At 40.3% G+C, this 144,179-nt stretch overlaps 3 protein-coding genes and 3 long non-coding RNA genes across 8 annotated transcripts; 4 read left to right on the top strand and 2 right to left on the bottom strand.

The window, feature by feature from the left end:
• Nucleotides 1–1,999: 1,999 nt before the first annotated feature.
• Nucleotides 2,000–2,974, top strand: TAAR2 (trace amine associated receptor 2; the record flags this gene model as incomplete). Its single annotated transcript, XM_023924633.2, is given in 4 exon segments — nucleotides 2,000–2,075; nucleotides 2,078–2,539; nucleotides 2,542–2,762; nucleotides 2,765–2,974. Coding segments are annotated over 4 exon segments (969 nt in total), but the record flags the coding sequence as incomplete, so codon positions are not given.
• A 7,099-nt stretch (nucleotides 2,975–10,073) lies between these two features.
• Nucleotides 10,074–17,008, bottom strand: LOC147654828 (uncharacterized). The gene is made up of 3 exons (XR_015283209.1): nucleotides 16,448–17,008; nucleotides 13,223–13,387; nucleotides 10,074–13,054 (listed from the first exon to the last, which is right to left on the bottom strand). It is a non-coding gene; the product is annotated as an uncharacterized LOC147654828 (long non-coding RNA).
• On the top strand, nucleotides 16,952–48,170 carry STX7 (syntaxin 7). Of its 3 annotated transcripts, none has more exons than XM_086877119.1 (11): nucleotides 16,982–17,109; nucleotides 20,331–20,503; nucleotides 23,489–23,629; nucleotides 38,412–38,481; nucleotides 40,007–40,097; nucleotides 41,713–41,850; nucleotides 42,528–42,580; nucleotides 43,247–43,337; nucleotides 43,963–44,035; nucleotides 45,014–45,096; nucleotides 46,759–48,170. In XM_086877119.1, the coding sequence occupies exons 3-11, from the start codon at nucleotides 23,548–23,550 to the stop codon at nucleotides 46,855–46,857; spliced, it is 780 nt and encodes a 259-aa protein (XP_086733245.1). In that variant the 5' UTR covers nucleotides 16,982–17,109; nucleotides 20,331–20,503; nucleotides 23,489–23,547; the 3' UTR covers nucleotides 46,858–48,170. The 3 variants fall into 3 exon arrangements, with proteins under 3 accessions (XP_086733244.1, XP_086733245.1, XP_086733246.1); XM_086877120.1 differs by having other exon boundaries at nucleotides 17,011–17,109; nucleotides 20,331–20,552; XM_086877118.1 differs by lacking the exon at nucleotides 20,331–20,503 and having other exon boundaries at nucleotides 16,952–17,109.
• A 13,102-nt stretch (nucleotides 48,171–61,272) lies between these two features.
• On the top strand, nucleotides 61,273–63,662 carry LOC111927711 (uncharacterized). The gene is made up of 5 exons (XR_015283208.1): nucleotides 61,273–61,461; nucleotides 61,550–61,690; nucleotides 62,110–62,151; nucleotides 62,237–62,358; nucleotides 62,497–63,662. It is a non-coding gene; the product is annotated as an uncharacterized LOC111927711 (long non-coding RNA).
• A 17,311-nt stretch (nucleotides 63,663–80,973) lies between these two features.
• Nucleotides 80,974–84,839, bottom strand: LOC147654827 (uncharacterized). The gene is made up of 2 exons (XR_015283207.1): nucleotides 84,693–84,839; nucleotides 80,974–83,594 (listed from the first exon to the last, which is right to left on the bottom strand). It is a non-coding gene; the product is annotated as an uncharacterized LOC147654827 (long non-coding RNA).
• MOXD1 (monooxygenase DBH like 1) lies at nucleotides 83,870–134,456 on the top strand. The gene is made up of 12 exons (XM_023924621.2): nucleotides 83,870–84,268; nucleotides 97,175–97,321; nucleotides 98,744–98,911; nucleotides 99,266–99,349; nucleotides 116,754–116,933; nucleotides 119,208–119,310; nucleotides 121,960–122,126; nucleotides 123,549–123,740; nucleotides 126,410–126,469; nucleotides 128,210–128,352; nucleotides 131,139–131,307; nucleotides 133,969–134,456. The coding sequence occupies exons 1-12, from the start codon at nucleotides 83,978–83,980 to the stop codon at nucleotides 134,131–134,133; spliced, it is 1,869 nt and encodes a 622-aa protein (XP_023780389.2). The 5' UTR covers nucleotides 83,870–83,977; the 3' UTR covers nucleotides 134,134–134,456.
• Nucleotides 134,457–144,179: the final 9,723 nt, after the last annotated feature.

The raw sequence follows: 144,179 nt of genomic DNA, 5'->3' as shown, positions 1-144,179 counted from the left end.
AGGATCTTTTCCCCTTCATGCTGACACTTTAAATCCAGCTAGCTGCATGGGTAATTGAAATTTTTTCTATGAAATGATTACACAACAGCCTTTGTAAAAAAAATTTACTTCTCAAGAGACTGGATCCACAAGTAACTTAGACAGTGGGAACTCCACAGTCTGCTCCTAGATGTCTTGACTTCTGATTTCCCATAGGTATAGGAAAAGTCAATTTCCTTAAACACTGGCTGTTCATAGGGTACAGACTAAAAGCCATCTGTCAGTTAGAGAGGGATCACTGAAAAAAGAGTGCATCCCATATCCTTTGAACTTCCTCAGTTACCAACAGGGGAAAACAATTATTTGAGAAAACTTGAGTTTGTCTTTTGCTGTTGTTGCTTTGGTGAAGATGGCCCAGAGGAATAAAAGCAGTTAGTAATAAATAATCAAATAACTCTCTTCAATCAACATTTAAGCCCAACATGAAAATAATGAGGAACATTTTTTGTCTACCTTAAGCCACCAAAAGACTTCCCCTATACATATATAACAAAGAGAGCAAACAAACATAATGGTGTTGGGAATACCTACACTTGGTTTTCTCTATCTCCTATTGGTGTAAACCCCTACATTGCATAAATGTATTTATCTCAAAATCTACTGGGAATTAAGTATAATTTCATAAAAGAAAAATAAATCCCCATCTTTCATTAATTCAAGCCAGGTTACAAAGAGGATCTGCCTGTTACCCACATTGCAGTTTTGCAGGACAATAGCAAGACAAAAAATATCTACTTAAAGAGTTCATGTATGGTATTATTAAGAGATACAGGGAAGACTAGCCCATAAAGCTGTCTGCCCATATCTGTTTTTAATCTTTTGATGCACAATTTCAGTATTTTCTTCATTCCAGGTGATAGGTGATACCAATTGAAAAAAAAAGAACAGTGGTCTGAGCTGCTTCCCATGTTCATTTTAAGTGGGTTAAACTGCTGTGAAGAAGAGCAGTTTCTGCTTTTCTGCTTTTTCTTCTGCTTCTGTTTCTAAATTTGCTCTTTGTCCAAAACAAATTATCAGGAAAAGAGGTAGAAGAAATGGGTCTGGTTCTCCCCAAAAAAATGAAAGGAATCTTTTCCCCTTGAAACTATTCACTAGTGTATTCATTTATAACTACTGCAGCTGGACCACAATCTATCACGGGAGGTGAACCTCAACATCCTTTTAGTCAGTGGAATTATAATGATAGGAAACAGGTTTATATGTAAGGAAAGAAAAGAATCTTGCTTATCATGCCAATTTTAGAACTGATTTCCATCATATGGGTTCATTGCTGGTACGTTGTGAGGCACAGCTGGTGAGTTTAGCAGCATAAATAATTTGGTAAGTGGGTGTTTGGAAACTGATTTGTGACTCTTAAGATGAGCATCTGGGTGAGTAGTTCATTGACTGAAGCCTTCAAGAAAGCTGAGGTATACCAGCTCACATAACATTTCTCCCATAGAAAAAATACTGCTATTCTAAGGGACATATAAATCCTATATAATATTTATGGACTGAAGTGACTTGAGGGGTTCCTTTGTCAATGCATGTTTTTCTTCTATCACTTTAAATTTACTATTATTATGACATATACAAAATACAAGAACCGTATTTTACAAAATGCTCCATATACAAAATAAAATGTATATTTTAATATAATTTAGTTAATCTGAGAGATAATTAAGTTTTCAACTTAACTCTTTCAACTTTCAACTGCTTTGTTTTATATATTATTTGCAATTAATTTTAAAATAGCTTCCAGTTACTAAATTTCATGTACCATTTCAGAAGAATAATTGGTTGTAGTTGGTCCCTATTTAAACCAAGAGAAAATTTGCCTCTGAATTACTGTATTTCATTTAGTTATGGAGTTCATGCTCTTGACTTACTTTACCTTGTATTCTCATATTAGGATTTGGAATATTTTGGAAACTTAATTGAATTAATTAACTGAATTGAACTAATTTAATTGAAAATTAAATCTGCTGATGGAACTACACTTCCAAAAGAAAAATCTAATAAAGGATTGATTATACTTTCTCCAAATATCTCAAAGGATTTGATTGCTCTGGGTTTGAAAACAGATCCTGTCTTGAGAACTTTAGGTCAGCAAGAACAGGAGGGGTAATGTATTTATTCATAACAGCAGTCTTCATTCTCACTGTCTTTGGGAATCTGGCCATAATAATTTCCATCTTGTATTTCAAGCAGCTCCATTCTCCAACCAACTTCCTCATCTTATCCATGGCTGTAACAGATCTTCTGCTGGGCTTTGCTATTATGCCCTACAGCATGGTAAGGTCTGTAGAGAAGTGCTGGGTTTTTGGGATTATATTCTGCAAGGTTCATTACAGTTTTGACTTGATGCTCAGTTCAGCTTCCATTTTCCGTCTTTGTTCCATTGCCATGGATGGGTTTTGTGCAATCTGCCACCCTCTGCATTACTGCAGCACCATGACTGTAGCAGCCATAAAACAAATCATGTCTGTGTGCTGGTCAGTGCCTGCTGCCTTTGCTTTCAGTGTGTTTTCTCAGGAGCTTTTGCTTCTGGGATTGAGGGCTATGAGATGCTGATTAAATGCTCAGGCTTGTGCCCAATTGTGTTCAACAAACCAGGGGGTGGGGGGGCTTTTTTATTGACAGTCAGTTTATTTGGTCCTGCTTGAATTATGACAGGGATTTTTGTTAAAACTTTTACAGTCCCCCAAATGCACACATCAGAGTCGAGCCAGGCACACAGGCTCTCAAAAAAAAAAAAAATAAAAAAAATAATCATGAGTTTTCTAAGAATAAAGACAGGAAAGCTGTTAAGACTTTGAGTATTTTTATGCTGAGTTTCTTAATATGTTGTTTTCCGTGTTTTTTTGCAGTCTTAATTGATCCATTTTTTAATTTTTCCATTCCTTTACCTCTGTTTGATTCTCTAAATTGCCTTGGGTATCTCAATTCTTTCTGAAATCCATTTATCTATGAATTTCTGTATCCATGGTTTCAGAAATCATTTAAATGTATCTTGAAAAGCAAAATATTTAATCCATGTTTTCATACAATAAAAATTTTGTCTGAAGATCTGTCAGAGTAATAGATTCCACTAGTGAGAGTAGTGGAAATGAAGAAGAAATGAAGAAGATACAGTGGACTACTGAATATTTATGTTTCAGTATGAGTGCAATAAGAATTTTATGAGTCAGTCCTGCAAAATTCTTTTAATTTCTGAAATTATTTACATACAGCACATAAACTCAGTATTGCACCTAATCTTATGCAGGTACTCTTTCTTAGGGTTCACTCTTAATAACCCAAAACTAAATGTATCCCAGGCTCATACAGTGAGAAGTTTGACACCCTTTTTGTGCATTAGCAGATGTATAGTCTCCTGCTATTCCCAAGCAAAGAGAATGGGAGTGAAATTTTGGCTTGAAGCTGATCTTTTCCCCTGAAAACAATAGAATCAGGATTTCACCCCTTGTCCTCCTTGTGCTTCATATTTGGGAAGGAGTACTCAGGAATCAGAGCATGGATTGTACTCATCTCTGTTTGTGTCTGGTCTTTGTTTAGATGTCAGGCTCCAGATGTTATAAAATATGCTTACTGACAGCTCACTGAACCTTCACATCAAACTGGAACCTCTAATTTAGCTCCTTGCCATGCTGAGCTCCCTCTGAAGTCAGAAAGAGGCACTGTCAGCATTCACATCAGTTACATGTCTAAAATAAGCGTAACTGAGTTGTCTTTACTGAATGCAGGCACTGCAGTGTTTTTATTGTGAATTGTACCTCTGACTTACCTTTTGCACTACCCATACAGTGTATACTCCACCCTTATTAAAGAGTGACTACCAAAAAGCCATCCACGCTTATCCACTTGTTAGCTTATCACATCTGCACTAGCATGCCATGCCAGAGATGGCTGCTTGTTTTGTTTGCTAAAAACTTTTTAATGGATCTGTGATAACATGAACACCTGCTATTTTCGATATGGAGAATTCCAGTTTCATGGCAACCCTGTAACACTTAAGACAGCAAGGCTCTGAAAGATCATAGACTTGTCTGAAGTGGGGTGTAAGGCTCTCACTTTTCCCAATAAAAACATAAACCCCACGGTCTTTAAGTTGACACAAGTACATTCTTTGTGCACAGTTGTCACTAGCTGAACAGCCAGACCAGGGAACAGAGCATAGTTGGATGCAATAAAATCTTTAGGCACCTTCAAGGTGGATAATATGGTGTCCCACACCGTTGCTCCATGCATGCCTAGAGAGGCCCCTGGATTAAACACAAGGGCAGCTGGAGTGATGCTTAGGGAGAGCAAGAAAACTGAGCAGCAGGTTGATGGCAGCCAGTAACTCAGTTCTGGAAAGCTGGATCTCCAACACAGCCTAGCTCTGACTTTCAGAGCCTGTGCTGTTGAATCAGGTTTTCCTAATCTCATCTTAATCTGGTTTTGCTCCTGCAGTGTGTTCCTGGGGACCAGCTCTCTGGGGAGGCAGAGGGCAGCCTTTGCATACAACACCTTTCACACAACACCTTAGTGACACGGTGACATCTCTGCCATGGTGACATCTGGGATGTCACCAAGAACTTTCTGGTTCTCCTTTTGGAGCTGAGACATGTGAAATACACAGTGTTTGGGGTGTGATACACAGGGCCTGTAGTGTGTTAGCAATGGCAGGGAGAGCTGAGCTCCCTGCAGCAGAGATGGTGTTGCAGACAGTTATTGTCTGCATGAGGCTCAACCTGGCTTCTTCAGAGAAATTTGCATGCCAGATTTGTCTTTGTGTTAAAACTAGTCCATGATGGGATTTTATTGAAAGTTAACAAATTATATATGGTCCCTGATATCCTCCCAGAAGTGAGACCATGAGTCAAATGATGGATCACAAAAAATTATCTGTAAAACTAGTCTCAGACAACTACAGATCCTTTTTAAGTGTCTTCACAATGTTTGCTGCCAGCAGTATTTTCCACAGTACTCAGCTATTTTGTAGAGTTTAAATCCCTTCTGTTAGGTGCACAAGAATGTGCTACATTAATGTTAGGTGTCTACATCTCAAAATACATATTTAAATATTTCTGAAGGGTCTTCTAAGTATTAAATATCTAGCTGGTGACACATTTGGAGACATTTAAGTAATTGGAGACATTTAAGTAATGATTAAATTACTTCATTAACATACAGCATAAATAATTTAGAGTCAACCCAGTGCATTACATCTCCTACAGTGACAACTTTTGTCTTAGACAGCACATCTTCAGGGAACAATATTGACCTGTCTGTGAGGTTTCAGTGTGTCATGTCCTTCCGTGTGTTCAATATGTGCCCTGGATGTTAAATGAGTATCAGCTTCTCTAGTTTTGATAAATGACTTGCAACTTGTCAGTGGGTCTTTAGTAGTTCTTCTGGCCAAGGGCTCTTGCAGATCTGTCAGATGGCGTAATTTGGCTCCTGAGCGACTTTGTGGCATGCCATGCTGTTCTCCCTGCTGTTAAGCTTGATGCTGGTGCTAAACTTGCTGCTAAAAAATACCCCACAGCTTGGCACAAAACCTAGCGCATCAGAAGAAAAGGGATTTCTTTTTTTTTCTGTTTTTTCTGCAGACCACACCTGCTGGTACACAGGAGAATGGAAGTGTCTGTTGTTTTTTTTGTTTTGTTTTGGTGGGCTTTTTTGAGGAGTTGGGTTTTTTTCCTGAAAAACATTATCATTCATTAACCTATTTTTCCACACTATACAGTGGACTGCTTTAGCACAAATTCTGGTCTATATCAAATCCAGACAGTGTTCTTATTCCTCAGGAAATCAGCCAGAAGGGTTAGGATGTCTCGATTCCAGCAGGAGTTGACATTGGCCTCAGAGGAAGGACAATTCTGGTTTCAGGAGGAAGTTCAAGCTTCCACATCTAGACAAGGCCCCCAGTCTGAGAGCTTCCATGGTCCTTTTCCATTTTGGTCCATCCCAGTGTGAACATGCAGGAGAGCTAGATGTGGTTAAGACTATCCCACCCAGGAAATCTGCACTCAGCCTCCCTCTTGCACTGCCTCCAACAGCAACATTCAGAGTTCTCTTGAAAAACAGTGATTTTTATTCAAAAAAATGTTCTATTTTTAGCCTCAAATGATTTGCAGCTCAGGAACTCACAGGTATTTCTGCGGTGCCTGCTTGTGGTCACAATAGTTAAACTCTCTTTTATTCTTTTAATCTTTTCTGTCATAGCCTAAACATTGAGGAAGGATTTCCTACCCTCTTGTGGAGTCCACAGGCAAAAGCAGCTTTAACAAAAAGCATCAGCAGCACCTTATATTAAGACAGGGGTGTAAAAAAAAAATTAAGTTTTATATATATATATATTATAAATATATATTATTTATTATATATATTATATATATTTATTTATATTTATATATATATATTAAGTTATATTGAGTTGCAAACACACTGTCTGAAAACCTCAAGAAGCAGATTGAGGTTTACTTTTGAAAGCTCTGTGCTGATTTTTATTTTACACCTTAATACTTAAGGTGTAAGTATTAAGGCAGAGCACTTAACAAATATTTAGCATGAAGTTTCAAAATTAATTCTTCAAGATTCAAATTAAAAATCTTGGTTTGCAGACATTAATTTTCTACTCAAAACTAAAATATGCCAAAGAAGTCAGATAAGTTCAGGTAAATTAATGCTTAATAGCATCCATTTTTCAGCTACAATGCTTTTAACAAAAAAACCCTTCAACATTTTAATCAGCTTTAGTGAAAATCAGGTAAATGAAAGTAACTGTTCCAAGAAATTTCTGACAAAAAGGCATATACAGCTATAGCAGTAATATATTACAGTAATTTCTTTTTCTGCTTAGAGAACCTAATCAAATTATATTCCTTCCAGATCAGTTGTGTGTCAGCCTTCATGGCTGAAGCAGCAACAGAGCATTGATGAAACATTACAGCTAACACTAACATTAAAATAATGTGGAGTTTCTCAAAAGACAGCTGTGAATCTTTTCAGCTGCATATAAACCAAAAACATTCCAGTTTTTCCTGTAAAAAAGGAGGAATGTTTTCACTTTTATTTTTAATTACCCATTTCCACCGAAATGCAGGATGGAGAAAAAAGACTCAAGTATGGGATTGTGTACTGAAGGACATCTTTTTCCCTAGAAAACTTTCCCCAAGTGATCTTTTTCTTCAATGTGTAAGTAATTTTTTTATCTGGTTTTCTTCATCAGGACTGTGTTGCAATACTTTGTTGAATACCTTGAGTTGCCAGATTATGACTTCATCCAGGCTCTGGATCTCACAGCTTGTGTAGTATTGGTTTGACTTTGTTAAGATTTCAGGGCCTAGAAATGCAAAGTGTGGGCTTTGTTCCTCTGCTACGTGCATGTACAGGTGTGGAGCCATCCTGTCCAAAATGGTGGGAAATATGTCTGTGAGTGCTTCCATCCATCCATCCATCATCTCCAGAAATCCACTCTCCCAACAAGTTTCTGGTCTCCTCCGTGGTCAACACTGACATTTCCCCAGTGTTGTGCTATGGCCCACATCACAGCTAGCTCCATGAAATCATGAGAGTACCTTGGGGCTCCCTCCTACAAACCCTGCACCTCCTGTGATGCAGTTGTGTGTAGCACCTCACCTTCCTGTTGGATTTCTCTCTCTTAACTCTAATTATACCATCTTTCACCCATTTCCTTAGATCACCAAAAGCACCAGCCCTGTGAAAGCAGTAATTTTCTTAGATAGCTTTTCAATTTTATTCTTGTTCACCTTTAGCTTGATTTTCTCAGGGTTAAATATAAGTTGGTTTGTATAGTTTTGGTTTGGCTTTTTTGCTGTTACTGGTTCATTGGTTGGCTTTTTGTTGTTCTTGACTACCTTTCTCCAATAGTTGATATTTTACTTTCTCAGGACCTAAGGATTTGTGCAATGACACCTTCTGCATGGATTATTTCAGCTCTGCCTGTAGGTCTATAATGTATGCTTTATTATTTGACTAAAAAACACTATGAAAATAAATAATCATTGCAGTTGCAATACTCAGACTACTATTTTCAGTGTACTCTGCTGCCTTCCTGCCATATTCTTTATAAATCAATTAGAAACTCCTGGAATTCCTTTCAGAAAACTTTGCAAATATTTATACAGGCTCCTTTATCTTCTCAGTATTTGCATTTACTGTTACTCTTAGTAACCTGTAACATGTGAGTAGGCTTAGATACAGCAAGATAATAATACAATAATACAATAACCTAAGAAATGTTGTGCTGGATTCTAGGAAATGACCCAGCACACTGAAATGTGTACATTTGATACATTATCCAGATTCTCTGCTGTGTGTAATACCCTCACAAGTTACATGGCCAAGACACTGAAGAACCATTGTATCCATGAGTCAGTGGAAGCACTCATGCTTAAAGCACAGGAGGTAGTTATTTAGATATCACTGGCTGAAAATTAGCACCCTAGTTACACCAAACTTTCCAAATGAGCTAGGGGATGAGAATGGAGCCAAAACTTTTTCCTGGTATAACACTCCCAAGATCTTTACCTACTCACAGGACTGCAGACACGGTAAACCAGTGTCAGCCTGCTTTTATAAATGTAATTTTTCATCCTGTAGCTGAAAAATATGTTAAATGTGGGTTGATTTATGGTATGATGGTCTACTTTTGGAAAAACTGCCTGCCTTTCCATGTGCTGCATTTCATTCCTTATGAAAAATAAGTTATCATTTAGGAAGGTTGTTACATTACCTCAGAGAAATTAAAGGTTAGATTTTCAAAAAGGGAATAAATAAAATATAAATAAAACTCCTATAATATTTTTCAAAGGTTACATGGGCTAAGCTTCAGTTCTGTCTCCCCAGTGGTTACTGCACTGCATCCCTTTCCCACAGACAGGACACCAAAGTGATGGCTCACAGTGTGTGAGTACAGAAGGAAGATGACCCTATTTGGTGATGCAAGACACTCTGGTGCATCTGGCTTTTCTAATTTTATGGGCTGATCATTTTTTTTATCAGCCCATAATAATAGTGATAGTGATTTTTGTTTCTCGCTGTGACAATTTAGCAGAAATCAACATGACCAGCAGTGCAACATGGTCCACTCAGGGAGGAAGCAAATGTCATTCTACAGAGTTTGAAAATTATATTTAAAGTCTATGAAGCAACCCAGGACCAGAACATCACCTTTAATCCTGCAGATTCACCACAGGACAAGCAAAGGAGTAATTGCAGGCAATTACATTGGCCATTTCTGCTTCCTTTGGTGGAAATTGCAGGGAGCAAGTGGTATCTGCACAGCCTGAGACCAGTGGCCTGGCTACAGGTCAGGGCTGCACAGGTGCCTGGAGACAGCAGAATATAGGGGATGGAGGGCTCTGCTTCAACCTGCCTTGCTTTCTCCTACCCCTTGCCCAGGCCAGTTCAGCCACCTCAGCCTTTTTTCTGCCATTAAAATATTGCTCAGTGTAAAAAGGCAGCTTTGCGTGGGCCGTATCCAGGTGGCTGAAGGCCATTTGGTGCTTCCCACAGGCTGGACTACTTGATGGCTTGCATTTCAGTATAATAATTCTTCGTTCATTTGTTCTGCCAGTGCTGTGAAACACAGCACTTTACCCTCCCCTCTCCCTTCCTTTTCTGTCAGCTTAAAATAGCCTAAATTTCTAATTTTTCTTTGGAAATATGAATTAACAAGTCCTGTTAACACCTTGTTTGTTTTGGTCAGATTATTCCCAACTGACTCGTGTTTTGCTCACCACAAACAACAGCAAAGGGAATTTGGAACTCTGGAGAAGGGCTGTATTGGTTGAACCTGCACAACTCTTGTGCAGTTCAGTGATTACTTTTAACACCTGTTATTAACTAATTCTTCAGCAGGGAAAAATGGACCCAGACTGTCACATTCAACTATTCAACTCTTTTCTATGTGTATTTTTACATATTTTGTCAATGTTTTGCAATTCCTCTACTTCATTAATAATCACTAAAAACCTGTACTTTGGGATCACAATCAGAAAAAGTTTGGACAAAAAAAAAATTATGAAATAGAAAGTCTTGAATGTGATGAAATATTGGTATTTTTCACTTTATTATGAGATTAATATCTGCAAATTTGTCATAAGTGAAAAAAGAGACAAAGAATAACAGGATCAGTAAATTGAAAGAAAGAACATTTTCTTTTTTATTAAGACAATCCTAGAGTGAAGTAAATATATGAACTGTTAATTTCAAAGGTAAGAGACAAAGTATCTGAATTTCTTATTTTTATTGACTTTCTGAACCAAATTATCCTTTTCTTAATCCTTCTCAAATTCTTCAGCTGACTAATTTGGACAAAGATGCTACAGCTGGAGAAGGCAGTGATTTCTCTCCATATTCAGTTTTAACATGGTTTAAGTTGCAATGATTAACTTACAGAGGTACTGCTTCTAAAGCTGATCTATAGGTGTGTCCTACAAGGGCAGCTGAATAGGCAGAAAACAGATCAATATAACTAAAAGCAGGAAAATATAAAAGCAAAAGTTACACAGAAAGAGGATCCAGCAGGTAGAGGAATCTTTTGCAAGTGCTTTAGACTAGAATTTTCCAGCTACAAAGCTTAAGGTCAAATCTTTACATTTTTTGCAAGAAATATGAAGAGAAATACCATACCCTATGGAGACCCCCTCTCTGGGAGGTGGGGTGTGCTACACTTAGCAGGATCTTAAAAGGAGCTGAGAGAGTATTTACCCTACAAACATTCCCACCACTCTGAATTAATGATAAAACACTCAACTTCTTCAGAGATGGTCACTGCTCACTACTATGGGAGCGCAAAAGCCAGCACTGTGGGCTGTAATAGACATGATGGAATATTTGAGATACGAATGTTCCAGCTCTCTGTAGGATATTTTAGTAAGCCCATAGCTTTCTCAAGCTGTTATATTCTATTTACAGATCCCATATTGGCTCTTTTGGTAGCTGTGAGGAAAAAAATTCACAGCAAAGGGGCACAGATGATAGCCCTTTTAGAAAATCAATAATCCTCTGAAATTGTCTTGTTCTATTTTAAGGAATTCAGATTCAGAGGTTGCTTAGAGGTATTTAGATCTTAGAGGTTATGTGCTGCAGTTTCAATAAAAGAAGGTGTTGGCAATGCATGACTTCATTGCAGATTGAACCGTATCAGCACACTTATCCTATTTTTGGAAGTTTTCTTGTGGATTGCTGGGCTGCACAGCATATTCAACAAAAGTTCAGTTTGAGACTGTAGCCAGCAATTTTATCTGAAGAACGAAGGGTAAAGAGAAGGAACAGAAATGATGGGCATTTTTAAATTTTGTGAAAGTATTCTTAACATTGTAAGTCAATATTTAATAAAAATCTCTTCCTGTTCCAAAGTAGAAAGATGTAAATTGTCATTATTCTACCCTTCTCTTGATTGTGAACTGGTCTTTTTCCATGATCAGGTGAGAAAAGAGGGGAAAAAATACAAACACTAGAATTAAAAACAGCTGTAGGAAGCATGCAGCTAACAGCAAGAGACCAGCAGACGCCTGACAGCCTGATGAAAAATGGGTTTTTAAAACATGCAGCAGGCAATTGAATCAGGCCCTACATGTGTAAGAACTAGAAAAAGGAATGGCACAGTAGATATTCTGTAGGACATCAGTGTGATACAGTGATTGCTGTAGCTGCTACATATTTTAATATGTGCAATAATATAAATGGGAAAACTCTTTCCCCTCTGTTTTATCCTATCATTATTTTTTTGAATGTCAAGAACAGTTTCCTTTCCTAGTACAAATTATTTACAACTTCGAGATGATGTAATCTGTTCTGACATCTGTTTATTTCAAATCCTTTTTGGTTTTGTCCATATGGTTAAGATTCTGGTCAGAAAAAAAATATTGGTATTCAAAACATTTGAAATTAGACCAAATATCCAGAGGAAGGAGACAAGAAAGAGGGCTTATATAATATTTTTGGGATTTCCTGAATAGTGATCATAAAGAGTGATCATAAAATTTTGGTGATTTTAAACTGAGTCTTAAAGGAAGCCTTGTGCTTGGAGTTGGAGTGTAATTCAATCTTACTTCATTCTCCCAGTGTCCAATGTCCCCCCATTTTGCTAGATTAATATTCACTGTTTCTTGGAATAAAAGCCAAAGCTGCTTCTATTGTTCCTCTGTCTATTCATGCTGTAGCAGAAGGTAAAAACCTATCCTATACTGCACGTAGTTGCAAGTTTTCTATAATAAGTTTACCAAATCCACAGGATCAGGCTGAAGAATGAAGCACAGAATAGAATTCTTACAAAAGGTCTGGTGCCAAATTACCGCAAAAATACACAGGACATCTGTGGTACACACTAGAAGACCTAGACTATGGGATGAATTTTGAGATTAAGACTCTTAAATTTATAAATAGGCAATTATAATTCTGGTAAGTGTCTGAGTCCTGATTATAGCTCCAGCTGGAATGGCTGTTTAAGTTCCAGCTGTAGTGGTGAGTGGCTATTCAGGAACTATGAATCTTTTGCCAAATGCCACCTGAAAAGCCTACACAGTAGCTGAGAGACAGGTGAGACACATCTGGGCACCTAAAATTGAACTAGATGCTTCTCTGTGGAAGCATTAGGCTTAAGCAAGGCACATAACAGAAGTTTTGACATTCAGCTGTGCAGAAATCTGCAAGCCTCAAACTGAGTCATGTCCTAGGGGCAATGTAGCAACATTGACACTTTTTTTAACTTCGACATCTTTTGCTCTGAACTCACTGGAGCCAAGGCTGTAGAGAAAGGGGAGGTTCATAAAGTTGCTAGTTGTTTTTTGAGATATTTTCTACCTGTCCTCAACAGATTACAGAACATATATGACATGAATGCAGTCACTTGCATTTTGTTTTACTTGCAGCATAATCTGCTTTTATAGGTTTCTTCTGTGGAAGTGGATGAGCTTTAGTCCCTCAGTGGGTGGCCGTCATCTATACTGCGATGTGAGAATTGTACCATAATATCTTGTGATTGTTGCTAGGGTCTCCTTTTCGACTAAACTGCAAGCTGGAATAATGGAGAAAGAGAAAAGCAGAACCCAGAGTACTGACGTGTACAGTAGCAATGCCAGAGCAGGTAAGTGAGGAGGAAATACTGCTAAAATTCTGGGAGCAGCCAAGATTTCCTGATTTTCTGACACGGTATTTTTGAAATATTAAAAAACATTTTCCTCACCTTTATAGCTCCGCACTGTGTTCCCTTTCCTCTGATGTCTGTTTGGTTTACCTAGACAAATTCTGACAGGATCCCTTTGTGTGAGTTTCTTCTTTCATTTTGCATGGTTCCAGAAAGTAATTAAGGTAATTATGAATTGAAGAGGAGGACAAAGATCATGACGAGCTGTAAAATAATGAATATTGATTGCTTAACAATGACCTCATTTTCCAAATGAAGACCTATTGGATTCTATCAGAGCTAGTTGTTGAACTTGCAGTTCATAGATTCTTTTATTTTTGATATTTTTTCTTCTGTAGTTTTGTGTTTCTATATCTGAACAAAGTAATGCTGTTTCATTTTATGCCTTTTACAAATGTTTATTTTTTCAATATGGTCTGTCTGAAGTTAGGGAAATTATGTATTTTCAGGTACTACTTAATTAAACATAGGGCTTTGAAATAATAATGTCAGCTTATTTCACTACTGCAGATGAAAGTGTATCATGTCTTTGAAAATTAAGCTGTTAGGCAAAGAAAGATTTGAAAATAAGTTGCTAATGATATTTTTCTCTTTTTTTAGGAAATGTTATCAATATCAGGAATAGATTTCTCTGTTTATTTAAAATATGTGCTACTATGTTAATTACTGCTGCTGCATAGCAAGTGCCAGCCTAAATAACACGCAAATGGTCAATGCTTTCTTTTTTTTTTTTTTTTTAATTAGGCAGTTTTACATGTCATTCTGGAGTTTAATTAACCCATAAATTTGTTCAAGCTAGAAGCTATCATCCATCATAATTATGTACAGGACTGGGTATAATAGGAATCTAATCTCATTTCAGGTTCTGGAGTGGATATTTTGATTAAATTAGCAAACAGGGATGACAACGATAATAACAGGAATTCTTGCTGATGGTGGAATGCATCAGCAATAACCATCTGGAAAGCTCTGCCAGACTCTGCCAAATACTGGAAACATTACTCTTCCTATGTAAAGCTAGAGGTGCAGAAGTGAGATGCAATAGCAGAGAAAGAAATTGGCCCATACGGTAAATTACGCACCACTTAGGCGCTGCTCATGCCTTGGAAAGAGAACACTCATCAGGAGCACGAGACCAGGGCTGGGCTGCTCCCCTTCATTTCATCATGCATTGTGCCAGCCCAGGGTGCTGCATGGAAATGAGTGCCTCATTTCTGCGTCACTGGTGGCCCTGGGGCTTGTGCCACCCACACTGCTGGGCCTGTGTGTCTGCTCATGAGGGGCCAGGGCAGGAACAGGAGTGGGAGGCAGAAATACAGTCAGGAAGGTGGGTCCTGATTTGGATACTGAGCTAGGAGGAAGATGTGCTTTTTCAAAATCACACTATGCTGGTGTGGCTTAACTTCCATCTCTGTCAGATGTTATAAACCATACTGGGCACGGATCCCCAAACACAACCTCCTTTTATTTCAGTTTTACACACATGACAAGAATATAAATGGCAAATACTTTGACCTTCAGTCAGTAAATATCCAGAGCATCCTCCATGGTAAGCAGTGACTGTGCAGAGCAGGGGCTAAACATTTCCCCTTTTCTTTGCCCAGAGCTTTCCCCATTTAATTTAGTCATTTGAAATCTGATTATGGTCCACAAGAAACAGGAAAGGAAAATGATGATTCTGAACTCAATCAGCAGATAATGCTGGTGTGAGAGCTGTAGAGAGGAGACAATGAAATGCATTTAGAGGCACAAATGCATCAGCATCTCTGATAACACTTAGACATGGCTTCTTTACAATCCCTGTCCAGGCACCATTGCTGGAACAGGAAACTGGAGGAATCTTCCTGGTTTATTTAAAAGGCTGAAATAGGGCATGTTCTCCCAGTCAATGACTTTTCTATAGGAGTTAACAAAAATATTCTGAAGGCATACTATGCTCTTAGCAGTTCTGATCGATAAATACGATCAATAGTCTAGTAACTGTACATTTATAATTATTTTATGATTCTATTACAAAGGCTATTTAGGTATTTTTATACAGACATTTTATTGAAAAGATTATTTTATAATCCTTTTTTCCCTCTCAGGCTTTTATATTATTCTTCAACTGGTTACTTTAAATAATCATATGACCTTGAGATATTTAACAATAAAAGATGAATGCTTATAAGTGAGCTAACAGCACATGAAGAACAGGATTTTCTTCATAAAGCACACAGCTTCTCTAGCAAAGCACTTGGGTACCTTGTTTCTGTAGAATGGGGATGAACATTGGTCAGCGATGGCTGGATCTTACCTCTAAGTCTAAAAAAAAAGTACTTGAGTGGTGATCTGCAGGAAAAGTGTTCTCACTGATGAAGGGTCACTTTTTTAAGGGAAAATACATTTTTGAAACCATATAATAAAAAAATGTACTGTTTTCTGGAGGAAAACTGACAGTGATCTCTGCGGAAGTTTTATAAAGCAGGAGTGACTGAGTCAATCGATGGAGTTTATATGACAGAGATAATAATTAAGGCAGGCCCTTAATTTGGAGTGTGGAAACTACTCTCATTAGTGCACCATCTAGTGGGATCATGGGGAAAACACTCACACGTAGCAATGCTAATAAAAATGCATCACTAATAAAAATAGCCTAGTAAAAATAGATTGACTGTGTATACAGCATTTCTGCAGCAAAAAGCCATATCAGAATGGCTTTTTTCCTTAGTAACATCAGTTCATGAAAGTGAGAAAATGACACTTCCAACCATCAATTAACATAAGAACTCTATGTAGCCATACAAGTCTTGGAGTCTATGCTGTCTCTCCTTTCAGCATGCTTTGAGACCCAGCAAGAATCACCCATGTAAGGTTAAGAGTAGTGTTGCCTATTTCAGGCCTTTAACTTAACACTCCACTGCGTCTGCAGTTTACTAGACTTCTCTGTTACTATTGGGTTAGGATACCTAGTGAGTTTTCCACTGCTTCCTAAGTCTTAGCAACGACCAAGATCTATGCTGCAGCAGAATTAAACTCGTGCTTCCCAGTTTCTGCAGCTCTTCCCCAGGCGAGGCTGGGCAGTGCGGAGGAGGCGGCATTCCCAGCAATCGGGTGCTGCGGGCTGTTTGCTCCGTGCTGTTTAATGCGCACGGGGGTATCCTGCAAACGAAGCAGCTCAGCCCCGGGGCTCTGGGGACTGTTTGGCCCTGTCATTGTCCCTCTGAAGAAGTGGGGAGGATGTAGACATTCCTCAAATGCTGTGCACGTAGCCTAGAAGCTCACCTGTCACTTCCCAGGGGACTGGGCCAGGAGCAGCCCTGGTGCTGTGGCTACAGCATCCTCCTTGTCCTCCCGAGCCCGGTACCGGCAGCTGCGGGAATGCATCCTTCGTTTTTCGTGCTCCCGGCATCGCTTGTCCCCTCTCCCAGCTGTCTATTGTGTACCTCAGCATTCAAATGCACTTTTAAAGAGATCTACTACGATTTCCCACTCGCTCTCTTTGAATTGTCCATTCCCCTTTGGAGAAGAAATGACCCAAGCTAAAGGCGAGGCTACCAAAACAGGCTACTAACATAGTAACATCGTATTTTTTCACTGCGATACCGTATTCTTACCCTGTTTTCCCCCTACTTCTTGATACAAAAGCATCCTTTTCCAAATTACACTCTCCCCACCCTTCAGCCTATTTTTTTCCATTCGCATAGGGCTGCGGCTGCCGGGGTTGCCCCGTTCCCCTGGGCAGCCGGTCAGCAGCAGGGTTCATCCCGCAGGCCCGGGCGGGGCCGCGCCTCAGGGACCGCCCGGCCCCGCTCTCGCAGCCGCCCGGGCGGGGCCGCGCCTCCCCCGTCACGGCGGGGCGGGCAGGAGCCAGCCCGGCCCGCCCCTCCACGCCCTGCACCGCCGCCGCCCCCCGCCGCACCCCGGGAGCGGCTTCGCCCGGCCGGGTAAGAGCCGCGAGAGCTCCGCTGGGGCGCCGGGGGTGCCGCCCGCCGAAGCCATGGGGGGCCAGGGCGGCCTCCGGCCAGCCGGGGAGGGGCTGTCAGGCGCGGGGAGCATGTCGGAGGGCGGCGGGAAGGGCCTCGCCGGGGCCGGGGCCGCGCCCCCGTGCCCGGCCGTGGGGCGAGCGGGGCGGCTGTGGGCGAGGCGGGGCTGGCGGGGCCGGGGCCGCCAGGGGAGCGCGGTGTGGGAGCGCGGTCGGTGGTGCCGGCACCAGCTCCTTTCCCCGCACCCTCCCCTATGACACTCCTGTACCGGGGCTTGGGGCTCGGCGATGCTCTCGGGGGAGGGTCGAGGCCTACAGCAGGTGTTTTACAGAAGCTGGAGTGGAGCTGTAGGCTAGGACGGGCACCCCCGCCTTGTGGAAATGCTCCCCTTACTGTTCCAGGTCCGAGGCGAGCATGTCAGCGGGAGGAGGGGACATGATAAAAGTGGCCGATGTAAATAGTGAGCCCGGGCCTGGGCGCGCCGGCCGGCGTTATCGCTGTTTTCCTGGTGAATCACTCGCCGCGGCATCAGGAACGGGCGCTCCTTCAAAGTCAGCTGTTCAGTGGAAGGTTTCACTCCGCTTGGCATGCAGTTCAGGGCACTGCATCTTAACTGCAGAATCCCAGTGTTAAAATCTCAGGAGACCTGGCCAGAAGCAATGTGCGCCTGTGCTGTGATCCCCTCCACAAGCCGTTCAAAGGCAGAGGGCGAGTGGAGCCCTCCTGACGGGTCATGATAGAGGCTTGTGCTTTGCCGGCACTGCAGCCCTTCTGCTTGGAGCCTGGGGACTGTGCAATTGCTCTTAATGGGAAAGAAGGAAAAGGGCACCAAAAAATGAGTTAAAATACGTTAAAATTAGAAGAAAGTGGTGCTAAATGGTGGCATTGTTATAACCTGTGTCTGCGTTTGGTTCACGAAGACGCCTTTTGTAGTCTTGGGAAGAATATGAGGTAGCACTCTTCCTGGTGGCTTACGCTGAAGTGAAACTCTTGAGAGAGAAGAAAGGAGATCACAGGCTCTATGTAGTTATTAGTACCCTGGTAGGCCTCAGAGACAGTCAGCATGCATTGCAATCAGACTTTGTGCAAAGGTAACTTTTCCCTTGGTGTGCTTGATCTGAGCACTTGGTTCAATGTGTACAAGCTACTGTGAGGGAGAATTGGGTGAGAACAAACAGCACACCAGATACGTCAGGCTTCTCATCCATCTTCCTTTTCCCATGAGATGTTGTTTGCCTACCAGCTGCAGAAGAAACTGGGCACTTTGAAATGGTCATCTCAGGTCCATTTTCAGACTTCCCATTCCCTCTCTTCTGTTCCCTCTCTTCCCCCATGGTTCCAGTCTCCTGTGTTTGTTTTCCTATTCCTTGCTTCATCGTAAGGCCTTTAAATGCCTTGTGTGCTCCTAGGAAACATAATTCTCTTAAGGCATTTTGCCAAGCACTAACATGTTTTCTTAGACTTGTGAAAGCTATGAGCTTCCTTCACCTAGTTCATCATAAATATCAGTGTGGATGAATCAGACAATTATAAGCATGTTAATTTTTATCCATATGTGCTAAGCCTTGGTGATGCATTAGGCCTAGTAGAATTTCAGGCTGCTGTAATTTAGTTTTTCCTGCTGAGCAGTTTAAATGTCGCTGCTTTAAATTGCATCTTTGTTCAACAGAATCATTTTTAGGAAAAATGACTAAAACACTGACCAGTGGCACAATTTAATAATTACTTCAAAAAACCCCAAACATAGAGCTGTTAGATGATGCAAGCATGGCTTTGGTAGATTTCAGCACCAGTAAGGTGGCAAGGCTAAGGGAATTGTGCAGTAGGAAGTGGGTAGGAAGTTACCTTTTGACATCTCTTCTGTTAGTGTTGATACAATTTAAGTAAACTTTGCTTTTTCCTACCATATATGCATTTAAGTTTGACTCCTACATGAAACTAGAGGATAAAAAAAAAAATAAATTGGAAACTTTTCTTTTAAGAAAGCAAAAAGAATTTTGTTTTACTGCTACTTTGTTTGCATATTTGTTATGCTCCACGGTATGGGGTCCTTCAGCCTGCCTGTGGACCAGGATTTGAGCTGTAAATACAGAAAGTGGGAAATGTAACATCAGTCTCTAAATATTTTAGCTCAAGTATAAAGGAAAAACATACACAAGTCCAGGAAGAAAATTAAACCTCCCTCATCCCCTAGCAAAAATAAGGACAGTTTTAATGCTGACCTGTATCTTACTAAGTCAGTTGCTATGAATCAGGTATGAGAATCCCTCAGGTGCTGTAGCAGGAGGTCTTTATCTTTTCTGTAGCTAACATTGTGACTTGCTGAAATTTTTCCCCAAGTTTTTCAGGAGTTTATTACTTTTGCCTGTGTTTTCACCCTCCTTGAAGAATTTTGCACTTCTGTTTTTTGGGAGGGGTAGTTTATAAAGGAAGCTGCATATTGTTTAGGAGATTTGTTACTGTGACCTTTATTTAGGAAAAAAAAAACCCTGTAAGAAAAGCCCCATGACTTCCTTCTGGATACTTAAAGGCATAAAATCAGATTTAAATTCAGATCAGATTTAAATTTTCAAGTGTTCTATGGAATGCAGTATGTACTTTTTGCTTTCTGAAACTTAAGGGTCCATGTAAGCATTTCTAGGTCCTAGTGCTACAATACTGATCAAACAGTAAAACTATTACTTAAGGGTTTTATCCTAATGTATCTGGGCTAGATTTCTTGGGGAAGGATTCTTTGAATATCTAAATGAGAAAATGAAGAGTTGATTAGGTGCTTGTTGACTGTAGCTGACTGGAGTCTGCAAAAATATTCCTGTGACTGCTGTGAAATCTGACATGTTCAGTGCTTGTCACATCACTTCCTTTTGTCCTGACAGAGCTTTCAGGAATGACACTGGGGAGCTGCTTAGATGTGGAGACTTTCTTATCTCTACATCCATAGCTGATGGAAAAGTGGATTTTTTCTAATGCCTGCCAAACACCTTTATAGAAAATATGTTGATATTAAGGTTGATTTTTTGTTTTGGTATGGAGTGATCATGTGATATAGGAACTAGTTAATGCAGAAATGATGAGGAATGTATTCAGTCCTTTGAATTCTTTAAACCGCAATATACAGTGAGGTCCTGCTTCAGTTAGTGTTAATAAAATGTTCTGATTTTTCATTTCATTTGTGCCTGTAGTTCCTTGGACTTTCTACAGAAGCTTGACAAGATGAATTGGCATTAGGTATACTCCTATTCAGAGGCAGAGATGTTGAGCAGAAGATAAAATATACAGTCAGAAACTCACACCTGACTGAAACTTTTAGAGGAACTGAAGACTACCACAAGTGCAGCTCCGTTCCAGTTTGAAGGTGAAGTGCACTTCCTGCAACTGCAGCAGGCTTTTAACTTCCCTGTTTTGTAAGTTGTGCAGCCAGTCATACCAAAATATGTCATGACAGAGTAGATAAACGCTGTGAAAGTGAAAAGGGGTAATTTCTATGGAAATTCAGTGTCTTGATGAATGCTCCTATCATTGTGGACAGAAGGAAGTGCTTTGTGGATGTCTGTTTTGTTTCTTGGTGCTTTGAAACCATGACCTTGTCTAGGTCATTAGCAGTTGACTTTCCAAGGGCTCAGCTTATCTGTGTTTTCAGAGGAGTTTGAGTAACTCAGCACTAACAAGTGAAGAGGTTGTGGGTGGGAATAGTGTTCCTCTGGTTCCAGTGCCCCTGTTACTGTGAGAACTAGAGGGAGAAAGTGTGGTGAAGACTGGGAGGTGATGACAGCTGATGGCTGTCCTCTTACCTCTCTTTCTGTCTTTTCCTCAGACCAGTTGCCTACTCTGTCACTAACCTGTATTATTGAAATAGTCAGGAATAGCTCTATTAATGGAAGAATGTGCATGGAGTAAACCAGCTGTGAATTTACATGGCTATCCTAAAATTTACTACAAATCTCAGTCCTTAAGTATGTGGGTTGATAAAATGAATTGTGTCAACAATTAGAGCTACATGTGCAGAGGAAAAGCTGAACTACATCCTATGGACTTTTCAGTCTGTCATCTGAACATCTTGCTATCTGTTGTGTTTCATTGTAGTAGAAAGTTGAAAATTCTTAAGTCTTATGTGTTGAATAATCTGTACATTTGTCAGTGGGGTGTAACTTCTTTAAAGATAATTAACTGTTAGCTGTAGAAATTTGCAAGACAAAGAAAAGCAGTAACTGCTTTTGTCAAGACTTGGATGAAATATTCAGTGCATATCTCTTGATTGTAAAGGTGTTCCTGAGAACAGTGTTAGAGGCAGCTGTTTGGCAAACATAAATACAAAAGAAGAAAAAACAATTATGAAATACTATTTTAGTTAATTCTACACAAGGTAGCTTGGCCTTTTGCCATCTCTTCTTAGCAGTGACATTTTAACATTTCCATTAAACGTACGCTTAACTTTTAACATTAAATATAATATTTAACTAAAAAGTTTTTTAGTCAGTAGCATTGTAGTTAGCATGCTACTAAGGTATCTAGAAATAGTCATAACTTTTAAAGAAACCTGTCAGCAGTTCTAAGAAATCTTTTTCAAACTTAGTTTTTAGGTGGTTTCTTTGGATGTCATGCCTATGATTGATTGTATTTTTCACTGAATAGATTTCCTTAGTCAATCCACCAAGGTATAGAGCCACTTATTTGCTGTAAAGTTTGTGTGGGTTTAGTCTTACAATAAAAATTTGGTGCAATGTTGCCTAGAGTTTCCAAAAAGATCAAGGGTTGTAATGCCAGCCTTGGCCCAGATAAGTGGGATTTAGGCTGACTGCCTGACTGACTCCAGACTTTAGTCAAGTTGAATCTGCATGTGGTACAGACAAAGACAGGAAACGACAGTGCAGACAGCTATCATGACTCTCAGGCAACAGTGCAGCAAGTAGAGAAGTGCAAATACACTCCCTGTCGCCTTATCTGCAGCCAGGTTGTTCATGACAAGGGGATACCTCAGGGGCTGAAGACTCCAAGCAGGGTTTAAGATCATAGTGAAGCAGCCATTTCGAAATCATGCAGGGTTTGTCTTCACACTAGCAGCAGCTTTTTCATGGGGCACAGGTGATGTCACCTGCAGGGCAGCAGGGGTGGGCCTGACCTCTGTGGTTACATCCTGGTGAAGTTTTGGTGGGATGTACAATGTCAGGACCAGTCCAGTGTCTTGACTCCACTAGACATCTTTTCATATTACAGAGATAAGAAACCAGTCATGTTTTAAATCAGCCAGGGTTTTGCTGCCCAGGCATTTCCAAAGGAAATATTTGGCAACAAGGACTGTTAATTATTTGTATTTAAAAAGAAGTTTATAAGGACTTGAGTTTGCAAATTGTAGCACAGCTGCTGTCATACTTGACAGATCAGTTGGCCTTTTCATTTCCTTCTTTTCACACAGTAAATGTACTTTCTTTTACTCTATACCTGAAACTGAGTTTTAGTGCTGTCACTTTAACCAGAAGCTGACAGGCCGCGAAAAAAGGACTTTGCTTGGGAGGCACATGGTTTGGGCTGAACAGTGGAAATGTGGGGAAGTGGTGAAGTTAAAATGTTCAACCTGTGAAGGTGATGTGCAGAAGAGCACAGCTTGGATGAAATTGTGGGATTGTGTTGGATGTGTATATGCTTGATTATTTCACATTCTCACTTCAGAACAGATAAACTTCCAGTTTTGATTCCACAGGTATTGTAATCCATGTCTTGTTAATTTCAATTTAGGATATGAGCACATGAACTTGTGCTCAAAATTGATCTGTATTGGTGGGAAAACACCCCTAAAAATGTGTTTGAATACCCAGGTCGTTGAAAAATGAATTCATATTGACAAACACAGCAGCTGAAACAGGATGAAGTGCTAATTTGTAGAATTTAGATGACACTGGGTTAAACTAAAACTGAAGTTGATACAAATGATTGGTGTTTAGAGGAAACTGGGTGCTGCTTTTTTTCTTGTGTGATATCTGCTGAGTTTTTTTTCACAGTAGTTACTTATGCTGGATTGTATTGGGATGGGTGATATGTGATATGTAAATAACAATATAATTGGTTTGGGATGTAGTTCTTCAGAAGGTTTGGCATTTTCAGATTAAACATACAGCTTTTTTTTTTTTTCTGGAAGGCAGTAAATGAAAATTATACTCTTTCTTTGATTACAGTGGGGAAAATGCATAAGTAGTTTGAGAAAGAATAAACTCTGTCTTTGAAGTACAGTGCTTTTGGAGAGGATGAATATTAGTGTGTGGAGTTTTGTTTAATCTCCCATGCATTCCTTAAGAAGCTGAAGACTATAAACCAATGACCAAAACATAACTATTGTTTCCTGTAGGTAGAGGCTGCCTGTCATTTTCCTGTTGTGGATGACTGTGACAGCAGATCTACTCAGCCATGTCGTACGGACCAGGTTTTGGGGATCCTAATCAACTAGCCCAGCGCATAACTTCTAACATCCAGAAGATCACGCAATGCTGTAAGTTGCATTTGTGCATGTTTTGTGTAAAATTTTATTAATGGTGGTGCCCCCATTCAAGGTGAGTTTCTCAGATTCATTCATGGGAATTAACTCTGACTCTGCCTACTCATTTGGCAGGCTTGTGGCACCCCACTCAGCATGTACATCCCTTCCTTCATGTGTGTGGTTAGCAGTGATCTGCCATGGCAAGTACAGTGTAGTATCACTCTGTATTCAGTTTTGTCCTGGCACTTAAAGGGCATTTTAAGATGGTAGGCTGAGGTATTTGAGGAGCAAGGATTGCGTCAAATATTCATTGAAGCTTGAATTTTTTAGCAGGGACAGAAGCTGTGGCCTTGCAGCTTCCCCTTGTCCCTTGTATATATTTGATATGTAAATAAGATTCTGCAAGTTTTAATATACCAGTGCTTAGTTTCATGCTACTTAGTATTTTTTATCCACCAAACTGGGGTATTCAAGCTAGAGGTTAATTAGGCTGCTGGGATTTTCAATCTTTTTTCCTTTTTTCAACGTTTTCCATTTTACGAAGCAAATGCAACTTGAATCACAAATTTGTAAAGTATATGGTTCATCAGAAGGCAGGTAGTCATGAACAGCACCTGGCTAGTTTTGGTACATGTATTTTATATTGTATAGGATTCAGAGTGTTTGCAGAAATGGGTATTTAATGTTAAAACTTCAAATTAATTCTGGACAATAAAGTATGTAAATTTTTATCAAAATTTTGATCTTTGCTTGGCAAAACAAGTGCTAGAAATGGGTATTTGTAGCACAGGTGAGTGGTACAGATTGGATTGTTCTCTGTTTTTTCAGTTACATTTTATATTTTCTTCCAGAAATAATTTATTAAGATCTCAACAGGAACAAGACAGGGACAAGAACTGCAATTTTGCTTTATGGAAATGTTTCTGTACTTCAGGGTTTCATATTTCAGGTATTTCCTAACCTAAAGTTAACAAACCAACTCTGTAAAAGTCCCTATGCTTTATTTCCTAAAATCTACTCAGTGAATTCATTCAGTCTGATGGCTAACTTGGTCTTCCAGAGGCAGCTGCCAACCTGAGGCTCCAAGATGTAAAAAGAATGGTTTTCTGTCAGGTGAAAACATAAAGTCAGTGATTGAAACTGGAGTATTGTGAAAGTTGCTGAACATAGTTAACCATCTTGTGCTGGACTTGGTGATTCCTTAATCTCATCTTTCCCCTTCTGCCCCTTCTCTTCCTTCTTCCTCCTCAAGGCACACTAAGAGCAAGCTGCCCATGCATAGAAGATATGCCAGGAGAGTTACCTGCTGTCCTGCTGTCTTTGGTATTTTGAGATTTAGATGGCTAAAGTTTTAGCATTAGATAGTTGCTACTGCCATGCGAAGACCCAAGTCCAAATGTCTCCTGGCCCCAGAATGGGGCTTCAGAATGGCTTCAGAAACAGGAGCTTTGCTCTGAAAAGCTCCAGACAAGCACTTTTCTAGTTCTGGCAGGGACACAGCTGAATTCCATCTCTTGCTCTTCTGTAGATCAGACTGAACTGTAACCACTCAGTTACTCTTGCAGTCCATTCTCTGCTAGATTTTATGAGGATCTGGATCCTATGGACATCCTGAATGTGTTTCCTGAACTGAGGTCTCTAAGGACTTATGGACTCTTTTCTAGCTTTTTTTCCTGTGTGTAATACCTGTCCAGCTTTCTATTGGAATGTGTGAGCTGCAGGAACTTCCAGGTCACATGGGAAGAAACAAACCTGCAAGCTTGGGCACCTATAGTGCTAGTGAGATGCTGAGCATGTCTTTTTAGACTGCAATTTACCATCTTGGTTAGGAAGGAAGGGGGAGAGGCACAGGAATTTTGACCCTAAATGCATGGGTTTCCATCTAGGCAGTTGACTTGGTCTTGCACTTCTGCCCAGACATGCTAAGCATTTGTGAGAGGCATCAACACATTTGAATTCTTCTTGGTTAACCTGGAGGTGTGTAGATGTTCTGGTTTTCAGTGAGATCAATAGAGGAAGAGAATTTCATTTCAGATCACCAGGCTACTTCAGGAGGTACCTCAAAACTAGTTCACACTTCTTCTAACATGCAAGCAAAGTGGGAATACTACTACAGAGATGGAGATGAGATACAGATTACTTGAAAGGAAGCTATCCCTTCTAGCTATAAGCCAGTCCTTGAACTTGTTGGAGAAATACAGAACTTCCTATATTAGATAACATTTTGGAGCCAAGATTTTGTAATACACCAGAGTTTATAGGAAGTAGCATGGGTGAGAACAGCAATCTTTAACATTTCTTCAAGGTTGAATTGTTACATACTCGCCTTCCAAGTAATAAATCTGATCAGTTTAAGATAAAATACATATATTAAGTACCTCACACTTCATAATTCATGGGCAGGATGCTGCTGCTGTATTAATACTCTCCTTTCTTTTCTAGTTCATCTAGCCCACTGTTACTGATTGACTAGGAAAGCTCCTCTCTATGCTGGTTTAACACACTACTTCAATAATTATATCAGTTGCAAGATAGTATTCTTTTTGGTTTGGGTTGTTCTTTGTTAATGGAAGGGCCTAAATTTGTGTTTGGTAACATGTGAGCCTTTGAACTTTGAAGAACAGATATTTTTATCTGTTGATCCAATCATGCCGTTGATTGTTTGGTTGAAGATGTGTTGAGAGCTATAAATTGCTTCTGTCTTGTACAAACCTTTGTTCAAATACTGCAATAAATGCTATCTGTACTGGGCTGTTTGAGTTTCTTTGGAGGAAAGGATGTTAGTGAGTCCTCTTTAGGACCTTGAAGATTGAAACTGAGCTATTTAATGGGAAACGGCATGTGTTGCTGTCTGTACTGTGAGTTCTCTTACACCTGCCTGCATTTGGGATCCCCAACCCCAGAGCATTCTGTGTATAGAAGCTTCTCTCAGCTGTTTCCTAAAGAAGGATGTGCTTTATTTCAGCAGAAATAAGTGATTATAACATTACTTAACAACATCTAGAGAACAGTCTGCTTTCCTCAGCCTGAAACTCACATTTTATCAGTGACATCTCTGAGCTGAGATTTAGGGAACTAGTCTGTGGGGTATTTCTCTCTTACTTTTGGTACAACTGTTTCACTGAGAAGCTGGAGTTGCAAAACTTAAGGCTGCTCTTGATATCCGAAGAGAGCGGCGGGGCTCAGGCAGGAGAGGGAGAGCTGGGCTCTCAGACCCACTCTTGGAGTTTTTAGAGTATCCATGTGACTCTGAGCAGTGCTCTGAAGTCTGGAGAGTATGAATCACATGTGCTCGAATGAGCTGCAGTGCTGTGTGCTGAACCGCGGTGGGGTCAGCGATGCCTGCAAGCCATGTCTCACTGGTTTGGTTTCAGGTCTGTGTTAACAGTGATGAGAAGCAGATCTTCAAACAGCTAAGGGAACTTTGTATTGAAATAATAAAGCCAAAGAAGTGTATAATGAGCTAGATTTGGGCAGCTGTTAAATTTCTGTTCTGCTAGAATGCAACTGATGGTTAAGGTTTGATGGTCTGTCTGGATTCTAGTCCAAAGTAACTGTAATTCTCATTCCAGGCCTCTATTATATCTGCTTATAATATCTAAGTGACCTATGTTTCATATTTTGAAAGGCCAGTGCATTTAAAGGTGGTTGAGTTTTATCCCTAACTTTCTGAATACAGAAAACAAAAATATGGAGGAGAGAATATATGGAAGAATATATGCAGGATGTAAAACTCCAACCTGTCTGGCCTTTGCAGACAGAGAACCTATTATCAACGTGGTTTAATCAGTGTTTACTGAAGGAGCAGTTGTTCTAGAACTGGATTTCACAGGTAGCACTCTCACTTATTTGGTAGCTTAATGGCAGTGCTATTAACTTGAGACAAATCTAAATGCCATCCTGAAATATTTCCTCTTGGTTGCTTTTTTACAGCAACTGGATAGACAAGGAATGACTGTGATGCGCAAGATGAGCTATCAAAATATATTTCTCTGTGACAAAACAAATTCTGCCTGCTTCCAAAACTATTTCTATCAGCCATGTTCATTTACCCTGCTGGGATATGCCTAGGAGGATGAGTGCATTTAATCCATATGTGAGTGCATTGAATCCATATGTGATTGGTTTTTTTTGTTTGTTTGGTTGGTTTTTTTGGTTTTTTTTTTTCTCCCCCTCTCTTTTGGAAGGGCATGCAATTGTACAAATCTGATCTTGCAATTGGTACAGAAAGTACCAATCTGTACTTTCCAAGATGAATATACATTAAGCGAAACAAACAAAAAGCCTGATTTAAAGGCTTTAAAATATGTAACTTTCAGACTTCTCACAACTGAAGATGAGAGGGAGCAGTTCTTTGAAATCTGACCATTTTCTTCATTTTAAAGAATTTATTCTCTTTGTGTGGCTAAAAGAGGGAAAGCATTATATTTGAAAAGATGTTCCCAAGAGGGAGAAAAATGGTAGTTGTATTCCTCTACAGGAATAACTCCACAGTTATAAATGTAGGAAGAATACTGTTAGAGGAGTAGATGCCTCTTCTGCTCAGCTGGAAAGATTTGACTCAAGTCTCTGACAGGAACTGTGCAAGAAGTAGCCAGCCGTGCTTTTTCCTCTCCCCATATATTTAAATAACTCTGCTGTGTGGGGGTCATTGAGGAAGCAGGCTAGTATGCCTTTGTTTTGCTCTGTAGTTAATATTTTATTTGTAGCTACCAAATATGTTTTTGAGAGCAGTTCCTGAAAACAAGCAAGAATGGTGCGGGCTAGATAAGTAACTATCAAGTCTCCACTGGCATCTTGAGCTGGGCTTCGTGAGCTGTCCATTTAGAAGCAGTTCAGAGTGCTCGGGAATGCCTAGGCTTTTGCTTGGGAACACAGAACAAAGCCTGATAATTGTAAAATATACCCAGTCTTTGGGTTTTAAAAGACTTCTTTTAAAGCACCTTTTTTTTTTTGTTTGCAAACAGTAAGCAAGCAGCTAGAGAACCTAGACTAACTGTGGTAATGCATTCATATTCCTTCCACACCAAAGCCTTTCTTCGCTTGCCAGCTCCTCCGGGTTGTGTCCGTGTTTTGTGCAGAGTTGGTTGCAAAGCCAGTAAGAATGGTGTAATCTTCCCTTGCTCAGTATTGGCACAGTAGATCACTGCTAGAATATTTGACTTGTTCATTCACACTAAAGATCAGCCCAGCTCAACAAACACATTCTCTGCATACTTCAAGGTAATAAAAATAAAATAAAATTCAGTAGCTGCAATCCACATACGGTTGGAGGGGATCTGGCTGACTTTGAGAGATACTTTCTCATAGGGACTTCTGCTTTCTGCTGACTTCCTTTGCTGTTTGTTAAGGCAGTACAAGCATCAATTCATACAGAGCACATTCCAGGAAGGTCAGCTTAAGCCAGCAGAGATCCATATGTCATGTGATACCTGTCCTGTGACAACAATTTTTCTCAATTTCTTTTGCATCTCAAAGTTGTGTATAAGCTACTATTCTCACTGAACGTTGTTAAAATGAGAGTCAAATGAGATCAATCTTATGACTTTGCCTGTAACATTATCTAACTGTAGAAAAATCATAAATGTAGATTAAACAATGAAAAATATTAAGACTTTTGGTAGATGTCTTTATGTTGTGGTTTAAGCCCAGTAGGTAGTTAATGTCTTCTGCTAAAAGGCTGAAACATTCACCAAAATCATTCACCAAGAAGAGCACAGATGGGCACGTGGAAAGTAAATGAGATCACTGAGGTGTTGAAATCAGAGCCTGTATGAAAACAAAATTCTGTTTTTTCTGTATATAGAGTGTGGTTTTGTATATAAGGTGTGGCTCTAAAGAAAATAGGCTCTCAGAAGAGCTTGTTGAGACTTCTAGCAGTGGTATTGTCAGAAATTTCCAATTAGCTGCAGTTAACCAGATTTAATTTTGTGGGAACATACCAGCTGAAACAATTTTTTTATTATTATTTTTCCTGTTGTGCAGAAGATTTCTTGGATTTAGAATGAAGTTTCTATAAAACCTGGAAAAGGCCGGTTATTTAGAGATTTTAAGCACCATTATGTTCTTCCACATTTCATTTTGTGGACTTCTTCCAAGACTGAGGAATTGAAGAGAAAGTTAGCTAATTTGGCTCTTTCTAAATGTTTGTCTTTGTAATGAGGTGAAGTTATAAAGTTCTTGTAGAAATAAACTATTTCTTAAAATCTCAAGTCTGAATAATTTCCATACAGTTCTTAAAGACTTTGTTATATGTAAAATAGCATATACATTTAAGAAAGAATGCCTCACAGATTTGTCTATGAATATGGAAAATTTTTAAAATATTTTTTTGTGTTTTATCTTATCTTTGTCTTACTTGGATGACATTTCACAAGAGGGACAGGGATTTATTTATGCTAGCAGCAGAATAGAATGAAAAAATGGGTCTTCCATGTATGCCCCTGCACAGTTTGTGTCAATATGTGCAGAAAAGGCAGAGTTTTTCCTTGACTGACACTGTATTGCATTAAAATTATTATAAATAGCAAGGTGTCCAGTGAAGACATCCACAATTTTACTGCAACTGTTGCTTTTGTTGATGGAGCAAGTATAAATGGACTCACCTTGACAAGATTATTTTTGCAAAGCAGCTTGCATTTGCAGCAGAGGAGAAGGGATGTGGCCAGGGTCCTCATGCTTCTTCCTATCTCTAGAGAGTTGTATTTCAAATCCTCTCTAAGGTACTTAAAGTGCCTGTTGCAGCTCAGTTTTGTTGGATTTTCCTCCCTGTGGGCAGGAGATTGTATAGCAGCTTGATTATACAGAGAGCCCTCTATCAAATCTCCTGTAAAACTGCTATGCTGGGGGCTGGACACCTGTCAGGGCTTGGGATAAACCCAGGTCAGTGGTCGATTGTGAGTGACCCTGCAGTAGCAGCTACTTGCTTGTGTTGACCAGTCTGTGGTGTGCTGTGTCTCCTTACATATCAGCTCCTGAGGTAGCTGCAGTAATGACCTGGCCTCTTAAAAACTAGACTTCCTTCATTTATAACTGGGTTGGGTTATGGTGTTCATGCAGTTACTGTTTACTGCATAACTATGCTTCATTTTCATAATTTAATAAGCTAGTGGTATTCTTTAGAGAAATATTCAAACTTCTGGGTTTCAGGAAGTTACCAGGGACACTTTAGGATAAGACTATAAAGTGATTGATTTAATGACTTCCTGTTGGCTGAGCTGTAATAATTGATTGCATGATCAGTTACTGTGCACTTTATGTGTGCTTAGTGTGTTCTACGCCCTTATTAGAGCCAATACTTCAGTCTCTCTTTACTGCGTCTCTGAAAGACCATTATACATGGGAGTAGGCTAGAATGAAATAATTACAGCAGCACTGAAAGAACTGAGGGCAGATCCTGAACTCGAGACATTGTTGCTGGTGTTCCTGGTTGCTCTGGGATATGGTACTATTTAGAAATGACAGAAGCTGTAACAAAATATAAAGTAAAGGTTATGATGTTGTGGGATGTTTTCCCACTCTTCATGCTTACTGTGTCTTATTCCTTAAAGTGCAGAGGACACTCTTCAGGCCCATCCTCATTTTATTTTCTCCTTCCCACACATACATCAGTTACTGCTTTTCTGTGCTGATGCATTCTCCTGTTTTAGAATAATCAGTGTGTTACTGAGTTAACACTGAGTTAAGACAGAATAAAGCAAATTACTTAAAACCAAATTACTGAAGTTTTTAGATATTTGATTCCACTTAGGTGGGTTCATGGGGATGTTTTTAGTGTAAACTGGTATCTTTTGACTAGTGTCCTGGATTTGATTCCTCTGATATACTGTCTCTCTTGGTTTAAGTAGGGCTAGCAAGGCAGTACTGTGGCATTGTAATTTATGTAAAAATTGAGGGAGTCTAAACTAGACTATTAGCTTTAAAGAGGGTCTTACATGGAAGACTTTCATCTGATGAAACTATTGCAACTAAATCAGAATCATTGGATCATATAAAGGCTTGGGTTGGAAGAGACCTTATAGAGATCGTCTAGTTTCAACCCCTGGCCACGTGCAGGGATGCCACACACTATATCATTGCTCAAAGCCCCATCCAACCTGGTTGTCAAGATTTCCAGAGATGGGATATCCATAGCTTCTCTGGGCAACCTTTTCCAGTGCCTTATCACCTTCACAGCAGAGAATTTTTTTCCTAAACCTATTCTCTTTCAGATTGAAGCCATTCCTCCTTGTCCAGTCACTAGGTGCCCTTGTAAAAGGACACTCCATTTTCCTTGATCCAAGAATGTTTTCTGCAGCATCTCTTCATCTTTAGTCAAGTACCCTCAGCTGAAGTGCAGAAGGAAAACACATTGAATTGGATTTTAATAAATTGAGGAAGTCTGTTGTCCCCAGGAAAAAGCACCTTGAGCTGGTGTAATTTTAACAAATAATTATTTTGTTCCAATAACCTGCTCAGAAGGGACTCTGAAGTTTATTAGATTCCACACAAATTAATCTGTAACTGGATGTCCTGTTTGTTGACTCACTTGTTCAGCTGGAAAGAAGTAGGAGATTTCTTCATAGTTACCCAGCCGGTTGCAGCGTGTGTGAAGTATTTGACAAAGCATTTCTGCAAGGTGACTGTGCTGGTGCTGTAATCGCTGCCTATTTGCCTTAGGAAGCCATAGCTGGAGCACAAGGCTCACATGGAGCAAATCAAAGGTTGCGTTAATTGCATGCAAAGGAACATTTTGCTGATTCTGTTTATTCTTGGGCTCAGGAGTAAGAAAAATGACTGAAAAGCAATGTATTTAAATACCTGTTGTTGTTTTAACCCTGAGAACCTCAGACAGTTACTAAAACCCTGTCTGTCCCTTTTTAAGTATAGGATGGTGACAGAGGTGGGACCATTACAATTAACATTCAGGAGGAGCTGCTCTGCTCCTTCTTCCTGTGAGGTCCCAATCCTTGCTGTTTTGTAAGGCAGGCTTCATTGTGCTTGCTCTGCCTGCTTGTCTGGTTCTTGTTCTCTGCAGTGCAGTGCCTTGGTGTTTGTTGCTCATGTTGCTGTTGGTGTTTCTTCCATGCACACCCAGTGAGTGCCACATTTTCTGTGGAAGCATTAGACCATAGCTTTATGAAACTGGACAATGTGGTGGGTCTGGCTGAAGGAAGCTGAAGGAAGCAGCTGCTGGAAGGCTATAAAGCAGTCTTGTGTAATCCAAGTAAGAAGTGAAATTACTGCAGTGGGGTAATAAGTAGTACTCATTAAACATATTTGCCCTCAGTTTCATGCTTCTATATTGAGGTATATTTTTAGAATTCTCAGGATTATGTTGTTGGTACATGCCATTCTCCATCTCTAAAGCTGCAACAAGCTTCATCCTGGCCACCCGAGGTTTTAAAGTTTGGTTTTCCAAATGTGAAATAGAACGGAGTTTAAGGTAGGAAGACAGCTGACTGCAGGTAGCTTGGGAAAACTTCTCTCCTGTAGCTGGAGTTACTGCATTGCAAAGTAAGACCATCCTTAGTTTCCTTTGGCTAATGCTGTAGATGAACATGAATAATAATGTTCAGACACCTCTCAACCATGCCAGAGAGGGTGGGTGACCTCCACTCTGTTCTTCATTTCCATTCTCCTAGTCAGTGCAGTAGGATTTTATTGAAGGATTTGGGTAGGGTTTTTTTTACCTTTCCTTGTGCAGCAATGCTGTGGTGTTACAGCTTGCACAGTGATTTCTAATTCACAGTTCAGGATTAAGAATATTTGCACCCATGATCTTAGAGGAAATATTTTGGTCTTCATTGTATTAATTTATTTGTGCCTTTATTTTACATTTAAAAGTTCCTATGCCACCTTTTAAATGTTCTGATTTCAAGGACCGGAACCAGCAGTTGCGTTAACATGGCTTTACTTATAGTAATGGAACAACTTTGCAAATCTGGCTGAAAAACAAGACAAGATGAGGAGAAAGGAGAAGAAACTTTCTTCTTTGCTAGCCAGCTCTAAAGCAAGGGTAGTTGTGTGATCCAGTATGTGAAACATGGTTTTATTTATGAAAAAAATTCTATGTATTACAGTTCAGTCAGGAACACGGTTCTGAAGTACTCCTACCTGTTAAACATGGTAAATATTTCCACTGCAACTATCTCTACTTCGGTGACTCTTGTAAAGAAAATGAGGTCTTTTATATCAGAGACTACTACTTTCATTTTTATGTTCTCCTTAACTAAAGGAAGATTCTTCCATTGACTAGAAATTGAACCATTGTTTGGCTTAGTAAAAATAAACATGAGCTGACTCTTGAATAATTTTCTCTGTAGGAATTCAGGTTAGGTCTTAATTGTTTCTCTGGCTCATCATTAACCATGTCTGACCTGTTTCTGAGCATGTGACCAGCCTTAGAGAGGCTGAGTAGCTTTTATCAGCTAATAGTTGTGTATTGTGAGATCCAGATCAGGAATTCTGCAAAGACAAATGAAAAGTCTTCTTTATGTTATTGCTTCTTTCTAAGATAAGACTAATTTTCAGGTGAAAAAATGAGATTCCTTTGCATGCAAGAGAGCAGTTTCTTGGGAAAAAGTGCATTTTGCTTGCATGGTGTCATGTACCCTGCCTCCTGCTCTGCTCAGTTTCCAAAGTGGACTTGCTTTCTTTTATTGCCAACCCTCAGCTGGCAAGGTGCTATTCCTGCTGGTGGAGTGTGAGCCCTTACAGAGCTGTTGATTTTCGTTCTATGCAAACATCTACCCTGATGTGCGGTGTGAAGTGGCTGCAGGAGTTTCCAGCCTGTGATGCATGCTGTTGTCATACCCTGGTGACTTTGGTAAAGAACGCCTGTATGCACACGTGGTGTGTCCCCTTGTGTAGCTCCTGAGCAAAGTCCAGCAGCCACCTATGTATGCCCAAGTGCTCATGTGAGCCTGTATCTGACTTTGCACTGAAATGAATTAAAGTCATGCACAGGATCCAGTCAGTCTCAGTGGCAGTATTGGTAATGTCCAGGGCAGGAAGGATCTTAGATTACTCCTGTCTTTTGGAACTCCTTGGAATGTTTGAAGAATTGGGGAAGTGGGGAAGGGAAAACCATAAAGAGTGAAGCAGCCTAGGAACCTGTCAAAACTGTGCTGTGATCTTAGGTCCCTGACTGTTACCAATATGTTTGCAGTGCAGTGCTAGGGCTTTGTGGGCTAGGCCTTTGGCTCTCTGGGACACCTGGGTGTTGCTGATGGATTGAGGGGACCAGAGCAGATGCTGTGTGCTGTGACCTGCCAGCCTGAACTCCCTACACAGGGCTGAAAAGCTGGTTAAATGAAGAAGGCAGTACCTTTATAAATACAACTATCTGCAGTGAAATCAGGAATTTAGGAACTTCTGTTTTCCAAAAGGTAATCCCAGGTTTCCAGCAGTTTTGCTCTTCATTGCATGCTTGGTTCTTTTCCCTGCTTGTTTCACAAATGGAGCAGTGGAAGGAGCAAGCAGAGGTATTTCTGCAATCTAGCTTTTAGTAGGAGACACTAAGGCTACTCTGCTTTTCCCTTAAGGAAAGGAAGGGATATTGTCTTATGATTCAAGAAGTTGTAGAGCTTGTCTTTGCTTTTAATCGGATTCTGTGAGATCTGTGTGTGCATGTGAGGGAAGAGGATCCTTCCCTCTGTGATCCCTGTGGTAACATCTTTAATACTGTTAAAAAATTTGGTTCATGAAACTGTGACTATAAACTGAATGTCTGTAGTTTAGGTGGCTTTATGATTATATGTATGATGTTATATCAAATATTTGAATGAGAAGTAGCTACAGTGGGAAATCAGTAAGAACAAGCCAAACCAAAAGAGTGTATTTTTTAGTCTGGTATACACTCCAGCATATTTATATTAATACAAAGGAGAACAAAGACTGGATTTCTTTAACTCATCAACCTGTAGGTGTATACTTTAAGTGAAGATTTCTGGAAAGTCAGCTTCTCTACTTACTTTGTTATACTGGTCCTACCAACTTGTTTTTGGCTTTTTTATGAAGCATCTTCCAGAGTGCTGCTGATCCCTGTGGTAACATCTTTAATACTGTTAAAAAATTTGGTTCATGAAACTGTGACTATAAACTGAATGTCTGTAGTTTAGGTGGCTTTATGATTATATGTATGATGTTATATCAAATATTTGAATGAGAAGTAGCTACAGTGGGAAATCAGTAAGAACAAGCCAAACCAAAAGAGTGTATTTTTTAGTCTGGTATACACTCCAGCATATTTATATTAATACAAAGGAGAACAAAGACTGGATTTCTTTAACTCATCAACCTGTAGGTGTATACTTTAAGTGAAGATTTCTGGAAAGTCAGCTTCTCTACTTACTTTGTTATACTGGTCCTACCAACTTGTTTTTGGCTTTTTTATGAAGCATCTTCCAGAGTGCTGCTGAAGACTATTGGCCAAAATTTACTTTTTCTGCTCTGCCTTTTTTTTTCTATTTACTTACTTGAATAAACATTTTCATTTTTCTATGTTGTATACTTCATATAAACAAACAGTTTAATTTTTTTTTCAATAATAACCACTATTGTGAAAGATTAAGATGGAAAATACTGAATCACAGTAGTGATTAGTAGAAGTATAATAAAAAATGCTATTATTTCAGTCCTTAGGATTTTTTTCCTCTATTTTTTCCCCTTGTGATTTGAAGTCCTATTGGAAATTTTCTATTTTTATGCATACTTACAGACTTCATGGTAAAATGTGTTTTAATTTTATGCTAAATTTTTGAATCACAAGACTGGAACTGCCATGAGCTCTGCCTCTGGAATTGTATATCTGACCAATTCAACAGTGCTGGCTTTTAATTTTCTCTCATTTATCTACTTGTGTTCAGCTTTAGAAGTAGGATAAGTATGCAATTATGTTGGAATGCAAATATTTTAAGTATAAGACATGTTTTAGGGAATTTTTACTTAAAACACAAACCTGCGTTTTCTTTACTGGCAGTTAAGTAATGCACCTCTAGGTGGCGGCAGGACACACCGGGACTTTTTCTATCTGTTTTGGTTTTCTTTTTACTCTCCCTTTTAAAAGTGCATACGGAATAACCGAGCTCCTCGGCTCTGGAGTCAGAAGGGAGAAACAAATTAGTGTTCAGTCTTATAGATATTAAAACACTGTGTTCTTCAAGATAACACCAACCAGTTATCTTTTTGTTTGTTTTTAAACAATGCATTACACTGACCATAAAAAGGAAGCTTAATTGCTCTGAGCTTGTGTTATTCAGTGTGTGTGAGCAGCTGCAGCTGCCCAGAAGTGCGGGCAGGCAGACACTGCCTCGCCCCGCAGACGGGAGGCAGGGAAGGGCTGGCCCTTAGTAGCCAGTGGTAGCCAAAATCAAAAATCTCCTCTTGTGTTTTGCTGTTTTTCAGCTCAGTTAAAATACAAGATGCATGAAACCCATCTTACAGTGCTATTCCCCACAGAAGTTCTGTTAGTACTTTATGCCATTTAGTTCTCTCAAAAACACTTGCTCTAAGTATCTTATTTTTTACCTCATGTAAATCTTACTTTCCCATTTTGATGTATTCATTACCAGGGTGTGCACACCAAGTATTGGCTATAGCAGTTGTCAGCACTGGGATATTTTGTAAAGTAGTGTAGGTAATCCAGTATTATCTATAAAACATTCACTGAAGACTGGTTATAAAGCAAAGATCAGAATTAATATTATAGCTAAAATTGCTTTAAGGAGTTGCAGTTTTATCTAACTGGTTAACGTAACTCATAGCTTATTTTCTTATTTTACCTGAAGTTTTGTCTGCTACAGATCGCTTCTATAGTGAATGGAAAAGTACTCTCTCCTTTTACTATGTTCTTTCTTTCTTATGTAGGGTTGTCACTTATTGCATTTTTAACTGTGTTTAGGAAAAAAAAATAGTGAGCTAATGAAGTGAGGGTCCCACATAATATCTTATTATATGTATCTGTCTGGCACACCAGTCTGCCTGGGGAGAGTCACAGAAATACAGGGAAGACAAATCTACTCCTAGCTGAAGTCAAGTAAAATGAGTTATTCTGAATATTTATTGTTCTGTTTAGAACATGAGATTGTTAAACTGAGATAAAGCATCTTGAAGCTGCAAGATTTTCAGTGTGAAAAACTACCTATTCTTTAAGTTTCTGTCCGTTTCTCTCCTTGCTTTCTCATGTGACAATAAAATATGTTAGGCTGAAAATAAGGCTCAGACAATATGCCACTTCTTGCAGTTCAAAACTAATGTTTTATGAAATACACTTGAAAATCACTGGCAGTTTGTATCCTAGACTTAAAAACATAAGAATCTCAAAACTGCAATTTAAACCTGGACACGTGAGTTTTAATTCCTTTTTTAATGTGCTGTAAACCCATGAATGCTTTGTTGCTGTTTCTTCATTGATGCATGGATTCTGAAATATTTGTGTAAGATAATGTTATAGAAGTCTTCCAAATGGTTTTCCAAAATTATGTGCATAAAATAAAGCAGAATAAGAATGGTGTTGATTTAGACATAGTATAATGAAATGGAATAGTCTTTAAATTGCCTGTTTCTACCTAAAGATTTGAATGCAATCCCATTCTTCGTAAGAAACCCCAGGTTTTGTCTTTGAGGTGGCAAAAATCATTCAGTAGTTGTTTTGGGACTTACAAATAGGGTCTTTGTTGTAGGTTAAAAAAGTTCTGCATATCCATTTCTGTCAATTTATTTATATGGCTTTAGAATTGTCAAGCAAGAATGCATAAAACTGAGTAGCAATTGGCTCTGCCTCATTCAAATTTTTCTTCCTCTTCACAAACAGCTGCTGAAATACAAAGAATACTACATCAGCTTGGAACACCACAGGACACGCCTGAGCTGAGGCAACAGCTGTGAGTACTTCACACGAAAACAATTTCATTGCATAGTAAACAATCTCCTCTTAGGTGATGAAGTGCATTTCTGTTAGGCAGAGTGTTTGATTTCCCTGAGAAAGGTGAGCATAGAGAAATATTTGTGACTTAGATGTTGAGACATGCTTTCTAAAAGTAGGATAGTCTGTAAACTCAAATCAGCTAGTTTGCTCATGCACGTTGCCTGCAGTATCAGTGCATCTATAAAACCTGTGCTGTTTGTTAGCAAAGTGGCACAACCAGAAAGCAATATCACTGCTCAAAAACATACCCCCACACCCCTCCACTCGTCAACGTTTCCAATCTGTAGAAGTGTCATAAGGTAATAAATACATAGGGGTGTGTTTCTTATGAGGTGGGATACTGGGAGAGGAAAGGGAATGTCATTTTTAGTGATGGAAGCTACAGTAAGGGATGACATTATAGAAAAAATACGTACCAGAAATAGTAACAGAAGTGAAATCAAACTCCAAGGCAGATGCTCTGCTGGAGTTCAGTCACCTAAAGGTGGACTTTCACTAATACGCCTCTAGGAGAGACAGCAGCTGCTCTCTACTTCCCTGCATGGTCTATGAACCAGTATGTTTTTTTTCATTAAACTCCTTTATCACATTAATCTCAGCACCACAAATGCATGTAAGCAACATGTTGTGCTCACCCTGGAATTTTTGTGTGTTTTATGCTGTGCTGCAGCCACTGAATAGTAGGAGGAGGTGTGTTGGACCAAAGTCATGATGTTCATTTTGTGTGAAGAGCCTAATTACTTCATAATAGCTGAGTTCAGGGGCCTGTAACATTAGCCAGGTACAATCCACAGGAGATATTCTACTGGGGACTGGAAATAGGTAAGAAGCAACATACACAGTATATGCAGTAACCCAACAGGATCTAGGCATATATTCACACCTAAACAGAGCAGAAACTCTTGTTAAGGTCATGCTTCAGACCCTTATTGAGATAATTTATGTATATATAGTAAGCTTGCTTGAGTTTTTATCTGTTTTTCACTTGTCTGAATATTTGGCCTTTCCAAGAGTTATTTATTTAAAATACCGATGCTGAAGGCTTTGAAAATAGCTTTCCAGGAAAAACCTTTTTATATAGACTGGGCAGGAAGGATGCCAAAGCAGGTAAAGAATTTGAGTTGCTTCAGGAAAAAGGAAAAAAAAAAAAAAGCAAAAAAAATAGACTATTGGTAAAGGATTGTGTGATAATATCAGAAGTATATTTATGTATTCATAATGACTACACAAATAAAATAGAAGAAACCTAAGGGGGAAAAAAAAAAGTGGGTAATTATTAATAATGCTGTCACACTGAGCAACACATCTTCAACACCTGTCCTGCCTGGATTTCAGGATTTCTTGCCTTTACAGCGAAGAACAGAGTAAAGATGGCTTTGTGTGCTTCAGAGAAGCTTTTAGTACTGATGTTTTTCCGAGAATCAGTGGAATTCAGCGAAGTAACCCAATGGTCTCTAATGAAAATTTGCATTTGGTTTTAGGCAACAGAAGCAGCAATACACCAACCAACTTGCCAAAGAAACTGACAAATATATTAAAGAGTTTGGATCTTTGCCTGCAACAAGTGAACAGGTATAAAACCAAAAAGCATGGCTTGTTTGACTATTATGTTGGCTCATGTAAAGTAGTTGAGTCACTTCAGTTCTTTATTCCTGTTTTCAAAGCACTGTTTAGTTAGTCAACACATTAGCACAATGTGGGAATACTTAAAATGTAAGAATATTTTGTTGCTGTCCAGACTTGTCCCAAAGTTGTTTTTATGTATCAGGAGTGAAGTTGTGTGACTGAAGTAGTGGGAATCAAGGCAATGTGCTGTGCCTTTCTGATTTTTCAGGTAGCTGGACACTTTGTAATCCATTGCAGTGATGCTGTATCTGACTCTGCCAGCACTCTGACTGCTTCCAGGGTCAAGGAATTGTATGCCGAAGTGCTGTTCACTCACTGTCTGAATAATTTGATCATTACAGTATGTCTGTTCTGCATCACTCAGATCAGCATATGTGCTATGTCTTGTCACAGACTTTTCCTTTAGCAAGAGGACTAGACAGGAGCTGTCTTTGCAGTCTTCAAACTGCTTCTTTCTGACGTCTGTGTAAAATCTTTCAGTCAGAAACACATGAAGTGGCTGTTGTGGTTAGTACACTCCTGTCTGCCCTCCTGTAGTTTCTTACCCTAGCAAAATCTGTCACTTAAATAAGGGAAGAACAACAGGATCCTAGAAAACATGGATTTGGGTTATTGTCACTTAAACAGCTTGCAAGGTCTGAGGGTGGTTACCAAGGAGCTTTTGGGAAAGTAATGGTCTTGAAACACTGAGTTCAAATGACAGGCCATGATCCATACAGCTCATCCTGTCAAGCTGTAAACTTCTAAGAGCAGTGTTGAAACTTAGCCTTGGTATATAACCTCTAGTTCAGCCAAAGTATCCTTAGTTTGTTGGGTTTTTTATTGTCTGCTTATCTTGGAGTTGAAAAGTTCACAGTGAAATGTTTTACTGTTTAATTTTATGCTTTTATCAAAGCTGTTTCCTAATGAAATGCATAAATAACAGATTCATGAATGGCAAATGACAACCTTTCAGAAATTTGTAAGGGTTGATATATGCATCTATTGAGAAAGTATGGTGGAGGCTCTCTTGTGTGCCCAATATTCCCCTTCACTACATCACCCCGAACCTGAAAGGTTAGAACAAGTATTTCTGGATCTGTTCTAAAGGACTTAAGGGGTGTGAACCCACTTCTGGATTCAATTTAATATGTATTTCCAGCATTTATGTAAAATACATATGAAGTGCTCTGTTCTTTTCTGCACCCTTCTTCCCCTCTAAATTCAGTCACCTCTGCATATTTTAGCATTCCTGGTGTCAAAATATTTCACACCAAAGCAGAAGATTTCACAATCAGCAGATCATAAGGAAGGTGGAAGTTTTCTAATCACTGCTCGTTTCTCATTTCCAGTTGTTAAATTAAAACAAATATATCGATTTCCTTTTTAAATGCCTTAATTTGTGTGGTTGTGTGATCCCAGAAGGAAAGAACGTTTGTCCATGGAATTGCAAATGGCTTTGTTGACAGCCTTCCCTTAGACCAATTTAGAATATATATGCATTGGTATTTAGCAGACTGGAAATAGTAAAACCTTGGAAAGCCTGAGCTCATTTGACTTGGTAAAACTTTTTCTCCTACAGCGTCAAAGAAAAATACAGAAAGACCGTCTTGTGGGGGAGTTCACCACAGCACTAACAAATTTCCAAAGACTCCAAAGGCAAGCTGCTGAGAAGGAAAAAGACTTTGTAGCCAGAGTAAGAGCCAGCTCAAGGGTGTCTGTAAGTATCAGAAAATGTGCCACTACTTTCTTTTCATTGGTGTTAGTGGTGTTCTGTGTCAGATTTGTCTCCACGCTGGAGGCAAATTACTTAAGACAAATTTACTTAGCTTATAGCTGAGTCTAAATGCTGCAGAACACGTGCTATATGATTTTATAGTAAAGGCTGCATTAAGTTGTAATAACCTCCCTGGACAACTGTTACTTTTTCCTTGCCTTTGTCACACAAAAGAATGAACTGCCGCTGTGTTCATGCTGTAGTCTTGCAAAAGCAACTTCTAGTAGATTTTGAAATGCTTTTGCATTTATCTTTAGATATCAACAGATTTTTTCCATTGGGGAAGAATGACTTGCCAGATTTCAATGGAGTATTAAGGTGGAGAAGTGCTGAGTAGCTTCAGATGTTGAGCTTTTCCTTGTCAGTATATCAATTTTGCCTTTTCACTTTGTGCCAGCTACACATTTTGTACTTGTCAGTTGTAGCAGGCAGTTACTGAGCTTTTGCTTGCATTTCAGCCTTATGCATGCATAAAGCAAAATCAGGATGAGAATGTGTTGAATCATGCTTCAGTTTGACTTACTAGAAACCTTCTAGTATTGTGTCCTTATAGAAATGCTGCCAGTACTCTTTTCAGGGCTATAATGTTTTATTTATGTTTTTAAACACTGATCATGTAGGGTGGGGCTCCAGAAGATAACTACAAAGAAGGAACACTTGTCTCTTGGGACAGGTAGGTTGAATTACTTAATATCCCTTAATCTAGCTCAAAATAATAAATGGCTTGCAGGGAAGCAAGCTGCCTATGATTTTTCTGGTTTTCAGCATAAAGAAGATACTTTGATGGCATATATGGGGAAAGAAAGAAGCAGTTCACATAAAGTCCCTCCTTTTTTTCCTGATGCTTCAGCTGCAGCCATGTCCTTTAGTTCCCCTAAGCTGCATTTGGGTATTCTGGGACCCAAATTTAGGGAAGAAGAGTCCAACTTGAATATAGTAAAGCTGTTGTGATAAGGGCCCAGTATTTACTGGGAACTCCCATTACTTCCATACTCTCCAAGAACTGTTTTTCAGTCTCAGATTATTTTTTGTTGCTCAGATAGATGTAAACTCTACAGTTGATAATTCAGAAGGAACTTTGACCTTGTATTCATACTTAGAATTTCCAGTCAGCCACAGGCTCTGTGCAGCAGTGCTTCAAGAGCTCTGCTACACCAAAGCTGTGATGGTTATACCATTTCTGTTAGCCAGGGACAGACAAGGGTAAAAACACATATTTTATTAACTGATAATGTCAAATGGGCTATGTACTTAACTGTAGGTTTATCCTTCTGAATAATTTCTCATTGTGCTTGTTCAGTTCTGCATGGGTTTTAGTTTGTTTTTTTTTGTCTGATAGTCAACCACAAGCACAAGTGCAAGATGAAGAAATTACAGAAGATGACCTCCGTCTTATCGAGGAGAGAGAGTCTTCCATTAGGCAGCTTGAAGTAAGTATAAGTGGTTTTACAGCAGAATATGCTTTTGATGTTCCAAAGAAATAGCATTTTAAAGGAGCATGAGCATTAATTGGAGGCATGATCCTTGAGGAGTTTGGGTTTGTCATTGGGTGTGATTTTTCCTTTCAAAACTGCAAATATTGTCTTTAGATCTGAAATGTACATTTGAAATCTACTGTAAGAAAACCATGTCTTGATATACTGTGTTTAACCTCAGTGGTTCTGTTATAGAATAGGAATGCTCATGTGATTACAAGGAAAAAGTGTGTATATTTTTTTTTCCAATATAGTCATATTATAGAACTATTTGTAACAGTGAATAGAAATGTAGCAAAATTATACCTCTCCTCACATGTCTTCCCAATGTATTGTTCAAGATGTTCATTCTTAAGTGGAAATACAGAGATTTTCTGTTTCACTGAAACTTTTGTAAGCAAGGGTTTCATAAACTTGATCTCAAAGTACCAGAAAAACCTTCAAAATAAGCACATTAAAATATTTTTTTTCATCCTGTAGTATAAAGAGTCATGAATGCACACCCTGGAGAACAGTATTTATATCTAAATGCACATAGATGTTAAAATGTGTGATGTACATTAATGATTTCATTTTGCAGGCTGATATTATGGACATCAATGAAATTTTCAAAGATCTAGGAATGATGATTCATGAACAAGGCGATGTGATAGGTAAGTCCAATTCAAATATTACCTGAAATTTTTGAATTCAGTTTCTCTGGCGAGCTGCAGTGTAGAACTTCCTTTTGCTGGAAAAATTCCTCTAATGACACTATCAATGCTAAAACAAATCAGGTACAACCTAATAATGGGTAAACTGGCTGAGATGACTGGGAATGCAGTAAGAAAGAGTGCCTAAAATCTAGTTTAAAGCATGTAATTTTTCATGTGTATAAAATGTCTTTAAAGTAGTTTTCTGAACTGTTTGTACATAAAATTGGAATTTATGTGGGACACCTTACTGTGTTTGTTAATGATCTAAGACTATAGATTCAGCAGATTCATACTTTGCCTTTCATGCAAACAGGTTTACTGTTTTAACAAAATGTGATTGAAGAATCCATTTTCTGCGTCAACTGTGAAACCATGCTCTTGTCTATGTCCAGAATATATTTTCAGGGCTTTTTTTTGTCACCTTGATCCATAATCGGTTCGTGTTCTTTTTACTGAAAAAAAATACAATCTGTGATAATATGGTAGAACACCAAACTAGAATCATGCCTCTTGGGGTATTGTTTGGTCTGTTGCCTCTATTTCATAAACCTTAGGACTTCTTTTAATCTGAGCAGAGAGTAATCAGTAGCAAGTTGGAGAACAAGTAAAAGATAATTTAAACAGGAAAAAAAAAAAAAGCAGAAGTACTGAAAATTTGTGCACTGGTTGGTATCTAAATTTTAGCCCTGCATGTACAACAGGAGAGCTGTTATCTGACATGAATTTAGCCAATCATTGCCTGGGCAGTTCTGGAGTGGACTCAGGCATAGGATGGGTCAAGCTTTCATAATACAAGGTACATTGTTGAATACTGATGAAGATACCAGCATTTTGAGACAGCTGTTGTATATGCTTTCAAGTATATTTTGGGATTCAAAACCTTTGACTGGTTTATGACTTACCAAAATTTGAAATTTTTTTCGTTTCAAAACAAAGACAGCATAGAAGCCAATGTGGAAAATGCAGATGTACATGTGCAGCAAGCAAACCAGCAGCTGTCAAGAGCAGCAAACTACCAGGTAATGCCAGTTGTGTGAAATTGTCCTGAAGTAGTTCTGACTTACACTTTCTTAGGCACTTTGGATTTTGTCTATCAAGTTCCTCAAAGGTTGAAGACTTAAAGGTTTATGTTAAACTACAATGCTATTTCTAGGTCAATAGAAAATAAAAGTCAGTGACTTCTGAAAGCTTTGGGTTTTGTGTGAAGCTGTTTTCAGCCAGACTATTTCAGAGCCTTCTGAGATTCTGTGAGAGCACTCTTTACTTAAGATAAACAAACAAAAATCAAAAAACCAACCAAAAAACCTTATACAAACAGACTCCTACTTGTATAATTCAAGAAGCTAAAGGTTCCTGTATAGGGGAGAGAGCAAATCCATGGAGATCACTGGAGGAGTAGGGAAGATAGGAAGGAAAATCTTCTGAAGATGTGGACAGTTAGCATTTATTTTTGTTGTCTAGAATCTTCCCAAAGCTGTATATATCCAGCTTTTGTTATTTGCTACTCTGATGCTGAGAACATATTTCAGACTGTCAAAGTTTTTTGAAAAGCCTTCTAATACCTTTAAATTCTACTTTCTTATAACATTTTTGGAACTTATTATAAATAATCTCATTAGTAATTAATCTTCTGCTTTAAGTTAGAGTTAGTCCTTAGACTTCCTTTTAAAAAATCTTCTTATGTGTGTTAGTAGTAGCTAGGACAGTAAATGAGTGACAGAATGTCTGAAAGACTGCCTTAGTGATTTCAGAAGTGGGAGAGGGCGCATCCTTGAACTGTATTCTGAGTGGGGCTAATTGGCATGTTAAGTACATTTCATTACTCCTATTTTGATACTTAAAAAGTTCAGGAAAGAAAATAATAGCAGCCAAAAATTTCAATGTAAGGTATAAGTTTTCTAGTTGAAATTTAAAATTAAAAGCTTCATGATTTATTTTATGGAGGAAAGGATGACAGAGTGCTGGTCTTGAGTGCTTTGGTATCTCAAGTTACAGACGTGTATGGGAAATGTGAAAGTTCTCAACATGCTCATAATTTAGACTGTATTGTAGTGACATCTATATAAGTGGGTTGCTAGTAATGTCTCTTTGGTTTGGGCTTTTTTGTTTGTTTGTTTTCTTTAAGAGCAGGTTCTACCTAAGAAACTTGGCAAAAACACCTTTAAAATAACTTTGACACATTTTTATTTTTAGACACATTTAGACACATTTTATTTTTAAAATAACTTTAGACACAGCAGTCTAAAACTGTAGTCCATTGTTCCCTTCTGTATATACAATAATAGTATTTTTTTTTCTAGCAGGGCATTTCTACTTCCTCTGTTGTACAACTGATTGTCCATTTCCTCTCTGTGCTGTCACCTATGCTCATGTTCTTTCCCCCAGCATTCTAATTACATCCATTCATTACATTATTGTGTGTTCTTTCATTAGTTTATTATGTGTACCAGAAATAATGCTGAAATAATTCTGTTGACTAATATAGCCATAAAGTAATGTAGGTAACTTTGCTTTTGCTTTTTTTTTCCTTGAACATCCTCAGATGACTTGACCATCTTTGTATGTAAGGACACAATTTAGTTAGATTGCACAAGCAGTAGGACCATAAAAGCTTCTGATAGTTTTCTGATGTTCTCATGTGGTACAGTTTTCAATCAACTTGTTCTTTTCTCTGTTGGCAGCAAAGATCCCGAAAGAAGATGTGCATACTGATTGTTATACTTGCTGTTGGAGCATTGCTTATTGGAATCATCATATGGTTATCTGTAAAACATAGATAGCTTTCTGGAGAAAGCTTTGTAATTTGTATTTAAATTAGGAAAGGAAATTCATAGTCATGGTTTGCTCATTGTGAAGCTGAGTAAAATAGTGGTTCTGTACTTCATCACACTTACATTTTTATAAGACATTTTGTTTTAACCTGAGAAATAATGTTCTCACTACTGCCATCAGTATAACTGCCTGCCCTCTCAGGTGTGGGTGCTGTCTTACCAGAGAAAACCAGTCAAGTTCATAAACTGTTCCATTAACTTAAACATGAAACATCTTAAGGTTTAGGGGGCTAATCAAAGTAATGATAATTTGTGTTGACATGATGGGTAATTATATTTTGGGATATTGCTAAATGTTGCTGCCAAAACAAACTCCTGAATTGTTGCTTGAGGCAATGAATTCACATCTCAGAATTTATTTTTAAGTTAGAAATATATTTTTTTCTCTCTGTTCCATCACATTCACCTACCCATTTGATATGGGTGGTTCAAAAATAAAATGTAAGTTGCTGAAGTCGATGTGATTTCTATACCTGAAGCCTGTGAACTAAGCCTTCAGTTTGCTTGAAATATTATAAATGTTCTGTTTATCTCTGTATCTGGCATCACGTATGGTTATGTCTGGAAACCTCCTGCAAAGGTAGGTAGATTGAACGATGTAATTACGTGAATTTTTTTTGTTCCAGTCCTTGCATTAAGAAATACTGTGTTTTATTGCACACATCTGGTATCTTTGCATCTGAAGTGTGCATGAGTGGGTTTGGTTAGATGAAAATATGCTCTAGTCTGTGACTTCAGAGACTTACTGGGAAGAATAGAAATTCCCAACTTCCTATCTGCACTTGAATGTCACTGTTTTGAGACTGTTTTGATTTAGTCCCCACGAACAGGTCCAAAGCTGTATATGATGTCTTTTACACAGCTTAAGAAAAGAAGATGAAAAATTCAATTCCAAGTTCAACACTGGTATTTGGAATTAAGTTAAAATCGGTTGAATCTGACTGAAAGCATTTTAAAAGTTTGATGCTTATAGCCTTTAAAATGACCTTTCTTCCTTTTGTGCCATTTTTTACTAATATATTAAAAATGTAAAAACACTTTTTTGCCAATTAAACTATTTGCCTTTTTACTTAATCTTGATGAACTAATCTTAAAAGTGTACAAAGTCACTTAATCTGTATTTTATAAAGTTCTTCCATACCAGATGGACAGAGAATGCACTGTGTACATGGTGAACTATGAAATATTATTTGGGAACAATCTAACTGTAAGCATAAATTAATTGTAACCATGCAACCAAAATAAAGGTCTTTTAAAGAGTACACTTTTCTAGTAGCTGCTTTTTTTCAGAATCCATCTTTAAAAGCACAGCTGTTGTCTTTGCCTTTATGTGAATGATTGAAACTTCTCTGAACAACTCCAGAGAATTTTAGGTCAGCTGGGAGGAGGCCCCAGGGAACCTCTCTTCCTGTACTGTACTTCACGTGGTTAATGAAAATGTTCCTGGGTCTTGCATTCCCGTAGTGATGCTAATGCCCTGGGATTTTTGTTTTCAGATTACACTAGTCTAAACAAGAACAGTCAGCATTTAGTCAGGTTTAGCTTTCTTACCAGTAAGATGTCTAAAACTGACTTTGGAAGTTTCCTGGCTTTAATGTTCAGCCAACTCTGCACTACTGCAAACAGGCCCAGAAGGATGGAAGGATCCTGTTTGCCAGGAGAATCTTTTCTCTGTTGCAATACCTCATACCTGCCTTTGTTAGTGACTGATGCCATTGATATGCTGAGGAATGAAAACAGCTCTTTGGTAGCAGAACTTCAGCTCTGACTCCTGACAGATCAGAAATTCACTCTGTGCTTGATATTTCTTACATTGCATTTGTCTTAGGTTTTCTACTAGGAGGATTCTCTACTAAAATGCATTACCACCTTGAGAAATACTGTCCTTGGGAAGAGATGGTGTATTTACTGCTTGTTTACCTTATAAAGGGATGTGTACCCTCTTTACTGAGTTTGTCCAGTAGTGACTGCAAGGTGGGATAGCCAGTTCATAAAAGCATCCACTATGAGGAGCTGGTGAGAATCAGGCTGGGGCAACAGCACCAAATAACTTGGAAATTCTGCAAGAGGCACAGTGTTGCATTTCCCAAAGCTCTGCTGTAACCTGCAGTCTCTGCTCTTCTGTGTCTGATTTGTCTGCATGTCTTTATCTCCCACATGGAATTGTCTGTTTTCAGTTATGTGCCTGTTATAAATGCAACGGCAAATTAAAGATAAACAAAGATTAATTTATTATAAATTAATAAAGCAACAAACAGTGAGGAAAAAACCACAATAAATGGACAGCGCAGCGCTGGGTGGACAGGGTCTATACGCAAGGTATAGGTGTTCCCAAATCCACGTCTGAGGGTTCTCTGGCCTGGGTTTTTATAGGGATTTTATGTCCCCAGGCTAGAATTCCAACCAGTTTCCATTCACCAAATGTCCCTGATTGTCTGGTGAATGGATTTCCTGGCCTAGAACATTGAGTCAGTAAGTATCCGGGCAGAGTCTCCTCAAATGCAAAGTGAGTCTGTATGTATTTTAACATATTTCACCACAGCAGGATTGAGAGATCCGGGCTAGCGCCGATGGATATCTCGGAGGAGTAGCCTCTTCTTTGTCTCTCTTGATTGAATTTCTGTAGTATGGGTTTGGCGGGTGTGGTGTTCGATTCTGGCAACGACCATCTTCCTGGGGCTCGTCCCTTTTGTCTTGCTTGATGGTCTCCTGCCGAAATCGGCCGGGCGTTGCCTTTCTCTGGAGGTAGACTTTTAGGCTGGTTCTTTTGTTTCTATGATGGCCTGTGTCCTGTCCTTTCCTCCGAGTTGATGAGTCTGCTGAAACCTGTTATCTGGGGGGGTCCTTTTGCAATTCGTGATTTTTGGAAAAGGAATTCTATCTCGACCGGGAGGAGAATTCCTTATTCCATACTTACATTTAGTTATAATTATACATACTTTATTTAAACTTCTTACTCCGAATTTTTATTTACTCAATTCTTTATTACAGTCCCCCACCTAATAATTTGAACACATTAAAAATTCGTGTTTTTCATACTTTTTCAGAGGAATATCAGGTTAAATAATGTCGTTTTCCTCTTGGTCTAATTCTTCTATATTTTCTGTGGACAACATATGTTTATTTTCAAATTCCCTCAATGCCTTAACCGCATTTCTATTCTCTTTTTCTTCTTCTAACTTCATGATTTTTGAAAGAAGGGTAGTGTTTCCTTGTGCCTTTTCTGGGTCTATTGGGAGAGAGGCAATCTGCATTCCTTGAACGACAGAATGTATCAGTCTGATCAGACAAGGAATTAGGCAGGGTAGGAAGATGACTCCGGCAATAGAACATCCTATAAAGAATACTAGCTTTTTCCACCATGCCCCTTGCCCAAAAATTTGATCCCACCAAGAGGCTTGGAGAATCGAATTCCACTTCTGGACGGGTACATGGGCTACTTTCTTTATTTCAGCGGCTAGACCCTTTATAGTTTCTCCGAAGTCATCTATCTCCATGCAACACTCTGACTCGTTATATCTGCCACACACTCCTCCCTCCTCAGCTAGCAAATAGTCGAGAGCGAGTCTGTTTTGGTAGACAAAGGCTCTCATCTGAGAATGTTGTTTTGCAAGGAGTTCCAGGGCTTCTGAAGTGTGGTTTGAAACAACTTCTACCACAGCCTGTAACCTAATGAGCCGATTGAGGAGGTAGATTGGGGTCCTGTATCCCCAACTGCCATCATTTGCCCATGTTGCCGGTCCATAATATTGTATGATTCTTTCGGCGGGCCATTCCTCCCCCTTCCACTGGTGGTTACCTCCGGCTATTGGTAGTTCCCGTTTCAATTCCCTCTTTTGTCGGGCTAGGGTTTCAAAGAGGGGAGCACCTAAAGACCTACTTTCATCTTTAGGTAGTGTAAAGAAGAAAGGCCGAATTATTCCGAGTGTGCATGACCCTTTCCAATTTCTGGGCAATTCACTGTATGCTTTCTTTCCGCATATCCAGTAAATCCCATCCGGTGCCTTCCAATCTCTGTTAAGTTTTGCCGGGTCCTCCCAATATTCCCTCAGGCCGAGAAAGGCATGGAAGGGATTTGCCCCGTCCTGTTTGTTCCAACATAAACCAATTAGATCTATCCATTCGCAATTATTTTCCCGAGATTGGCTCCAATAGCCCTCGGGTGGTTCCGGCTGCCAAATTTTTGTCTTTTTATCTGAATTTACCGAGAGAGTTTTTACACACGGGGTGTAACCAACTAGCTCGGTGAATTCCCTTCCTTCCCGACTGACACAAAAAGTTCCAATGATTCTTTTGTCAATCACCCACCCCTCTGGTCGCCGGGTTGTTTTGGATAATTTTAATCTTGTCCACTTAAGTAATTGTTCTGGGGTTAATCCTTCTCCCTTCCATGGCCATCTTTCGGCTGATTTCAGGCCACCACATATCCAACAATTAGTCAATCCCAATTCGGTAGCTATTTCCTGCATCAGATCTATGAATAGATTCTGATTAGGGCTAGGTAGCTTCCAATTATCGTATTGTTTTTCTAGTTGTTCGTATTGCTCACTGAGAGAGTTTAACCTCTCTTGTTCGAGTCTTTTTTTCTTATTTTCCATTTCCTGCCTTTTTAGTTCAAGAGTTAATTGTTTTATTTTATTTTCAGGGTCTGAACCATCCTCGTCTTTTGCAAAACAGATCACCTGATCAAACTGCAGACACACTCTATCATCGTCATTTTTCAGTAAATCTAAAACTATCGGTTCATTACTGAATGACACTTTCGTTTCATGTTTCAGGTTCTTCCCTTCCCAGTACAATTTCCCCCCCATGGCACAATATTTTAAGTTTGCTTTATTGTAACACAAGGGGTTGACTCTGTGGTACGCAATGAACGTCGACTGTTTCTTTCCTCCAATCCAGACAGTTTTATTACACTGCCCGCAGACCGAGATTGGGGAAACCCCTCCTATATCTCTCTTATTTCGTAGGTGGGTCGCTTGGACCTCTTTTTCCCCTGTGTTATGGGGTTGCCTTTTTCCAGTACCTATCCCCGGGGTGGAGCACCAAATTTTTCCTTCCAGCTTACACAGGTCCATTTGGGTACCGTTTGCCCAACATTCTCCTGCGTGCAATTCCGGAGGGCAGGCGATCCATGGCTCTGTTCGCGAGACAGTTGGGCACTGCTCACACTTCCCCAGGGAGGTCGTCCCCGGAGGCGCCTCGGGGCCCGTTCTCTCGGTCCAGCACATGGCTAGGTTCAGGATCGTCAGGATTCCCCACAATCGCATCCCTCTGCCATTCCCTCCGCCCGTACAAGAACATACGGCGGGGATAACCATCTTCTCGGCAGCAAGGACTGTCTTCAGGGGCCCTTGACGTTCTGATGGCAAACCTCCTTTTAAAGGTTGCCCACCGAGATGCCTTGATCGTGCCGCTCCTGCACGGTACCTTTACGTTTCGGCGGCACTCTATTATTAGAGGTTCCGCCTTACAGTCCAAATGGCCTCGTAACCCTTTTTGAAAAAATCGGAACCACTCAGGAGAGTCGAGTTCCAAGATACCCACCCGGGTAGCAAGTGCTAGAAAAAGGTTGTTCTGTTCTAATTCCTCTTTGTAACACGCGGCACACAACCCTCTCGGTTTTTGCCCTCCCAAACAATGAGTCACCCACGTTTGTTTACAATATGCACACTTAAAATGTACAAAAGGAAAACAATAACATTCAAAATTGGTGCAACTTATCCTGTCTTCGTTGCTCATTTGTTGTTCCGCTGAAGCCTGATTTTCAATTCTCCCGGAGGGGTTACAATTTTCCACTCGGGGGAGTCGCGAACCGAAACTTTCTTCACTCGGGAAGAGTGTGTCCAGCCCTTTTCAGCTGTACGAACCGCGGTGTCTGTAGTCAGGAGGACGAGGAATGGTCCTTCCCAGTGGGGACTGAGGGGTTGCTCTTTCCACACTTTGATCAGTACCTTGTCCCCTGGTTGAATTTGGTGGATCGGAAATCCCAACGTGCTGCTTTGAGGAATCAATCCTCTTCTCCTTAACTCCTGTAAGTTTTTATTTATAGAAATGAGATAAGGTTGGAGTTGAACATCCTCTGTTTGAAGATGTTCAACCGGCATACCATGCTTGTACGGCATTCCATACAACATTTCAAAGGGGGACAGCCCTGTTTCTGAGTTCGGCATGGTTCTTATATTCAACAATGCCAAGGGGAGACATTTGACCCAGGACATTTTTGTTTCAATTGTCAATTTGGATATTTGTGACTTCAATGTCTGATTCATTCTTTCCACTTGCCCCGAGCTCTGAGGGTGCCAAGGAGTATGATATTGCCATCTGATCCCTAACGCATCGGACAACTGTTTGATAATTTTTGAGGTGAAATGTGTACCCTGATCCGAATCAATATGGTCTATAATACCATATCTAGGAATTATTTCCTCCAGTAGAATTTTAGACACTGTTTGAGCCGTGGCCTTAGCTCTGGGAAAGGCCTCTACCCAATGTGTCAATTTATCTACTATAACTAACAAATATTTATTTCTGCCAATTTTCGGTAATTCCGTGAAATCCACTTGGATTCTTTCGAATGGTCGGTATGAGATTGGCCGACCTCCCCAATTGGTTTGCCGAAAATTCGCTCTGTTTACCTTTTGGCATATCACACATCCCTGTACCTCTTGTTTTGCAAGCTCAAAGATTCCCTTACACCCGAAGAATTTTAAAAATTGTTCAGCCAATGCCCTGGTTCCCCAATGGGTTTGTGCATATAGTCTTTTGAGTATTCCTTTTGCTATTCCCTTTGGGACCAACTCCCTCCCGTCAGGTAACCACCATTTACCCTCTTTGAAATGTCCTCCTACCTTTTTGAAGTCTTCCTGCTCCTTTTCTGAAGGAAGCACTGAAACCTCTGGGGGTTCCCTTGGGACTAGCTCAGAAATACTTACGGTCAACAATGCCGCTCTTTTCGCCTCTTTATCCGCTAAATTGTTTCCCCTTGTATGGAATTGTCGTCCGGTCTGGTGTCCTTTTACATGAACCACAGATATCTCCAGTGGCTCCCTGACCGCTTCTAAAATTTGTCTAATTATTTCCTCATGTACCAATCCTTTTCCTTTAGTGTTGATCAGACCCCTTTCTTCCCAAATTTTCCCGAAGGTATGCACTATCCCAAATGCATATCTTGAATCGGTATAGATGGTTCCCCTTTTTCCCTTCAAGCCTTTGAGGGCTTTTAGGAGAGCAAAAAGTTCACAAGCCTGCGCTGACCAATTTGCTTTTAGGGGACCCGATTCTACAGTCTGTCCTGTTATACCATTTATGATGGCATAACCCGATTTACGTTTTCCCTCCATCATTCTCGAGGAACCATCGATAAACCATTTTTCTCCTCCTTCCAATTCCTGATCCTCCAGGTCGGGTCTTATTTTAGTTTGTAATTCCACTGTTTCAATACAATTATGTAGTAGCTTTCCCGTTGGTTCCCCGTACAAAAATTGCGCAGGGTTTTGTGCAGAGGTTGTCCTTAATTCCAATCCTGGCGAACTGATTAACATGGCTTCATACTTCAGAAGCCTTGAATCGGTCAACCATTTCTCCGCTTTTTGTTGTAAGATATTTCTTACATCATGTGGAGTATAAACTATCAGGGGAGCTCCAAACGTTACCTTTTTGGCTTCCCCAACCAACAGTGCTACTGCCACAATTGCTTGCAGACACGTAGGCCAGCCCCGACTGACTGGATCTAGAATTTTGGACAAAAACCCTATGGGTTTCTTCTTTTCTGCCCATTCCTGGGTTAAAACTCCCTGTGCTGTTTGTCCACTTATGTCGACAAACAGTTGAAACTCTTTTCTGATGTCTGGTAATGTTAGAACTGGAGCAGTGACAAGGGCATTCTTTAGTTCTTGAAATTTAATTTCGTCTTGCCCTGTCCATTTTAATCGATCTGTATTTAGCCTTTCATACAGAAATTTTACCTTTTCACTGTATCCCTCAATCCACTGTCTGCAATATCCCATGAGCCCTAAAAATTGCCTAATTTGTCTCTTGGTTTGTGGGGCAGGAAGTTCAAGGATTCCCACCACCCTCTCGGGATCTAATTTCTTTTTCCCTTGTGATATCCAATGTCCAAGATATTTTACTTCGGGCTCGGTGAATTGCAACTTGGATTTAGACACTTTCAACCCCTTTTGTCCCAGAAAATTCAGCAGGGAAATGGTACATTTCTTCACCTGCTCTTCCGTGATCCCGGCGATTAGCAAATCGTCTACATATTGTAATAGTTTTGTCCCTTCCTCTGGAGTGAATTGAGTGAGTAGCTGCTCTAAGGCTTGTCCGAACAAGTTCGGAGATTCAACGAATCCTTGTGGAAGGGCCGTCCACCGCAATTGCTGATTTCGATTGGTATCTGGGTCCTCCCACTGGAAAGCGAAAAAATCCCTACTCCCTTCATCTAGAGGACATGTCCAGAAAGCATCTTTTAAATCAATTACACTATACCATACATCCTCTGGTGAGAGTCTGCTTAGTAAAGTGTAAGGATTTGCTACCACCGGAAACCTGGTTCGGGTTCTAGCATTTACAGCTCTCAAGTCCTGAACCAATCGGAAGTTCCCATCGGCTTTCTTTACTGCCAGGATGGGGGTGTTATGTGGGGACATGCAGGGCTCGAGCGTGCCTCCTTTAAGCAGCTCGTCAATTATTAATTTCAAACCCTTCCTCCCTTCGGCTGGGATGGGGTATTGTCGGATCCTTATCGGATTCTCTGGATTTTCAATTTCAATTTTGATGGGAGCAATATCTAATTTTCCCACTTCCCCCTTTGAGTGCCATACTCGGGGGTCAATTTCCTTTTCATCTTTTGAAGTTAAATGCAACACCTTCACTACTAATTCTGAATTTTTCACAATGATGTTTATTCCTAAAGCTATGATCATATCTCGTCCCAATAGATTGTAGTCGGCTTCTTCTACAAGCAACAAATTTCCTAAACATATCTTATTTTCTGACTCGATTTCCACCTCCTTGATTACCGAGACTTTAAATGGATCTCCTTTTGCGCCAATTACAATTACTTTTTCTTTACTCGTTTCACACCCTATAGGCAATTTCTGCAGGGTGCTTCTCTCAGCCCCGGTATCAACCAGGAAACTCATTTCCTGGCGGTGGGGACCTACCTTCAATTTTATCAAGGGCTCCTTTGCTGTTACCGTCCCCATTTGGAAGAGCCCAAGACTTCCCTAATCTTCTTTAAATATTTGTTCATCTTTTATTCGTTTCCTGCAATCCTTTTTTATGTGTCCTACTTTCTTACAGTAGAAGCACTCAGGAAGATCCTTTCGAGGAGGAGTTTCCTCCTTTTGGGATCCTTTTTGTTTTTTAGGTATCGGTTTACCCTGTTTCTGTTCGTGTTTTTGAACTTCTTTTACTGCGGCCACTAATATTTTGGCTTGAAGTTTCTGTTTTTCGTCTTCTCTCCTCATATAAACCTTCTGAGCTTCCCTTAGAAGCTCTTGGAGACTCTTCTCCTGCCATCCATCAATTTTCTCAAGTTTCTTCCTAATGTCCTCCCATGATTTAGCCACGAACTGCGTTTTCAGTAGGACCTCCCCCACCGGAGAACTGGGATCAGTCCCGGAGTAAATCTGCAGACTTCTCCGCAGCCTTTCTACCCATTCGGTAGGGGATTCCTCTTTTCCCTGACATTCCCCAAATACTTTGCTAATGTTCTGTCCTCTGGGGACCGCCTCTCTTATTCCTTGCACGATGATATTCCTCAAATCCATCATGCTTCTTCTCCCTTCTTCGGTCTGGGCGCTCCAACTCGGGCTTACGCTCGGCCACTTTTGGTCACCGGGTGTTCCCTGCGGGTGCCGCCTTTCCCAATCCCTGATGCCCGCCTGTTTAATCATTTCTCTCTCTTCCTGGCTAAACAGGGATCTCAGGATGGCCATGAGATCTTCGTAGGTGTAAATACTACTTCCTAGAAAATCGTCTAATCTTTCGGCCACTCCAAATGGGTCATCTAGCAGTCGCCCCATTTCTTTTTTGAATGCTCGTACATCCCCTGAGTTAAGGGGCACGTTTACAAATCCAATTACTCCGGGGGCGGTTGGCACTTCCCTGAGAGGGAACATTCGGTGCCCATTTTCTGTCTCTCCCCATTCTCCATTTCCTATTTTTGATTTCCATCGAGTCCTGCTTGCAGGAGGGGAACTGGAGTTTGCGGGAGGGTTTCCCCTCATTGCTGGCGGGATGTCTGCCGCAGCTAAGTGACTCAGAGGGTTCCCTTCTGATACTTTTGGTGGTCCCAGCTGTGGTGGCCGGACCGGGATTTGTGGAGGGGGTAAGCCCCATCCTTGCGCCAACACCGACTCCAAAGAGGGTGCGGTGGCTGGGTTTTCTGCAGGTGGGGGGGTAGTGAGGGTTTCTGGCACTACTCCCGGTGGTTGAGGGGAGCGTGCCTCTGCTAGTTGCCCCATGGAACCCTCGGGTGCTGATGGTACTACTTGGTCCATCATCGGAGGCTCTACTGGCCCGCAGTATGGAGGGGGTAAGTGATCCAGGGGTTCCCAGGTCTCTGTTTTATGTTCGTTTTTCTGTTTCACTGGAAACAGCCGCACTCTGGTATTTAAACAGAGTTTGGCATACTCTTTCTCCTCGCCGTCTGGCGAGACCTTTTTCTCTACGTGTGCGAGTAATTCCCTGCACGTCCATTTATCAAATGTTCCCAATACTGGCCAAGTGAGACAGTTTCTCAATTCCTGTCCTCCCCAGATCTCGGCACAGTAATAAATCATTTTTGCCTTTGATTTTCCTCGTCTCTCGGGACAAATTTCCCAATTTTTCAACATCCACCCTAAAGGACTCTCTGGTGGGATGTCTAGCATTTGTTTTGATTCCTCTGATGGGCTTTTCTCGTTATCTATTTTCTGCGTTCTACTTTTTCTCTGTCCCATTTTCTTACGATTCTTACCTGCTCTGCGTTGTGTTCGTCTTTTTCTTCGTCTGAAAGTCCTAGATCGCACCAATACTTACCTCTCGGTTAGCTGTACCGGGGTTTTCTCGATGTTCCGACTTTCTAAATCTTTTGGCTGAGAGAGTTTACCAGTTCCAGAGCTCGACTGGACGTCCCTTCCTCTCTCAGCCCCCTTTGATCGGTCCCCTGAGACTCCCTTTAGCCTCAGGCTTTACGAGTAAGGAAAGAGAGACCCTTTCACACAGAATCGCTTCCTTCGCGGCCGGCCAATTCCCTCGCGGGAGGATGGAAACGCGGCCTTGAAGTCCACACTCGCTTCGTGACCAGGTCACGTCTCTCACAAACTCGCCCGATCACCCGCTCAACCTCACAGTACTTACAGCAATTTTCCTGCGAGGGCGTCTTCGTGCACGTATGACTTTTTATGAGCTACCAAGCCGCGGCTTTCCCGAAGGCTCCTGCCTTCCCGAGCTCTCTGGATCCGTTCCTCTTTATTATGGTTTTTCCTCAGCCTAAATTTGGTTCGGCAATCGGAGCGAACTGCGGAGGGTCTCTGCTCCCCAGGCCGCTGAAATCAGCGGGGGTACCCCCCTGGACAGCGAGATTCTCCCACAGTTTCTTCCGATCCGAGTCACGGCACCAATCTGTTATAAATGCAACGGCAAATTAAAGATAAACAAAGATTAATTTATTATAAATTAATAAAGCAACAAACAGTGAGGAAAAAACCACAATAAATGGACAGCGCAGCGCTGGGTGGACAGGGTCTATACGCAAGGTATAGGTGTTCCCAAATCCACGTCTGAGGGTCCTCTGGCCTGGGTTTTTATAGGGATTTTATGTCCCCAGGCTAGAATTCCAACCAGTTTCCATTCACCAAATGTCCCTGATTGTCTGGTGAATGGATTTCCTGGCCTAGAACATTGAGTCAGTAAGTATCCGGGCAGAGTCTCCTCAAATGCAAAGTGAGTCTGTATGTATTTTAACATATTTCACCACAGCAGGATTGAGAGATCCGGGCTAGCGCCGATGGATATCTCGGAGGAGTAGCCTCTTCTTTGTCTCTCTTGATTGAATTTCTGTAGTATGGGTTTGGCAGGTGTGGTGTTCGATTCTGGCAACGACCATCTTCCTGGGGTTCGTCCCTTTTGTCTTGCTTGATGGTCTCCGGCCGAAATCGGCCGGGCGTTGCCTTTCTCTGGAGGTAGACTTTTAGGCTGGTTCTTTTGTTTCTATGATGGCCTGTGTCCTGTCCTTTCCTCCGAGTTGATGAGTCTGCTGAAACCTGTTATCTGGGGGGGTCCTTTTGCAATTCGTGATTTTTGGAAAAGGAATTCTATCTCGACCGGGAGGAGAATTCCTTATTCCATACTTACATTTAGTTATAATTATACATACTTTATTTAAACTTCTTACTCCGAATTTTTATTTACTCAATTCTTTATTACAGTGCCTGTTCAGCTGTTCTCTGGTGTCAGTGGTTGGGGCACACTGAGGGAGAAGAGTGCTTCTGAGAGTCCCCATGGGTGCCTTGCTTGCTTTCATTTATGATTTATTGAAATAAAAACCTGCTTGTTGTGGTGTGGGGGTGGCTCCCCCATGTGCTCTCAGATGAAAGAATTCTTCCTTGAATCCCACTGGAGGTGGGACAGTGGAGCCCTTTACCTCTAGAAATGATGAAGGGCCAGCTCTCAGAAGGCACAGGGATGGTTCTGGCAGGTGTGGAGGCTTCTGCTGCTGCTGCCCCATCTGTGAGGCAGGGACTGGTCAGGAGGTCAGTGCTGGAGTGTTTACACACAAGCTCCTGTACCTGTTGGAGAGACCTGCCTGCAAGGCCCTAATTGCACATTAAGGATCTTTGTGATGTTAATTTTCAAACTTGATTAGGCAGAAACAAAGTGCTGGGAGGGGTTGTATTTAGAGTGTCCACGTTGAGGGGCATAAATACTCCTTTCTAAGCTGCTCTTAATGGAGCTTCTCTCTATCATTTCCCTCTCCTACATGCATACACTCTTAAATGTATGAAATGCAACTTCCAAGTATTTAAAGGAAGCTTTGATATCTATTAAGAACCCAATAAAACACTGGGTGTAACACCTATGAGTCAATGTTTTTAGAAGAAAGATTTTGGCTGTTCTGAATTATCCATCAATATCTGTCAGATTAGGAAGGCAAAAAATGCAATCAAAGCACCCTTCATTTTACTGAAGGAACATGCTAAGAATAGTTCCTTTGTAGTTATCTTAACCACACACCAGGGGTGCTTTTCTCTTCCTTCTTATTTTCTCAAAGAGCTGAATATCACAAGAGCACACAGCTTTTTTAAGTTTTTTCTTTTTTTTTTCCCCTGCACCTCCCCCCCTTTTAAATTGTTCTGATAATCAGCAGGGTATGCAATATCCCCAAGCTAACTTCATACCTGGGAGACTTCTTATGTCACCCACCTGCACACTGTGAGTGTACTGTCAGCAAATATGTTTGATGTCAGAGGTGTGGTCTAGATTTTGGATATCAATAGTTTGAAACCATGAAAAAAAGATGGAGTAAGGGGTCTAAAGGTTGGGGGAGGGAGGAAATGACATAATCTGTTAGTGAAGTTGAATCAATACCTTTGTTGTTGATCACTGGCTTAGGATGTTTCAAGGACTGTGTTGTTTGGTATCAAATTTGAAAGAGATTACTTGCTTTGCTTTTTTATTTCTGATTGAGCCCCGTTGGTGATTTCAAGAGCACCTGTGAGTGAGTAAAGTGCACAAATCTCCTCGCTGCTGGATATCAACAGTTGATGACTTTCTGTTTCTTATGGTACCTGTGGTGCAAAGTGGTGCTTAAGTGGGTACCTTGCAGCTTTCCCTTTCAGTTTGCAATTAAGTCCAGAGCTCTCACCCAAAGCTGTTGTGGAGTAAGGACTAATTATCCTCTGATGAGATGCCCACCTGCAGAGCCATTCTAGATGCTATTGCAATATAAGGGTTGGTTGCAAGAATAAATATCTGAAAGCAATCAGCTTCCAAACATCTTTGTCCTTGTAGGAGTCTGACGGTGCCCCTGATGCTGTAGAGGTTTCTTTAACTTAAGAATGCACATAACAAAGCATTGACTTAGCTTTGTGTATCCTGATACGTGATATCCTTCTGTGATAAAGGGAGTCGTGTTTGCATAATACTAAAGAACTCCACAAACCCAGAAATAACCAAAAAATGTAGCAAAATCTTCATTTTTTTTAGAGACAGAGAGCAACAAATGATGCTATAACTTGCTTCTTAATAAAACTCATTCTCAGCTTTTCCTGTTGGCTGTATTGACTATCTAGTCTTGAACACAGCTGCAGTGATTTGGCTTGCCGCTATCCCAATTATCACTATTTCAAATTATCAGAAAGGTACTCGGGGTAAGGGAATGCATCACACTTGTGCAGGTACAGAGGAGGGCCACAAAATGGCTGGAGCACCTCTTTTCTGAGGTCTGAGAGAGCTGAGTTTGTTCAGCCTGAAGAAGAGAAGATTCCAGGGAGACTTCTTTGTGGCCTTCCTGTGCTTGAAGAAGTAATCCAAGAGAAGTGGAGAGGGACTTTTTACAAGGATGTGTAGTGATAGGACAAGGGGGAATGGTTTTAAACTGAAAGTGGGTATGTTTAGATTAGATATAAGGAAGAAATTATTTACAATACAGGTGGTGGAATGCTGGCTTAAGTTGCCCAGAACGGTGGTGGATGACCCAACCCTGGAAACGTTCAAGACCAGGCTGAACTGGGCTCTGAGTAACCTGATCTAGTTGAAGATATCACTGCACATTTCAGGAGGGCTGGACTAGGTAACTTTTAAGGGGTCCTTCCAATACAAACTATTCAATGATTCTGTATTTGCAAGAATATCCTAAAAATAAATATTCAGTATAAGTGTCTGTTCTTTAATATCTCTGTATATGAACACAACACTTCTTTGCTACTGCTAATAAAATACATTTTTCTGATTTAAAACAAAAACAATCCTAGATTAAAATGCTTGTTAGCACAAGAAAATTAATAATTTTGAAGCTTTTTATTACTATCACATTCTAAAATATGTCTTACATATTAAAAAAAAAAAAACTAAAATGGGAAAAGTAAAAATAAACACAAAATAAATTGGAAGTCACTAGCAGCACTGTGCTGTTCAATCCTCCTTCCCCCTTCAAGATTCATTCTGGACTGATTTGTAATTGTGTTTTTTCTTTATTTAATGTTTATGCAGAAAATATTTGGTCTTTGGCAGTACAGATTGAAGTCTGAAGAGGTAATAAAGGTGGGAAGGAGTAGGCACACTGCGTAATCCAGGCAGTATAAATGATAATCTACCTTCCCACCTTTACTCATAAAAGCTGCTGGAGCTGCCAAGTTTGCATCTTAGAAGGAAGGACTCCAAGACCAACAGGGAACTCCTCAGCAACAGCTTCAGCTGCTCCCAAGTCCTGCAGGCTGGATAGACCTTTAGACAATGGAGGTAAGCAGGGACAGGGAGAGGATCTTTTCTGAAGGAAAACATCAGCCAGCAACCTGGGGAGAGGGGTAGATAAATATACTCCCTGCCATCTGCACCATGTTTGCTTCCTTCCCACCCACCCCCACGCCCCTCTCACAGATACAGATGTTCTCAATGCAGAAGAAAATGGAAACCCCAAAATTGGATCCTTTGTATCTTGTCTTCAAGAACTTCTCTGCCACAGTATTACTGAAACAGGGAGATACCTCATTGTCTAATGTGCTGTTCTCCATCAGCTTTTCTTCAACTAGATAAAGTACAACTATTATCTTGGAGATTAGCCACGGTGTTGTTAGGGAGAACTAGGCTGAAGAAGTTTGAGGGATCAGAAATGCTTATTAAAAAGTAAACTTATACTGTCTTTGTAAGATGACAAAAACAAGTTGAGGCTTTCTTATCTGTGTCAGCCATAGTTTTGATGTCTTCTGTAAATCATTATTTAATCAGAGAACTTTAAAATAGAAAAGCAAAGTAGACCATTTGTCCCTGATTTGTATTGTTTGGTAGCTTACAAACTAGTCTGTAAATTCTCAAGCAAGGGACTGCAAGGCTTGAAACTCTAGAGGAGGGGAGATGTGCATCACTGACTGCAGCAGTGAGCGCTATCCTTCATCTACTCTAACCCCACAGTGGCATCCCTGGAAAAGAGCAATCTGGCACCTGAGTGGCCACACAAAAGAACAAGGCATCACTAATTTTCAATTATTTCAAGTCCAAGGAGAAGTAAACAAGGCTGGGGGAGAAGAATGTATCCACAAGGAAAGTCAATTCAGTAGCTGTCCTGAAAATCATCTCTGTCTGGTTGTGGTGGGGAGAGGCCATAGCCCACAGACTCGTTCGCTAAGGCCAGGTGTGTGCAGACTCTCCCCGCAGCTGAGGAAGAGGAGGAGAGTTTGGGGGTGTTTGGGGAGTTTTGGTTCAGTTGTAAAGGAGGCAGCTGTCATGTCTTAGAAGGGTCATAAACCATCAAAGACCCCCAGACTAATTATTGAGGCCTTCCACCAGAGGTCTGCTCCCTGCAGGAAGGTGCTTGGGCATTCCTTCATGTACCTGAACATATAATAATCTGTTGAACTCCATGTTTCCTGGGACCCACACCACTGGGAGCAGGGTGAAGAGGAGCAAAGGAATGCCACTGTATCCATGGGGGTGGTGATTATCTTCCTACTTAATCTGTTTCTCATCTTCTCCTCTCTTCTATTTTTCTCTCTATCTTTCTACCTGACATTTACTGGTAAATAAAATCCATACTATTGACTTCGGCACATGGTCTCACCTGCACTTTCACTCAGGCAAAGGCATCTCTCTAATAAACGTAATAATCAGATCTTTACATTGTATCAATTCACCCAAACAGGAAGTTATTTTATTTGAAAGCAACACTGCATGACTTTTCCCGATCTTGCCTTTTGTACTGGCAACTTTTCCTCAGCTCCAGCCTTTGCCTGGCAGCCTGTACAGGCAGAACCAGCTCTGCTTTAAGGCTCTGCCCATCCCACTGTGATGACTTTCTTTCTGCAAATAAGGTCAGTTAGGTTGGCTACGTGATTGCTGTGCTAGTCAGTAGTTCTAGGCCAGGAGCAAACATTTTATACACTCAAAGGCATTCAGTGATGAAACAATTTGACATCATCCATTCAGAAACTTCCATGAATTTCTCAACCAGTAATAGCCTTGATCTTAGCATACTCTTCCCAGTAAAGAGAAAAACTCATATTATTTATTCTGGCAGACACTGGAGTGAGAATTTTTGCTATTTAATCCTTGCAGCTCTAATTTTAGGATGGAGCTGCACCTGGAAAAAGGCAAGTGCACAGTGAGACAAACATTTCCTTGCAAGCTGGCCCTCCTGCCATCTCCTCTCCCCACCCTCAATCCCAAATTTACTTCCGAACATTACTAGGACCATAGAAGTTTGACCTCAAGTTTCTTTCCCCTCAGACATAAGATATCCATAAACACTAGTTAAACTGCAACTCCTCTGTGTTTAGGTAGAACTTATTTCTCAAAAAAAAAATAAAAAAAATATGAGGTTTATGATTCATCCATTTGCAAACACAGCTTTCCAAAAAACAGGCTAAAGGGATATTTTGTAAACCATGTACATAGACTAGAAGAGTTCTGAAAACTCAGAAATACTACAAAAAGACCACAAGATTAAATGAAAGTAAGAAAAATATTTGAGAGGAGAGGATGAGGTAGGGGTGACAGAAAAGGATCTTTCTAAACCTTGTGCTACAGAGAAGGGCAGAAACAAATGTATCAACTATAAGTCTGAGGAACTGGACGTGACTGGAGGGTTGTACTCTTGAAACATTGCTCTGGGCAATAAAGGGTGGCTGACTGTCACTCTGTACAGATGTCTCAAATTTTGGAAATTACTTTTCTATGAATAGCCTCTTGAAGCTGGCCTTCTCTACAGCCAGAAAAACCATCTTTGCTGTTGTTGTTTTACAGCTTTGGGAGGGGAAAACCAGGAGCTGTTCTGGATGTTGTGTTTCATTTGATTCCTGAGAATTCAGTAGTTTGGTGGAGTCATCTTGGCTATGGCTCTAGGGAAGTGGTCAATTCCCTGAACTTTTATTGACTTGCCAGTTAATTTCTTGTTAGTCTGGGAGGGCTGCATTTGGAGTAAAAATGCAAGGAGGGCTGGAGCAGAAGCAGGATGTGTTAGGAAGGTTTGTAAAAGGATTAAGAAGACCAAAGTAATGGCATCATAGTAATATGAAGAAATTGATATATACAGCCATAATTCAGTTTGGTTATGCATGAGTTATTATGACACAAATGTATGTCAGTCTCAAAAACTTAAATACTTAACAAGTCAGACACTTTATTAAATTGTATTCAAAATTTCAAGAAGGCATAAATATTATTGCCTTGATAGTATCCTTGAAGTTGCAAGGTCAGAGGTGCTGTATTTTAATTACTTTTTGTTCTTCATTACTTTTATGCCTCATCTCTGCCATTCTGCCAGGAAGGTGCTGTTGAAATATGAAGTATTCCCTATGCAATTTTGTTCATTTGTGCTTTTCAACATGATTCCTTTGCACCAAAATCAGATCTCCAATACTCCTGTTCCACTCTGTTGGGATGTTTCTAACAAGAACTCTGCCCCAAGCTGTGTTCTCTGCTTGTATGCAGCAATTCCAATCCCCAAAGGAATGCAAGGACATGACTCTTCAAGACTGATATAATTTGAAAGGTGTGTACAAAATACAATGGCTGGTATGGAAGAAGTAGTAAAATCTTATGCTAATCTGACTTGCTGCTCTTTGATACTAAGGACACCTTGAATATTTTCATCTGGCAACCAAACACTTTTTTTTTTTTTAAGACAAATTTGGGCTGGCCTTCAGAAATTGTTTCTAGAGGGAAAAGGGAGGAGGTTCCTCCGCTAAATGCTGTGCCTTTCCTCATTAGGTTTTGCCATGTAGGTACACAGAGAATCCTTTGATGAGGTCCTTAACAAAATCAGACGAAAAGCATTTAAAGAAGGCAAAAAGTACATTATCAAATGCTTTACCAGGAAACTCTTTGTCTGATAAAATTTTCTTTATCTGACTGATAAAGAAAAAAAGACATCTAGGGTTTGTAAATCAAAATGCGAAAGGAAAATGCAAATTGTTAAAAAAATTAGTTCACCCATTTCTAATATGAGCTCCTTTTAGGAGTTGCTTGTTTTGTTTTTTTCTACTTATGCAGGGTTGTAAAATTTTCCATGGATACTCATTACAGAATACTTCCCACTGTGCTGAGTAGTGCCTAATGACTATTAGTCATTATGGTGCTAATAGAACCGATTCGCTTTTAATGGGTGCCAAGATAAATTGAGTGTTTATTCCCTGAAAGATGCTGTGGGCAAGGGGATGAAGAAGATTTAACAGGATGGCACAGGACTGGGGCTAGTCTGGGCTGCTGTGTGAGCGTCATCTTGGGTGAGAACAAGTATGTGACAACTGCACCTCGGAACGGAGCTGCTTCTGAGGTAGTGATAGGGAAATCATTTATTTTAAAAATCTAACAAACCAACAAGGCAAATCAACAAGCCCAAAATGTTGGCTTGAAACTCAGGCAACAGCCTAGCAGTAGAGTTTGAGATGCTGTGGCATTCCTACTTAGGCTGTCTTCTCCTTCAAAGAGGATCAGAGCAACCTGGACAAGCTCCACACCAATTTTTTTTCCACCAAATGTAAGAGCAAAGTTTGGTGACACACAGTGCAAGATCTGCCCAAGATCTGCAGATGTTGTCTGTAAAACTCTCAAGAACTTTTGTTTTAAATTATTAGTCCAGATGCAGGTTTTCTGGAAGAATAAACAGGTGACTGTGGATATCCCTTGAGCTGGCAGTGATGTACTTCACAGAGAAAACTCTGACAAGAGGCTGTGAGCAATAAACTTGTAATTTGCAGGGAAGTCTGGGTTTGGACTGCAACCTCACATCCTACCAGGGATAACAAGAGCATGGTGCTAAAATAACACAGATACTCCTGAAAATGCTGAGGAGACAGACTCTGGTCTATACTTAACACTGTGAAATTGCAGTACAGAACCAACAAACTAAAATTCATCTCATGTAGACTTTCTATTTAATTGAAAGCTGAGAGTTTGGCTATTGCAATGTCAGGCTTGTAAGAACAGAGAGAGATGAATGAAGCTAAACCAAAAAAAAAAAAAAGTCATTATGGTTTAAAGTCTGTGAAATGCCACTACTTACTGAAAATGACACGTGGTGTATCTAGGTTGGAAAGAAGAGCTCAGCAACAGCATTGGTCTCAAATGAGCCTTCTGAGGTTGTGACCACAAATGGATGTGTACTATGACTGCCTTCTTCATCTTCCAGAGGGTCTGGGAAAGATGCTGAATTAACTTTTTCCTTGAGTAGCTCTGTTTCTGAAGCAGAACCATTATGGGTCCAGATATGTGACCCCCAGAGTGTTAGACTGCCAGAAGAAAATGTTCATTTCACTACAGTGATATTTTTCTCCTGCTGATTGAAAGAAAAGGGAAAAAAGAGGAAGAAAAAAACCACTTCTTTTCCTGATAGTGTGTGAAAACATAACTTGTCTTCAAAATGCTGTATCATAAAGAAATCATGGACTAGGGGAGAATTTTCTGTTTACAAAGAGCTTCACAGACTCCATCATCACACAGCATTGCCCAAGTCAGCTGCTTGAAATCTTCACACCAGCACAGAACAATTAAGGCAAAACCCCTCAGTCCTTTGCAAAAATGAAGCATGGGGGGGCCTCTGACTTCCCTTGGGAGGGACATTTGAGAAGAATGTTTTGTGCACATGTATTCACATATCTGGGCTGTGCAAAAGCCACTGCTCTTACATTTTCACTGTTAATGGTTTGTATGTGAAATTGCTGCTGAAGTCTGCTTTGAATACACCAGAGCCACTGACTTTGTCAAAGGAGCACCCCTGTTAATTTACAGCTTGTAGACTAGACCTGACTTCACAATCCTGCAGGAATAGGGGAGAGCTGTTTTCCTATCTTTACGTCTTTTTCTCACAGAAATCTTTACTCTTTGGCAGGGGGAAAAGACAACCCCTGCTCTGGTGTTTCGGTAGAGGAGTAAGAGTGGAACAGCAGGGCTCCCTTTCTTTTTGTGCAACCTCTCCCCCTGCTTTCCTCCAAGCCAATCACAAGATAATCACAGAGTCTGAGCTGAAGTAAATTTAGGAATCAAGTAATCAGTCTTGATCCTCATAATCAAAGAAAGTGTTTCTGTAAATGAAAATTCACATTTAAGATGTTTTGGGTTTTTTTTATCAGCTTTTCGTATGTCCTGGGGTGACTTTATGATACTGGTATCCCCAATCGTCTGGTTTATGTTACATATTAAGTCCTGCACCTTTAAGACTGTCTTTGAAAGCAAGAGAGGGGAAAGAAGAAGAGCGCAGTGTGTTAAGGAAAACATCACTCCCACGCACCCCGCTCCTGGACTGTGGTGTCTGCAGCACGGACAGACAGCGGGACAGAGCTTCTCTCTGACTTTTAGTTAGTTTTAGCTAGCTGAGGCAGAGGAGTTCCCTGGACCCTTGTTTTTTTTCAATTTTCTTGGATCTGTGCAAGCCTGCTCTGGACTGAACACCCAGCCAAACCCCGGGAGCTCACGCCTGTGGCCCACCGGGGCCTGGGCCTCGGCACTTTTCCAGCGTTGGAGGGACTGATAAGAACCTGAGTGAGCCGAGCTGCACCACATGAAAAAAGACTTTTCTTCCTAGACTTACCATCCCATCGAACAGCAAGAGGTTTTATTATTTAATAATTTTATTATTTAATATTACTCAATTTCTGTTAAATAAACAGCTTTTTCCACTTCTCTCCACGGAATTTTTTTTTTTTTTTCCCTTTTCCCTGACCCGTTGGTGGGGAGGGGCATTTCCCTGTGGAGATCCCCATTTGGAGTTTTCCTTCCTGATTTGCCCTAAACTAGGACAAATACAGTTTTTGGCGCCCAACGTGGGGCAAGAGAAAGTGGAAAAACCTGTACTGATTGTTGGTTGTATTTATTCTGTATTGGGATAAAGCAGTCTGTAGTCATGTTGTTTGGATACATAATGTCTCTTGGGGTGGAGGCCTTCATGTGGACCTGGTCCCTAAAAGTTTTTGAGGTTTTAATACCTGTCTTTGCCCTCTTTCACAGTAGAGGGGCACGGATTAGAATGGTTATTGTGCTGGGCTCGGTGATACTGATTTATAGTAAGTTTATAGAACTACTGAAGTTTCTGTCAGGTATGTTTGGCTCATGGTTTCTTCGCCCGACCCTGCCTCCCAGTCCTAGTGGCACATTTTGGGAGTTTATTGGTAATTGCACCCAGTTTGTTAGAGGAAGACCAGGGGATGAGGCGTTTCAGCCTTTTCTTTCCTTCTTCTCCTTTGAATCTGTTATGTCCCTCTTTGAGAATACCCAGTTTCCCCTGAGTGTTAAAGATACCACTTTCCTGGTAGTACAGCTGGCTCAGCTGTTAAGCTTCCTCTATATAGTCTGCGGCTTCTATAGGATGAGGGCTGAGATATCCAGAAGAGCCAACGAGACCCCTGCCCCAGAAGTAGACTCAGGTGTGGGAAATCCTGAGTGGTGTAGAGAGTGGGAGAGAATTGGCCGAACTCTGAAGGAATTTTCTGATCCCCCAGCCTGGGAATTTTCACGTGAACAAATTCAGAACCCAGATGAAGTAGGGAAATATCTGGAAGAGAATTGCTGTGATGATTCTAAAAAGAAAAATATCATTGCAATAAGCTGGGCCCTAGCGTATGCTTATCGCACGGTGCTAGATACTGTAGGGCAGGCAGATAAATCAGCAGCTACCCCAGTGACTCAGGCTAAACCAGACAGTGAGCCTAAGCCAGCAGCCAAACCAGACAGTGAGCCTAAGCCAGCAGCCAAACCAGACAGTGAGCCTAAGCCAGTGTCTGTTGCTCCTGCCACGAGAGGCATGAAATTCAAAACCAAAACCGATCGGCCAGTAGATGATGATAATAGTGATGCGGGGGAAGGACCCTCAAGACCAGCAACTGACACAAAATCAGAAGGCACTGGTGAACCTTTCTCCCTGAAGGACCTTCGTGGCCTGAGAAAAGATTACACTCGACGACCTGATGAATCTATAATTAGTTGGTTAGTCCGTCTGTGGGATGCTGCAGGAGAGGCTACAGTTCTGGATGGCACTGAAGCGAGGCATCTGGGATCCCTGTCACACGATCCAGTTATTGACCAGGAGATGATGAGGGGGGCTGACCCTTATAGTCTCTGGGAACGGGTCCTAAGAAGTGTGGCACAAAGATATCTGTGTGCAGACGATCTCTATATACAGCAAACTCGTTGGAAAACCATAGAACAAGGGATTCAGCGCTTGAGAGAAATGGCAATAGTAGAGATTGTCTTTGTGGGTGACTTAGGTACTAGAAATCCAGACTTGGTGCCATGCACATCTGTGATGTGGCGAAAACTTGTTCGACTTGGGCCACAAGAATACGCTTCTGCTTTAGCAACAATGAAGCGGGATGACCGAGAAGAGACTGTGCTGGATATGGCGAAGAAGCTTCGAGCATATGCAGATACCGTGCATGGCCCCATGCAGGCAACAATTGCAGCTATAGAAACACGTATGCAAAACTTCCACGACAAAATAGAGGAGACTCTCAAGAAACTCAGGGAAGACCTTCTTCCAGTCTCAGCAGTACAGACCAGGAGCCCTGGTACTCAACGCAGAAGTTCCCCAGATAGAGAGAAAAAGCTACGAGCTGAGCTGTGGTTTTTCCTACGTGACTGTGGAGAAAACATGAAAAGATGGGATGGTAAATCTACTGCTGCTCTGGCAAAACGGGTGCATGAACTGAAAGACAGCAAGACCCAGGGGGAATACTCCACCAAAAAGAAAGCCGCTCCAGTAGCCTGTAGTCAAACTGACAAGTATGATGATAACCAAGTTTAGAGGGGCCCTGCCTCTAGCCAGGTAGAGGCTAGGGAAAACCGTGTCTTTTGGACTGTGTGGATTCGTTGGCCTGGCACATCAGAACCACGAAAATATGAGGCCTTGGTTGACACTGGTGCACAGTGTACCCTAATCCCATCAAGATATGTAGGGGCAGAATCTGTTTCTATTGCTGGTGTGACAGGGGGATCACAGGACTTTACTTTAGTGGAAGCTGATGTGAGCCTGACTGGAAATGAGTGGAAGAAGCACCCCATTGTGACTGGCCCAGAGGCCCCCTGCATTTTAGGCATAGACTACCTCCGAAGCGGGTATTTTAAGGACCCAAAGGGGCTTAGGTGGGCATTTGGGATAGCAGCTATAGAGACAGAGAGCATCAAGCAATTGAACACTTTGCTTGGACTGTCAGAAAACCCATCTGTAGTAGGACTCCTGAAGGTGGAAGAACAGCGAGTACCAATTGCCACCTCGACGGTGCACCGCCGGCAGTATAGGACAAATCGAGATGCTGTGATCCCCATCCACAAGATGATCCGAGAACTGGAGAGCCAAGGGGTGGTCAGCAAAACTCACTCACCCTTCAACAGCCCCATCTGGCCTGTGCGTAAATCTGCAGGAGAATGGAGATTGACTGTGGACTATCGTGCATTGAATGAAGTGACTCCACCTCTGAGCGCTGCTGTGCCGGATATGTTGGAGCTCCAGTACGAGCTGGAGTCCAAGGCAGCGAAGTGGTACGCCACTATTGACATTGCCAATGCATTTTTCTCCATTCCCCTGGCAGCAGAATGCAGGCCTCAGTTTGCCTTCACGTGGAGGGGAGTGCAGTACACCTGGAACCGACTGCCCCAGGGGTGGAAGCACAGCCCCACCATTTGCCATGGACTGATCCAGGCTGCCCTGGAAAAGGGTGAGGCTCCAGAACATCTGCAGTACATTGATGACATCATTGTTTGGGGAAAGACGGCTGAAGAGGTCTTTGAGAAAGGAGAGAAAATCATCCAGGTTCTCCTGAAAGCCGGTTTTGCCATCAAGAAGAGCAAAGTTAAGGGACCAGCTCGTGAGATTCAGTTCCTGGGGGTAAAGTGGCAAGATGGACGGCGTCAGATTCCCACTGAGGTCGTCAATAAGATCACTGCAATGTCTCCACCCACTAGCAAGAAGGAAACGCAAGCTTTCCTAGGTGCCATAGGTTTTTGGAGGATGCACATTCCTGAGTACAGCCAGATTGTGAGCCCTCTTTACCTGGTCACCCGCAAAAAGAACACTTTCCAGTGGGGCCCTGAACAACAACAAGCCTTTGCTCAGATCAAACAGGAGATCGCTCATGCAGTAGCCCTTGGCCCAGTCAGAACAGAACCAGATGTGAAGAACGTGCTCTACTCTGCAGCCGGGAGCCACGGTCTGTCCTGGAGCCTTTGGCAGAAAGTGCCTGGGGAGACTCGAGGCCGACCACTGGGATTCTGGAGCCGAAGTTACAGAGGGTCTGAAGCCAACTACACTCCCACAGAGAAGGAAATTTTAGCCGCCTATGAAGGAGTTCAAGCCGCCTCAGAAGTGATTGGCACAGAAGCACAACTCCTCCTGGCACCCCGACTGCCAGTGCTGGGGTGGATGTTTAAAGGGAAGGTTCCTGCTACCCACCACGCCACTGACGCTACATGGAGCAAGTGGATCGCTCTCATCACACAGCGCGCCCGTATTGGAAACCCGAATCGCCCTGGGATTTTAGAGATAATTACAAACTGGCCAGAAGGTGAAAACTTTGGTCTCACTGATGAAGAGGAGCAGGAACAAGTGACACGGGCTGAAGAAGCTCCACCGTACAACCAACTGCCAGCAGAAGAAACACGCTACGCTCTGTTTACTGATGGTTCCTGTCGGGTCGTAGGGATGAACCGGAAGTGGAAAGCAGCCGTATGGAGCCCCACACGACAGGTCGCAGAGGCCACTGAAGGAGAAGGTGGATCAAGCCAACTTGCTGAACTCAAAGCTGTTCAACTGGCCCTGGACATTGCTGAAAGAGAGAAGTGGCCAAAGCTCTACCTCTATACGGATTCATGGATGGTAGCCAATGCTCTGTGGGGATGGCTGGAAAGGTGGAAAAGGGCCAACTGGCAACGCAGAGGAAAGCCAATCTGGGCTGCTGATGAATGGAAAGACATCGCCACCAGGGTAGAGAAACTGTCTGTGAGGGTCCGTCATGTAGATGCCCATGTCCCCAAGAGTAGGGCTAATGAAGAGCACCGAAACAATGAGCAGGTGGATCAGGCTGCAAAGATAGAGGTGTCAAAGATAGACTTAGATTGGCAACACAAGGGAGAGTTGTTCCTAGCTCGATGGGCCCATGACGCCTCAGGCCATCAGGGTAGAGATGCCACCTATAAGTGGGCACGAGACCGAGGGGTGGATCTAACCATGGACAGTATTTCTCAGGTTATCCATGACTGTGAGACGTGTGCCACAATCAAGCAGGCCAAGCGGTTGAAGCCGCTATGGTATGGTGGGCGTTGGTCCAAATATAGATATGGGGAAGCCTGGCAGATTGACTACATCACACTGCCCCAAACCCGCCAAGGCAAGCGCTACGTGCTCACAATGGTAGAAGCCACCACTGGATGGTTGGAAACCTACCCTGTGCCTCATGCTACAGCACGTAACACCATCCTGGGACTTGAAAAGCAGGTCCTTTGGAGGCATGGTACCCCTGAGAGGATTGAGTCAGACAATGGGACTCATTTCAAGAACAGCCTTATAAACAGCTGGGCTAGGGAACATGGCATTGAGTGGGTGTACCATATCCCCTACCATGCATGTGCTGCGGGGAAAGTAGAGAGGTACAATGGACTGTTAAAGACTACCTTGAAAGCGTTGGGTGGGGGATCTTTCAAAAATTGGGAGCAGCATCTAGCAAAGGCCACCTGGATAGTTAACACCCGAGGTTCCACCAATCGAGCAGGCCCAGCCCAATCCGAGCCCCTGCATAAAGTAGATGGAGACAAGGTCCCAGCAGTACATCTCAGAGGTTTGTTAGGAAAGACAGTTTGGATCAATTCTACTTCGAGTACAGACAAACCCATTCGTGGAGTTGTTTTTGCTCAAGGACCGGGTTGCACATGGTGGATAATGAGGAAAGATGGAACAACACAATGTGTACCTCAGGGAGATCTGATGGTTGGGTGAAGATTATGAATAAATGCCCTTGTCTGTATATAATGTATGTGTTGTAGGGTTAAAATATATATATATATATATTGATTTTGATAATAAGTTGACGATATGGGGATAAGGGGTGGAATGTCCTGGGGTGACTTTATGATACTGGTATCCCCAATCGTCTGGTTTATGTTACATATTAAGTCCTGCACCTTTAAGACTGTCTTTGAAAGCAAGAGAGGGGAAAGAAGAAGAGCGCAGTGTGTTAAGGAAAACATCACTCCCACGCACCCCGCTCCTGGACTGTGGTGTCTGCAGCACGGACAGACAGCGGGACAGAGCTTCTCTCTGACTTTTAGTTAGTTTTAGCTAGCTGAGGCAGAGGAGTTCCCTGGACCCTTGTTTTTTTTCAATTTTCTTGGATCTGTGCAAGCCTGCTCTGGACTGAACACCCAGCCAAACCCCGGGAGCTCACGCCTGTGGCCCACCGGGGCCTGGGCCTCGGCACTTTTCCAGCGTTGGAGGGACTGATAAGAACCTGAGTGAGCCGAGCTGCACCACATGAAAAAAGACTTTTCTTCCTAGACTTACCATCCCATCGAACAGCAAGAGGTTTTATTATTTAATAATTTTATTATTTAATATTACTCAATTTCTGTTAAATAAACAGCTTTTTCCACTTCTCTCCACGGAATTTTTTTTTTTTTTTCCCTTTTCCCTGACCCGTTGGTGGGGAGGGGCATTTCCCTGTGGAGATCCCCATTTGGAGTTTTCCTTCCTGATTTGCCCTAAACTAGGACATCGTATTAAAAAGCTGCAGCTCAGCAAATTTGGTTACCTGAAGAGGAAGCTTTTTTCCACAGCCTATCAATGTTTTGTCAAAATAGGGTTATCTGTGTATTTTTTTAATATCATGACCTGTGACTAATACAAAAGGAATTAAATCCTTGGTTAAGACAAAAGCCAGCAAACAGGCAGATGCTTCTGCATGATGTTTGTTCTCCCCGCTCACCCACACAGCTTAACGTGCCTGGAGCCATATGATGGCTTATGAAGCAAACAATGACCCAAACTGGTATCACCTGCAGAAAGTGTTAACTGCAGCTCCTCCCAGAAGTCCCCACAAATAGTCCATGGTTATTGAGTTCAGCTGGTACAGTCACATGTCCAAAGGTTGCTTATGTAAGTCTGTTTCAGGCTACAGTCTCATGGGTATATTAACAAACCTGTCATCACCAAAAATTGAAATAACATGTATTCATGCTTTGGATTCGTATTGTGTGCTCCAAGCAATGATTTGCTTAGTTATGTTTGAAATACTCCAACTTTGGTGAAGTGAGCCCTAATTTAAAAAATTTGTGCCTAGAAAAGTTAGACAGCTGCAAATCTGTACTGTAGTGCTCGTATGGGAACATCAGAAGCTGCTTTTCTCCTGATGTTTAGAAGCAAAATCTGCTGTGGTCTAGAGTTCAACTTTCACAAAAACTCCAGGAATCTCTCCATCATACCTACTGTTTTTCTGCAGGACTTGCATAGTGTCTTTGAAAAAATGTCTGTGATTTGAAAAATAATATGTATCGGTAACTCTGTATCCTTACTATAGCTGTTTTATAAAATAGTAAGAACATTAATGTATAAATAATTCCATTAGATTAACTCTTAAATAAGCAAACTGAACATCAAACTGTCTTTTCAGTGTGTAGATCCTGGCAGAGGGGACACAGAGCAGCAACGATTGCCCTCTTCCCTGGTGGCAGAGCCAGTTCTACTTTGTCTTGTCATTTCACACTGGAAGTCCCTGATGAGTAGATTAATTACCAAGGTTAATACATAAGGTCAGTCTCTTTCAGCATCACAACTTTCAGGGTACTTTTTCTATCATATACCTGTGGATTCATTTTTTTTTTACACTTAATCTTGTGGTCCTGCATTTTTACATTCCTTTTTCAAGGCTGTTGTATCCCTGGGTGTTATGGATCCATTGATGACAGTATCAGTAGGTGATGTCATTTATTAATTTTAGGGATTTCAATTTCATTGCTTTTTGTCATTTTCCTCTCACTTTTTAGTAAGAGTGCTTGTCATTCTAGGCTGTAAATTTGACAAAACATCCATGACCATGACAAGCAACTCAATAAATTCGGGGGAAAGCTCCAGACACTTTCATGATGGCCACGTTGAACATCAACTCTTGGAAATCTTACATTAAACTTAGCATCAAATCAGCAGGCAAGAATCTCACCCCTCACCCTGTGTACACTTTATATGCATACACTTTACCTATAAGCTCCACATTTCAACAGAATTTTCTTTGCTTCAATAGAAGTCATCATGTGTGTGTAAGTGCCTGGGGGCAGGGATGGGAATATTATATATACAGGAGAAAAATGTATTGCATCAGTTCAAAGTAAAAAAAGCTCATCAAAATGCTTAAAAGTTTAAGAAACAAAAAATGTCTTCCTTCTCAAAAGAAAGGTTACTTCTGTTTGCATTAGGAATTTACCACTGACTTCAGTGAAAACAGTTTTGAGTTCAATATTTTGCTGTGTCAAAAAATGCTGGAGACATTTTCATTAGATAGAGTAACTGTGAGCTAATCTTAATTTGTGGGAAAGACAGATGTCACAGTGGTTGTCCAGAAGATGCAGAGATTTGGCACCCTCTTACTGCTACACTTTTGGTTTCTGTGGGCATTTATAGCTCTAACTGGCTGTTTGCACAGAGGGTAGGCCATGGGGATGCTCTCCCTTTCTGCAGAGCAACATATACACCCCCAAAGGCACCAAGTTTCTCCTCCTGCTCTCCTTCTGTTTTGTGTTTGTTCTGCTAATTTTAGCATTATAAATAAGAGGGCAAAACTAAACCCAGAGGTCAGTTATGCTCTCTGAATCCATCTGTCCAATTAGGAAAAAAAAGTATAGACTGTTCATAAAAAAGTATAGATAGTTCATCTAGATTTAGAATATTGGATGCCTTTGGAATATTGAACTTTGGGAAGGCTGCACAGGAGGGATGCTCTTAATTTTCTTACAAAAATCACACAGGCTGAAAACTTATATCTACCAGCTGCTTGCTGAACCAGATCAAGACAGAAAACAAGGCAGTGAGAGGTAGGGACCAGGAGGTGCCTTCCTCCCCTCCAAAAGCAGTCGTGTTGGCTTCCACAGTCAAATAAATACATAAGGTGAAGAACAGCAGTTATGGGCCTAAACTTCTGCTTCCAAGGCCAGTCACCTAACACAGCTTTCTAGTGAGAATAATGATGGTGGATCAGAACTGATTCTACCCAAAGGGAGAAGGAGAAAGGAGAAGAGAAAAAAAATGGCACTGATAGACAACATAATTGGAAGGCTAGACAGATGCCACTCAGGTCTGACACAGGACAAAGGTGATCCTGCCCATGAGTCAGGGTTTGGCTTAGGTGGTCTCAGAAAATTAATTGTCACCTGGGAAGTGCAATACTCAGGTAAAGACTTTTAACGAGTTCTGGAAATGAGAGAAGCACTTCACTTCCTGGTTTTACCTTTTTTGAGGATGCTCCCAGATGTTGATAAGAGCTGAGGAGCAAACAGCAGAGATCATAGATTCATAGAATGGTTTGGGTTGGAAGGGATCTTGATCATCTAGTTTCAGCCCCTCTGTTGTGGGCAGGGACACCAACCACCAGACCAGTTTGCTCAAAGCCCCATCCTGGAGCACTTCCAGGGATGGGGCATCCACCACTTCTCTCTCTGAACAACCTGTTCCAGTGCTTCGGCACTCTCACAAACTTAGATTTTTTTACTAATATGTAAGTATTATATATCTATATCTGTATATCTAATATCCAATGCCAAAAAGCATTTACACTGTTTATGTCCTGTGTGACAGACAGCTAGAATTGTAATTAACTTAGCAAAGACATATATGAAGCATAAGCAACCATTTAAAAATGGTACTTATCCTTTAAAGTCCATATGTTAAAAGCTATTCCTCTTCATCAGCATCAGAGCAGATGCACTCCGTGAAAATTAAAAAACCTGAAATTAGGTTAAATTCAAATGAAAGGGAATTAATTCTTCCCCATACCTGAGGAGACCTGACTGTGTAGAAATGGCATTGCTGAGGTATCCCCTTGTGGGACTTGCTATGAATCAGCGGCCAGGATTACTCTGCACCTAAGTGCCTCCTTTTGCAGAGGTGCTCGTAAAAGAGGGGAAAAGACAACAACCACAACTGAGGGAAATGAGAAACTCTTTGCTGTAAAGCCTTCTGGCTTTTCCAACTGGTCTAATAAAACTCTTGCCCTCCAGTTTTCTCTCCCGAGAGAAGTAAGAAGTTTTTATGAACTTGAGTCAAGGTATTTGGAAATTTGGCAACCTCTGCAGAAACCAGTCTGCTGATGAGAAAAAGAAAGCTAAATCATTCTGCTTTTGCCCTGAGCACAGGGTTGGATAAATATTCTTTTTCTAACAATGATTTTATTTTTGTGTCCTCAGGCAAGTAATTTAAAACATCAACAGACATGAGTCCAAACTCATCATAGGAATAGCTGAAAGCATACTAGTCTTTATTTATACTAGTTTGAGATTAACAGAACTTTTAAAATGTAGATTGTAGGTAGCACAGAAGGAGCTCCAAAATTTTCCTAACTTGAGCCAAAGTTGGGCTGCATTAAGAAAGAAAGGCAGAAATGGTTTACCTCTGTACTCACTGGTCCCAAACTTTGCTTCCAGCTCTGGTGATTAATGTATATTACTTCATAAGAAGAATTTGCATCTCCTTAGTATACCTATCTGAAAGCAAAACCAACCGTGTCTTCTCTGCTACTCCCTGCAAAAGAAAAGAAAAATTCTAAATAAGGACATTAAATGCATAGAATGAGAATTAAAAAATTCTAAAAACCTTCATACAATTACTTTGTATACAGTGATCAGTTAAATTGTAGGCATTTTCCACTTTAAAATGTAAAAATAATTTTCAAGTATTTGGGAAATAAGCTTTAAAAAAAAAAAAATACACAATTTCTGCTGCATTTACATGGCTATATTGCTATTCTCTCCAGTGCATCTTTAATCAACATTAATAAAATAAGCATGGTGCTTTGTCCTCTCACCTCAGTTAAGGAGGTTAAGACAACAAACAAAATTTGAAGTTTTTTTTTCTTGAAGATATGTGCTTTAAAACATGTTTAAGAGCAGCCAGGTTATCATGTGTGCCTGAGGAAACATTTGATGCTGACAGAGGCATGGGTGGAATGTGTCCACCTTGCTCTTCTTGAATCAATTAACTTGGATCAAGACAGAAAAGTTTTCCAACACCTTTTACCTGTGCAGTAATGTTCCCTAGGAGCCCATCCTGCTGGCTCAGCATTCCAAAGACAACATCCAGTTCAACCCAAAACCTTTCCTGCTCTCAGTTCCCTACCCACATGGAACACAAACTGGATTGTCAGTGAAGCTGGTTTTTTTTGCATAAGCATTACCCCACTGTAAAAGGCTTCCAGCTGGATCTGCAAGATGCTTCTCTAACCCTTTTGCATTGCACTGATGTCAAAATCTGGATTCATGGAGGCCATTCCAAAGATTAAAAAATCATTATATTAAAAGGGTAAATAAAAGGTGATTAATTTACACGTCACAGGTGAGAGCAGAATTCTTGTTGCCTTCTATTAGAAAGATGATGTAGATATTAGCTATCTACTTTACAAAGAGTTTATATAAGACTTTGCATTAATTATTAGTATAAAATCAATGTTCAATATTCATGAATTTCCTGCATGGAAGCTAAATTCCATAAGAGAAAAGTCAGAAGGCAACTAACTCAAAGCATGCCACAGAGTACAGCGTGCACTAGAAATAAGACAAACCTTTTTATGCCTCTCAGAAATCTTCCTGCCTACAAATGGACAGGACACACAGCTCTTGCTGGGCTGCTCTCTAGCAAGAACATCTCAATGCCAGAATACACCAGCAGGGATAAACCAGGTATTCAGTCACTACCCATGATCGGGCCAAATCTTCATCATTATTTGACTCATTAAGGAACAGTAGAGAAGCGCACACTTGGAAAACTGGATGTTACCCAGAGGGATCTGGCTAAGTTTAAGTGGGCTCAAGGGACTCTCATGTGGTTTAACAATTCCAAGTGCAGGATGCTATATCTGTCTCAAGAAAGAACATCAGTCTGTTTGAGCAAGTCCAGATCAGGCCACCAAGTCGATTCAAGGGAGGGAGAACCTCTCCTATGAGAAGAAAAAAGCTGAGAGAAGTGGGATTTTTCAGCCTGGAGAAGAGACATCTTAGGGATAACCTAATTTTGGCCTTCCAGTACCTGAAGGGAGTCTACAAGGAAGAAGAGGAGAGACCTCTTACAAGGGTACGTAGTGACAGGACAGGGCAAAATGGCTTCAATCTGAAAGAGTAGGTTTAGATCAAGTATTAGGAAAAAATTCTTCCCTGTGAGGGTGATGAGGCACTGGAACAGCTTGCCCAGAAAAGCTGTGGATATCTCATCTGTGATAGTGTTCAAGGGCAGGTTGGATAGAGCTTTAAGTAACCTGGTGTAGTGGAAGGTGTCACTACCCATGGCAGGGGGGTTGGAATTAGCCAATCTTTAACATAGACAATTCTATGATTCTACAACTTTTTAATCAGTACTTGAACCATGTAAAGCAATGGTGCGAGGGGGAAATGGACAAGCCAGTATTTAGTAATGGAAGTAAGAGTTTTTAAAAAAGAAAACCACTTGCTGAATAAGAAAAACACTCACCGGGCTTGCTTAGGTGACTGCCTTCCTCTAGAAGAGCAGTGAAATTGAATTCTGTTTGGAGAAGATGGTAACCTGATGTCTCCCTGTGCTCCTGCCAGCAGCATTGCTTGTAGGCTAAGATTTGACTGATTTAGACTGTTTTCTGCATATGTTTGATATGTTTGGTCTCCTAATGATGCAAAAAAAATTCTGGTGAAGTTGCCAAAGTCTCTTAATGTGACTTTTGGGAATTGCACAGCCCTGCCCACAAAGTGCCTCTTCTACTAAGAATGTTTTATTACATGAGTATTGTTCTTGGGATTATAAATAGCAGCAAGCTGGAAAAGGTAGGTTTTGTCACAGTATTTGTAGATCAAGTGTGCAGCTCTGTAAAATTGTTTGGATGATTTATTTTAATGGAAATTGGAAAGTAATAGGAGTGCTATTCCTGCACTTCTAGTAGTCTAAATGTTACCATCACAATGGGGTAGGCAGTGCTGGTGAGAGCAGTATATTGCTGGAAGACAGGATAACATCACCCCCAGGTTTTGGTAGAAAGTCACAAGGACTTGTGATGTACAGGCTTCAGGGCTGCAGAAAAGCAGCAGATTGACCCTTGAGCTCTGCAGAGACAAAATCATATAGTCCCATAAGGAGATTTCAAGGATTCAAGTATTGTTTCCATTTCAACTCAGCCTCCAAAATGCCAATTTTCTCTGCATAGGCAAAGTAAATCTCAGGAGCAATCTGGTGCTAGCTCCAGAGCCATGGAATAGGGATGGCCTGGCCATTGGCTCTGCCAGCATGGGACTCCCATGCTGGGCTGGGTGGAACTGTCCACCCTCCGTGCAGCTCACCAGAAATAGCACAGCTGCTTCCCCTGAGTGTTACCACTTCTACCAGACTGTACCTAACAAAGCTCTGGCTTGTCTTGCCTGAGATACTGCAATGTGTCCAAGGCACGAGGTGGTCCCACTACTTTGGCTTTTGGCTAAGTGACCAGGAAGATCCCAGCTAAGCACAAGTTTGTGTGTTGGAGTTTTCTTTCAGTGCCTGTTTGCTGTGAGAGGAGCAGGGAGCTGGACATGCAGGGGACAGGTTGTGCAGCTGTTCCTCTGACAGCCTCTATCTCCAGCTTTGCTTCCCCCATGGCATCTGCATCCAGGCTAGCTGGGAAACCCTATTTCTGTCTGCTGTGCTGTGCAGCACAGCATGCTGTGTAGGGCAGCCCATCATACCTCCCTGTACTAAAACATCCCATGCTGTGTACAGGCTCCTAAAATGTCATCAACACCACCCTTACCAAACTGAGATGTGCTGGAGTACATCACAGTGAGCATTTTGCACTCTTTTGTATAAATGCTCGTACAATACATGCTCTGGGAAACACTAGTTGAACTTCAGTGACCGCCATTGTGCTTTAAAGGCAGCAAGTTTGTACTAGATGTGTAATGCAATCATTCTTTTGAGGAGTGAGTTTGTCATCTCCATGTGAAACCTGATCTAGGGGCTTCTGTCATCTAAGAACATAAGGCACAGTCTTATTAGAAAATTAAGAAAAGACCTGAATTTAAGAAACATTCTTCACTCCTTCATCGTCCTTACCCTCAGAAAAGATAAATGTGTACTTTTGGAATTGTCCTAAGGATCCCTCCTTTAGCAGGCAGTTTAACAAAGGCTGAGTGCCCCCAGTTAGGTGCTGAGGTCACACCTTTGGCCTTGACAAGGCCTGTCACATACCTGCAATTTCTCCTTAAATTAATCCATATCCACTTGCAGGTGTTAACAATTTTGTAGAAGAGAATCTAAACACTCAGCAACTCACAATTTTCTGTTTTGTCAGTCATCTGAGTCTGTACCTTTGAAGTTACTGCTATAATTGGAAGAAAGGTCACACTAATCTATTCCTTCTAAAGATTGCTTTCATTTCACTAGTATCTAATTATTTTTTTTTCTCTCATTTCTTAAGATGCCTTAGGTAAAAGTAGTTTTTGCTGTTTTTCCTTTTATGAGCATTTTCTTTTCTAGAAGTTGTTTTGTAGTTTCATATATCCCTCACATCACAGTGGGTGGTTGTATTCTGGAAACCCCAGTGACACTTGTGAAATATTGTCATGCAAAAGCCAAAAAAAAAAAAAAAAAAAAAAGAAGAAGCATTACTGGTTTCCTTTACATACTAGTTTGATTTTTTTTTTACTGAATTAAAATGCAATTTTGGTTGAGTACCGGGCTCTTTCTCTTGCATTTAAATGTGAAGAAAACACATTTCACACGGCATAACTTCCTTTTAAAACCTATTTCATATAGCTCGGAGCTTTCAAGGGCCAGTATGACTCCTTGTGGGCTCTAACCATCCTGTTCTGGGTGCCATGCTATTTTTTGTCTCCATCCAGATTTGCAGCGAGAGGGGAACATTCCTCCAAAAGCATCTCTCTGCTCGTTGCTCTCGCCCCCGCCATGGCTGTGGCGCTGAGAGCAGGGGAAGGGAAGGCAGCTTGTGCTCAGGGAGTGTTGGGGACCGCACGGCAGAGCTGCCCGAGTGGCGGTGCCGCCGGGCACGGGGGTGTCAGGGGACGCGAGTGCGGTTTCCAGATGTGCTTTTGTAGCCGTCACACTGCAAACCGCTCCGGGGGGGGGTCTTCATTCTTCACCTGAAACGCAAAAAGAGCTCTCCCGACGGGGGATCACCTGCTCAGCTCCATCCGTCCGCCGCACAGTGCGCTCGCACTAAGCGGGGAGGCGGCCGAGAGTGGGGAAGCGCTCGTTTGCCTCCGGGCTTCCTCCCGTGGAATTCTTCCTCCAGAGTTAAGAGTTGCCGGGGGGCCGGGGAGGTCTCCCGTCCACCGCCTTCCCTCCGCTTCCCCTGTCGGGAGAAGGATTTGGGGTCGCTAACGCAAACTCCGACCATCTCGGCGAGCCCACGGCAGGTGCTCCCGGCGCGGCGGGGTCAGGCCCGGCCCCGACGGGCGGCCGGGGGAGCCGGGGGAGCCGGGGGAGCCGGGGGCGGCCGCCAGCGCCGGGCCGGGGCGGGAGCGAACAAAGCGCTGCCGAGGGCGCGCTGCCCCGACGGGGCCGGCGCGGTGCCGCCCGCAGCGGGGGCGGGGTGACCGGGGCACCCGGCCCCCCTTCCCCACACACACAGACACACGCACAGACACACGGACACAGACACACACCCCCGCACACGCACACCGCGCCCGGGCACACGCCGAGACGCACCGGCGGCCGCTGGTGCGCGGCGAGAGGATGCGGCGGCTGCGCCCCTGGGCGCTGGTGCTGGGCGGGCTCCTGTGTGCCTGGGCCGGGGCCGGGGCCGGGGCCGGGGCCGGGCCGGCGCTGCGGAGCTACCCGCACAGCGCGGTGCTGGACGGCGCGGGCGCCTACCGCCTGCGCTGGGGCCGCCGCGGCAGCGCCCTCGCCCTCCGCCTGGAGGTGCGCACCCGCGGCTACGTGGGCTTCGGGCTCTCGGCCAGCGGCGGCATGGCCTCAGCCGACATCGTGGTGGGAGGTGTGGAGAGGGGCCAGCCCTACCTGCAGGTAAGGCCCTGCTCCTTCCCCTCGACCGCCGACCCGGGTCCTCTTTGTCCGCCCACCTTCCCCCCGCTGTCCCTCTCTCGGGACGCCCTTCCTTCCCTGCCCCGCGTTTCTTCTGCAGACTTCTTGCTCTGCATCCCTGTATCTCTTTACTTTTTCCTTCCACCCTTCGGGTTATCCCTATTCTTCTGCGTTCCCTTCTCCTGGGGGAGATACTTCTTTTCGATCCGCTTCCTGCTGACCTTCCCTCTAAACTTCTATATGGATTTCGTTAAAGGTGTCAGGTTTCTTTCCTCTTTATGCACAAGATATAACAGCCCTATTCTCTCTCCTTTGGGCACTCTGTGCTACCTGCCCGCTGAGCCTAGACCCGCGGAGGAGAGGGTAGGAGGGCAGAGAAGGAAGGTTGTGGCACCTTTCCCCTCACCCTGCCAGAGCTTGGCAGTCCTGGTGCCGCCTGAACTTGCTCTTTCTAATCCCACTGGCATGAGGACAACATCCCGCCAGCTTCTAAACCTGTTGACGTCCCCTTCTGCTGGCACACAGCTGGTGCTGCTCCTGTTCTTGGTGTTCCTCCTCTCCTCACCTGGAAGTGTTTTGACCCAGATGTTGGAAAGGACTTGCAGAATAACTACTGGGAGGACTCCTGGTAGTGTCCTTAGTTTGAGGTAATGCAACCTCAGAGGTGCCCAACTCTACTGGTATAATTTTCTTGGGATGTTTCTGTAGTAGTCTTGATATAGTCAGGGCTACGTCTGGGAACGGGAGTGTGGAACAGAGGCCTTGCTGGTGCTTACAGCGACTCATCCACTCCAAGAGGCACTGGTGGCTGGTGGAGCAGGGGCCATGAGAGGGGAGGGGACCCACACCTGTGGTCCCCTCTCGTCAACCTGGGATCCAGCCGGCAGGAGGTGCTCTGGGGTCTGGGAGCAAGGACAGCTTGTCCCACGGATGACTGAAAGGGGAATCAGGCATCTTGTCACCCCCAGCTACTTGAATAATAACTCAGAGATGCAGTTCAAGAGCAGAGTGGTTGTTAAGAGTATGCTCTAGGAGAAGGTATCTGTCTTCCCTTCATTATGTTAGAGCTAGTTGATCTTTGAAGCTGCTGCTTAAATTTTAAGAGCTTTTTCCTTAAGAATATCTATTTTCTATTAGCAGTTCACCATAAGAAAACAAAAAGCATATTATCTCCCTACTATTTGTCAAGGTTTTATAAAATCAAAACTTTTCCAGAAGAATCGAGCTTTTAGTATAAATATTTTCCTTTTTAAAATTTCTTATACTTTTTCTTTCCCCCATTAGTTTGCTGTATGAAGTTTAGGCAAATATTTGTCTTCCTTAAGTTCAGACCAGCGATTTTCAGACTATTGCTTTCTCCATATTTCAAAATGAAGATATTTTTTCGTAAAGCATAAATAAAAGAATAATAATAGTAAAAAAGCCCCACTCTAGTCTGCTCATTGAGCAATGAGCTCTTCACTCACAGAATGAAAGGCTCTGCAATTCTGAAGACACACCTATTAACCATTAAAAGAAACCCAGGTTTTTTCCTGGTTAGTTCATAGATCCTGTTAGGGTAAAGCAAGTCCTTTAGAAAGGCATCCAAGCCTAGTGTAAAGACATCCAGTGGTGGAGGATCTATCACTTCCCTTGATAGTTTGTGGCACTAACGAATCTCTGCTGTTCCTGATTGCCAGGATTAGTTTGTCATGGTATAGCTTTCAGCTATGTGTTTTCTACTATATTAAAAACTCTACTCCCCCTGCATACCGCCTTCATAAAGTTATTTATATACTGCAATCTAGGCAATCAAGTCACTCCCCAATTTTCTTTTTTGTTAAATAAATAGATTGAGTTCTTTAGCATCACAGGACATTTCTCCCAGCACTCAAAGCACTCTTGTGGCTCTTTTCAGCACCCTTCACAGGTTTTCAACATCCTTAAAAATGGCCCCATGCTAACTCCGTTCTTCCACGGGTTTTATCCATCAGTATTCTGTTACAAATAGAGAAGGACTGCAGCAAATGCCTGCTGATACAAACCTATTGATATTTTTCCTGAAACACCAATTTAGCATATAATTTGTTATGCTAAGAGCTATGAGTTATTTTGTTGCACTTTTGAGTAGGTAAAACACAGAAGAAATAACTTTCGTTATGCTTGTGTGCCACTTGAGGCTTGCTCCATCCCCATTCCTTCTTCAGTTCTAGTTAGCATGGTTTCTTTCTAAGCTGAACTTAGGTTTTTAAAAAGTTGCTCAGTTAAAATTTTTCCATGCTTGCAGCAGCAAGGAACAGCCAGAAACAAAGATGATAAACAAAATTTATTCCAGAGGCTTTTTCTGGTCAGGCAGCAGGGTTCACTAGAAAATGAACAAATTGTTCCAGGATGTTGTTTCAATAATAATAATTTACTGGACAAACAAATACAGTTAATATTTTTAAAAATACATTCTGTGTTAAGTGTATATCATCATAATTTAGATTATTTACTACTGAAAAAGATTTTTTCATAGATAGCACCCTTGAAAGTATGTGGTTTTATGCCTAGCTGCACTCCACGAAATATGTACACCCTATAATGAATGAACTTACTTTTCCTTTTGGTTTTAGAAAAATGTTTTTATTCCATGACCATCTGTTGGAAAATGCACATCGTGGTCTAAACTCTTAGAGGGGTCATTTTTTGGTTTCTTTGAAAGTTTTGAGATGCTTGTTAGTGGCCTGATGTTCAGATGTTCTGAAACACCTTTATAGCCTTTCAAGTGGGCATTGAAATTGCTGATCCCTTGGGTCAATTTTGCCTTTTTCCTCCCCAAATTCTCTCTCCTTCTTTAAAAATAGAAAGTGTTCTCAGAGGTAAGAGTTCTCTTCTGGGAATAAACATGTAAATATAGTTAGACTACAGCTGCCAGTTAGGGTAAAAGCACACACTCCTGTCTGTGGAAGATCCATGCATTGGGGTAGAGGAAAACAGCCAGATAGTTTTCAGAGAAAAGAGAGAAAATGTTTCCTCTGTCATTTATTCCTCATCCTCTCAGAGCAAGTAAATCCTATTCCCACCATCAGCAGGCAGTGCTTGCCTTGAAAAAACCTGGTGACTCAAAGTCCTGGATATTCAGGGTTGAGTATTTCTTTGACAGTTTTCAGTGTATCCTGAACTTGGATGTAATGAGCTGTTTGTTTTGGTTTGCTTTACCATGTTTGAGCTGTATTTAATCTGAAAGTGTGTCTGACATAAGGAAAGGCTAAAACAATTTGGAGGTCTGTGGCTTAGTTTTGTCTAAATATATCAAGATGAAAAGTGTTACGATGTCATGAAAGAAGGAGAACAAGCTTTCATGGTGTACCAGAGTAGTTTTTTGAAGAGCGTTGGAATGATCATGGTCATTTATTGTCCTAACATGTCAGAAGTTTGTTATTTGAAATGGGAACCTGAACGTATTTTGGGAGGATGCAGAGGACATAGCATGGATATGTGTATACATGCAGGCATGACTTAGTGCTTTGTCGTGAGGGAAGCACCTCCACCGAGCAGAAGGAGAAAAAGGAGATGAGTGAACAGACTATTCTAACACATTACTGAGAGCCTGTGGTGTCAGAGTAGCAGATTGTGTGGTGTTTGGCTGAGCATGTTTGAGAACAAGAAGGTACCAATGGGGGTTGGTATTGGAAGGCTGGGAGCTGCCTTTGTCTCTATAGGGAGGAGTTGGACTTAGGAGAGTTCATACTTAGCAAAATGTTACCTTGAAATATTTCCATGGTCATTTGCAGCATGTGTTACTCTTCATACAAGACCTTGGGGCAGCCTTAGATTTTGCATCTATTTTTTTTCATTCTTTTTTTTTCATTTTCTTTTTTTTTTTTTTTTTCCTAATGCATCTCTTTTGTGCTCATGAATTGACACAGCATGCATTTTCTTGCTAGACCCATGCCTTTTCCTTGGTCTCCACCCCTGTCTGGAATTGTGCATCCCCACCCACAGCACGTAGCTGCTGAGAGCCCCATTTTGGGGAGAGTAATCCTCCTTGATGAATGCCTATTTTGTGCAAGTTATACAAGAGGGTTGCATTGTTAGAATCTTCTGTTGAACTTGCACAAAAATAGTCCCTACTCAGGGTGAATAGGGACTGTGTGTCACTAAAAAGTACTTTATTATTCATTAGAGCCTTGCTTGTTAACTGTCACCCAAACTAAAGAATATCTGTTATCAAATGTATCCCATAGAGTTAGCTTAATTGCTCACAGGGAAGTACTTGGAGGAAATTTTAAAGGACAGAAAACAGTGAGCATTTTCAGTACTTAACGATATGCCGCTTTTAAGTGCACTCATGCCAACAGCAACAAAAGAAGTGTTTAGGAAACAGCTTGAAAGGCACCAATAGAGAGATGCGAAGCGAGTGCCACACTGACATATCTCAGTCCGTGTTTTGTTGGAGGTATTTCATGCCTTTGGGCATCGGGGCAGAATCTCCAGATGACTAATGTCTCCCTCTTGGCTTCAATGAGCGGCATAAAGAGACACTCCAGTGTACATCTCCACTGGCTGGGTGCTTTGTAGTTCCCTTTGAGACGTACAATAGTTAGGACAAGGAAGCAACAGTTGGTGAACAAAAGATGAGAAGAATTCTGAAGCTTGTAATTTGCAGGCCTTCGGGGGACTGTTTTCAAGAATTTGGTTGGGATTGTTTTTCTTTTCTTTTTTCTTTCCCTTTTTTTTTTTTTCCTTTATTTTTTGTTCTTCTTTGGATTTTGGAAACACTAAGAAAATGAAATTTTCTCATATCTCTGCAAAAATATGGAATTTTAGCCACTGTGAGTGATGCAAAGGCTTAAAGTAATGGGGGGATAATTTAATTCTCAATATAAATAAGTATCAGAAGAAGCAGGAAAGGGAAGAAGGGAGATTTTCTGAGGCAGATCCAGAAATTTTGGTAACAAGTATCCCTAATTGTTGTGCTTGAAAATCCCCTAAATATTTCTAATCTTCCTCATAATTGAAGTAATTAAAGTAATTAAAGCCAGAAAACTTGTACTGGATAAATGTAGCTCCTGTGTAAGGAATGTTCCTTGTGATAAAGTGCAGTTCTAAGATTGTATCATGAAGTATCTCCTCAATGATTTTCTTTCCCTTAAAACGCTTTGCTACATGTTTTGTCTAGTCTCTTTGTGTTAGGACAGCCTTTAATCTAGCTTTATATCTTCTGATATAACTGGAATATAAACTCCTAAATTAACATTTATTCTTGATGTAAAGACTTGTATAGAGCCTTGGGACTCCACCGCAATGTCAAATTATCCAGGTCGATATGCGATGTCATATTTCAACCTGTAGCCATTAGTGCCTCTTACACCTTCTTGTGCTAAGTTAGACAGGACTCCACACTTCAGTGTTTTCATTTGTGTGAAGAGAAACTGATATATGTTTTACTTCTCAGGAATGTCACAGAAACAAAGGGATGCCACTGCCAGCTGTAGGCCACCCTGGGCGGCATTTAACTGGATATAAGAAATATGCAGAAGTGTATTCAAGTGACACAGTCTGAATGAGAAAAGGCATATTTCGAAGTAAATAATTGTTTTATGTATAAAAAATACAAGCCCTCTTTTTTGTGAAGAAAATACATGAACATGTGCACACACATATGTAGGCATTATCCATTTCTGTAAATACACAAGTGGAAGTGTGCGTCTTTGTGTATATGTGTATGTCTGTATATAAATCACAGACACACACACAGTTATTTGTTAGAGATAAGTTTTCTGTCCTTGTCAGAGTTAGTAGTGCACCTGAAGTAAATAATCCACACTCTAGTGTATGTCAGCCAGTTTAATAGGAGTTGTAGCAGGAATTATGTACAGCTTCTCAAAACTGCCTGCGTGAGTGAGATCCAGGCTTCCTAGCATGGACTGAATCACTTCATGCTATTCTGCTATGTAGGTAAAAAAGCAAAACAAAAAAACCCAACCACCCCAAAACCCCACCCACTCAAACAACCAGAAGCAAACAAAAAAAAATCCAGAACAAAAAAAAAAACCAATGCAACACGCCCCCATCCCCCCTCAAACTAGTAAATCGATTATAAACAGACTGCTCTTGGGACAGTGGCTGTGAACTTATTGATCCTAGTTACTTGAGAAACTTAACTGCAACTACTTGATTGCTGTTGCTGTACTCTTTGTATGGTTATTTTTTCATTTGCAGCCAATCTCAAGATTGGTGCAGTCAACTGGAATGCTCTCAAGGTGTTCTTACACAGCACAGCGATGCTTTCAGGCTCCTGCTTCGTGTTAGATTGCTGTGAGTGGGCTCTGCTTTCCCCCAGCATAAGAGCATGCTAAGATCTTTGCCTGAAACTCAAGCTGAAATTTATTTGAGGTTGCAAAACAGTTTGGTTTGCTTATTTGTAAACTCATGCTCTGTTTGGTTCTTGCCAAATACAGTGTAAAACCAGCTTCTTTTAGGTGGTAACATCTAGTGTGTACTGGAACCTTGAGCAGCAGGATTCCATTTAAATTGAATGCAACAATAAAAAAAGAGAAATGTTAACCACAGTTATTTTTTGGAAACCCAGAAAGGCATAACTTGGTGCTTATTTCAAACAAATGTTTCGTTCAGTTCTTTTCCTTACCGTAGCAGTCTATCCACCCTATTTATACTAAGATAAATCCTCTTCTGCATCAACTTTCATCTTTCATACAGCTTCATGATCCTTTTTGCCAAGCTTCTCTTTGGTCCTGGTCATTGGCATCAGTTTGGTAATTTGGGGATTGTCCTAGGGTGACTTTATGATGCCTGTATCCCCAGTCGTCTGTTCTGTTTGTGCTGGATATTAAGTTCTGCACCTTTAAAACTAGATCTGCGAGTGAAGCAGGGGAGAAGGAGAAGAAGTGGATTGTCTGAGGTGGCTGTATTCAAAAATAGAAGGATAAGAGCTTCTGGACTGTGCTGTCTGCAGCATGGACAGTGGGACAGAGCTCTCCTTTGCTGTTTGCTAGGTTTTAGCTAGCTGAGACAGAGAAGTTCCCCAGACTGTGGCATCTCTTTTTACTGGAACTGATCAGCCCTGCTCTGGACTGAAAACCCAGAGCACTGGGAGCTCACACCTGTAGCCCACCAGGGCCTGAGAAGCTGAGAAGCATTCCAGTGCCAGAGGGAGTGATAAGAGATTGGGTGAGCTGAGCTACACCCCATGACAAGGACTTTCTGAACTTGCATCTCTTTAGAACAGCGACATTAAACATTTTATTGTTTAATATTATTCAATTTTTTTATGCTTGTGAATACTCTGTTTGTTAAATAAACCATTTTTTCCCACTTTTTTCCAAGGAAATCTTTTCCCAAACCAGTTGGGGGAGGGGCCACTTGAATCTGCTTTTTAGAGGAACCTCTTTGGAAGTTTCCTCCCAAATTTGCCCTAAGCCAGGACAGGGATGTTTCAACATTGTGGGTTGGCCATAGAACATCAAGGAGGGCAAGTTGAAACACAGCTTGTTCTACTGTCATTTCCCATTCCTGACTTGTCCCTTTTTTCATTTTTAAGTGTTAGACTGCTGCTGGAACAGCAGTGATGGCCCAGTTAGCAAAGGGCAGCACACATAAATTGGGGTGACTGAGTTTCTCGCAAGCTGATCCCACAAGGCGATTGCTGGATGGGGCCACAATCTGAGAATTATTTTATGTTCCTTGAGGTTAGGAAAGGGGATATATATAATTTAGGACAGGAAATGGATATCATAAACAAAACAATCTTGTACATTGTAAAGGTCTGGGGAGGGAGTCCCATAAACACCTGTTTTAGTCTGTGAGGACAGCTGGTAGGGCTTTTGGGGTCAGGCTTCCCTCTGCAGCTGTGCTTGCATTCTCAAAGGAGAAACCAGCATCTTTTCACATCCTTAAGAAATTACTCTTCCTGACTTTTGTGAAACAGAAATCAGAAACCATATATACCACAAAATATTTTTTTAAGAAGGAGAGAGGCTAATGGGATCTGAAAAACAGTATAACATGATCTGCCTCACATCTGGAAAAGACCATAAAACATCTTGTAATGTCATAAAAATTTTTCATTTTCCATATGTTGTTTCAACTTTTAGGTAATGTGAGGAAGGAGATACTTAATTATTTGATGGACTGCACAACTTAGTCCAGAGTTCAATATGCGATTTTATGCAATATTATCAAAGAGAGTACAAAATGTAAATGTTTCACATGTAAGTAATTTACATAAGTAAATCCTGAAATAGACATCTTTATTATCATGCAGTATGACCAGTAACACTTCTGGAGCTTTTTTAAACATTTAGTCTTTAAATAACCAAAGATATTAATGCTAGAAAAATATAGTCACTTCACCCTTCTCTTTCACAAATTATTATACTTTGGTAAAGCTGATATGTAATCTGAAAAATTTCTCTTCATTAAACATATGATATCTATTTTTTGTATATAAGAAACTGGAGAATCTGGGTGCAAGTACTGAATCAGTACATAAATCCATATTGTGGATTTATCCACACACATGTGAGCATTTCAGAAATCCAGCTCTCAGGACTTGAGGATTATTGTAGATCTGTTGGGACTTGTCTTGGTTTGAAAGACAGGTGTCTGCTAAGGCAGGAGGCTCCCTTGGAATGGAAAATGTAAAACCCCTCCCTCCAAATTATTATAATTTTGAAATTAAGGGACTCTCGGACAAAGATATGGGAACAGCAGTTCTTTACTGGTGTGTACAATAATGCAGACAGCAGCAGCTCTGGCACTCACACCAAGCAGAGCAGGCCCCAGTGACCCCTCCGGGCCGCTCTCCCCTCACTGCAGCTTCGGGCACGGCCGCCAGGGGGCGCTCGTGGCTCCGGGCTGGGCGGGGATTCCGCCGGGCCGGCAGGGGGCGCTGTGGCGCGGGCTGGGCCCACATGCGGTAATGGCGGCTCGGCCCAGACAGGAAGGGATGGGAGATGGGAGAGAGGCTTTGCTGCACAAAACCCCCTGGGACAGCCGGTCCTGGTGTTCCAGCAGCACTTACGGAAACGGCAGGATGTCTCAGCAGGCAGGGGGTGCAGGGTTACGGTGCAGCAGAAGCTCGGAGCAGCACCGAAGAAGCAGTGGGGGCGGGATAGTGGCAGCCTGGCTCCCAGCAGGGCAGGGAAAGGTGAGCGCAGGATTCCTGGGCACAGGGGCAGATGGTGATATGTCCCTCTTTTAGAGAGGTGGGTGTTAATAAGGTCCCAGTGAGCGGCTGCTCTCACGAGCAGAGGCTCACCCCACAGCAGAAGAAGCAGGACCGGGCTGGGCTCTGGCAGCAGAAGCAAATTCCCTTCCCCAAGCATCATCTCGGACCGTCCTCCTCTGAAGCCAGCAGAGAGCCCACAGCTGCCCCAGCCCCATCCTTTACCTGCCCAGTCCTGTGGTATCTCTGCCTTTAGAGAGAAACTCCCCAGTAAGAGAAGTGCAACTACATGCCCTCCTCCCCTGAGCTTGGCCACCAGTTCTGTTTTCTTAAGTTCCCAGTTGTTAATGTTTCCTAGCAACTTAAGGGGAAAAATTCTATGGGTAAAAAGGAACAGAAGAAAAGAAACGTAATTCCCAACAGGACTCCATGAAATTCAGGGGACTTTTATCAGTATAGTCTACCCTACAAAAGGCACAGGTTTTCTAGCTAACTGTGTGGAGTGGCAAAACCAGATTTGTGCAAAAAGAGATTGTACCATGTTAGAGCCTTTTCCTGCTTGTTGGGAAGAATAAACTGTTCCAGTACGAAGCTCATTTTAGAACGATCTGTGATAGATATCAAAGCACTGTGATGCTGTGGATTAAAACATCCCACTTCTTTCTTTGCAGAATTAAATAAGTGAAACTTGTGAATTTGGATGAGCTCTTTGTTACAGTAGTATGGACCTGAGAGAGTTTCAAATTAAATTTATGTTTCCTTAGTTTAGCTGAAGCCCAAATTCCCACCTTACCCTCTCTGGCCTCTGATATATCCATCCACTGCCCTGCCACTTTACAAAGACCTTCAGAGATACATAGCCTTCTCCTCTGACTAGAAAAAAGAGTGGAGTGTAGGCAGTCCAAATGTGATGGTTTTGATTGCATTTGCACAAGGACTTTTGTCAGCAGGACTTTATTTTTATTTTTCTATTCTGAAATGAAGCATAGAATATGTATAAAGTACCGACACGTATCTACATAGATAGATCTATTTTTTTTTTACTTTTCCCGATTGCAGATTTTTCCAGATTGAAAAAGATGTGGTATCACAGATTGTCACTGTCAAAATTTTTAAAACCCTTTTGTTCGTTCTCTTTTGTACACAAACACATCTTAAAGGCTTTTAAGCATTGATGAGTAAATTGGGCAAGTCTACATAGTTTGACTTAAAATCTTCTGTGTAAACAGAGATTCATGTAGTTCCTGGACAATGTGGCATTATTTTGCTTTAAAAGAAGAAAACAAACTGTTTTCATGTGAGAAGCTGAGCAATCAAATTTTGAGTTGTTCAGGGTTTGTTTTTTTTTTTCTGGTTGGTTGCTGTTGTTGTTTTTTGTTTTGGGTGTTTGTGGTCTTTTTTGGTTTTTTGGGTTTTTTTGTGTGACAGTATTTGATTTTATTTTTATGATGAACATCTTTTTGGGTTTTTTTGTGTGACAGTATTTGATTTTATTTTTATGATGAACATCTGGATTATTTTCAACAAAGGAAGTGAAAATAGCATTAGGTACATCCAGCCACAAAATAATTTCAGGTGAAATCACTGAAGGTAGCAAGGTTCTGTTCATTTTTGACAGCAGGGGTGGGCAGTCAGTGCCTGAGCAGCAGCAGTGTGGGTGCCCAATACAGCTCTCATCCCACGGGGAGCAGCCTGTCCTCTCTGGGGGCCTGGGCTTTGGGGCCACCTTCCCCAAAGCATTTGCCAGCAGCCACAAATTGAGTCCCTCGTGGTGAGCCAGAGATGTGACCTGTCTTTGACTGTCCTCCAGGTGAGTGGGATAATTATGCTGCCACGTTATCAAGGCATATCTGAGCTTATACCTTAATTACAGAACAACTTTGTGTTATTTTTGCATTCTTGCCTCAGGCTTGTGGAAATCAGGACTATATCACAAGGGGTTTTTTTCTTCTGGTTAGAGCTGTGTCCTCTATGCTTGTGATGAAATGGTGAAGCTCACCACAGAACATTTGAGTATGCATGCCTTTTCTTCACGTTTCTCAGCTTTCCTTCACAGGGGTTTCAGGCAGAGATTTTGAGTTGGTTCACATGAGCAAAAACTGCTCTTGAATTTGTATTCCTCAATATTTCAAAGTGTGGGTGCTTTCACTAAGAATGTCTTCCTCCAATTTAAGGTAACATTTAAGCACTTCAAAAAAACCTGCTGTTCACAAGGTTACATTTCTTGTCTTGACAAACACTAACTTAAAGATGGAAGCAGAGATTCCACAGAAGAGCGTTTTTGAAGCAGGAATGGTATTGTGTATAGGCAACACACTGCCTCTTTCCAAGTTCTGATGCAGGGCTAAAATGGAGTGTTTTGATCCCATGTATCTTCAAAGAACCGTCACAAAACAAGTCTTATTATTTCTGTCTGGAAAACAGCAAATCCAAGTTATTTCTCTAAACAAATACAACTCATCAGTTCACTTTATTTCAGGTCCCAGGCCTTTGTTTTGCTCTTCTTAGTGATTATTTTTCCATTTGCCTATTCTCTCATGTATGTACTTAATCATTTGTCATTGTAAGAGGTGGTGACAAGAAAAGAAGAACTCTCTGGTGTCTTGCCCACACACAGATTTCTAGGGTGGAATTAAGTTTAAGATTACAGCTCCTAAATGACCCTTTACTGAACTAATGAAATTTCATTTATTTTTTACTGGTATCAAAATACTTGGGCATAACTTTTTACTGTTTTTCAGATTGGTTACCTCAACGTTAATGAAAGGGGAAAGCTAGAAATCTCCCCAAAAGTGAACAGAGGTCCAAACAACTACAAAAATAAATGCCTGCCGGGACCAGACAGTGCTGCAGTATTTTGCAAAGAAATCACACAATTAATGGTGTCTGCCAGTAGCCTGTTTGGCATGACAAATACATTGGTTAGTTAAAAGACCCTTCCCCACCCCAAACCAGGCAGAAACAGCCCAAAACTCAAAGGAGGGTGACCAGAGGAGGTACATCTGAGGCAGTGAGCGGCCAGCCCTTCCTAGGTGGCCAGGGTGGGAGGAGAGGGAGTGATGGGTCCCAGCTGCACAGGGCTGCAGGAATCCGGGGTGAGGAGGTTAATGACCTGATGTTGCTGCCATGCTACTCCTTTGTGCAGGGCCTCTGCAGAGCCCTGGATGGGAAGCATCTTTCTTACAAACAGCTCCCTTGCCTCTTCCAAAACCTCAACCTAATCCCAGCAGCTTTTGTATGAAATGAGCACTTTTCGTGCTAGTTAAGCCCTAGGGTTTCTGGTTCCAGTCAATGTTCATTCAAGAGGTTTGTTTTTTGTGGGAAAGAAAAAAACAGGAGAAGTTGTGGAAAAAAGGAGCGACACTATTGTTGGTGCAAATACTAAGTGAATTTCATTTTCTGTGTAATTTCTCCTGGAGTTCATGTTATCCCAGTTATGATAAATAAAGCTTTTTGGTTGCTGGATCCAACCTTTATTTCTGCAGTTACATACAGGGAGCATGTTGCTAAAATTACTTAAGGCATTCTTTATGCTTTATTCTTTATTCTTTATCGAGGAGGATTTCTTTCTTGGAGATTTTGTATAAAAAATAGTTCAGTGTCACTTCAAATTTATTGTTTGATTCAAAACTGACATTGCAGAATTTTACATGTTTTGAAAAAGGCTTCAGTAGCGGACATGGAGTTTCATTTTTAATATTAGATTTTAATAATGGGCCACCTTTCTTTTATAATAGGATTATTTTACAGATGAAAATAGAGTACTAAAAAAGGACCCTCAACAGGATTACCATCTCGAATATGCCATGGAAAACAGTACACATACAATACTGGCTTTTAGCAGAGAGCTGCACACTTGTGACACAAATGACAAGAGCATAACGGTAAGAGTCTCTGACTATATGTAGACGGATGAAGTAATTAACACCAGATAAATGTATATGTGGTTATTAAGCTGGTAATTAAAATCTCTTTTTAGTAAAAGGACAGAATTAGAGAAATTCACTTTCCAAAATACCTGTTTGCTCAAATTAACCAGGTAAAATATTTGTGCTAGTTTTATTAAACTATTATGTTTAAATTTCAGCTTTCTTTGTTCTTCTACTTTAATTCATTATGTTCTGTAATTTCTAACAAGTGTACATAGGACTGAAATAGATACCTCTGGGCCATCAAGTCCCATATGCCCATATGGTTGTTAAAACCATTCAAGTGAGGCCCAATTGAGAAATACTTTTAAGATTCTGCACTAACTTGTAATTTATCTTGGAAACAGATTTTTAAAGAAAATTGGAGAAGATATGTTTAGAGATTCTGTTTGTTTTATTTCTTTATTTAAAACTAAAAGTGAGAAAAAATTATGGTAAAACTTTCCATGGTAAAATAATTTTCATGGTAAATTCTTCTGTTGCCCTAGGGATTGCTGTGCTATTTCCTAAGCATAATTTTAAATTACATGAAGCTGATGACTTCGGTATTGAAAATGACAGATAGGTTAGAGAGATTTGCAAGGCTTTCTATGCTTTGGCTTGTTTACTGCTTCTTTTGGAAGCATTACTATAGGAGTAAAACACTATATTCATTGTCTGTGTTTTTACAATATATGCAATTATAGCAACAAGAGAGGCTGAAAATGCAGGAAGCAAACTCCACCTGTATAAACCACCAGTTTTCCAGGCAGTCAGTGGATCTCTGGTTTGCACACCTGCTCCAAATTCTCAGTATAATTTAGTATTTTGAGACACTTCAGGATTTATTATAGCACTTTGTCTCAAGGGTCATTATTGTAATCTGAGAATGGTTTACAGAGAACTGATCTGTGCAGTGGCTGTAGATTGATTTTTAAGACGTAAATCTGTTCTATAATTGAATGTCAATTTTCCATTCCATCGAAGGGCAGCAATTCACTGAAGGTATTTACATCTTCACAGACCTGAGCCTGGAAAATGTTTGGGGGGGGAGACATTCTCATTGCTGATCAAATAAGTAACATCTCTAGAAAAATGTTTGTAATGTATTTAGTTGGTTACTCCTTTATGAGTCATTGCCATTTGAAGATATGATTTCAGTTCACAACATAAGTAAGGAATCTATCAGAGAACAATTTAATTTCTCTGTATTTCAAATTAAACTATTGAGTATAAACCATTATTTATTTCAAAGGTCAAATTGTGCAGGTAGATGACTGCTCTTCTGGAATACATTGTTTAAATACACTGATGTCACAGCTATTGTAGGAATTACAGGAACTGTGTAAGGAAGATGTTGCTCCTATCCCTTGTGGACATTTTGCTTTGTTTTTTCAGGAGAGCACAGTGCGGGTAATATGGGCCTACCACCACAAAGATATGGGAGAAGCAGGTAAAAATTACCATGGATCTAATCGTGGTACAAAGAGTCTGCGTTTGCTGAACCCTGAGAGAGAGGAAGTCTCATCTGCCTCTTTGCCATACTTTGACTTGACAAACAAAGACGTGAGTCACTCCGTGTTGTGGGTTTCTGTGGAGATGGGAGTAAGGTGGTAGCCAAAGCCTTGGACTTCCATAATGGGTAGTGTGACTTTTATGTACAGATAGGGAAGGAATATAGGGAAGGAATTCTTCGCTATGAGGTTGATGAGGCATTGAAACACTCTGCCCAGAGAGGCTGTGGATGCCTCATCCATGGAAGTTTTCAAGGGATGGGGCTTTGAGCAACCTGGTCTGGTGGGAGGTGTCCGTGCCCAAAGCAAGAGGATTGGAACTGGATGATTTCTAAGGTCCCTTCCAACCCAAACCATTCTGTGATTCTATGATACTACTGTGTTCTTGCCCTTTTTATTAAGACAGGTGCCTGTACCAGACAAGGACACAACATATTGGTGCCAAATGTTTAAGATTCCTGTACAGCATGAAAAGCATCATGTGACAAAGGTGAGTGATTCAGACTCAGAAAATCTGGAGGAATTTAGATAATAATTACACTTCAAATCAGTTCTTGCACTTTTGAAGTTTTTTTCACTGCTAACTGAAGGGAAACCAGGACCTCTTGTCAGTATTCACAGATATGGATCAAGTGTTTGTGTATGTGTGCCCAGAACCTGGCTCAGGTGTGCCCTGACAACTGTGAGGCACAGTGACAGACCCTCTCTTTTGCAGTTCCTTTTTCCTTCATCCTTTCTCCCTTAGGAAAATGAGGTTGAAAATTATTTCTGTCTGTAAATATTTCTGGCAAGGAAATTGCCTAAAAGCATGTTACATCAAGTTTCTACTTTTATATAGGAATTTAATGAATTTCTTTCAACAAATAGTAATTTTAAACTAAAAAAAAATAATTAAATGGTGATGTTAGTTCAAATAAAGGGCCAGGTTCTTATTTGATTCCTGTCACCTTTCTTGTGATGATCAATGTGGAGCCAGGTTACATCACATAGGAACACACACCAATATTTTCAGCAATTAAAAACCTAAATATTATTTAAAAAAGAGATTAACATTGTAGTTTATTTTAAAAATAATGAAAATGTTTGAATAAACATTCATGCAAGGCGCAGCAGGACCCTAGGTGATTTGAAAACCCACATGCATGAACATGTTTTCCTATAATGCATTTTATAACTTTTCTATTATAAATTGAAAGCTTAAGAGTGCTAAGGGAAAAATGTTTCTCACATTTCTCCCCAAAAACAATATACTGGAGACCTTATAAACCAACAAATTCTTATTTTTCTAATGTGCTGAAGATAGCACAGTGAGATAGTTCTGGCCCTCATTTTTATCTTTCTTTGAACCCACAAATGCATTAAGTGTAGAATTCTGTTTCTTTTTTTTTTGTTACAATTGTCAGTCATATTTCGTCAGTGCATTCAGTAATACTGAAATTTTAAATTAATTCAGAGAACTTTAACATGTGATCTCAATGTCTATATGTATATATAATGTCTGTATATATAAATACCTATGGTTACTCTGAAATACTGTGTGTTTCTGCAGTTTATCAGAATGAAAAATTGCAAGGCCCAAATTTATGCCTTTGGGTACTTGATCTTTAATCACATTTGAAATTTGTGACAGGTACTTTCACTGTGTGAAATGGAGAATTTGCTTGTGTTACAATATGTATGTCAGGATCCCTAGTTTTCTGCTTTCAAGTGAGAGACCTTCAAAATGGCAGTATCATAATCAAACTTTCCATGTTAAATTTGGTGAAAGTTGTAGATTCTTGCTGTTCTGCTAAAAAGTTCCCTAGAAGTATTCATTGTTCATAATTTCTGAATTTATTTTATAAATGCTTTGCATGACTGCACATATAGTTGCACAGTCTTTAAAAAACTAGTGTTTGGTTGAAGCTAAAACAAGATTTTAGCTCAGAAATACACTGGCTAATTTTTCAGAATAATTTTATATTCTTTATCCGTACAATAATGGATAAAGAATATTGAAGTTTTAGAAATTTTATTTTCAAATCAGCATATTTTTTATAAAGTTAAAAATTGGAGTAGAATCCTCAGTGATTTTTCCATCTTCAGAAAAGCAAGAAAATTTCATATTGTTGTTTAAAAATTTTTACTGAGAGAAAAATGAATACAGAAAGAGAGTAGATTTAAGTAGAAACACTTCCTTAGCCTTTCTTTTCAGGGGCACGACTTAAATTTTCCTTTAAGTGATGTTTTTAGATGCCACATAGAGGGTTGTTGTGGAATTGTATCTATGTGCTCTTGCAAACTGATTAAACATTTCCTAAAGCCTACTCATACACAAAGGATGGGGCTTATGGTTACTGGGGAAGATATTAGCTGTGCAAACAGAGCTTGAGTTTCACAAAGGGGAGGGTGGATGAACTCTTTGGCCTGATCAAACTCTCTGGGTTAGTTAAATACTTACATAGATGTTGATTCTGGATTCTTTCTGTAGCATGGTTTTCACACAAACTTCCACGTCTTACTTTTACAGACAGAAAAAGAAGGTGTAGACATGGTACAGATTTGTCTGTGGCGTAATTGAGTCTACTACAGTGGAGTAGATGTGAGCTGGCTTTGGCCATTTCTGTTCTCCTGTGTGATTTTGTGGAGCGCTGAACTGCTCAGTTTGGCACTTGCTGGACTGTGTGTGCCATCAACAGTGTGTGTTTAGCTGCACTGATGGGTAAATCTGCTGGTGGTCTGAGGTCTCAAGTAGATGCAACAGCCACAACTGGAATTTTTTTCCTACGTTCCACTGTTCTCTATCATTTCTTCCTCTTGAAAATTGCTCTGAGCACTTTATTATAAAGTACTTTTTAAATATCAGTTTCATCAGGAAAGCATGATGTTTTAATGAAGGAAACAAAAAAATGAGACCTGTCATTAAAGGTAGATGTCAAAACTTTTAATTGTCTCTTGTTAAGAAATACCAGATTCTGAATTCAGATTCTGAATTTAAAAGGATTTTTTAATGCCTATCGAAGATGCATTATTTAAAAAAATATTATGCTTTGAGCCAGAATATATTTAAGGTATTTACAAATATGTTTTGTAAATACAATTTAATAGTGCCACAGCTGGGTAACTGATAACACTTGGGTTTTAGGGTTCACCTGCAGTAGTGTTTTAGTCTCTTCTGTTTGCACAAGATGAAGAAATAACTAGTGCAAGAGCTCTCAATATTAATCAAAGATAAATTATGTAACATCTTAGATATTTTCTTTTTCTTTACATAATATTCATGTTACTTTCCGGGAATCACAGGAATGGGAAACAGCATATTTTCATTGATCAAGCTGCTCTACATGATATGTAAATTGTGCAAGAGATAAGATTGTAATCTTCTGTTCATCTCATAGGTAGAATAAGGACATGGATAAGTAATTTCTCTTTATGCTGCATTTACCAATGGAGAACAGATCTTCACTGCAATAAGGGGGCACACAGCCAAGTTTAGAACTTCTCTGTTAAATCTTTTGTTTCACATTTTTTGCAACATTCTCCTCAGGGAAGAAATTGTGTCTTCCTACATGTCCCTACAATGCTTTCTGTTTCTAATGCCTCCAGGAACTTCAGGAGAGGCAACTCATAATAGCATGCCTGCTAAGAAATAAAACAGAATAAGACAGTTTCTCAATAGCTGTGCATAATAATGACAATAGTTGTCCAGTAAACAGCCAAAACCAGGCACTAAGCTGGTTTTGTGGCTCTAATTGTTTACATCACTCTTCAGCTTTAAACTGCCTACCTGGCTGAATTATGGCTCCCTGAAAATTTATTAAACTTCTAGAAGATTTCCCCGCAGGGCATTTTCTATTAACAGAATGAATTATAAGTGTAATAGGCAAATTTTGAAAATAATATAGGCAGAACAGATGAAAGGGAATGCTTGAAGGTAATAGCAGGCATTCAGATCAGGTATTTGCAGGATGGCCCTGCAGTGGTCCCAGAGTGGTGGACTTTGGCTGCTCTTCACATGGGAGAGCACATGGCTGCCTGTCTGCAAACTCCTGCAGCTACGTGTTCATTGGCCTGTTCTGCTGCTCTGAGCTTCAGGCAGTGGTGTGTGCCTCAGGCTCACTACCCAAGGCATTTTCACTTTTCTCACATGCAGAAGTTAGCTGGGAGTTTTCTCAGAAGTAGGTTTCTTAGAAAAAAGCATTGCACTTATTATCCCAGACTTTCTGGCGATGGCTGTAAGACTATGTCTTGCTGGGATTATTTTCAGTTCTCTGTAAATGTCATTATTCTGACTGGTCCTGAATGTACCTTTTAATGACATTCCTAAAGAAAATTATCTGGTTTCACCAACTGCTCCTCAGCAAAAAGCTCCCCTCCAGCAGGAGCTCTCAGAAGGAAGGAGAGTGGGATCTAGTGATAGAGCATACACACAGACAGGTCCACACACCACTGTCTGCATGAAAGTATTTCTGTCTCCCTGCTAAAGCCATGCTGAGGGCAGGTCCCTGGGTGTGGAGAGCTCGCACAGGCAGAGACACCACTGCACTAGGGCTGGAAGCAGGGCTGACAGAGATGATCATCCTGGGAAGCACACCCTGAAAATGGGTCTCTGTAGCATCCTCCCCCTTGTAAATTATCTGGTTTATCTCTTTCTTTTCGCTCATTCAATAAAAAAAAAAAAAATAAAATAAAAAAAAATTATTCAGTGGCAGCAGACTAGATCTTTGAAATCTTGTCATTTTTGTATTGTTGAGGTGTCTGATTTTCATAATTATCACTGTGTGTGGATATGTGTGTGCTGACACACATCTCTGTATTTTAACAAGTTGTAAGACTATTTGCTGATAGTTAATTTTTCTGCTTATTTTCTGAATTTATTTTTTCCTTATTGTGAGCAGGCATCATGAAACTGTTTACCAGCAGCAAGCAAGTGAAAATTTGTTTCATGTTCATGAGAAGTTCTTCCCAGTGTTTCAGTAAATACACATCTTGCTTTATATTCAAAGCTTATTCTTAGCTGCTTTTTCTACTTGTGGTTCTACAGATGCAGCTCTTTTATTATTAGCTTTAGTTTAGGTTTCAGTACTCCATGTCTTCTGTCACTTCAATTTAACTGTATTGCTTATTCAAATAACTGCATCTGCTAAGGATTCATTAGTTTCTCTTCACAGTTATATCAGGTCTTCCACGTGCTTGACTGGTATTTTTGCTTCAATTAAAAGACCTTAAGATACAATGTTTCTTCTACTGTCTCTAGATTTTCTGCGAATCCTCTAGACCTGTGGTCTTCCTCTCCACCTGACAAATTGTTTAATACTGTGTGCAAACTGCAAATTTATAGTATATAATGGTGAAAGAGTGGTATGTATATCCTACATGCCAGACGTGCCATAATCTATTTGTGTGAAGCTTTTTGGCATAGCATGCCTGTGCTAGTTCCAGCACTGTAAATTTCCCCCCTATGTTTTCTTAGTTTCTTTTAAAAACACTGTGTTTTCCTCAGGAAAAGTAGTTCCCCAAGCTTCATTAGTAATAATCCCCTACTCAAAAACATGACAAATATTGAATTTTACGCCAAGAGTGGGAAAAACATTTTATGTGAAAAGAAACCCCAAGATTGGGTAGTACAGTCACTTAGCTGTATCTGCATGTCTTTTCTCTAAGAATAGCTAATTTTTCCTTAGTTCTAAACTTAATAGGTTGTTTCAAAACTAGTATAGTCAGAGGAAATGCCAACAGAAATGCTGTGACATGGCTGTGCCCAAGAGCTTAAAATATTTCTGGTTCTGGAAGAGAACTTTTTCAATAGGACACCCAGTTTTAGAGGGCATTTGGGATTGGAAAGGAGGATACTAGTTGCATTTTGTAAACTCTCAGAAGTTTTGGTCCTTGTATAAAGTTCTTCCACATGCATTATTTGAACCTACTTATGGGAATGGTGTGAGCAGGTTTAGCTCTGCTGAAATGGGGAAGAAGCCCCACACTGGAGATTAAGCTGTGTGGTCAAAATTCAGTAACTCTTCAGTACAACTCATGGATACTCTGGCAACATATTAAAGACAGTAATTTTTCAGCCATAGAGATGAGCTTCCTCTCATCTAACTTGACTTATCTATTGTTCTGAGGCAGCTGCTTAATTTACCTTACAGTGGCAAAACTGGCTGTTTGTATCATCCTAGAGGAGCTGTCATAAATGTATGAGCTCAAGTATCCTGCGGGTGGTTTGATCTCTCTCTCCACTGATGGATGAGAGAACCCAGACCAGCAGCCTGTATTAGATAAGTAACTCTCAGATGAATGAATCAGGGGAGACATATCCCAACCAAAAAGGTCAGGGGAGAAAAGCAAAAATTGCAAAATAATGCTTTTTTTTTTTTAATTTGCCTGGGGGAAAAATGATCTTTTCTCAACCACAGCTTTGTGTAATTTTTTTGCACTAAGCTTATGATGTGACTAGTGAAACAGGCTAATCATATAACCAGAATAAAACTTAATTATTTAGCATTAGTTGAGAAGTGTTACATTAGGCATATTTTTATATCAGCACTAAAGTTTTCCATTGCTGATCTCCTTAGAAGAGGGAGTCTCTTTTCAATTAAAGAAAGGCCTGTACTAGAACAGCAGCAGCTGCCAGTTAATCTTCATGTTCTGTTTTGGGGCAAACTGATAAGGAAGTAAAAAACTGCAAAAAACTTGTTGCCAGGGGTAACTCTGTTTTTTGACAGTGGAATGCTTTAGTAATACCAAAGACCCCAGTGTGAAAATACAAAGGGACTCCAGTTTAAGAGACTGATTGATTGGAAGCCAGAAGGGCAGCTTGTAGCCTGCAGTACCTAAATGAGGGCACTGATTTTTAACTTGAGTGATACCAGACAGTAACGACTTGTTATTCTCTGGCCTGAACTTTTACATTTTGCTAAATGTGATAACTCTAGTGAATTGCATCATGCAGCCTGACATAAACAAATGCTCTGTATTTTCCCATGCATTCCCCTACAAAGCAATTTCAGCCCCGGTAAATTAGATTGGCAGCCAAACAAGCATCTTACGCTGCAGAGCTTGTAAGCTATCTGCCCTTTGATCTGCAGGGCTGGCTCTTCAGTGCAAGCCTGAATTGGCCCATAAGGCTTCGCAGTGCTAAAGATTCATGCAACTGAGTAGGCTGAAAATTAAAAGTTTCCCAAGCTCTGTCTGAGGAAATAACAGAAATACATTATTCTCTCATATTCTGCTAAATTATTTCATATGCAAAATTGTTTAAGGTATTATTCCATTTTATGACCACAGGTTAAATGAGGTATGAGCACAGATTTTACTGTCTTACCAAACTTTATATTTCTTACATATTTTTATTTTGTGGTAGTCTTCTTTCATTTCTCTTGTCTATCTTCACTACAAGAATTCTTAAATTATGCAGTTATTACTGCATTATTTATTCCATACTCAACATGCAAAAATAACTGACTACATTTTTGTCATCAGCAGAGTTGAATGTCTAGTTAATTTAATAAATTTTCTTTGATTTTTGATTTTTAAATAAAAATAACCATAATAATAAGCCAAAATAAATAATAAAATAAGCCATAATAATATTATGGCAATGTATTGACTGTGCCAGCAGGTGATAGGAAAATATGTGTGCTGTGTGATTTTTTCGTTAAACGAAAGTCAGATGACAGCAGTCTTAATTTAAAATGTGACCAAAAGTAAGCATGGAAAAGGGGAAAGTACAATTTTTGTGAAGAGCTCTGAGTTTTACCTCCCAATTCTGAGAGGATTTGTGGGGTAATCTTCAGGAGACCTTTGCTACTGATTAATGCTATTTTGTCTTGGGCCATGTTTTTACTTTTTCTTCTTCATCCTTAGCTCTATATATGATTTTCAAGTAAACCTATGACTAGGTGATGCATAGAAAAAATAAGAAAGTTGTCCACAGCCAACCATTCAGCACTTCTTATCAGAGCAGGCAACAGAACACTTCTTCAGAGCAGCATTGGGCCTTAGATGTGCAGTTACAAAGCATCTTTTGTGCTAATACCAGAACAGCAGGCTCGTAGGTAGTAAAATCTCTTGATGGGGCTTGTGTGGATGGATTACAGAACAAACCTAGCTTGGTCCTACTAGCATCTTGGCATTGTTTCTGAAGATCAGCCTTCTAATTCAGACAAATCACATTGTAGCAGCATCTGAAACAAATTTTCAATAAGGCAAATTACATTGCTCCAATGATAATTAAGTGGAGAAGAACTTTCTATTCCGATCTAACTGAAGTATTTCTCTTCAGTACCAATCTTTTAATCCGCAACCCCAGCTACTGGTAGTAGTTTTCAGAAAATTATATTATGACTCTCTTCATCTTTGCTCTCACTTGCAATGCACGGTAGTCACAGCTATGAACAGAGCATAGATTCATAAACTCCGCATTAGAAACAGTGGAAAAATAGACAGTGGTCAGAGAAGAGCTCTGCACCATGTCCACAGATAGCAGACTGTATTGGGTTTGCATGGTTATGTTCTAGTGTCAGAGGGGCTGCAGGGGTGGCTTCTGTGAGAAGCTGCCAGAAGCTTTTCTCCATGTCCAGCAGAGACAATCCCAGGTGGCTCCAGGATGGATGTGCCGCTGGCCAAGGCTGGGCCAATCAGAAATCGTGGGAACACCTCTGTTTTAACAGATCTAAGAAGAAGAAAAAAAAAGAGTAATTGTGCAGATGTAATTGTGGCCAGTGAATAACAGAGTGACAACACAAGAGGAAGAGCTATTGACTCCAAGGTCAGTGAAGAAGGAGGGACAGGAGCTGCTCCAGGTACCAGAGCTGAGGTTTCCCTGCAGCCCCTGGCGCAGGCCATGCTGAGGCAGCTGTGGCCCTGCAGCCCATGGAGGGTCACAGGGATGCAGGGATCCACCTGCAGCCTGTGGAGGAGCCCACACTGGAGCAGCTGGATGTCTGAGAGGAGGCTGTGAACCTGGGGAATCATGCTGGAGCAGGGTCCTGGCAGGAGCCTGCAGACCCATGGAGAGAGGAGCCCACACTGGAGCAGCTTTCCTGGCAGGACTTGTCACCCTGTGGAGGACCCATGTTGGAGCAAGCTGTGCCTGAAGGACAGCACCCTGTGGAAAAGTGACCCACATTGGAGCAGTTTATGGAGAACTGTCCATGGGATGGACTCACATTGGAGAAGCTTGAGGACTGTCACCCATGGCAGGGACCCAACAGTGGAGCAGGAGAAAGACTTGTCTCCCTGAGTGGTGGGAGGAACAAGGTGTGATGAACTGACCACAACCCCCTTTCCCCAGGTTCCTGCACTGCTGTGACCTTTCCATTGCTGTGTCTTAAGTTGCTGGGACTGAAACTGTGTCTGTTTTATGAAGTGCCAATCACAGTTTTGGTTTCTAGATAATTGTTATGGTATAGTTTTAACGCAGACTTTAAAAGAGCCATGTAATCTGATAATAGCCCTTGTTGTGTGACTTCCTGCATGTGTTGATGGGTGATGAAGTTTTGCAAAAGGATATACCGGGATCTGATTCTGGGTGAGAAAATGTGGAAAATGAGAAAAAATGTGAGTATTAATGTGATCATTACTTAACTGCATTTATTTTGCAAGCCCTCTTATTCTTGCACATTAACCATATAAATAAAAATTTTTAGAGGGTTATGAGCAATAGTTTTTGAGAGTTGCTTTGGAGGCTAATATCATAATATCAAAATTATGAGCCTTGTGCTTTTTTATCCCTTGCTTTTCCTTCCAACTGAAGGTGCCAGGGTGTGCAGGTTGGTGGCTCCTCTAGGAGCTCAGTATCTGAATGCCTAAGGTCTTTCTCACCTAAGGTCCCTTTTGGTAGCCCCTCAGAAGTCAGCATGTCATTTTCAGAAAACATGTTTCCTGGTAGTGTACTTCTGTATGTGCAAAACAAGAAAGGGACACGCTGTCAATTCTCATATGTTCTGTCTTCAGGCAGAGCTGCGTGCTCACTCCCAGGCAGGGAGGAGAAAAAGTGTAATATTATTTAGCTGCATGATCGAGGGGATTGCTTTGCAGTTCTACAGTAGAATTAAAACCTCTTCCATTGCAGCCACAAAGAAATAGACATTGCTGTGCAAGAATGGTGATTCCATTCCATGTTGGAATGGTGATTCCAACAAATGGGAGTACTTTCACTGACTTTGTTATTTACACTATTCAAATTACACGTTCCTCTTTAATAAATACAAACTCTTTATTGGCTACCCATTTTGGCCTTAGACCTCAAACATATTTGGTTACATATTACTTTATTATGATATTGTTTTCATAAGGAAGTAATGATGCACATGATTAATTGCCAATTAATTCTGCTTGAAGCGTGTCAGCTGTGCTGAGAGACTATGGCCATCCTGAAGACCGCAACCACTGCCAGTGGCTCTGCTGGTTAGGAGTACAATGAGTGTACTGCTAGGATGCATTCACCAAATGAAACAAGTTTTTGCTTGACCTGAGCTTTTTATGAGATTGCTCCTCAGGGTTATACTTTTTAACTATTACTAAATGCATTATCTTAAATCTTCAGACATACGTCAGGCAGAAACAATGTTTTATTGGTATTTCTTTGAGGTATACATCTTTTGGATTTAGTCTAAATTACTCTAAGTCTTTAAAGTCTGAAACTCCTTATAAGTGGCAGAGTTCCAGGTAATTAATTAGGAATTAGAACTTAAGAATGGGCTTGATGGCAGAGAGAACAAGAGGTACATAACACATCTCTAACTCTTGTTTTTAAATGTTTGGTTTTATTGTGTATTATGTTTTTTGATTCCTCTTTCTTAATTAAAATATTTGTTTGGCAGAGTGACCTGCAGAAATTCTGAATGTACAGTATAATTATTAGTAGCACTACATGGGGATAGAAGAATTTATGTAAATTTAGTTATATAGCCTTCTCTTCAAGCTAAAAGCACAGCAACAGTTAAATTTTATCTGAAAGTACGTATTCTTTTCCAATAAAAATTCTAAACCTTAAAACAGAGGTATGGTAATTACTTCTTAATGCTGTATACCAATAAAACCTGTATAAGAGCCTTCATTGAACAACACAGTCACAGAGTAAACAGATCCTTTTTTAACACCAAGAACAGGAAATATCTGTGCTATGAATACTATTTTCCATCCATGTAGTAAGGACCTTCCCTCCTCAGTGATGTTAGAATTTTTGTTCTACATTTAAAAGAATACACAAAACCAGTTAAGACCAAATGCCAACAATACAGCTTAAATTAATCAATCAATCAGATAACATTGGTATTTAAAATTAAAATTATGTGTGGTATTTGAATCTCACTTAGGGGAAAAACAAACCCTCCACACATATTAAGTACAAATCACACAAATTCCAGTGCCTTAAATAGCATGGAAGTTTCAGTCTGGAAAATTTCCATCCTCCAAGGAAACCTTACTTAATCACATTATGAGATTAGGGCTGGGCATGGTTTCTGTTGCCAGTTTCTTGTTTCTTGTCTACATCCCTGTTTTTATTTAAATACAAAAATCAAGAGCTGTCACTAAATGCTCTGGTTATATTTTTCTCCAGCTGGAAGGTATGAAAAATGTGTATGAGAATAATTTGAGTTAACATTTTTACCTTTGAAGGTAATTCAAGTTCAGCAGTAATGCTCCTTGTTGTATCTCAGGCATAATCATCCTTGATGACCATGAGGGAGCCAGAAACAGTGGCTTTGCTCTACCTCGTGCAATTAACTCACTAGAACATACGCCTTTCTAAGTGGCACAGTGTGGACTGAGAAGCACTTGGAATAGGGAATGATTTAAAGGGATTTGTTAGAGGTGATGACTGGATTTAGGATCTGGATTGTACAGTGATTGCACAGATCTGATTGTACAAAAAACAGGAATGAGCAATAAGCTGTGTACGTGCAGATGATCTCAGCAAAGATTACAGCAGCTAGTCCACGCTAGACTGCAGCCAGCTGGGCGCTGGAAGTGTCTCTTTCAGCTCTAACTGTTCTGTGGCATTAATTTAATGCCTTCTGACAGAGGCATGGGGAAGGTGGTCCTTGCCTGACCCCAGAATGCCTTTACTCTGGGCTGAAGGTCTGCAGCAGATTTGTGTCCCAGATGTGACACTGGCATAGGCAGGCTCTTCTAGTAACATGAGATAGCTGTTTGGTTGTTAGTGTTAAAATCCTGGTCCGCCCTGGAGTCATGGACTTCAACATCTACCCCAGCTTAGGGAAGTGTTTCCAGCTCTTGTTTTAGCTCAGCGCACCTCTGGGCTTCGTGCAGGAAGCAGTGTTAGGCAGAAAATGTATGGTGGTTTTCTTTCAGAATATTTATGGGAAAATAAAGCCATATTACTGACAGTTTTTTTCTGGAATACATAAGTTGTTTTTTTTTAAAAAAGGCCCAACTTTATAAAGCCAAACATTTGAAGTATTTGCTTTTCTGAAGAAAAATCTAAAACCCTAAAAGTGATGTTTTAGATAAATACTTTGTCATTTCACAATTACACTTTAAAAAAACTCAGAAAAAATATTGATGAATTCTAATGAGAAGAAATCATGTCACCCTTTGAGAAAGTTTTCTAAGTCATATAATTTTTTAATATGTGTGCTTGGTATACATTTTCAAAAGAAGTACAAAGACCAAAGTAATCAGTAATCCTTTCTGATGAGGAGTACAGAAAGCAAGCACCCTATAACTTGGTCTTCTGCAAAAGTTTTCAAGTGAACTCAGCCAGCACTCAGTTTCACAGCCATTGCTTTTTGCTCTGAGTTAATCAGAGGCAGAGCAAGTTCATATAAATGAATTAACCAATCACAGACTAGAAACTCTCCTGGGTGTAGCAGTGCTAGTATAAAAATCAAATTTTTACTCTCCATTTTGAGACTAAAGAATTAAATTTTCTTCCCTGTGTCACCACTGTCTACCTATATGAGGTGTTGTACAAGGCTGCAGCCGTATCCAGAATAATTTGCATGGCAATATACTGTGTCTTTAAAATATGAGATTAATTTGGAACTACCTGTTTGAGCCAGAAAAAAATAAATCATTATTTTCTTTGACATTTTAGTGTAGAAACATGGCTGCAAACAAATCAGAAACCTGTTGCTGTTTCTATATATAAAGTCAGGTTTTTGTTTTCTGACATTTGGTGGGCCACATTTTCAAAATAGGGACACTGTGGTGATACTATGGATATATTTGAATAACTTTCATCATTTTCACAAGCTGGCATAAAGAGCAAACCATGTTTGTTACCATCAAAGAAATCAGAACAAATAAAAAGGTAGAAGAACAGGAAAGACTTCGAGGTTTCTGGAGATGTTTTTAACTTGTAGGAAATGTAACTTCTTGGACCACTGGAGTTGTTTTATTTTCCTGCTGTTTATACATAACACATTAGTATCTTGACCCTGCTTATCATCAGCTTGAGATGCAAGGCACTGTTATGTTAAAATTTTGGCTTCTTTTATAAGGGAAAAAAATCCCAAAACATATGACAAAGTTCAGATTGTGCAATAGTTAAAGTGATAATAGGAAACAGAGAAGAGAGGAAGAAAAATTGAGGATGAGTAAGCTGGCCCTGGCAGATATAAACATTTTCTTTGTTCACATTTCAGCCTGTTGGCTAAAATAGGGCTTCTGTTAAAATGAGAGGTGAACAGCTTGCATGTGATCTGGTTTAACATTAGAATGACTAGAAAATTTCTTATTTTATATTTTTTGAAAGTTAGTATTTTCACAAGTCCTAAGAGATTCTGCACCATGAAGGGAGCTCTGTAAAACCCTCTCATCCTCCTGGCTGATGAGTACAAACCAAGCACCATGACTGTAACCCACACTTTTGGATGCAGAAGTCAGTGCCTTCACTTGTGATATATTTTAAATACCTCCTTCCTTGGGAGCCCTGATTTGAGGTGCTGGGGGTTTGTAGTACATCTATTTTTTTTTTTTCCTCTGTCAGTGGGAGCCAGGTTCATGTATTGTTAGTGTGCTTAGTTTGAAAGACTTTCTGGCCAAGCTTTCAAGAAGGGTGGAGAGGAAGAAGCGTAAGGCAGATGATCATGAATAATAAACTGTGTTCATCTTCCTGCAGGTTTCATGAAAAACAGGAGAGGTTGTGCTTTGTTGCATGCACTTATGTTTTGCAATATCCCAGACACTTTGGGCATTTTTATGTAGGATGGATGTAGGGCTTTTGTTCTCCATGCCTCTGGCACTTAGGAAATGTCAAGCAGAAAATGCACTTTGCCTGCAGGGGAAGAAGTCACCGAGGTGCCCGGTGGTGCAGTATCTCTGCAGGCTTATTCACAAGATGGCAAAGAGATGAACCCTGACAGCTGGGTCTTCCTTGCATGTCAGCAACAGTGAAAATTCCACAGATGAGCCTCAAAGAATGAGGTATAACGGGGAAGATAGGTAGTTATATGCATATTCCTTTTTAGTCTTCTTCCAGTTTCTTTCTTTGCTTCTTTGGCTAATAAGAGGTTGGTAGGAAGTGGTGAGGACAGAGGAAGGACATACATTTCAAAGTCACAGGTTTCCTCATAATTAATGAAAAGAAAGGTGGATTCCCATTTTCAATATAACCCATCTAAATTACCCAATTATTGCTTATCTTACTGCTTGGCTCAGAGTGTCATTTTAAGAGTCCCCTTGTGGTAAGAGACCAGAGCTAACAAGGCTGTGCATAAATAAGAATCCAAATAAAAATTAGCTATCCACTTAAATCTGCAGAGTTTAATGGCTATTATGTACTGTGCCTGTTTTTTTCACTTTTTATGTGTATATTTCACTCCTCTGCCTTGGTGTGCCACTTCAAATTATTTTCTTTCCATAAGTATCCTAAAAGTTGCACAAATTAAGAAAACGGTCATGGTGACTCTTCAGGGCTGGTCCCCCATCATTGTGACTGGAGACCAGGAGGAGTAGGGCTCTGAAAATTGTATGTCATTATTTATTGAGTCTACAAGTACTCTGGTAAACCAGCCACCCTGATCTAGATATCTAATTACAGATACCTGCTTTAGCAACTAATTTTACACCTAGGGCTACTTATGTACACTTCTAAATGCATTAACGATTTCCTGATTTTTGCCACTTATTTGAGAAACTCAGTTCATCTTTACTTGTAAGGCTGTCCAGAAAACAAGATTTTGTTTATTTGAGAGAAAAAAAAAATGAGGTTTGGGAATGTCTTTTGGCTTGGAGTACAGTAATCTATAGAGATGTTCTTTGTGGAAAGTCAGAGAGGAAGTGTGAGGCAGCCTAAATAACCAATCTATTCTATTGTTATATAAGCTAAAATGACCAATAGCTGAGTAAATAGGACAGCACTCACCTGGGATGTAGAATGGCACATTTATACCCCTGCTCCAGTTAAATACTATAATAGAGTATGGACTGTATTTTTAAATTTCCTTTTCTGCTGAAGTTATTCTACTAAGCAAATACAGTTAGTTATTCTTCAGATCAGAGAAGTGTCTAAGGGCTCTGGCCCTCTTCCTTCTCTTGTTTCATTTAGAAATAGTGCTGTGAGCCTTAGGGATCTAGCCATTGAAATATTTCCATACATTTTGAAACAATACAGTATTAATAAGATTTTTCTAAGATTATTTTAATAGAATTTTGACCACTCTAATATTTTCTTTCTTTCTTGTTTATATGCTGTTTAAAAGGGGAAAGAGAAATTTCTCTCTAATCAAGTTGTAGTAAAAACATGTGAAAAGCATAACTTCACTGCTGCTTTTCATTATTTATTTCTGCATCTGAAGAATGTAAGTTTTCCTACAAGATGCACTGTAAAGATGAGTGAGGATTTGTTCTAGTTTTTGTTTCTATTTTCTTCACTTAAGAAAGCCAAACAAAACTGCTTTTTGAAGTGCTGTAATTGTTTAGGTAAGTGACACTGAAAACCAATGACAGGATGTGAGTTTCTAATTTTGGTGATGTCCCATGGTTTGAGGGGAAGCTGGTTTTGAAGTAGTGATTTTAAGCACAGCAGGTGCTGGGATCCTGTAGCAGAAGGCAGAACTGTCACAAGTTGGGACAGAAGTTCTCTTTTTTCCTGGTGGATATAGGGATAATATTCCCATAACCATTTCCTTGACTAACATATGCAGTAATCAGAGCTTCAAAATTCTTGAGATACATTTTGGTATTTAATCTATAAGCTGCCATGTTATGACTGTGTTTGGGCTCTGCAGTACTTGGATAAATATGCAGGTGTGTGATGGAGCAGAGGGAAGATGCAACATCAAGCTGAAATGGATTTCTGAATCTTTGTCATTCAGTCTGATATATTGGGAAATACATTCTTATTTCATGGGAAGACTGACTCATCTTCTTCAAAAATACCTTTTACTTCTGTAGTGCAGTAATTCACAATGATGATAATGCTAACTAAAATGGGGATTACTGAGAACAGTACAGATGATCCCTTATGGAGTACTTCAGTCTTGCCTCCAGAATAAAACTTTGGTGCATCTGAATCAATTGGCATCTTTCCACTGGTTTCTAAGTTCATTGAAGTGGGTTGTGCTCTTCTTGGGTGGACATGCAGGTACTCAGCAGCATCTGAAGTCCCCATGAGCCAAATTTCAGTGTACTTTGCAGATTCATGTCAGCAACCGTGGCCTTGATGCACAGTGGCTGCTTCCTCCTGCCCTTCCTCTTTTGTAATTGATCTAGCAGTTTGAACAAAATGCAGAGAGAGAAATTGTGTTGACAATATTTTAATAATGTAATAAACTGCTCCTGCTTACCATGTTCTCGTCCTCCAGTAGCACATCAATGTGCTTGCAAAATGAAATGGATGCAAATTTAGGATGCATATATATTCTTTTCCTGTTTAAAGTAACCTCTTTCCTAATGCTGAAAGGCAATACTGCCTGGCACCCTGCATCTTAAGAGTTGCATTGTCAAAGCTTTACTTTTCTTGTGAAAATATTAATCATTATCTTATTGAACTTGAAGGTAGGTATGACAGAATGGGATGAAATCTTTGAAAGCAGGAGCAAGGGAAGAACTCCTTTCATTTTAATACTGTATTCTATAGAGCTGGTATTTTGTGGAATATGATTGTTCTTAAATTCAAAATAATTATTTTCAGAAGTATTCATATTTGCCCAAGGGACATCATCTCTGACAGAGATGATTTAACATTACCCATCCAAACAGAGAGTGAACACTTACATGGAAATTAAACAATTTTAGCCTACGTGGAAGTTCTGCGGTCTAATTCAACTGGGGGCACTGGGACACCACTAAGAGCCCTCCAGCTCATCACTGCCATAAACAGGCTGAAGCACCCAACCTCTCGAGAATGACTTCATGTTAATAAAGTATTTACAATTGAGTGGATTAAAAAAAAAACCATAATAAAAATGTCTAATTTCTCATAGATGTCAAAAAAATTTGCAAGTCCGTTTTGAGCTGCAGAGGAATGTGGGGTATACCTCTAGGCTCACCCTAGCTATACAGAATTTATGGGTAGCTGTAATTTCAAGTAGTACAAAAGAGGCAGAAACAGGGATGAAAACCTTTGAGTAGTTTATATCCTCCCTCTTGATGGAATGTGGCTAAACAAGATTGGGCAGGGAGAAAGAAAAGTGACAGTGCAAGACCAGGATGGGAGAAAAGAGAACAAGAAAAATTGTAACAGGTTTTGTCCAGATGCAGAATTTTTTCCCTGCCCCTCATTGATGCACTTGGGTGAAATGAAAATTTTGGGAACTTCATTCCTTGAGTTAGCAGAGTGTTGGGGTGACATCTCAAGCTGAGTACAATCTAACATCAGGTCTCCTCTTTTAAAATAAAAGTGTCGTAGAATTTTTAGTCCTGTCTTCATATCTGCATTGAAATAGTCACACTGAGATATGTTTTCATTTTTTCTTTTGTTTTCTTTTTACCATTGATAGGTTGAGCCATTGATCCAGAAAGGCCACGAGAACCTGGTGCACCATATCCTGCTCTACCAGTGCAGCAGCAATTTGAATGACAGTGTTCTGGACTATGGGCATGAGTGTTACCACCCCAACATGCCAGACTCTTTTCTTACCTGTGAGACGGTCATTTTTGCTTGGGCCATTGGAGGAGAGGTAGGATGAATGTCTGCCTAGCATGGTTCATTAATGGGGCTTTGTGAGGGTGTGTATCATCATGAAATTTCTTCCTGGTGTAATAGTGATTACTTAATCTGCCTGTTTTTAAGGGTATGGGTTCACAGTCCCTAAATGCTTCAGCAGTAAATCCTCAACCTCCTCTTGGCCTTTCAAGGATGTAATGTGGTGGTCATCCTGAGTGACAACCCAAAAGTAATGAAAATAGTAGAGAGGGAGTTAATGCCTTAGGGGAGAAAGATAGCTTTGGAGCATGGAAATCTGTCACTGTATCAGCTTTTCCCATCTGATGTGGAAATATCATGCCTCCAGCAATGACCGCTATCTGCTACCTGCGGATAATGACAGAAAGAATCTGTAGGTGACTTCATAAAAGACACAGAGGCACAACTTTCTGAATTAAGTTATACATAAATTTAATTAATGTTGTGCCTCACCAGGACCTGATTTTGCTGTTGCCCCATTCAGGCATATCATTCTGAAGTTTCCTACCTGTCCAAAGGAACATAATTTCAGTGTAGGAGAGATCCTGTGTCAGTGCAGAGCCAGCATAAAGAGACCATTTTGCTTATGGCAGTGGGGCATATCTACAGAAAATACAAGCTGTGATACCATGCTCACCCCAGGCTGTGTCTGCAGCTTTTTTCATGTTAATTTAGACTACAGATAATGCTTTCAGCTAACATAACACAGCATGACTGCCAAAAGAATCCCAGCTCTTTATGCCCTTGATTCACTGTGTGCCCACCCAAATGATGGTTTGGGCATAGAGGGATGGGGTGATGATACTTTCTGGAACCTTCATTTGCCAGTCTGCAGTCCAAAACCATCTGCAAATGCTGCAGTGTGAGGAAGCAAGAGTTGTTACATGGACCCATCAAAAGAAGTTTAATCCACTATGAGCATTATCCCTGGTGTATGCTTTGTGCATTTTTGCCATCAGCTATGCTCTGACCTAGTATTCGTACTTACAACTGTCTTAATCTAAGTGAAATTAAAAACTCATATAAATAAGTTATCATTTGACAAGCCCTATGGAGGTTTTTGCAAGGATGATCCAGTTAAAGATTGTAGAGAGGAATCTGACAGATCTGGGTTACATTCAGGTTTGCCCAAGTACCCATTTCACTAACTTTAGTTTACCCTTATGTAGAATGAAGGTGATAATATTTTTTACTATATACTACATTTAATTCATTAATGTTCATCAAGCATCAAAAAATTGGAATCTCAAATTGCACATTTCAGGAAGTTAGAATGTCAAATTGCATATTAAAATATTAGCTATATACTATAAAACGGTGCAGATTAATTCCAGTTAAAGTGAATTTGGTAAATGAGTTCACTTAGGAGATACTGGTGTTTTGGTTTGAATGGGGAGTGAGCTTTTGAAATAAATCTCCCAGTTATCCCCACTTACAAAGCTTTGTTCATTATCATGAATGGTTTGAGAATTTTCACAGGCCTCTCTGGGATGAAGTTAAAATAAACGTGCAGGGATGAACCCAGCACCTTTAGCAATAAATGGGGTTCAGTGCATGGGACATGACCAGAACTTGTCCAGAGGAGCATCATTTGGGGACAGTGGGTCCAGCACAAGTGTTTCACCATGCAGATCTACTTCTTTTGCACTATTGGCCAGCTAATGGAAACACAGCCATGAAGATCATCAAACCATTTTACTTAGAATACAGTTACTTGTGCACAAAAAGCAAGTTAATTACATGCAACCTCTGTATTCCCTGGAAATACTGTTTTTAGAAGCTGGGAGCATTAAAGATGTTGATTCACTTCTTCATAAGGGTTTTATTGTCAGACTAAGTGCTTGATGATGCAATGTTTATAAATTTAAAATGGAATTTTCCTTTTCTGCTCAAACAGAATAAATAATCATAAGATCACAGGATAATGCAGGTTGGAAAGGACCTCAGGAAGTCTCTAATCCAGCCTCCTACTCAAAGCAGGGTCAGAGGTGAGATTAGACTAGTTTGCTCAGAGCCTTGTCCTCTGGGAAGCATATGATCTAGTATTTTATATTGACATAGTTATTAAGATAATTGAATACATAATAGGTACATTTCATCACAATGCCATGTTCAGAAAGCTGTAAAAGAAGTTATATTTGTTAATTTCATTATTAATATGATCACATCATTGCAAGAAGGAGTCAATGTACTTACAAAGAGAAATTAACTCTTAACTGTGGCAAAAAAAACCTTAACTTCATTGATTTCTGTGTGTATTGATTTCCAGGGCTTCACCTACCCTCCTCATGTTGGCTTGTCCATTGGCACTGCAGCTGACCCTCTGTTCGTCCTTATGGAGGTGCATTATGACAATCCATCATACACAGAAGGTTTGTAGCCTCACACGCTTTAAAACGTGCCGGACTGGAAAATGCGCTACACACAAGTGCTCATCCCTGCACTGCATAGCAAACAGCAAACAAAAAGCTGAGGGTTATTTTTTTCTGATCAATAGTTCCATAGCTCCTGGTTCACAGTGTTTTTCCTGTTGCCCTTGAATATTTTTATATTTTTTTATTTTTTTTTTAGTATTTCTTATATAAACATCTACCTGAACTGTGGGCAATTTCTGAAGTAATATAGACTCAGGTTTCTAGACCATTCACTGGGTAAAATAAGCTTATCTTAAAAGATAAGGTATTAATTTATAATAGTGTTTTAAAATTCTTCTTCCTGAATTTAATTTCTATGTAGAAGAAGTAAAAGGAAGAAACAAAGGATCCCAGGAAAATCAGGGTGACTTTGAAGACGCCTTTGGGAAAGATACTTTCTGTTCTGAAACAGAAGTTTATTAACCTACTGTACATGAGAATATTGTGGTGGTTGCTACATATGAACAGAGTAAAATCCAATGCAGCATAGTGTACTGTCTAATTTTCTTTACACCCCCATGTGTTAAAATAAAATTTGTTCTGTGGGGTATGGCATTCTACGTTAGTGTCATTTCCCATCTTCATCTTTTAAATTAATTATGTTAATTTTTTTAGAATTTAGTGACTGTCTCTGTGCTTTCAGTGTGTGAGATACAGTAAACTTCATTTGCATCCTTGATATTGTGTGCTTTTTCATCAAATGGTGTATGAAAGCCCAGGAAGTCACATGCTGAAAAACTGCCTGATTTGGTTGTGTCACTAAATCCATCATTTTGCTTTAATTGACTGTGCTGTTTGATAATGTTGGTTTAGCTGAGCTAACACAGATGAAAAACTGGAAATCAGTAATGTTTTCTTTTAAGCAATAGGAATAGTTTTGCCTTGCTGGGACAGTCCCTACAGACCTGGGAAATTCACACAGCGTAGACATAGGAGGGTGTTTGTAATCCAGGTCATGTTTTTCCTCCTCCCTGGCAAAATACAGTGTAAGATTGTGCCAGGACTGCAAGAGGGTAGACCTGGGTGCTCCATCTGCTTTAGATGGGGTCCGATGATTTCTCCTGACGCAACAGCAAACCTGCCACTGGGTCACCTTCATTTGTGTGTTTTGGCACCTGCGTTTTCCCAGTTTGGGTCTTGCAGTGAGAGGCTGCACTGTTTGCCTCACATTGTGACCTGGGGTAATGTTTTCCTAACTGACTCAGATTGGTAGTGACTCTTGGCTCCCAGTTAGGAGGAGTTCAAACATTTTTTAGTTTAACATGGATGGTTTTCACTGTTTCTGGTTTTGTAGTCCTTGACATTCACTTCTCATTTGAAATGTGGCCTTTTTTGAGATTGTTTATCAGAAACTCTGATTCATAACATAACAGAGTTATGCCGTACATAAGAATGGCTGACATTTAGATGTTTACAACATCTAACTATTTCTGAAGCAGAAATACTACAAAGGAAAAATGCAAGTTGATGAAGTTTTACAAATATCTCCGGGATGGGAATGAGTACGGATTCCCAAATGCTAAAGCTGGGATGTTGTGGGACATGATGCATAACCTTAAATGTGATTCATATGGTCACGTGCCTGATTACCATTCTTAATTGGCTATGCACAGTTCCTTTGTTCCTTAATAATTATATGAACTACTCCATCTTAGGTATTTTAGTGACTGGGTAGCAGTCCCCTGCCATTTGCTTATCTTAAAATAGACTGTTGATATCATATTGATGTAAAATTTGGCTTCAGGCACTGCTACGTCTGTTTTGTTTCTCAGAAGATAGGTCACTGGGAAGCATCTTACCTTCTCTGCAGTATTTGATAGGGTTTTTTTTCATTTTTCATTTTCAAAATTGAAATTATTTCAGTTACTATTCAAAAATACTAATAAATGAACAGGTGAACTGACAGAATGTAGTTCCTGTGCAAACACTAAATAATCCTTTTTTTTGTGTATATCTTAACTAATAAAAATTACTAATAGAGGACAAGTATTCTAAGCATTTAGATGATAAAGGCAACATAAATTATTAATAGATGCACAAACAAACACATATGGTTAAACATATGTGGGTGAACAAAATAGATTTGTATTATTTTGACACAGGTTCCAAACAGCAGGCTAATTTTTGAGATCAAGTTAAGTCCTTGAGTCAGGGAAACATTAAAGTACTCTGTAATTTTCTTGTCTACTTCTCTCAAGGTGGGGGTATTTTCTACAAGTCTGGGATAATTAAGGCAATTTTCATGTTTAATTGATGCTCTCTTAATTGGAGAGATTGTAAAAGGGATGTATTTTTTCATCTCAGGTAGGATGTAATGTAGCAGAAAATCCAAAGCAAAGGGAAAATATAATTAATGATAGGACCCAAGATGAAGAAATAGATAAAATTCTCAACTAGAAGACAACATGTGGCTTGAAAATAGTAAAGATAAAAAATCACTTTCTGCATATGGTTTGACTAATTTACATGTTATTGAGGTTGATTCCTTAATTTTCATGTAGAAGACTTATGACATGGCATGAAAAACATGAAGCAATTTGGTTTGGTTTTTTTTTCTCCTTTAAAAACTGATTTTTAGCTGTGGCTAACTGTGTTCTTTTGTTGCAGGCTTAATAGATAACTCTGGTTTGAGGCTAATTTATACTCCAGTTTTAAGAAAATACGATGCTGGGGTTATTGAAGCCGGTCTTTGGGTCAGTCTCTTCCACAACATCCCACCGGGCATGCCTGAATTTGTGTCAGAGGGTCACTGCACACTGGAATGTCTGGAAGAGGTATGTCCCTTGCCTGAATCCACTGGTTTTCATTCATGGAAATAATTGGAAGAGTTATTTGAACTTCTTGAGAAGATTGATAGTTACAGTTAAAATGTGAGCAAAGGCATCTGGTGGTACATGTTGTCTTCCAAAATGTTGTCTTTTTGAACTGGGTATTTGGCATGCTCACTACTCAGGCTGCTTTGCTTATTTGAGTAATAATGGACGACACTGAGATTGCAATGTTTTAATTTTGTGTTCAATATGTAAGTATACTCTGGCAAAGCTATTAATAATTCAGAATAGCTAGCCCAGAAAAAAAAAAAGAAAAAAAGTTGAGATTAATTCAGACCTGGGCATATGTGAAAGGCTTCTAATGATGAAGTGAGAGCCTGAAAAGTATTCTTCAGCCACAGAAACTGAAGACCTGAACAGGTTTAACATTTATTAAGTATTTGGTTTCATTAAGAAAACTTATATATATCTCTGCAGGTAATGGAAGCGTTGTCTAAAATCTGTTGACATAGACACCATTGGTGTCACCAGTGGTGACTGTATAATGGGATATTCCCATATACTTTGTCATTTATAGAGAAAAGTTGAATTAGTAACACGGTTTACAATGAAGGCCAAATTAGATACAAAATTTAGATTTGTTCTTGGTGGTGTTAAATGTTGTGTATTGTCCTGGCATTTTTCAGCCTTAAAACTCTTGATTAATCCATTTCCATGAGGTTTCTGACCCTAAGGCTTTTCTTGAAAGCTGTTGTGATTACATATTATTTCTACCTTGAGCTCTGAACAAGAATTAAAAGTTGAGCATACTAAATGCAAAGTTTAGATCAGCAGATCTAAGATAGAGTGGGAGTGATGTCAGATTTGTGTCAATTTGGAAATGATTTGCAAATGTTTTTGACCTGGAAAAAAGTTTTAGATGTAAACTTACAGTATTTCACTATGAGTTCATTTAAAGATGGAAAGTATAGGATGTTAGAACTACAGCTTCTCTATTTAAAGTGCATCTCTTTGCATCATTCATAACTGCATAGAAATTCCTTTTCACAATAAACATCCACATTCACTAGTATCAGCCGTTAGCACCAAAATAATGCACAGGTTTTAGTACAATTCCCTTGAAAGTCTTAAAACTATTGAGAATTAATTGCAGTCCAGTTGATTTTCATTTTAAAAATGTGTGCATTAGGAATAAAAATATGTTTTTGTTAAAAAAAATAATCCCAGAAAAAAACCCTAGCCTTTTTTGTACATAAACCCTGAATTTCACTTGCAGTTCAGGTTTTGCCCCCAGCTGCATTTTTTTAGTAAACTGAGTGAATTCAAAATGCATTAGTGAGTGTGTTTTCACTCTGTTTGTAGATGGCATTGCATTACATTACTTTGCCTTTGGGAGCACTGATGGTGTTGGTTTCTCTTGGCCAGGCTCTAGGGGCTGAGAGACCTGCTGGGATTCAAGTGTTTGCAGTACTCCTCCATGCTCACCTTGCTGGCAGAGCTATCAGGATGCGCCACTTCCACAACGGCGAGGAGCAGAAGCTGCTTGCTTATGATGACGAGTTTGACTTCAATTTCCAGGAGTTTCAATACCTGAAAGAGGAAAGAACCATCTTGCCAGTACGACACTCTTAATTCTTCTACTGAAAGTGTTTAAGAGATCATGTGCCTAAAATTTTCTCACCTTTAGGACAAATTTGCTACCGAATTTCTCAGCACAGCATCATAGAATTCTTTCATGTTCTGTTAAATTTTCCACTTACTGCAGGGTGACTAATGCATTAAAGTTTCACTGTCTCAGGAGTATCCATATGAATCACCACAGAACTGGCTTGGTTCACCAAATTGAGCTATTTTGGGTATGTTTGATATCCTTAATAACTTGATTTGAACTTAACTATCACAAATGTTTGAACAGAGCAGATTAGAAGATCCCTTATGTGCCTGGTGCTACCATCTTGAAAGACCAATAATGGAAATGCCACCGTATAGCTTTACAGAGCTGTGGGACCAAGTAGCATATCTTGAGTATTTGCACAGAGCAAGTATCCAGACTTACAAACATGTTTAAAAGTCAGCCAAGTCTTCTGTTTGTTTCACACTTTTTGTTGTTGGGAGTAAAACCCCATGCTCATGTTCCACATGATCTTTCACTAGTAAACAAAACCCTTTGAAAGAAGATATCATACAACTCTACCTACTGTGTTCCTGAAAATAATGCAACATAACTTGTAGAAATATTCCAACTACAATTATATTATTAAGCAGTAGTTATGTATAGGTATTGCATGAAAAGAGTCTGTATATTTTTGTGTGTCACTCATTTAAAAATTTTTTATCATTCTTTTGTTCCACCCATTATCTTTTTTAAGTTTTGGCATGATGACAGAAATTTTAGAGCTGCCAAATCAGGGTGCTCCGGATCTGGCCAGCAGAGTAGCTTGTGCTAGTGCATGTGAACAAGCATGTTATTAAATTTACAGATGCAAAATGTCAAAAAATGGAATTTGTTTACAATTAAAACCATTAAGGGAGATGGATCTGAAAAGGCCATTGGAATGACTGAACTTCAAGTATGGTCAGGAGCCCCATGTTTTTAAACTTCAGGGGCTTCTCTTCAAGCCACTTTCTCTCTTATGTCTCTTCCCCCACGCTGTGAGACTTTGATATTTGTACTTTAAAGACAAGAAGCTAAAATGCTAACTTTATAGTTTAATTTCTACAGCAAAACCTGGACGTTCAAGTGCAGAATTTACTCTTTGAAGTCAAATTGCTTGTAGACTAGGGGCTTCAAAGACAAACTGGTGTTACCTCCTTCAGGAAAGAAGGTTGAAGGGTTTAGGAGAAGGGGTGGTGGAAGATGACAGGTTTGCAGAGAAAGCCTGTAATATTTTTAGGAAAACCCATGCAATTAGAGCAAAAGGCTTCTTAAAATTCAAGAACATAAGGGAATAAACAACAGAAAAGCTATAAAGGGTATTTGATAGTAACAGCAACTTGACAAGAAAGCCAGCTAAAGTAGAAGATGGAATTCTTTCTCTGAAGAGAACCACTTGTATGCCTTTCACTGTTTTCATCTTATGCAAAACTACCAGTGCAGCTTTACATACATCATCTGGTGTAATTCAGAGAACGGTTTAATCAATTAACTAATAGTATGATTTTTCATGTAAGTTCTTGTTATTCTCTCTTTCTAAAGCTCTCCCAAGAGTGTATCCTTCTTTCAGTTTGTGGAGTCCAGATTATTTTTCTTCAGATAGCAGCACTCTCTTCTCCATTTGGAAGCAGCAGATCTAGTCTCACAGAAGGAACAATTTTAGTGAATGTTATCCAGTCTGTGAGATATGAGAGCCAGAGACCTCACTGCCGGGAACAGCATATTCCCACTGGAAGCAGTGACTCTGTGCCAGTTCATGCTACTTCAGAAACCTCTGTCTCCATTTGGCTGACATGAGGCTGACGCACCTTCTTCCAGCAGTCTGGAGTACAGATTCTGCTAGCCTTGATCTGGAGAAACAGCCTGTAGGAAAGGAGAAATTCTCAGCCTTTGAAGGGTGATCTGCTTATTTTTAGAGAAGTATAATGGTTGATAAAGGAAGATGATGATACAAAAAAAAAAAAAATCCACTTGATTATCATGGTGATTTTAAGATTTGTACTTGATTAGGTACAAGGAGTGAAAATATTACCAAATAGTAGATCAGTTTGTCAAGACACCAAAAAGTTAATTGTATGTGCTTGAGAAGGTAAGTATTAAGCCTTTCCCATACATATCTGTCAATGCAGTGAAGTCTTCGCCTGCCACTCCTCTACTCCCAGGCTTGGCAGAGATATAGTTGTTTTTGTGATGTGGAAAGCCTTATTTTCCTCATTTGCCAAATATTTCTATTGAAGTTGGCAGTGTAAATTAGTCTGGATAAAGTAGCTGGATGAATCCAAATCTGGATGAGTTTTGGAGCAAGAATCATTTGTATACGTTGTCTACTATATAATTTTCCAGAAAATTGGATGATAACTGGGCACCTTTATTACTATTTTAAAAGAAATCCAGACAACACTCTTAATAAGACTCTGTTTAAATCCATGGGGGATCCCTGAGGATCTGGGATAATATGAATGCTGAGTGCCAAGGCCTTGACATATGGCAATTATCTAATCCTTCACTCTTTCAAAAAGTCATATCCACTGCTACCATATTTATTTCTTAAGTGCTTGCTGTCATCCCTGGTTACCTGAAGCTGGTGTTGATAAACTTCAGAACTCTGAACTTCATAAATTTTGTGTTTCAGGGGGATAATTTAGTCACAGAATGCCACTACAGTACTGTGGACCGAATTCGCATGACATGGGTAAGCAATATTTTGGTGGATCAAAATAGTACAGATAATACTGGGGACTAAAACCTTTTTCATAGGACACTATTTTAAAAAAGTGAATTTACTTGTTAATGCCTGTGTGCACATAATTATTTGTTGTCTTTCCTTTCATAGATTCTTAGGTTTTAAAGTCATCTGAACTATTGTGATCTTAGTCTGACCTTTTACATAAGGCATTCATATGGCTGATTTATAAAAGTAAACAGGTCAGCTCATAAAAAATCCTTCTAAGTCAAACTTTTCTAGTATAATGAGTGCTTTCTTCACAACATGTATTAACATGAAAATTCTGTATATTCTAATGAATTATTTTTATGAACTTGTTACACATTTCTCCCTGAAGTTGTAATCGCCAGTTCTTATGTATTGATTTTTAGATAAGCTGTGACCAGGATGTTTCTCAACTATTTAGTTTTGTGCCTAACATAGAATCCAGGCAGAATGAAGGTCCTTTGGGTTGGGAAGAGGAATTGAGAAACCACCCTACCAAGGCTGTCCAGCTCTGGTTTGGCACACGGCAGTGCACAGTCTTCCAGAAGCAACCTGATAGGTTAACGGAGACCAGGCACTGGCCATTGCAGTGCAGTCACTGGGTTTTGGAGCTTAAGCAAATTTGGTTACTTGGACATGGGCTGGACTGTGCCAGTTGGCTAGGAACACATAGAGTGATGCCAAACCCACTATGTCTATTGGAGAGATACAGCTGCCTCTGCCAGGGTCTAATTCTGCTTCCTGGGGAGCAGCTGGATCCAGACCTCTGGGAAGTGAGACCTGAGAGGTGTCTGTTTTGCAGGGAAGAACTCTCTCTGGCGTCCAGAGAGCAAGGGGATACTTCTCCCTGAATCATGGCTTGCATGTAGGCACATGCAGTAGTTATTTAATGAAAACCAAAAGAGCAAGAATGAGGGCTTTTGAGTTTTTGTCCTGTTTTCCTGTGTGGTAACCACACTGACTCTTGGTTCATGTATTTTGTTTTCTCCATTACTATTCCGTGGTTCTGTGAGACTTTGTGAAACCGTTTCCATCCAGGATTTAGGAACATGCCGTTTATAATCTTGTCCGTGTTTACCAAGATTAAAATTAAGTTACTTGTTTGCCCCATGGCTCTCAATGGAAGACTGTTTAAGAGTCTGTTTCTTCTGTTATTCTAATTCTAGAAATTCTAGAAATGTCATTCTAATTACTGATTTTATAATGCATGCTCATTTTTTTGAGTCAACATCTGTTAACATAAATAATTCTTTTCCTTCTTGCTCTTTATTGGCATATATGCTTAGAACCCCAGTTCATATAGATTCATATTCCAGTCCAACCTCCATTTCACTAGGCAAAGCTTGCTTAATGTCTTATTAAACAGATTAATTATCCTACAAGATTTTTTCTTCATCTGTTCCATTTTTCTGAAATGTACCTTGGGGACAGCTGAAAGCAAACCTGAACTTTTAAGTTAGTAACTTCAATATAATATGAGCCTTATTTTATTCACAGTTGTTCTTTCTGATGCCTTTTACCTTAAAATCTGTTGCTTGAGCTTCCAGAGTATTTTGTAATTAATTATGTAATAACCTCTGGCTACCTAATAACCTCATGTACAAGATAAACTTGTCAGTTTGGGCCTCCTGATACACCTTTCATTAGCATCTAAATGCTAATCAGTGATTTAATCTGTGGGATTCCAGTGCTACCCTGATTAAAGAAAAATCCCATTTTCAGGGTGGTCTGAGCACCAGGAATGAAATGTGCCTGTCATATCTGCTCTATTACCCGAGAATCAACCTCACCCGCTGTGCGAGTATTCCAGATATAATGGAGCAGCTCCAGTTCATTGGCGTTAAGGAAATCTATAGACCAGTCAGGTATGTAAAATGTTTATGAATATGTGCATCACCTCTGCTTCTGTCTGTGGGGTTCTTGTATCGTTTTTCTACAACTTTTCTTTCTTTCTGGTAGAAACAAAAGAAACATGGTCACTCATGCTGCTTTTTTGGTCAATATGCTGTGCTGCTATTACTCCTGCCAAATTATTTTGCATCTTTTTTTCTTCTGATAGAAAAGCAGTTTCTTTTTTTAAAGAAATAATACTGTTCACATTATTTTGTTGTTTTTTTTCACCACACACATCTGTAAAAAGTCTATATATCAATATTTTAAATCTGTCAATTTATTAAAACATATCAATGTTTCATATATAGAGAAATAATTTTGAAGAGGAGTTAGTGAGCATAGTTACTGAATTTCCCTGGGTAGATTTGTTGACAGGAATTCTGATGACAAAAATATGTTCCTTTTAGTGCTTAAAATTAAAGCACCTCAACAGAAGATTGTAAACAGTGAGAACAGTCAAAAGTGGAAAGTTCCCAAATGAATGAAATGCAGAAAAATAATGAAACAATAAAAAGTTGAAGGCACATTTTGTGGTGAAAGGTGAATTACACTTGTATTGTTAGTTGCACTAAACTATGGTAATAATAACATTTTAAAATCAAATGGATAGACTAATAGTGTGTCATCACAAATTTTAAAAGTGGTCTTTGCTTATACAGTTTATCTTAACAAACCATATGAAGCTATTATTGCAAAATAATTTGACACACAAGTTTAGTGGTCTTAGTTCTGAAATCTATATTCAAGGAAGAAGAGTTTGAAGGAAGTTACAGTGCAATCAATGTCTACATAATTTTCCACACTATTCCCATTTAAAACCTCTTTTAGTACAGGGAGAACAGAGTTTCTAAATTAGTCCTGTCTAAAAGAGTCTTTCTGAGCTTAGAAAGAAAATATTCTAACAAATGTATGCTCTCTTGAGAGTTCATTCATGATAACTGTATTTAAGGAAAAAATGCACATTTGGCCTGGGGAAATAAAGATATTCTGAATAGAGTAAGTATGCAGACTGTCTGCCACAAATGGAATAGTAATTAGAAGAGGAGATTATTAATGCCTCTAGTATTTATGACCTAATCCACAATTCTTGTTTCATTAAACTCTGTCAGCCTAAGGATATATGACCTGATCCTCATCTCTCTTGTGTCAGTCTAACACTAGAATTGCTTCACTGGCTCTTCCAAAGTCTCTCTTGACTTACACACAAATGCAAACTGGGAGTAGGATCAAGGCATTGTGGCTCACTTTAAAACATTTTTCCTCTGTCTGGTGACACAGACAATGGTTTAAATCATGAGGAGCAGATATGAAAGGAATTGGGCCACAGTAGTGGCCTAAGTACCAAAATACTTGGTTAAAATTACAGCTTCTGTGCCTAGATGTTGAGTGGAGCAGAACTCTGGCATAGGCAAAGCAAGTGGGAGACACCCAACTGCATGATAACACAGATCTGTCTAAAGTGTTCTGAAAAGATAACTCATGCTCCAATCACAGTATTAATTAGGTTACTTGATAAAGTTTTAGATACTTTTGTTCTTCCACTAGCTGTATTGACTTTGTGTTTGTAAGTTTGATACATCCCCCATGTCATTTCCCTTCATCTCAGCAAAGTCAAACAAAGAGAAAGCTGAAACAATGGAAAAGGTTTGTTGGTTTTTTGGGTGTGTTGTTTTGTTTTGTTTGGGTTTTTTTAAAATTTTTATTTCTTACTTTTTTTTAGTTTTCTTTACTAAATGAAAGACATGAAATCTCATTTCTTCCCTTTCTATGTTTTCAGCTGGTGGGAAATGAGATTGTATAGAGAGTTTTTTAGCAGATGGGGGGCACGATATATTAGTAAAAGCCTGTCTGCACAAACCAGCCTCTGGAATAAGTCGTAATATTAAGGGCTAAAATCCTTGAAACTTGCCTGCAGAAGAGAGAGTAAAGCAAAACAATATTCATGTGTACAAGGATAAGAATGTTAACTTGTGTGTAATAGCCAATAGTAGCTTGCTCTGCCCGCAGACCCTGTAGAACCCTATAAAAGGTGTGTTAATAATAGAAATAAACGGCGTTCATGATTACTTCTGTGAAGACTGGTGAATAGCTGGTGGTCTTTCAAGAAGATTGTCCCCGTTTGTTCATGAGAACAATTCCCACACTTGGGCAGATAGATCTTTCAGAGCAGCTCAACAGGTGTCTAACCACCCCTGGCCAGAAGTGCCCTTGCAGCCAGCTTGCAGGAATATGCCAAAGGGAGTGTCCACAACACCAGTTATTATCTGCTGCCAACATAACAGAGCAAAATTGTGCTAGGCTCAGTTTTGACCTGAGCTCGGCAGAGCTGTCTGGAAGCAGCTTTCTAATGTCAAAGGTTTCTTGTCAACCTGGCCTGCCAAACCTAGGAGAGGGTGTGGCTTTCTTTTGGTTTGGTTTTGATGAGAAGTTACACCTAAGATCTGCTTTGTATTGCTTGCGCATTCGGTTTGTAGATCAGAGAAGAGCAATGTAACTCTTGAAGTCCTGCATTTCTAAAAGCATCTGGCAGCAAGTACTAGCCTTGACTGCTGACAGCCTTCCATAAGTCTGTCAAAATCAATTAAACTGCATCAGTTTTCAGTAGAAGAGAACTTAGTTGAGAATGTGAGCTAGGCATAATATACATAGTAGTAGTGCATTTATTTTTCTGAGTAGATTCTCCAAAAGTTATCCTCATTCATTTCAACTTAATAGTTTTTATCTATTTTTTAAAATCTAATTGTTTCTTTTCCTTTAGGACTTGGCCTTTCATTATCAAGAGTCCTAAGCAATATAAAAACCTGTCTTTTATGGATGCAATGAACAAATTCAAATGGTCCAAATCAGAGGGTCTGTCCTATAATCAACTTGTGCTTAAACTACCTGTGAACGTGAGATGTTCAAAAACAGATAATGCTGAATGGTCGGTAAGTCTGTGTGTTGAAAAGGAGACAATGATGCCATGGAACTAATTTGATTTACTGTTTTTCAGTGCATCTGAATAAATATCTGATTATACATCTTCAGGATGTTTACACAGCTATATTTCCTTTATATACAATAACAAATGATGAGAATGTTCTACCAGCACTTTCACCTAACTTGAGTTCCAGAAGCTTTTAAAATTAATAGAAAAGTTGGAGCTTTAATCAGCATTTGGGATCAGTAATAGGAGGATGGAGTCTTTCAGTGTGTCTGGGACTTATCAGAGAGCAGCCATGTGTATCCAGGTTTGGTAACCATGCCAGGAAGGTACTCTGCCTTGGCTACCTCCATGGTCAGGGACTTATGTTAAGGTCTTGCCATGGATGATTCAAAATCCCTAAATCAGTTTTCCTCTCTGAGACACCTTCTAGGGGAAGCTTATTGACTGCATAATGGAGCCTCAAGAATATACCTTCTTAACTTAGGCATCTAGACAACCTAAAGTTGCATGAATGCTCTTCCATAAGTCTTGCTTTTTTAATGGTCCTAGAATTGTCTATACTGGGCCAGAAAAACAAAGTTGGATAGTCTGTTCCCTTTGTGCAGTTTAGTAGGATTTTGTCTTCCACTTTCCCTATCGTCTTGATGAAAAAACTTATGAGATAAAAAACCAATCCCACAATAAATTATTTATTCTAAATATCTATTGGTATTTTACCAGAACACTGCTGAGACATGTTGTTATCTTTAATGTTGATGTATATTTATAAAGAATGGCTAGTGCATGTAATATCATCCCTGAAAGCAAAGCTTAAAAATATGTAATCCCCCTTGAATTCCTTTACAGACTTCAAATTCAAGGCTCTTACTTTTTTGTGATTTTCTGCTCAGAATGAGAGGCAGTCTCATTGTACCAGCTTATTTCCTATTGTGATTCCAGTCCAGTGTAGCAGAGCTGCTATGGGATACTACTAAGTACTTCCTAGGAAAGGATTTCTGCCTCATTCTCTCACCCTAGAAGGTAGCTCATGCTTCCTCATAGCATGTCACACAATCCTTTCAGATGGTGAAGAAATTGCCCCTCCTGCAGCAATGCTCTTGGGTTTTTCCAGCACGTCAGACTGTTCCGCCCGGTGGACGTCACAGGAATACTGTGTGCTATAAGTAATAGAAGAGGTTCTGTTATTTTCTAGTATTATTTGTCCCATTGTGGACCTCTTGTGAAAAGTAGTTGTAGGCAGACAGTGCCAGTGACTGTTCACCAGTTTTAGTTAAACTTCTTGACCTTTACAGCTGCTGGCTAGTAGTAGTCGCCACCCTTTCACTGCTTATTTATCAGAGGACAAGTTAAGATGATGAAAAGCACAGAAATTCTATCAAGAGGAGATAGACTGAGGTTTTTTTAATGGTATACTTTCTGGAAAATGCTGTTCCTCTTTATCTTACAGGATGAAGGAACAATACTCATAACTTAAAGAATGTAGTCAAAGAGTGATCTCAGTGGAACCGGGAGTTCTTAGCTCTTCCTTAATCACAGTTTCCTTTTTCAAATGACATGGGCATATTCTTCAAAGCTAAGATTAGGAGTCCTTCCTTTCCTTTCACTTATTAGTGATATTACACTTCAATGACCATCCTCATCAAAATCAGTAACAGATTTAACCTGAATGGCCAAACAATCCCTGAGTTGTTACAAGACTGAAAAAAATTGAAGCAGAGGAACTGAGTCAAAAATACTTTAATCCTTCTATAAATCCTTCACAAAATTTTATTTTGTGTTGTGTTTGCTAAGATTAAGTCAGTATTCAGTTGGAGTTTCTTTCTACAGTACAGAATAATAGCAACATAGATGAAATCCCCAAAGCAAGCATATGCTGTACAGGTGGGCATTCAAACTTTCAAAAATGTGCCCAGGAGCTTTCTGCGGAGCTTATTTTTTTTTAACATGTAGGGTATAAATTTAGGAAAAGCAAGCTGAGCAGTGTACATAAATGTCTCTAATTTCATGTCAAAACCATAGCAAACATGTAGTTACATCAAATCCCATAAACTTGCACTGAGTTCTACGGGAGGGGTGAAAAATGCTCAGTATATAGCAATATGACACTGCTGTATGTGACATTGCTTGAGCAGAGACATGGGACCAGATGACCTCCAGAGATCCCTTTTAACCACAGCCATTCTGTGGTTCCACAGAACAACGTGTACACAGTTTCAGCTGTTTTGTACGTGCAAGTGTGAGCCTTGCACACAGAAATGAATGCATTCAAATATCATCCTATATATCCATAGTAGAGTGACACTGCCAACTTTCCTTCTTACTTGACAGAAGGGTGAAAACAACAACCAAACCTGCCAAACAGCCCTACAAAGCAAAGTATTCAAATCAACCAACCAAAGTCTAGCCTTGCTTTACTGGAGAGGATGCCAGTGTGTACTGCTGCTCTCAAGCTGAGAACGTTGGATATGCACACTGGCTGATCATTTGGCATGCAGTATATTCATATTTTTACTGAGCTTGATGTTTCCACAATGAGAGTCACAACCCAAGTACAAAACTATCAATATGTTATCAGGCAAGCTGTCAATTATCTTGAGAGCAAAATGAGTTTTCTAATCTTATGTGACAAAGCTCTGATAATTTTTTGTTATTTTAATTTCAGATCCAAGGCATGACAGCTTTACCTCCTGAAATAGAGCGACCATACAAGGCAGAGCCAGTAATATGCAGTTCATCTTCCTGTTTAAGTTGCAGTTTATTCCTTACCCTCTTGTGTATTGCATACATCACAGCCAGTACCATAGGAAACACTGGGCCCTTTGTATAATAATTTTTATTCATCTGTGTTCTGTATGCCACACAAGTTCTGATGTGTTTGCACTGTTGCTATTGTAGATTTATTTTTTTACTTATTAATGAACTAAATTTGTTGGAGCAAAAAAAAGTGTACATCCTCTGGAAACTGTGGGGTTTTTTGTTTTCAATGTAAAATATGTATGAAATACAGTAGGTACACTGACACATTGCATAATGAAATATTTTCCTGTACCACTTTCTTATACTTTGTCTTGCCTCTTTCACGTGATGCTTTCAAAGTTGTCTATGTATATGGGTAAAATTAATAAACTAAAAGCAACTTAGTTAACCACATTCAGCCCAGTCTGTGTTGTATTATTTGTTCGTGATATCTGCAGGTAATGAAAGTAATGCTGTATGGACAGGCCTTGAAAACATGTATTTGGGCATGTCTGGCTGACGTGTGCCATAAAGCTGTGGGAAGGATTCATTCAGGAGACATTCCTGGAAGCAACACAGTGCAAAACCATCTCAGTTCCTGACACATGGGAGCTGTGAGTCTTAAAGGGACGAAAACACAGGCAGAACCCCAAATTTCCCTATAATGAATCCTGTACAAGTTCTTTGGCTTGGTTGGCATTTCTTTTTCTCAATCCTAGGTAGTTCAGGGTGTTCCTTCTGTCTTAAGATATTTGCAAAGTGAATAAATCTTTGGTGAGAAGTAGACACTCCTTTTCTATATTTGACCTGGACAGCAGGAGCAATAGAGATTTATCTCACATTTAGGCTCTGGCACGCACAGGGAACTGAGCCTGCCAAGAGCTATTGTTAGCACACTCTGAGCATTGCAATAGACCAAACTGCTGGTCTTTCCATCTCATATGTACAATGTTTTATTTATACTTGGAAATCGACTTTTCAACTCAGATGGTATTGGGTAGGAAAGATTCCTGAAAGAGACACGATTTATTGCTCCCCAGTGAAATTATGTCACACAGTAGAAAAGGACTTTGAACATCTAAAAAAAAAGTTAATTTTTGTAGCCACACTGCAGTTACAGTAAGCTATAATTTTTTTAGCATTGCATAAACATTTCTGGAGTGTGGTTAAGTTAGTCTTGATGCTGAGAGTGCTTCCCTGATCACTGCAACACATGCTTTACAACCAACCTCTGTAGACTTCGTTACACACAGCCTTTGCTATGTGCTTTTTATGTCATTGAGCACTTCTGTGTGGTGTGGTGAGCCCAGAGCAGATCCAAACCCTGAGCTGAGATAAAATGGTTTTCTGCCCATTTTTGTTCATTGACTGAACAATTGATACCAGCTCTCTGTGCAAGTCCTCCTCTTAAGGAGGGCAGGCTATTTTATGAAAAGGAATACCACATGAGAAGGAAGGCAGGGAGAGGCTTTTGGATCTGTATTCTCTGAATTTGAGAAGTGAGAAGGAAAGCATCACAGAGCTAGTAGGGCTCCTCTGCATGTAGCCAAAATTACAGTGCGTGCGATATGTGACAGGAGAGAGGTGCTGAAGGAGCTAATGTCTCAAGTAGAGATGAAAGATTCAATCAAGGATAGGTTAATTTTCTAGGAGCTATAAAAGTCTCAATAGACAACTAATGCATAAAGGGAGCTTAAAATGAGCCATGAAGATACAAGTTCACAGAGCTTGCTTTATCCTCCTGATGCTGTATCCCTACTTGGCTGGGAAAAACTCCTGCATGTGAAAATTCTTTACCATTGTTGTTGCCCTAAATATACCTGGACAAGCGATATATTCTGTCATTCTCCCTTCTGGTCCTGGATAAGGTAAGGAAATAGTGTATGCCAAACAGCATTTTTGTGGGGGATTAAACTCCTGAAGTTTCAACAAAGAAATGTAACTATGTAGGTGTCTTCTTCCTTCCAGCAGCCATTCTTCTGTTTTGTTTTCCCAAATAGAATTGAAAACAAAAAACAAAAGGTAGTCATGGTGAATTATAGGCAGAAAGATCTTCTGATTATTTGTGCAGATCCGTTCTGAATGTGAGAAAGTGAGAGGCATCCTCCATCTAAGATGTCATGGAGTCTAGGATGTCTCCTATTATAACAGCAGTCAGCAGGGACCTTGGCCTTTCTTATGCTCAAACCCATCCCTAAGGTGGGCATATTTTAACAGCTTTTCTTCAGGGAGCAAGGGGAAAAATAACAGGGAATGAAATGAGAAAAGAGCTTTTGTGTTGGACAGGGAACCTTTCACTTGCAGTGTTGTGTCTCATTTGCTACTACTGGCATCCATCCTAGGTTGACTTGACTTGCAACAAATATAAAGCAGATCTAGGGTTATTTTCCATTCTGTCTGTTCTCTGATTTGATGCAGTTTACAGGGATTTCCTCTCTGTGAGCACCCATCCTAGGAACACGTGAACAGATGAGTGTTCTTGCCATCCAGTATGGCACAAGATGATGTAAAGCTGAGCCAGCTCAGAAAGGATGTCTGTGAGAGATAGCTGCCAGCATTTCAGACAGACCTGTCATATACACTAAACACTCATTTTTGTTTAACCCACAAGTGTTTTATGATTTCTGGAGGAATGGAAGGGAAATTTTTGCTTCACAAGTTAATAAAAGAGAAAGCGGTGATACAGTTCCGGGATATTTCAAAATAAAAGAATCCAAGACAGATGTGAGCACATTATTAAAGCAACTTAAATCCAGAAAACAAATAAAAAGAACAGTCTGAAATTGTTGAGAATCCAAACAAGGATAAAAGCGAGAAATGCCACAAGCTAATTCTATGTCACTGAAGAAAAAACATGGCAAGCACACACCTAGTCACACTGCACATGAAAAAGCTCTCAGACACAAATCTCTGTGGTTTTTTCTCATCACTGAGCTCTAGTAAAGCATATGTTCTTTGTGTTTCTACCCAAAGCATTCATAATAGTTGTATATAAAAGCATATACAGTAAATACTATTATCAAGCAAACCATGGTGGAGGAGGAGATGTGTCTACACTGGAAAATCTATGACTTGTAGATGATGAGCCCAAAAATGACTATGCATAATGTGTTATTTTAACAATTATGTCATTCATGCTTTTCTTTGTGTGAAAAAATGTGCTAAAAGTTTCTAGTGAAAAGCTAAATACATAAATGTTTTAGTGGGTTTAAATATTCAGTGGGTTGCATTCTCCAATAGGTGCTGAAAATCCCATTCTGCTTTAATCATTTTCCCCACAAAATGGTCCAGTCACCTGTCACCTGCAGACTATCTCTAGATGTACTATTTATAGCATTTAATCCCTTTTGGGTATATTATTTATCCATTACAGAGCTTCCATTTAAACATGTGTCTCTCCTCAAATATTCCTCTTATCTAAATCGAGAACCATTTGGGATTTTTGTGTGTAGTAAAAACAGGACGCAGGATGTCTGAGACAGGAACACTGGCATTTGCACAGCTCTAATATTTGTCCCTGTCTCTGATCTCATATCCCACCCTGGAGGCCCATCACACAAGCCCGTGTCAGCCCATCCTTGGCTGCCTGGAGTGACATCTAGGCAGGGTGCAAGTGTGGACTGGTGCAAGGGTGAGAGGCAGAGCCACAGCTGGTGGGAGTGTGACTGTATTGGACATAATTCCTTTCACTGGGGAAGTCTGGCTTACTTTAAAAGAGGCCTGTTTGACCATATTATCCCAAATGCTATAGGGGCACAAATTTAATAAACAAAATCCAGCAGAAACACTGGCCTCATTCTCATCTTTCCTCCCATCAAGCAGAAAGTGACTATTTTTAGACCAGTTATTACTACTGGAATGTTTAAGAACTCTTGTTCCTTCTGCCCTTTGCCTCTTTTTTATGATTTTTGATACATCTGTGTCTTCCATAAGGGTGCTAGAGAGAGAGAGCGAGAAAACTTACCCTCAATCTTTTAGCAGAGATTAAAGCTGGGAGAATAAAATGACAGCTGTGACACAGAGAGCTCCTCTGGCTCGCTTCCTCCACCCCCAAAGAGCACTTCCTAAGTCATAGGTGCCCTCACAAGCATTTGCCATCACCACACCAGTGTGCTGCAGGTGCACTGAGGCAGGCACAGGGTGGCAAAGGGGGTGGGTACAGCCATGAAGCTTCCCTGCTTCAGCCCCGACAAAGTGCTGGTGGTGCAGGTGCAGTTTCCCCATCTACCAAAACCTAAGGCCTGGCACTTAGGGTACTCACCTAGGAAAAAGGAATGAATGCAATTTATGTTTGCACATCAAATCAAGCAAAGTAGACTATGTACCTAGACTGAATTTTTTAGTTTTGTGGTGTCTCTCATTTACAGGAAAACTGTAAGGTACCAGGCAAACATTAGAAAATTTAAGATGACTAAAAATGTGACTTAGAGTCTGTTTCTGGGCGTACTAGCAAAATATTTACTTTAAGTGAATGTCTTTTTGCACTGCATGCAACTACAGACTCGTGTAACAGGAAACCTGGGGCTTTGCATCTGCTCTAGGACCACATATTGCAATTTCACTACCAGTGGCAACTAGCACTGTGGTGTGGAGGTGAGCTGCGAGAGACAGAAAGCTCTTCTCGTGAAACAGAAACAGATTGTGTAAATACTCCTGGAGACTCAGAGAGTTATTGGCAAAGTAAATTGCCTTTTGTGAGGCTGCTCTCCCATTTCCTATGGATGCCTCCCATGGGTTGCATATACATCACCTTGTAAAGGCTTCCAAGTTTGCATCCTAGCAAGCAAGAAATCAGCTGGGAGCTGAATATGCTTCTCTCACTAGAGAAACCAGACCAGACTGCTTGTAGTTTACAACTCTCTTACAAAATCCTGTTACAAAATAATGGCAAAGCCAAAAAAAAAAAAAAAAAAAGTTACTCCGTCTTTTCATTTTAGAGGCTTGAGCAAGTGCTTCCTGAGCACATTGCCATTGTTTAATCATGATTTAAACCTCCCTCTTTACAGTGATTTTTAGGAAACATAACAGTATTTTTTCACTAAAAGTTTCTAATCTCTTGAGAGAAAACTTGGCAAAATCTAAACTGCTAACTCCTTCCCCTGCTCTAACCTGTGAACTAGAGAATGAAAGGTTCTTACAGCTTGACACAATATTGGGAAACATTTTGCATTATGAAGGAATAAAAATAATATGACAATCTCAAATGCCTATAAGCACACATTCTCAGTACAAGAGAAAATATGTTAAAAATGCCTACTTTTTTAAGACAAATAGCATTTCTGTGAGTCTTCTGTTGTTTTCATGGAGAATTTCTGCCCTTAGGTCTAAAAGAGAATGTTGCACAATGTATTTTTCTTTCTCACAGGTTGCCTTGAGACTGCATGACTAGCTTGTCTTTAGAAGCTATCTTAAGTTATTTAAAGGGATAAAGGTTTGGAAACTTCTTCATAACCCGTGCAAAACCTTGCAAAGCATTTCTGGGGAATACAATAAGCTTATATATAACAAATCTGCACTGTTTTGTGTAAACCATAGAAGCCACTCGAGTGTTGGCCATTCTTTGTGGCATCATGTAGTAAATCTGGGAGAAGCTATTCCTGGATTGTGCCTCTCTGGGAGACTCTCAGTGAAATACTGAACCTGGACACATTTTTAGACTTGGCAGGTTGCATTTGCTGCTGATGTGACACAAATCCATTATAGAGCTATATGAATCTACCTCCTCCTTCAGCACTAGAGGAGTTAGTGTTCTAAGGCTGACAAGACAGAGAAAAGCAGGTCAGAAAGTTGAGAAAGGCATCTCAGGAACCACACCATAGGGAAAAAATTAAAGATAGATGTGTCCAACTGAACACACCTCCAAAGGTTAGTGCTTTTTAGCTACCATGTGGAAGAACTGAGATACAGAGAGAAGAGAGATAATCACTGAATATGAAATTTGTAGGTTTTTTTAAAAAGCATGATGGACGGAAAGAACAACTGAGTTCTTATTTAATGAGCTTAAGAGTCCCAAGTTCAGTAGTGTATCCATGCCATCACCAGCAATATGTCTCCAAACCGTTCAAGACAGGGTGATGATGCATAAATCTGTGAAAATGGATACCACAGGGAGACAGAGGACTCCAGAAATGTACAGAGGCAGTATAGGTGCTGAAGTGAAGAAATTATTAAAGAGACTTTTTTGGAAGGACAATTAGGCAAAACAAAATTATGGAAGGCTGGAAAAGACAAGTAGCCAGGAGTTTCAGATTATGAGATCTATCCATCTTGTTGTTCAAGTTCTAGCAATTTTTTATCTGGGACAGGCAATAATAGATTTGGAAAAACTCTCCCCTTTGAAGGACATTCCTGTCTGGGCAGAAGGTACTCTGGTAACCAGACAAGATCTTTCCATTGTAAATAGAAAGATAAAACACACCTTTTCCAAGGGCCTCTTTTTTTCTGTAACTGTATAACTGTGTTAAAGGCCTAATATCTGTCTGCCAAAATTGATTATTAAGAACTGTTCTTTTCTGGTTTTTTGTTTGTTTAATAAGGTTTTTTTTAAACCAGACTGGGGTTTGTAAGAATGTCTCTCTACTTTTCTGTAAAAAAATATTTCTATGACATTGCAACGGGTTAAAAAGTTTGGAAATTAAAAGGTGAGGAATAAATGTCATAGTAGAAAAAGATACATATTATATTCTCTAGTTAGCCTCAACCCCAACAGGGATAGTAAAATAGATCCATCTATACAGCATCCTTTTCAAAGTTTAATTTTCACTGGAAACTCTATTTGCAAATATTTCTGTTCTCCTTCCATTAGTAGTTGTTGCACTAGGGGTTATCTTCATTTCTTTGGATTTAATTCCCAGCTGGTTTACAACTATAACTTCTTCTCTGTGGTTTCCTTCCTTATATTCCTATTCTAATCCTAGCTATAATTTTTCTATTCCTCTGCTACCTTAAAACATGTAACACAAGATCCCACCTAATGACAGTGTTACTAACAGGGTTTCAATTTTTCTTATGTCTCTTTTATTTTATTTTTTAAATTTTTTTAAAGCCACAGATTTTACTCTGTTTGGCGCAAAGAAATTGTTATTTTCTTCTCTGGCCCTGATGAATACTTGACATATTCTCTGCTGCTCCTGCTTACAGAGTGTGATAACAGCAGAGGAGGAATTTTTAAGTGTTGACTTCTGGAATTCAGGTAATTGCCAGTTTCCCCCCAATATGCAGTGAACCTACCCCCCTGCCCACCCACTGGCCTTGAAGTAATGGACAGCTGAGATACCCAGGCAGGAGAAATGGACTTGCCAAACTTGTGAGGCTATTCATGTCTTTTTTGGACATCCAGCTTGTATTTATTACACTGCTTAATTTGCAGAGGAGGGAGGGCTCTTTCCTACAAGTAGAAGGAATAAAATACTTCTTTCCCCACCTCACTTTCATGGTTTCCTTGTTGTTTTTGCTTTAAAACCTGGAACAGAGAGAAGCAGACTGAAAAAATAACTGCTTATTGAATAGCACTCTCTGCTGCCCTGTGAGAGATCTGCACATGGTATCAGCACTAAGCTTTTCAATAAAAGGGGCACTTCACACCGTAGAGGAAACAAGGAGCTGGATTTACACACTCTTTGTGCCGGCACTAAGCCCTGCTGTTTGCCCCCCCAGGCAAGAGAGAGAACTCGCTGGCAGTGAAGGAAAGGAAGGAGCGGAGGCCCAAAGGACACTCAGCCATTAGAGCCCCATCCTCAGTCCCCATCAGGTTTATTTTGCTGCTGAGTGTGCAGGGGTCAGAGTGGAAGGGCTGAACTCAGGCAGTATCAGTGCACCTCAGAAAATACCTTTACAAAAATAGAAACCCCTCCAACAACAGCTAAACATCTGCCTTCTTCAAAGAGGTCATTTTACTAAGGTGTTGTCTAGGGACAAAAGCTGGGACATTTCAGCTGTAAACTGTGATCTGTAATTTATACCAGTATAAAGATATTTGCAGTGACAAATATTCCCAGAAAGAAAAGGGGAAAATTAATACAAAAACAGAACCAGAAAGGTTCATATACTTACTTATACCAAATTATACTTTTAAAGGAGAATTACTTTTGAAGTGTTTTATCCCCTCCAGAGCTAAAGCAAAGCTGCTGTGCAGACAAAACCTCAGCACTAAAGACACATCATTTATACTCACTTTCTAAGTTTAACAATGTAAATAGCAGTATCTGAGAATGTAAGACAACCCAAAAATGTCAGGAAATTAAAAAAAAAAAAAAAAATAAAAATCAATAAGGTAGAAAATAGAAAATATTTGAAACTAAGGCCCTGCCATCTTGTGGTACCGAGGGAGAATTACTCGAGTTCTGCAGCCGTCCTGGTCTTGCTTCTCTGGCAGCCAGCAGTGCCTCCAACAGCCGTCGCTGTTTAAAGAAGTTTAAAGAAGTGATGGGCTGTGGGAGAGGGAGGGGTAAAAATACTGTAAAATTTCAGTTGTCACCTAATTGGAACTACTAAAATGCATTCAACAGTTTTATCTGCCTATTTTATTCATCCGTTTCACCTTCCCATTAGCACACAGGGTGTTTACTCTGCATTTACAAATACCATCGCTATTTCATTTGCTGAATCTGGCATCCCAAGAGGGGTGAAGCTGCTGCTGCTGCTGCTGCTGCTGCGTGTCCCCAGGTCTAGCCAGTGGCAAGACAAAGTGTGTATCCCCAAAAAGCTTTATTATATGCAAATACACAGACCGACCCCAAAAAGCAGCGCCAGCAGTGACACATGCACAGTGACATGTGCACAGACAGCACAGCCTAACCCTGTTCCCACCCCCCAGCAGTTCATGATGAAGACCCATCAGCAGGAAATATTTGTATATACATATTGGGAATCCCTCTGATAGCTGTCTCCTGGACAGGCAAGCCCCCAAGCCCCACCACCCTGCTTCATTTGCTGGTGTCCAAAAACACGGAGACACCCCCCTCAATTCCCAAGCAAGCCCTTTGTCCTGCTCAGCAGCTAAACCAGTGTGATACTGTCTGATAGTTGCACACTGACACAAACCCTCTCCCACTCTGGGTTCTGGTACCTGGACACGTGGCCTGTGGTCCTGCTCCAGCTCCTGATGCTTACACCCCCTTACCTCCACACCTACAGAAGGAAATAATTCTAAATGGAGCTGGGGGAGAAGCCAGGACAGGATGTGCTGAGGCAGCGCAGGGCATGGCTGTACAAGCACATGGACCAGCAGTCTCCCAGAAGTGCCCATTTCTCTCATGGATCATTAGGACTCCCCACCAGCACCACACCTCTGTACTCCCTCTGTGCAAAGAGATGAGACACATAAAAATGTACTTTTTCTTATGCCAAATAAGCAGCTGGTGAATTGCTTAAAACCTGTCAGCATTATTCATATTTCCCTGTATTTATTCTCTGCAACTGATAAGGCAGACACCTTGTACAAACCACAGATCAAAAGGCCTTACTTTTCAACCTGGAAGGTGTTCTTAATTTTTTTTTCTCTGCAATTTCATCCTTAAAAATAGCAAGATTAGAAAATCAGACAGAAGCCTCCAGGTGCTGCCCATGGAAATGCCAGCTACTTTTCCCAGGTATTGACAATTCAGCAGCCAAATGCCCACAATTCAGTTTCTCCTGGACAAGGAGAGAGAAACATCTGCAATTTTTGGTCAGCCAGGGAGCATTCCAAACACACAGTCCAAAGATTCCTGGTTCTTGCAGACAGCTGCACAGCACTCACACAGGAGTGATAGATATGGAAGAGGGAAAAAAGGAGGAATGACCCAACAACAGATTTGTCAGACACCTGCTGGAAGGACCCCAGTGAAGAGACACTACAGGGCTTGCTGATTTAGTAGCTAAACATCAGAGTGTGCTCTAGGCCCACCTGTGTACCCCTCTCCTTTCAGCCTTTGTGCCAAGCCAAATCCCAGATTTCAAATGAGAGGGACACCTCAGTGTCTTCAGGGAAAAGGGATCAGAACATTTTTACTGTGTGAAAAACAATGTATTTTTAACTAGCCTCTTACTTGGAAACCAATGAATCATTTTGGCTGAATTTTTCCACAAACAAAGCAGCCTAAAGCAGACACAAGACATGGAAAATGTTGTCCAAATGAAGCATTCAGAAACATTATA

Source organism: Cyanistes caeruleus, chromosome 2, assembly GCF_971803275.1.
Source record: "Cyanistes caeruleus chromosome 2, bCyaCae1.hap1.1, whole genome shotgun sequence".
In the NCBI taxonomy this organism is placed as follows: domain Eukaryota; kingdom Metazoa; phylum Chordata; class Aves; order Passeriformes; family Paridae; genus Cyanistes; species Cyanistes caeruleus.
This window is presented reverse-complemented; position numbering and strand designations above follow the sequence as displayed.

Excerpts from the sequence above, each read along its gene's own strand:
- STX7 (XM_086877118.1), top strand. The coding sequence starts at position 23,548 with ATGTCGTACGGACCAGGTTTTGGGGATCCTAATCAACTAGCCCAGCGC. Across the intron at positions 40,098-41,712 it reads TGCCTGCAACAAGTGAACAG|CGTCAAAGAAAAATACAGAA; the intron begins GTATAAAACCAA and ends TTTCTCCTACAG. Across the intron at positions 44,036-45,013 it reads TGAACAAGGCGATGTGATAG|ACAGCATAGAAGCCAATGTG; the intron begins GTAAGTCCAATT and ends TTCAAAACAAAG.
- MOXD1 (XM_023924621.2), top strand. The coding sequence starts at position 83,978 with ATGCGGCGGCTGCGCCCCTGGGCGCTGGTGCTGGGCGGGCTCCTGTGT. Across the intron at positions 84,269-97,174 it reads GGGGCCAGCCCTACCTGCAG|GATTATTTTACAGATGAAAA; the intron begins GTAAGGCCCTGC and ends CTTTTATAATAG. Across the intron at positions 97,322-98,743 it reads CAAATGACAAGAGCATAACG|GAGAGCACAGTGCGGGTAAT; the intron begins GTAAGAGTCTCT and ends TTGTTTTTTCAG.